Here is a 144,179-nt window from a genome sequence, read left to right on the forward strand (position 1 = left end):
GTGTAAGGTCCTGCAATCTTGGTGGCCATGCAAAGGGTCCATCTCTACCAATCCAGCGGTCTGGTACTCACTCATTGAGAAACTCGTGCACATCTGACGACCAGTGTGTAGCCGTTCCCTTTTGTTGGAAAATAATGTTCGGTTAGCATTCCTCTAACTGTGGAGCAACAAACAACTGAAGCATGTCCAAGTACACATTTCCAGTAACACTTTTATCAGCGAAAAAGAATGGAACAATAATCTTGTCACACAGAAGACCACACGAAACCGTCACTTTTGGACTGTTTCTTTCAACCTCACGATAAACATGTGGCTTTTCCGATCCCCATATTCGGCACATTTATTTACTCGCCCACGTATGAAACGATGCTTCAATAGTAAACATAAAGTGGCTCAAGTACCCAGGGCTGTTTTCCAAACTGTCTAGCATGTTCAGTGCGAAGTCTTCTCTTCTTGTAATCGTCAACTTTCAACTGCTGCAGCATTTGAAGTTTATACGGGTGCAACTGCAACCGTTTATGCGGAACTTTGTGGACAATTGCTCAGGGAATTTGCAGCTCATAACTTGCACAGCGAATTATCTCTGTTAGACTTTTTTCAGAGGCTTCGGGGAATGTCCACCTCTGATATTCGTGGTCTCCCAGAACTTTTCGTTTTTAATATAGAACCTTTTTCCTTGATTTTTTTCAAACATGCACTCAAATCCCTTCGAGTAGGAGGTGGTTTTTAATATGTTTTCCGGAATTTTCTTTGCATCTGTACTGGTAAGTAATTGGATTCAGCCATCCACAGCACACATTTAGCGCCATCCTGAGGAGTAAACATCATTCAGTCTGAAAATTATATATATATATATATATATATATATATATATATATATATATATATATATATATATATATATATATATATATATATATATATATTCCTAGTTAATGAAACAAAGGCACTCGGAGGCAGAATGCTAATCACCTGCCAAAATATGATGTTGGATTATGGTACAAGTTACCTACAAACCAAATCTGAAGAAACTTCTCAAACCTATACGAACTTCAGTCACACCGTTTCACTAAAAGCCAATCCATATTATAATGAATATGGCCAGCCAACACACACATAGACAGACACACACACACAAACACACACTGACGAAAAATGTATCTCCTCACCTTGCTAAACGCAGGCGATAACTATATGGCGGTTAGCATTCGGTCGTCCTTAATCAAAACCTCACCAAATTAATATGATTCTGTACATCAACTTAGTTGCCATTTTCTGAAGGTTTGGTGAAAATTTGTCCACAACTTTTCGAAATAGGTTGGCAACACACACACACACACACACACACACACACGCACGCTACCGCCTCGCCTTGTTGCAGGTGGGCGAAAAATATAAACTGCCCCGAGCCTGCTGCGGGATATAACAATCTTGCTTTGTGTAGTCCATTGTATACAAAAGTGGAATACTGGTTATGCGTGAATGACCGGGCTTTCTCCCGTTTTCTCTTGATATCCCGATGTATTGAGAGATAGCATGCATCGAAAAAAAAATAAAAATAAGGATTCTTCTCTTGGATTATACTTACCTTATACTTTGTGGTAGTAAATAAGGTGATTAGGTGGTGTCGGTGGTTGTATAAGTAGTGTATAAATGAAACTGTAAACACAGTGTAAGTAGCGGTTTCTATAATTATATCATGTCAAATAACTCGTAACAGAAACTACTTGTGTATACATTGTATACATACAATACAAGCACTGACACAACTAAATGATTCAAGAACGCACGTGATCCATACAGCTATATTCCTCTGTAACATCTTCTCGCCTTTCAGACATTTGTAATCTCGCCTAAGTTTCATCACTCACACTGACGTAATGCCTGGGAGTTTCAGTTTTAGAGTGCACGTGAGGCAGGACTCAGTGGCCCTAAGTTCTGCATGGTGCTGGGCGGGATAGAGCAGTGGAATTAGAAATAAATAATAATAATAAAAAGCCAGCAAGGAAAGGAATAGAAGAGTGTAGAAAAGAATGTTAATACTGTGTGTCTGAAAAAAAGTATGAGAGGCAACATACTCTCGTTTAATATGAGCATGACGAAATTTAGATTATGATGGAGAGGAAGTGCTTGAGATGATCCCCATCCCACACTTTTTATTCAGGAATTTCCAGTACCACAGTATAGCAGCCGATCGCTTGTCTCTTCGCCAATAGTTAGGTGTATATTATTGTACTGTACGTAGTATTTACATATAGTAATGTGGTGTTTGGATAGATAACACAGCCCAGCAGCTTAGGTACAGTGGTTCACTTTGATTATTGTACAGTATTATACTAGAGTAACCTGTGACCCTTATCCTGACGTCAGCTATATTAAACCACTGGCGTATATACCCATATCTTCTCTCTCTCTCTCTCTCATTTCCGTCTCAGTGAATCTCGTGCAAAATATTAATGTACCTACAGCCCCATGTTCCTCTTCCATTCCCAAGAAACTTAAAATTCTCACACTTTCGTTTTATTCCTGTGCGGTTTTTTCCGATCTCAACCCTAATTGGAGAGCTGTTTCTTTTCGTCTGCACTCCCACTCACTGCCATATCAGTGTGATCTAATTCACTCCATCCCACACACGCACACAGAATCTCTCTCTCTTTCTTTTTCTCTCTCTCTCTCGTCTGTTTTGTAGAGTGACCCCGAGATTCGTGGGTATGTGAGTGCAGCCATGTGTGAATATACTGTACATAAAAGTAATGATTATGAAGAGGGAAATTAGGTTTGGATGTAGCATGCTGGTAGCGCACCATCATAAGCAGAAAGAAAGCAACTGGGATTATAAATGTAAAGTATATTGGGTTAGGCTTTTAAGCAGTGGGGAAAAATTGTTGCTTTTTTCTTGGTAATGTTCGATGAATTCGTTAAATTGAGAAGTGGCTATACGTTGTCTGATGGATATTGTACAGTCTATTATAATTTCAAAATGTGAATAATATAGATTATTATATTCTAACTACACCCAGTGAAGTTTTCATGTTAAAAATACCTTCTAAGTAAAGGGCTCAGTAATTAATCCTGTCACTTAACTTCCATCAAGCAATGAGATGTCAGCAATTACCTTTGAACCCTCTTTTGGAATGTAGGTAAGTTTGAATATATTTAACCCATTGCTAAAGTATTGCAGAAATGCTAGAGTAATGCTGTAATGAAACAAACAAACAAACAAACATTCATTCCGTGTATATGGACGTGTCTGTATATCGAGCTAAATTCATAACTGCTTTGACTTCCGTTGGTTAAGGTTGTTACCCAAGTTTCGCAAACTAACACTGTGATCATTTCTCTCTCGTAACTCTGATATAATTTAGAAGGAAGGACACCAGATATTGGGATATTCTGCAGTCTCCTTTGATTGTCCCTTATGCTAAAAGATATTGCAGTTATAACACAAAGTATATATTTATTTTCTTTGTAAATTGCAGCCCTAGTTGTGCTGATGGCAAAATGCCTGTGACCTGCACATTGCACGAGGTGGTAGTGATAACAATGAACGCAGAAATAAAACACACAAAAGAAAGGAAAATGTATCAGAAGATTTGGTTTAGGTATGGATGGCAACTATCTACAGTATTCCTCTTGGCATAGGCTATTGCTGCTCTTTATTGAGGGACAAACCAAGTAGGTTCCACTAACCAAGGGAACCAAGTATTACGTTTATTGGTAACCTTATAACCAATCCTTGGGGCAAAGGAGTACGAGTATTGGTCCCGTAATACCTGTGTGCCTAATGAGGATAAGATGATATGGGAGCGGATTGTTGAGATAAAGGCTCCAGTGTTTTCAATTTTTCTCCCTAAAAACGGATCTGGATCCTAAGCCTGCCCAAGACCCTGGAAAACATGGGTGGAATCGTAACATTATGTGAAATGTAATAGGCTGAATGATGAACGTAAGAAAGTGGGACAAGTTAATATGTTAAAAGATGTAAAATACACTTGATGATGCTGTGTGAAACGAAGACGAAAAGACGAGTGTGTATGCATGGACCAAGTACAGAAAGATTCGGTTTGTCGGTGAACGATGAATAGTGAGCTGGAGTGTGAAAACAAATGTTATCAGTTCAGTGTAAGTCTTCACAAGATACAGTATGTAAAATTTGTTTTTAGAACGTTCCGATGATTCTGGTTATTGTGTATGCACCTTATAATGATAGGGGAGAAGAAGAAATAGAAAGGTTTTGGATCAATTAGATGAAGTGATATAAGAGATGTCCAAAAGTGATAGGTATCTGAGGGGAGGCCTGAATCGGCAAGTTGATACTCGGACTGTAATTGATGTAATACGTTGAAATAGAGTGAGAAGCGACAAAGTTATCGAACGGCGATGGAATGACGTTAGAAAAGTATTTTTAAAGCAAAAAGTGGCTATTCAGGAAGTAGCTGTGTATTAGTAATTTCTTTGTACCTGCAAAAGCATAAATATGATGTAGTAGCTATAGAATTATTGGAGTGCATGTTGTAAAACTGCTGAGTAATAATATACTTATCGAATTATGCTTGGAAGTTAACAAGTGAGCAGTGACAGGAAGTTAAGGAAGATTCTGATCATGATATGGTTGGGGTGTGCAAAGAAAAACTTAAAAGAGCAAGATGGATGATAACACATCAGTGTGTCAGAGAAAAAGACTGGAAGAGCAAAACTTAAAACAATGCCATGGTTAAGGAATGATGGGTAGGCCTAATGATTATGGAGAACCAAGGATCAATCAACTGGGGGTAAATAGATTTATAAATCTTGTGAAGTACATGTTGGGAGTGTTTGACTGGGAATGCTAAAGCAGTTTATGATGCTGAATGGATAGCAACCTGCTAGAATACTAAAGCGTGGAGAAGTGTGTTGTTTGAAAGACACGAGGAGCAGCAGTTGAATCAGCGAGCATGGTTGCAAGATGTGGAAAGGAAAAAAAAAAAAAAGGACTTACGGACAGGGATGGACAAGGAGAAATAATAAATGATAAACGATCATCCCGAAAGAAAAAAAAAAATATGCGATACAGTATACCATGGAACAGGATTTCACTTTGGAAAGTGGTGCTACAGTGTATATATAGGATGGGAAAAAATGTGAAACTGTGACGGATGAGAATAGGATAAGGGAAATTAGTGGTGCTGAAGGAAATGCAATTTTGATGGCTTTAAATGGGAATTATGACCACGGCGAAGCAGTAAACATGAACTGCCTGACTACTGTGCTGGGAAGAAATGTTGCGCCTGAAAGTGTAGTGGAGGTAGAAGAATGCTGTCATGCAGGTGAATAATTGGAATACATTTATTTCTGAATTTCATTAAGATCAAGAACAGCGGAATGAAGGGCTAAATAGAATTAAAGTGAAGCATGGATGAGGCGAATTGTATCAGTTGAAAAGAAGAGAAAAAAGTGCGTGATTGCACCTTTATAAAGTGTAAACATTGTTGCTGGGAATGAATACAAATAACTAAATAAACGGATTACTACAGTAATTCAAGTGACTGACGAACTGGATTGTTTTTCCGAGTAACTGGGATTCTGTAGTTCAGATTATTTGCAGTGAGACATAATGGAGGAAGCCTGGAGATGTGTTGGAATGCATTCATAACATTTATCGATGTGCAAAAACCATACGGCACGGAAAACGGAAAAGAAATATGAAATACCTGACGTATGAATGGGAGTGATGGAAAGGTGTTAAATTAATGAAGAGTTTTTGTTTTCGTAGTGAAGGATATGGAGGAACAGGTGAAAGTATAAGAGAGTGAGCTTGTATCAGGCTGTACAATAAATATGCACAATGTTCAAAGGGGTCGTCCGACTGAAAAATGGGAAAAAACGACAAACTGTGAAAAAATTCCTCCATCAACATATAGCCTAGCACTTTAAACATGCGTAGTTTATCTGCGATATTGACCATACTTTTGTTGTTATAGCTAGAAATCCCCCCCGTCACAAATTCGTCCCTCTCATTGACATTGATTAATCTGTCTATCTGTCTGTTGCCAGATGCCTCAATCTCAAACAAATCGCCTCCATGTCGCCCTGACCCCCACCATTTCCCTGCCCTGTTCCCAGCTCACACTCCCCCACTCTCAAATACCTCTCCACTCCGTCCCTCCATCTCATCCTCGGCCTTCTCCTCCCTCTCCCCCTCTCCACGTCACTCACACACACTCTCTTCGTCAGTCTCTTACTCTCCATCCTCTCCACACGGCTAAACCACCTCACTGTGTTTTTCCTAACGTTTCCTATCACATCCACATCCACACCACAATGCTTCCGCAATTCCTCGTTTGTCAGTCTGTCTCTCCACGTGACTCCACATGCTCCTCTCAGATAACTAATTTCCTCTGCTCTCACTCTTGACTTGTGTCCCTCCAACAGCAACCAAGCTTCACCTCAATACGTTTGAGTTGGTATCACAGTACTGTCATGTAGTAACTTTTTCACTTCCATTCTCACTTCCCTGTTTCTTATCACTGCCTTCAAGGAACAAGCAACCATTCTTCCTTGTTTTACCCTTTCAAGCACTTCACCCTCTAAACTTCCATCCTTACTCATCACACTACTCGAGTACTTAAACGAACTCACATTTTCCATTTCCTCCTCATCCAACCTCACTGTACATTCACTGACTTCACTTCTCTCGAAGATTATAACTTTACTCTTCAGTACATTCACCTTTAGATTGATGCAATATATTTGATTGATGCAATATAATAATAGTTAAAAAATTGTACAGTGAAAGTAATTAAAAAAATGATGTAAAAACTTACACTTGACATCTCACACCAGGGTGCACACACACACACACACACACACACACACACACACACACACACACACACACACACACACACACACACACACACACACACACACAGACTCGCTTAAGGCTCCTTAGTTGCCCAGAGAGTTTGGTGGGGGGGAGGGGGATATACGCTCCCTGTCTCCAGCAGCCATGCCCCAAACTCAGCTGTCCTGACGCAAATTTGCGTAGTTTTCAAGATTCCACGTCTCCTAGAAGCTGAATGCATTGAAGGAGGCAAGAAAAAATGCTCAAGAAGTGCATCTTAGAAAGAAAAGCAGGGAGTCTAACAAAACCAGCGAGTTAGAAGTGCCACTTCACTGGAGGGGGGAGGGGAACCAGAAGCCTAGGAATTATGAAATATGACTTACATGAGGATAAGGAGCCATATATATTAAAGAATATACTTGATTTTCATTAGAATATAAAGGAAACGTTTTAAAAAATAGTTGTTTTGCATAGACTTATTTCGTTATGGATGAGTACCGACAATGAAACTACCGGGCCGTATCGTAAATTCTAATTTTTTTACCTTTTGTCTACTGCTCCTCAGTAACTATTTGAAATATTATAATGAAACAGTCTCATTATAAGCCTAGATCTTGCTTATTAAACGATCTGATTTTTTTTTATTATACTGTATTTGGAACAGGAAAATTTTGGCATATTATTTTTTAATCAAAATTTGGATTTTTTTTTAAATAAAAAATAAAAAATCTTATTTCGTAAAGAAATGATTATCACACTGATCGTTTGAAAGGCATAACAAGGTTTTTCAGCCATTAGTTTTAAGCATGTAGTTTATTTAGTGTGAGAGGAGTAGGGATTTGAAATGATTGAAAGTGGCGAAAGGGGCGACAACGAAAAGGGCCGTTGATAGAGTTGATAGGCAAAAATTAATATATATAGTTTCCTTTACATGTGGTATAAATATTACAGCCATCAAGAAATATTTAATGTATTTTTTGCCTAGTCAAAAATTAACCAGATGGCCCCTTCAGACACACACACACACATATATATATATATATATATATATATATATATATATATATATATATATATATATATATATATATATATATATACAGTATATCTATCTATCTATCTCTCTCTATATATGTAAAATCTTAAGTTCACATCTGCCTGAGTACTTGTGTATAATGTGAACTTTGTGTTAAGTGTCGCCCAAAAACGATAACAGGTTTGAACATACTAAAAAGGCATATGATTTTTTATGACCCTTTGGAGGAGTGCTTTGAGTCGAAAGTCTTTCCTCCAATCATCCCTTTGCTCTGTGTCTGTGTTTACAAAAATGACAATCCTTAATAGGCGTTAATTAGGACATTTCAACATTTTCTGCACAAAGGAAATCTGAAAAATGTCAAGGCGATTATGGGCACAAGTTGCTTTGGTTGCTTAAAACCGTAATGTTATTTGTTAGCTTTTTGTGAGTGGTTATTTTTGCCATTTATAGGTCTGTCTGTCTGTCTGTCTGTCTGTCTGTCTCTCTGTCTCTCTCTCTCTCTCTCTCTCTGGTACGAACAAACACACACACACACACACACACACACACACACACGCACAGAGAGAGAGAGAGAGAGAGAGAGAGAGAGAGAGAGAGAGAGAGAGAGAGAGAGAGAGCGGAAGGCTTGGCAGATATACGAAGTACCGTTTTAGACGGGGCGGACCATGGTACCCTCTATAGATACATAGAGCTCCACCGAATATACTGAATAAGGAGACTCAAATACTACATCTCACCAGACACTATGTGACAAGGAGGTGAGGGGTATCTGCCACAATCTGCCCAGCCAGATATGAATTCTACTGCTTGAAATTTTCACGGGCACTCCAGCTGGATCATCGTATACTAAATGTCAAGCCGCACTGCCTCATGTGCCTACGGGTAGTGCCCCACCTAAAGTGAGTAGACACTGTCTCGGCAGATTAGAGACCAGGGCATTAACCTGAATGCCTGGAAGATATACAGATATAAGAATTTTCTCAGAAGATTAAAAGCATTATACTTTAATGATGGAATTAAAAATATCAGTTGAGTTATTGTAGGTCTAAGTGGGGTTCAATGAAAAGAAGAAAAAACAATTAAGTGCAAAAACAGCAACAACCTTCTTACTACAGAGGAAGGCAAAATGAAAGAGTTTGTGTTGTGGGATTTCCTGTTAACAGAATTCTTGCAGAGAATATCGTTAAATTCAACAGTGTATCTGAAAGACAGCATGGACTGCAATTAGACTAGGCAAAAGATACACATTGAAAGTAATACAAGTATATGCACCGAATTCTTAAAGCTCAAATGAATAAATAGAAACATTCAGTGACATCTCCCTGATTATGGAAGAAGAAGAGACCACATATACTTTTGCCTCTGGGAGACTTCAGTGCAAAAGTTCCCAAACTGAAAAATGGAGAAAAATGAATAGGAAAAATAGGAGTTTGAGAAAGGTATGATAGAGGTGATATGGTGATAAATTTTGCTGAAATGTACAACATGAGAATAATGAACACATAAGAACACGAAGAAAATGGATCTGCAGAAGCCTAGATGGAGAAACAAATAATGAAATCGACATCATTATAGCAGATAAGAATAACACGATCATAAACATCACAGATATCAATAAAATAATTTTAGAAAATATCCATAGAATGGTGTTTTGCACAGCCATATTTAGTTTCAGAAGTGAAAGAAAAAAGCTAATTAAAAATAAATATATATGCCTAATAAAAGCAAGAGAAAACAAAGCAGCGTTTCAGTTAGAAATAATAAACACATTTCAGACTCTAATTTATGCCCAGTGTGGCATTGACAAGATGAATGATAGACGAACAAAAATGCCATGAGAATCAGCAAAGATAGTAGGGAAAGCTAATAAAACCATGGCCAACAAGTATTCGAAAAAAAGGCGCGAGCTCATGAAAAATTAAAAAAAGATGAAAGTAAAAACGAAGAAAGATGATATAGAAAAAAGAAAGAAAGAAGTTTACAAAAAGAACGCCAGAGAGAAGACAAATGAAAGAGAAACATGGATCAGCCCAAAAATACCATCAAAAAGGGAAGAAATCTGAAACTGGTCCGAAATAAAAGGTTACTAGAAAAACAAGAAATTATATCACAGAAATATAAAAACGGTGGTCATTAAATGGAGAGATAGGTTGGTCATGAAAGTCGAAGAATTTTACGAAGAACGGCATTCATCAAAGATAATAGTATCAATAGCTAACTTTTTAGTTGATACAATGAGATACCAGAGAAAAAAACTGAAGAAGTAAACATTCCTCTTGAAAGTATGAAAAGAAGGAGGGCCCCTGGAGAAGATGGAAAAGTAGCAGATATACTGTCAGATGTAGAAGTAGAAGTACAAAACAGGCTCGCCCACTTATCTTCTCAGTGTGTAAAGAAGAAGAAAGTTCCCTAAACATGATGTAATGCATTAATTATTTTACTTGACACGAAAGGCAACTCAAAAGATCTTAGTAACTATCACCCCAACAGCTTATTACCAGCTATTTACATAGTCTTCATTACAGTCCTTACGAACAGAATAACAACAAAACTGGAAGAAATCCAGCCTCGTGGAAAAGCAGGAGTGCAAAGAGGGTATTCGACTACTGATCATCTACACATAATGAATCAGCGAATTGAGAAAACAACAGAATATGATAAACCACTGTGCTTAGGTTTTGTCTGTTATGGAAAGGCTGTCGACTTAGTAGAGCATTTGGCAATTATAAATTCATTGTGGTAGGAAGTAAGTAAAAACACTGTAAAACTGCTCCAAAACAGATGTAAAGAGGGACCTCCTGAAGTTTAATTACATAAACACTCGGAAATAACTAAGAGTATGGTGTGCGTCAGGAGAATATAATTTCACCAAAATTCTTTACGGCATGCCCAGGAGGTATTTTCAGAAACCTAGGCTGGGAAAACAAAATGGTAAACATCGATGGAGAAAACCTAAACCATTTAAAATTTGAAGATGACATTCTCCTACTCATTGGAAAAAAATTGTGAAATGACCTAAACACAAAAAGTCTCAAAACGGGACAAAAGATGAACCGGAGTAAAACTAATGTTTAATCCAAATACACCAAAGAGTGTAATTAGAATAAGCGAAGAAATTCTTGAAAAATTCGAGAACTGCAATTACTTTGGGCAAATGCTAAAACTAACGAAAGACCATGACTGCAATATAAAAAGACGCATTACAATTGGATGGAGAGGTTTTGGTAAACATAGAGACATAATGAAAAGTAGCTTCTCAGTATGTATGAATCAAAAAGTATACAATGAATGTACAGTATAATCCCAGCTATGGCGTATGGTTGTGAGACCTGGAAACCGACAAAATCGATGGACAGTCAACTAATTCGTTCTAAAAGAGCAATCCACAGGCCAGTTTTGGGAATATCTTTAAGAGACAGGAAAAGATCACTGTATGAGAGAGCAGACAAAAGTCAAAGAGTAGAACAATAAATTGTCACTGAAAGACAAAAACGGTGAAGTAATGAAATGCATAGATAGAATAATGATGATGATGATGATGATAATAATAATAATAATAATAATAATAATAATAATAGAGGAAAATGAAGATGAAGACGAAGACGAAGACGAGGAAGAAGACGAAGAAGAAGAAAATAAGAAAAAGAAGAATAAAAATAAGAATGATAATAACAACAACAACAATAATAATAATAATAATAATAATAATAATAATCTGGTATTTTGTGTACAAGAAACACCAGTTCTTTCACTGGGAATTCACTAGCGCTCAACACACATATATATTCCCTTTTACAGTTACAAGAACTATGACATCTCTCGTATACAATACAAACTTCATCGGTAAAAAAAAAAAAATAAGGAAAGTGGCAATAATTAAACCCTATAATCATCCGTCACACTATCTCTCTAAATCGTAGCAATTTGAAAAGAGAAAGGCTTTTAGATGCCTCTGAAAGGAATCAGCTGAAGAAAATTGTCTCATGGACAATGGCAATCTGTCATATAACCTTGGGGCCCTATATACAAAAGAACGATCAGAAAAAGATTACTGGTGAATGGCTACAGGCTCGTCAAGACGCACAGAATCATCTTCACTAAGTAACATCGTAGCTGGGCGTGTTGATGGGAATTTTGACAGTTCAGCAAGATACTTCGGTTCATTAAACTTAAAAGCCTTGAATGTAATCAGACACAGTTTAAATTCAGTTCTAGACACTACTGGTAACCAATGCAACTCATTAGGAAAGAGTAGTTGAGGTTCTCGGGGGAAGACCAAAGATAGGCCGTGCTGCCCTGTTCAACACAGACTGAACTTTTGTTAGTATATTATTTGAAAGGCCAATCCACAGTGAATTACAATAATCGACACGAGAGAAGATCACTGTATGGACCAGTGTTATGAGGCAATATCTGTTCAGGAATTTTCTCGCAGAGTACAGATTTCTGAAATGTAAGTTACGCCTTCTGACTACTTGACTAATATGTTCTTTGTAATTTAACTATGGATTTAAATAAACCTCCAGATTTCGAACAGAACTTTCTGGATGAAATTGTGACACACCATGTTCAAAGTCAGGGCATTGTCAGCGTCGTCACCCCTTCTGTATCCTCGGATGATGAGAATATCAGTTTTACCATCATCCAGCTTAAGTTTCCTCCCCGCCAAACAAATATTAAGATCAGACTTAAAAGAGTCAAGCTTTGTCTTGGTATCGTTAATATCTGACACCTTAACATAGACCTGAGTGTTATCAGCATAATAATGATAGGATACATCGTGAGGATCCAGTAAAGACGATAAACTACTTGTGTAGATTGTAAACAGAATTGGACCCAAAACTGACCCTTGAGGGACTCCAAACAAAAAGGAAGCAGAATCTGAGCTAGCATAATTAACAACTACTATCTGAGATCTGTCTGACAAATACAGCTTAAGGAGCAAGAGAACACTGTCACGAACGCCATAAAAGTACAAACTATTCAACAATAGTTTATGATCTACTGTGTCAAAAGCTGCACACAGATCCAACATAACTAAGGGAGAGGACATCCCACTACAGGTGTTTGCCACTAAGTTACTATGAATCCTAGTTAATGCAGTTTCAGTTGGATGGTATTTTTTGTATGCTGACTGAACAACGATAGCAACTCTCTTATGTTCCAGAAGTGGTACAAGTTGATCAAGTATAGCCCATTCAGTAATCTGATAAGAGAAACAGGTTAGAGACGGAACGATAATGTCATGTTCTCGACGTCAAGGCTGTTTTTTTTGAGTGAGGACTTAAGCAAGGCACATTTCTCATACTGCACAAAATTTCTTTCTAAGAAGCAACTATTATGTTGCAGATATATTTTGCTGCATGCTCGTACACATCAGGCAGTTGTGGCACTGTACACGGATCGGATGGGCGAAATGTTTTAAGTTCTCTGATGTAACATATGACTTTTAACATCCAGCGGATGAAATGTTGAAAGCAAACGACCACCTATGAGCTGTGATTGAGAATCAACTGAGTACACATCACAAGATGAAATGTCGTGTAAATCATTTCATATGCGAGATATCATAGTTGTTAAAAATGATGCAAAAGCAGAAGTCTACTGGATATTGGGTACAGAAGTCGGTTTAGCAATTACCTTCCTCCGACCAATCAAGCTGTTCACAACTGCAGCGAGTTACTATTCACAACTGCAGCCTTTTTTTTTTTTTTCTTAATCACCACCACACGAATCAACTTTGTTTTGATATTATCTTGCCTTTTGGGCTTTTACAGGGTGAACAAATGCTGTTCTCGCAGAAACATGACACAAACGAGTTAACTAGGTCCTTTGCAAGCACCATCACGTTCTGCCTTTCAACGTTGTCTACACGAGAAGCTAATAGATGGACCATACCACGGAGAATTTTCTCGTACAGTGATTGTTATTATTACCTCAGGACAATAATGGTCAAAAATTGACCGAAGCTCATAGTTATATATATCAACCAAATCATCAGAAGAAAGATTTCAAGAATCAATGCAGTTTAAACGCTGATCAGTTTCAAGACACATCGAATGGTGGTCAACGTTCATGTAATTTCTGATCTTGAAGTTATTATAGGAAGGGGACTTCGGGATATCAAAACTAAAAGTGATCAGAGATGTGGGGGGGGGTCAACTGAGTCAACCTCCACATCAGATATGCGACTGCAACCAACAGGGGACAAGAACCAGTGAAGGACATGTCCCGAGACGTGAGTTGGATCACTCACATGACTGAAATAAATATTCTGGTTGACCAACTAAAGGAATTCAGAAGAAAATGGTTTTGACTGTAGACCGTCAACCCAGTAATTGAAAATTGCCACAAACAAGAAGTCCTCCAGAGATCAGAGAAAGTACTTCGAGAAACTGCCCAAACTCCTCCATAAAACCTTGATCTGTGTCTGGATGAGCAGGTCAAGAAACAGTTGCAATTCTAATGGTTTTCTAATGGAAATTTAATATTTCTATATACTAATGAAGATGGGGTCAGATCAGAGGTGGGCAAGCGGTACTTTTAAAGTACCGGCGGAAATGATAGCGGTACTAATCGAAAATAATACCGGCGGTGGCGATAGCATTACAACTTTTAAAAAGTACCGGCGGTAGCGATATCGGTACTTCCTAGCGGTACCTTTGTATGAAATATTTGAGTCTTCCCTTAACCAAACCTATACAAAAATGTGAATACGAGAATAGTTGGGGCTTAAAGGTTTATATAAAAACTTAAAAATTGTCACTCACCAGTGCACCACTTATACACATATTCCAGATCACAACCTTTCTACTTCTGAATTATTATTCATTTCCCATCAAAAAATACAAGCATTTCGAAGTGATCATCGCTCCGTCCTGCTCGTTATGGTGTAAGGACGTCTTTTCCCATCGAGAAGAGTCGTCCTATCGCAGCACTGGATCGGCGTGTTGAACCTAATGAATACATCCAACGCTGCACACGTGACATGCATATACACACAGACACACGGAGACGAACATACACAAACACAGACATAAACACAAACACATACAAGTACATACATATATACATACACATACGTACATACATACATAGACACACATACGTACAAACACATACATACATACTGTACATTCGTACATACACACACACAGCCATACAAACAGACATTTACAATCACACACACACACACACACACACACACACACACACACACACACACACACACACACACACACACACGCAAATACTAATATCAGACACAGGCACACACATACAAACATACACACATACGGATATACACACACACACACACACACACACACACACACACACACACACACACACACACACACACACACACACACACACACACACACACACACACACACACACACACACACACAAAAGCCCTAGCATTATCGCACACACACACACACACACACACACAAGTACTAATATCAGACACAGGCACACACACACACACACACACACACACACACACACACACACACACACACACACACACACACACACACAAGTACTAATATCAGACACAGGCACACACATACACACACACACACACACACACACACACACACACACAAACACACACACACACACACACACACACATACACACACACAAAAGCCCTAGCATTATCGCGCGCACACACACACACACACACACACACACACACACACAAGTACTAATATCAGACACAGGCACACACATACACGCATACGGATCTACACACACACACACACACACACACACACACACACACACACACACACACACACACACACACACACACACACAAGTACTAATATCAGACACAGGCACACACATACACACATACGGATCTACACACACACACACACACACACACACACACACACACACACACACATACACACACACAAGTACTAATATCAGACACAGGCACACACATACACACATACGGATCTACACACGCACACACACGCGCACACACACACTAACTTGGACAAATATCACCATCTCCATCGTGAATGCTGAGTTGGAATTACAGATTAACATGAGAATGTAATACTAGTCACGAAGAAGTCGTATAGAAAGGATGTAGAGCTGTAGCATTAAGAACTAAGGAAAGAAGGAAGGTAAGGGGAAGGAAGGAAGGAAGGTGGAAGGAAGGAAGGAAGGAAGGAAAGGAAGGAGGGGGAGGAAAGACGAAAGAAAGTAATGAAAGGAAGAACGAAGACATGAAGTAAAAGAGAGAGAGAGAGAGAGAGAAAGAGAGAGAGAGAGAGAAATCTACTAAGACGTATATAGGCAGATAACTAATGAGATCGGTAGAAACACACACACACACACACACACACACACACACACACACACACACACACACACACACACACACGCAAAGCATGTTTCAACTGATTTGTGGTTACGATGCTGTTCAGCAATACATCGGTCATGGGTGGCATCCATCAGAGTTCACTGTCGCTGCCGGACACTGTTTCTAGAAGCTACACATTCCCACCAAGAAGTCTATTCTCTATCTATATACCTAGGCTGCTTCCCCCAAGGAAAGGGAGGTAGCCGAGTCAGGACGACACACTCTCCATTTACTCATCCATTTCAACACATTCATTCACATCTTAGCCCCAAAGGGGAGAACGGACAGATCCTCACCGCACCACACCGCACAAGGGTCAACTGCGCAATGCAATCAGTGACATCCGCAGCAGGGCCCGACAGCAGAGCTGGTTTACCCCTGCCACATCATAACATACCCATCCCCTTACCCGCACCTGACCTGACTAGCTGATCAGACCAAATGCGGGAGAATATCCCCTCAGGGCCGCGTCATCACTTATTTATTCACAATTTCTCTCCATTTATTTCTGTCACGCATAGCCACTCTTCCTTGCTCGACAGACATCCCTCTCGCATCCAGCGCTCTCTTCACACTATCCATCCATCCTATTCGTGGTCTTCCTCTCAGCCTTACACCTCTCACATCAGATCTAGTTATCTTTTTCACCAATCGCTCATTATCCATTCTCTCCATATGCCCAAACCATCGCAACACCCTCTGCTCAACTCTACCAGCCATCTCCTGAACAACTCCAGTTCTCCTTCGCACTTCATCATTTCGCACCTGATCCATACGCGTCACTCCACACATACTCCTCAGACACCTCATCTCCATTACATTCAAACTTTTCCTCTCTGCTACACCCATATTCCATGTTTCAGCCCCATATAATGCAGTCGGTACCACAACACCCTCATACAGCCTTCTCTTTACATCCATTCTAAGCGAACGACATTTAAACACTTTTTTCATTCCTCCCAGCACCTTTCCTACTTCATTTATTCTAAACTTCACTTCTGCATCTATTCTTCCATCCACAGCAACATGTGACCCTAGATATTTAAAACAATCTACCTCCTCAAGCAACTCACCATTCAAAACTATATTCATCCCCCTACCATCTATCAACCTCTTACACTTCATCACTTTACTCTTATTCTCATTTACTTTCAAATTCCTCCTTTCACACACCCTTCCAAACTCCTCTACCAACTGTCTCAATCTCTCCTCTGAATCAGTCACCAGTGCAGTATCATCTGCAAACAGCAGCTGCTTCAGATTCCAATCTCCACCATCAACATTTACCAGACTCAGACCACCTAAAACTCTTGCATTCACCTCCCTTACAACACCATCCATGTAAATATTAAGTACCGACTATAATTATCGCTGTCGTGATGGAAATGGCTAAAAAAGTACCGGCGGTACCAATAGTTGTACTTACCCCCAAAAGTACTGCTGGCATTGATAGCGGTACTAAAAAAGCACCGAAGGTAGTACCTGCGGTACTACCTGATTCTGGGTCAGAGTTTGAGAAAGAAACATTTGCTAGTAATGCCGAGTAGATGAGTGCTACACCTCGTCCTGGATAGCCAGTGGCGGGCCTGGGAATATTTATTAGAATGTGTCTTAGGCAAAGCACTACGAATATTTATATCAGACTCACAGAACCCTATTTCAGTCAAGCACGAGACGTCAAGCTCGTGGTGATTTAGAGCTTCATTAATATAGTCTGTCTTATTACGGATGGAACGAATATTTAAAAGACCCATCCTTAACTGACTCAAAAGGGACGTAGTCAGGTTTTTTTAATAGTCAAATTCGGTATTTTCAATCAATCTGTTTCCCTGAGAAATTGTAATTGTACAGTCTCTACTAGATGTACAGTGGACAGCCGACTGTGGATTCATATTAGCTTCTTGATGTCTTAAGGAAGAGCCGTTGATGCATTACGATAATTTTTGTTTCTACAATCCTTAGCTTTATGGGCTGCAGCACAAAAAACACATTTTGGTTCATCATTATTTCTAGAACACCTCTCAGACGAATGACCAAGAGTTGACAGTGATTGCACTGTGTAATCCAGAATATATTATAAGCACGGCATCTTGTAAGATCCACACAGATACAGCTGCCCTGCTCAACGATGGAGGATCTCACCTCGGGAGACATCTTCAAGATAGCGGTTTTAGTGCCATTTTTAGATCTCATGAAAAGAAGGTTGAGGGTACTGCCACCATCCATGAGCATCCTGATTTTATTGTTCTTCCTCAGAATGTTTGGGATGATGTTAGAGGCGCCGAAGGAAGAGGAAAGGCTCGTCACGGTCATTTTTGGCTGCATTTTCTTTGGCTCTGATAGGCAAAAAGTTCCATCGGAACGAAAATGATCATTCAGTACCCCAACCACTTCACCTTTGGCCTCGGCTGATGGAAACTTCATTACTAGCCCCCCAGCCTTGGTCTTAATCCAACTATCAACCGGTACCGAGTCTAGTACTCTGATGTCTTCTGGTCCCATTTGACTCGTTGGAGCATCAGCACTGCTTTTTGGTTTTACGATCAGTACCTGTTGACTACGGATGGCTTTTTTCTGGTCTTGAGCCCTGATCTTAATCACGCTCCTAGGCAGATCATTCCCATCCCCCACGAGGGACCCCCAAACAGCACTCGCAGATAACTTGGGCTGGTCTTGGGTGACAGCCATGGATGATGAGACTTTGGTCTCTAGTGCCTCCAGTCTGCTTGAAACGTCCTTGATAGCCTGAACAATAGGACCAACTACCTTATCTTCCAGCTTCTTCTTTGTGACTCTCCTTCCTCCACCAGCCAAGACCTCATCTGCAAGTACAACACATCGACTACACAGCCAGCAAAAGCCCAGCCGGTGGCTCTTCTTCATAAAAGGATAATCATTTACATCCGTACTCTGACATGCTAAGTGAACCCACTCACTGCAGCAGGCGCACTTAGTGCTTGTACACTTTTTGCTGCAGACTTACTGCAGCAAGGGCACAGGTGTTGTTGGATCATGAAAAAAAAAAAACAAAAAAAAAACGAAAACAAGACAAAACACCAACAATAATAGCAAAAAGTATATACAATATTACCCAGGATAAACCCGGGTAGAACCGCTCCTGTTTGTGTTACCCTGACGTGGGGGGGAGGGGAAGTTAACCAAAAAACGCAAACAAAAAACAGAAATTAAACAAGCAGGGTGTCTGCGGGGTCACGACGAGCAGGTGGGGTACGACTTGACTACCCTTCTAGGAAAGGTAACCCAAACCGAGGTGCCGCAAGAGTGTTGAAATGGTACTTTATAACTTTCCCAATTTGAGCTTTATGGCAGTAGCAAATACGTCACTTTGGAAAGACGTCATTGGTTACGATACTGCCACGGGTGAAAAGAGCTGAAGAATTTTTCAAAGAACTGTATGCATCAGAGATAATAGTACCAATATCTAACTTTTTAGCTGACACAGTTGAAATACAGTGCCTGAGGTAACACTAGACAAAGTAAACATTTCTCTTATAAGTACGAAAAGAGGGAAGGCCATAGAAGATGAAATAGTAGCAGAGTTGCTGTCGGATGCAGGAGTAGAAGTACAAAAGAGTCTCAACCATTTATTCACTCAGCTCATGAAGAAGGAAAACACACACACACACACACACACACACACACACACACACACACACACACACACACACACACACAATATGTTGTAATGCAATAGTTATTATGCCCTACAAAAAAAAAAAAAAAAAAAAGCTACTCAAGAGATACTAGTCACTAATTTGCTTATTGCTAGTTATTTACAAACTTCAGTAAAGTCTTTACGAGCAAAATAATAACAAACCTGGGAAAAAATATTTCCACGTTAACAGGCAGGATTCTGAAGCAGGTATTCGACTACAAATCGTCTACGCACAATCAATCAGGTTACTGAGAAAGCTACAGAATTTAAGAAACCATTGTGCTTAGATTTTGTTGATTACGAAACGACTCTTGACTTCATGCAGCACACAGCAATAAAAAACTCATTCTGGGAGCAAGGAGTAAATGACAACATCGTAAAATTGCTGGAGAACATAGAGGGAGCTGCAGCTGTTAAATTACATAAAGGAAGACGTACGTCAGGGAGATACAATTTCACCAAAAATATTTACATCATGCCTAGAAATTATTTTCATAAAGGTTGAGTGGGAGAACAAAGAAGTAAAAATAGATGGAAAACTACTCCATTTTAGATATGCAGATGACACTGCCCTAATCCCAGAAACTACAGAGACATTGCAACGAATGTTAAATGTCGTAAATAAAGAATGCCTCAGAGTAGGGCTAAAGGCGCCCAGAGTATAAGAAAAGTAATATTTAATCCAAATACACCACAGAGTGTCATGAGAATCAGCTAAAAAATTATTGAAGAAGTGGAGGAGTACAATTGCTAGGGACTAATCCTAAAACTAACGAAAGGCCATGATAGTGAAATAAGAAGATGCGTTACAATTGGATGGAAAGCTTTCAGTAAACGTAGTGACATCTAGAAAAGAAGCTTGCCAATATGCATGAAACGAAAAGTATATAGCAAATGTATATTCCCAGCTATGACGTACGGTTGTGAGAGTTGGAAACTGATATCATCGGTGGATAATCAACTAATCCTTTCTCAAAAAGGAATGGAAAGTTCAATTTTGGGAATATCTTTAAAAGACGGGAAAGATCATCTTGGGTGAGAGAGCAGACTAAAGGCCAAGACACCAATAGAAGTAACAAAAGACCAGGAATGGAGGTGGGCAAGTAATGTAGCAAGAATAAGGGATAACTGATGAAACAAGAGGCTGGCTGACTGGACCCCAAGAAATTGTAAGCGTACAGAAAAAGGCCAGACAGGAGATGTATTGTGTATACAGTATATATATATTATACACGTAATTATGTAATGTGTGTGTGTGTGTGTGTGTGTGTGTGTGTGTGTGTGTGTGTGTGTGTGTGTGTGTGTGTGTGTGTGTGTGTGTGTGTGTGTGTGTGTGTGTGTGCGCGCGCGCGCGCGCGCGCAAGCAAATATATACCGGCATGTATAATCCTAGGTTCGTATCTGTCTGCTTTGCTGTTCAGTTTCATGTCTGTAGAGTGAAATTTGTGGGGAACGTCACGGACTAACAGTAAGATTTTGTATACATACATACATAATATATATATATATATATATATATATATATATATATATATATATATATATATATATATATATATATATATATATATATATATACTGTATATATATTATATGTATCTACCTATCTATCTATCTATCTATCTATCTATATATATATATATTTATTTATTTATGAGAGAGAGAGAGAGAGAGAGAGAGAGAGAGAGAGAGAGAGAGAGAGAGAGAGAGAGAGAGAGAGGAGAAGAGAGGCTGCAGGGAGTCACTGAAGAAGGGAATGCGCCGTGACGAAAAGCATCTCACTCAGTCCTGTTTATAAATTTAGTTACTTCATGAGGTGAGCCCAGTCACATCTGTCAACTATTCACACATGAATAAAAAATACGTTTTATATGTGCAGAAAATAGGTTGAGTTATTAAAAACATGAGTTGGTTCAGAATTATTACATCTGCTAAGCTGTTTTAGTAAGGAAAGTATGAAGGAATAGCAATGAAATGTCACAAGAGGAAATAAAGAAGAAAAAAAAAATATCGAGGCATAATGAAAGACTGGTATATTTGTTTTAGAAATTATCAAATACAATTATTAATCATCTCTTGCACCTAGACACGCCATGGAGGACCATATTAAGGAAAGGAATAAAAATAATAATGACACGGGATAAGGCAGGGGGAGCCTTATTTATTATTTTTTTTTTTTTTCGTACACGCCGACACCAACAGTTACTTTATTTCTTATCCTCCCCTTCTCTCTCTCTCTCTCTCTCTCTCACACACACACACACACACCTTGAAGAAAATTTAGCTGCTCTCAGGAAAGAAAATGAGTCACCTCTGAAGCCCTGTCACAGCCTCTATGAAGTTCTGACTTTTACATAATGTCATTAGCTCTTGACTCCACTGCCCCAGGGGCACTAGGTCATCAGCCGTCAGCCTGTTTCTTTTGAAGGTAAAGACTGCCAACTCAATATGGTGGAGGTTTGTGAACTTGCAGTTGGTCTAGTTTAAATACAATATTTAGGTATAGAAATATAATGATGCCATTTTGTGGAGCTTTTATATTCTGCTTCTCTTGCACTAAGTATAGTAGCAGCAATAGTAGTAAAAGTAGTACTGTAAGTATAATTCTGGACCTGTGTGTTTCTCCAGCCATAATGTCCCCGGTGGTGGTGTTGGTTGTGGCTGCAGCTACAATGGCGATCTGTTGTGCCAGTCCACTGCCGGTGCGGGTGTCTCCTCAGGCCTCGCACCAGGACCGTCTCAAAGCAGCTCATGCACTGCTGGCACACAGTCCACTTATAGATGGGTCAGTTTACACTTCCGTTACATGTATATTTTTGGTATACTGCACTTATGCATGCATCCATTTTACAAGATAAATATTATAACGCAAATGAGCCTAAGCATGGCAAGTGGGGGAATGTGGTAGGCATAGGAATGCCTACGTTCAGATCTTGGATGCTAAAGTGGAAACTTTGAGTGAAGCATTATTAGTAACCAGAATAAAATCATAAAATGTATGCCAGAACATATTTTTAAAAATACAATTTTCTATTAAACAGCTAATTTTAGTAAAGCTTTTAGTTTTTCTCTTGTACATAAGGATCACTATTGAACTAGCCCAAGTATACACCAGTAATATCATGATGTTAAAACTTAGTAATAACTATAAAGATACTGGCTAGAAAATTCAAATGGTATTTAGAAAAAAAAAATGTTTTATAGTAACAGCATCAGACAATGTAAGAAAAGTTAACAGAGAATGTTGGATGTTGAATAGTCATCTAAGTAGGAATTTACAGTATTTCATCCAGTTATCCTAAGGACATAGATTTGTATTTAATTTGATTAAACCAAAGACTACACCAGTCTTTCTGCCAGGAATATAATGGAGGCTGACTGTCCTTCCAGGAGACCATGTGAAATTTCACATTTTTCACACACATTTATTCACGTCAAACTATTGATTATGCTCGATGAGTTGGTCACATGAGTCTCCCCAAGCCTGACTGAAAACGATGCATCACTCGGTCACCCACTGGTCACCATGGTGTGAGGATGTTGCCATAATTCTCCCAGTTATCACCCTTCACATCCCCCACCCAACTGGGCATCAAGTGGGCCCAGCCAGTCACGTGTCACCTCTTGCCACTTATGACACCACTGACAACTCCAAAGAAAGAAGGTGAAACTGGGGAGAAATAGCGCTAAAACTGGCGCATGTGTGACTGTGCTGAGTGCAAATTCGACCTGTATATGGGAGAGTGCTTCCATTCGTACCACACCTCTGAATGCTTCCAAGCGTCAGAAAAGATGTCAATATATGTAATTATCTTGGTTTACTATGTACAATAATATAGAAATATTTGTATTAGTGAATATGAAGTTAATGGTGAGTCACAGTCCAATGTGCTACACATCAGTGAAAGTGATGCTCTGAGAGTGCTTATGAGCTTACCACACCTCCAAACGCTTTGGGAGATAATGTATATATGGGTAAGTACCCTATTTAGTACCAGGTCAGGAAATAAGTAATTATTATAATGGTGAAAAAGGAGACACTTGAGTGACACTGAAGTGCACTACAGAATAGCAAAGGTAAGAGTGACACTTGTGACAAAATTATGCTGGATTGTTGTATTTTTATAAATTCAAAGATAAGTACTTACAGAGACAGCAAATTGCCTTGCATGTGCATAACTCATTATAAGTAGTAGAAAAATGAGCATATATGTGACTTTTTTCTTTTTTTATAAAGTCAAGGGCCACAGTTTTTTTTCCCTCACTTGGCAGCTCTGTGTAATTATGTTACATCATTACCTTTTAAGTTAAATTGTAGTAGTAAGGGATGATAGTAAGGGATTTGTTAGCGTGAGAAAATGCAAAAATTATATAGAAAACGTTGTGTGGTCACCTCAGTTAACATTGCGTTCGTATGGCATGTTTAGTTCTGTGTCACGCTTGTGATTTTACTCTTCTAGGTTATGTCCATATCACATAATGATGGAACAGGTTCTCATAATTCAAAAATAACTGAATGAATTGTTGTTTAGTGTTATAAAGCTGGGAAGTCACCTGTCAATTTTCTTCCTGCACGTAGCATGACGGCCACTTGCAGTGCTGCCTCGTCCTTACCCACTACGATCTGACCTGTGCCCACTAACTGCCTACTCAGTTATTCCCTCCTAACTATTGATTATGCTCGATGAGTTGGTCACATGGGTCTTCCCAAGCCTGACTGAAGATGATGCATCACTTCCATGTCCACTGGCCACCATGGAATGGCGATGATGCCATATTTCTCCCTACTTTCCACCTTCACTTCCTTCATCCAACCGGGCAGCATGTGGGCCCAACCAGCTAAATGTCAACTCGCTCTTCCTCTGGCCCTGGACGACCAGCAAACCACTAGAATGACAGAAGATTGTGCAACTACAACTTGGATATGTTTGCTTCTTTATGAGTAGGTTATAACGAGTAATAAAAACACCCCATTTATTCCACATCTGCTGCACTGGTGACCTGGGATATACAGTAGAGCACTGTGCTGTAGCCATAAGGGTAAACTCCAGGCAGTTTTTTTTTTTTTTTTTTCTCCACCTGAAGAGAGACCCAACGGTCTGAAGGGGATGGAAACTATTTCTTTTTACCCTTTCAGCCTGAGAACATAGTTTCGATATGTTTTTGGTTAGACTTTGCCTGTCAGACAAGAAACCTCTCGGAGACAAGTAGTTAAACGGGATAAATGGGTTGAAAAAAATATATATATATAATCAGCATGCTTGTCCTGTTTTTACATATTGTTCCGAATTCCCTAGCTTGATATTAAGGGCTTAGAGAGGAAAACAATGGTTAAATTCATTTATCACATGGAGAAGTATGAAAAGACATTCTTGGATATAGAAAAATATAATAAATGCAGAAATTATCCTAGGCACAAGACAAAGATCTTTTGACTCTTGTAGGATGGTTAAAATAACCGAGTGTTATCCCATATATGAAATAACTGCAGAGTTATAGTAAACTGTTATCTGAAAACAGAGTGGTGGACCCATCATCGTTGCAAAGCTGTTAGCCTACGATGTAAAAGACTAATGTTAAGAAGCGAGATTTGTCAGTTAGCCGAGAATTTTCTCGACGTTTCCAGATATTTACCGTTGATTCGGGTACGAGTCGGAGTTGCCAGTTAGCCTGCTGTTTGTGAGGGTAGTTATTTCATAAGTTATGCTTCAGATTTTGTGCTCTTTTTCTCTATAATGCTTTATTTATGTGACTGCTTGTTTATGTAATTTTAGTTCATATGGTAAATGATTTAGAATGTTATGTAATGTAAGATAGCTTTGGCCTGTTTTGGTTGTCTCTCAATTGGCAATTGTTGTTCTCGTAGAATGTAGACGTTTCTAGAAAAATGCAAGCTTATATAAAGTTGGGGAGAGGCTTAGTCGGGTTTCAGGTCAGATTGAGTGAAGTGCAGTCGGTTTTGTTTCATTTTGAGTGTAGTGCAGTGTCAGTGCAGTTAGTGAAGTTTGTGAAGTGTTGCTGGCAAGCATTAAGTGTAATTACAGCTAATGAAGATTTCGGTACTTGTGAAAACAGTGAAGAGTTGTCAAGCTTTAAGTGTAATAACTGTGAAGTGTTAAACATTAAGTGTAATTGCAATCAGTAAAGTGTGTATAGCTCCAGTGCTTGTGAGAATAGTGAAGAGAAGTTGGAAAGCGATAAGTGGAATTAATTGGAAAATAAAGACAGTGAACTTCAAGGAGCCAGTGTTTATTTTCGCCTCAGCTGATCTTGTGTACTGTGCACCTAAAGTCTGACCATAGGAAGAACAACTCACGGGGCAACGTCCTTCCTGTACTGTACTACTGCTATTGGAGCCTGTGGCAGTGTGGGGACGAGGACGTAACACCAACTTGGGAGAGGTTTTTGTCCTTCAGATGGCTAATGCATGACGATGGTGGTGATGGCACGTGAGTTATGGCAATCTATTGGCTTGAGGATGGACTACATGAACATGGGTATCCTGGTGTATGAGAAAACTCAAATCTTTCACTCCATAGATCTATCCTACTTTTCCCTTAGAAATATAAAGACGTTAATAAAATGCATTCCTATATCTTACATATTCATAGGTATATGCACGTTCCAGCTGATACTGTGCATTCTTGCACATTATGTCTTTAAAACACATTTATTCCTCTTGATCTACATCCAACCACTACTGATCGTATCTCTCCCATTCCAGCTACAAAACTTGGTACGGAAGACGAAAGTACTGCACAAACAGAGTTTATTGTGATACACAGTCTGCTTTGCTTGTAAGGCCTCGTTTTTCGTAATGGCAATATTTTTTAAGGATCACTGAAAGCAATGGAAATAAACAGTGAAGTGAGCATGGCAGTAAAAAACTCGCTGCATGACAGTAATGTGATCTCCACAATATCGTACAGAAGAGGAGCTTCGACCCTGTTGAAGGGAAACATGGCAAAAGTGGAAGCAGTAACAATGGGTTATTGAAGAGGAGCATGTGGAGCTACATCAAGAAAGCAGAAACAGACTGAGTAATGGGGAAGTAAAAGAGCATTGTGGCATTAACATGAATATGACTGATAGCGTTAAAAGAAACAGTCTGAAATTATTTTAACATATGGAAAGACTGGAGACTGGTCATGTGGTGAGGATGGATACTGAGAAATTGACGAGAAGTGTGTATGTGAGTGGGGTGTAGGGCAATGAGGGGTAGGGGGATGATATGGAGCAGGGGTTCCCAACCTGGGGGTAAATTACCTCAAGTGGGGTAATTTGGTCTTTTGTGAAGGGTAATGGGGGAGGTAACAAAAAAAAAAAAAAAATCTAAAAATCATACCAGTTATGATAGACTTTCAGACCTATACTAAAATTCAGAGATGAATGTTTAAAGTCATGTTTATTTGGTATCAGTGTTAATAATAAAAATAAATTACTCCTTGCAATAACTCTCTTGGTTTTAGCCTAACCTTTAATTATGTCCTACATTCAAACTAAAATCTAGGCATCAGAATGTTAAGCAGCTAAAATGCAATTGTGGAAACATAAGCAATGAGGTGTAATGAGTGAAGGGAGGTGTGGAAAATGGGGTAATGGGTAAATAAAGGTTGGGAACCCCTGATATGGAGGGAAGTAGAGAGTTGTATAAGAAAGATGGGTTCGAGCTAGAGGGAGGGCAGCCAAATGGCCAAGGATGATGAGTAGTGGAGAAATATATAAGAAACCTAGTTTTGAGCTATAGGAAGGACAGCCAAATGGCAAAGGACAGGGAGACATAGGGGCTATACAGTATGTGTGTGGCCACATCTCATGGGATTAAGGCGGCGCCTTAGATAGACTGATACATCTCTTAATGATTTCAGCTGTTAACATACGCGTTATTTGTGATTAGATGTATACAGCGTATATATATATATATATATATATATATATCCTTCATTCTTTCCTCGTCCTTCTGCCTACGGGTGACTTTACACTCCCTCTTCTGTCCTTCATTCCTTCATTCTTTCCATTTCCTTCTGTCTATGGGTGACTCTGCACTGAGTGACATGCCAAATGGCTTCCTGTACACCAGGAAACTATTTACTACGTTGGGTGGTAACCATATAACCAAATTTTGGCGCCAGGTGGTTTAGTGGGTAATTATTGTGCTCCAATCGGACTGAGCCGGTGAAGGTTTATATCCAAGGGATGGTTGGGGTTTATTGCTCACGTAATGCCACTCAGGGATGAGTGAGGTTGGTCACTCTCATCTTAAATGTCAGGACCAACTGCCTAGCCCCGAGCTCCTACGCTCCTCATGGGGCAACTAAGGATTGGATGATGGATGGATGGGTATATATATATATATATATATAGGCAAAAATTAAGTTGGCAGGTACTGAAGTAATAGGGGCGTGGAAGAAGTTGAGCGGCGGAAGAGAGAGTTATATGTAGAAAGAAAGAGAGAGGTGAAAAGATTAGTAAGAGACAGTAAGAAGAGAGTGGATGAGGAATTTGGAAGGAATTTGAGTGTAAAGCGGAGGGACTGTAAGAAAATGTTCTGGAAAGAGGTGAAAAGAGTAAGACAGGGTGGAAGTGAAGTTAGCAGGGGAGTGAAAGATAAAAATGGTAGATTACTAGTGGAGAAGGGAGAAAAAGTGAGCAGATGGAGAGAACACTTTAAGGAATTGTTGAACGTAGAGGATGGAAGTAATGCGAGTATAAGTGGCTGGGGAATGGCTGGGAGAAGGAGGGAGGTGAGAAGACAGGAAGAAATCAGTAGGATAGAAGTTGTGGAAGCAATGAAGAAACTTAAATCTGGGAAAGCCCCAGGAATTGATGGAGTGTGTGGAGAAATGCTGAAGCATGGGGGAGAGATAGTAGTAGAATGGATGTGGAAGATGAGCAGATTAGCCTGGGAGGAAGGTAGAGTCCCGGAGGATTGGAAGTCAGGTATAATTATTCCCTTGTACAAAGGAAAAGGGGAAAAAGAAGTGTGTGGTAATCATAGGGACATTTGTCTTCTTAGTATAATAGGAAAAGTGTATGGTAGGATACTTATTGACAGAGTTAGAGAAAAAACAGAGAAATTAGTTGGAGAAGAACAGGGAAGCTTTAGGAAGGGAAGAGGTTGTGTAGATCAGATATTCATTCTTAGATCTTTAGTGGAAAAGTTTCTAGAGAAGGGAAAGAAGTTGTATGCGGCTTTCATGGATTTGGAGAAAGCATATGACAGGGTGGATAGACAAGGATTGTGAAAAGTGTTAAGAATATATGGAGTAGATGGGAAGTTGTTGAATGCTGTGAAGAGTATGTACGATGGTGCGAAGGCTGCAGTGCGTGTGGATGGTGAACTAAGTGAATTTTTCTCTTTGAAAGTTGGGTTGAAACAGGGATGTGTCATGTCTCCATGGTTGTTCAATCTTTACATGGATGGGGTAATAAAAGAGGTACAAGGTAGGGTAGTGGATGTTGGAGTGGCCCTGGTGAGAGAGGATAGTGTTTGGAAACTCCCTGTACTGTTGTTTGCAGATGATACTGTGTTGTTGAGTGAAGACGAAGGGGAGCTGCAAGGCTTGGTGGATGAGTTTGGGAGAGTGTGTAAGAAACGGAATCTGAAGGTGAATGTAGGGAAGAGTAAAGTGATGGTCTTTGAGAGAGGTGAAGTCAGTGAATGTACAGCGAGGTTGGATGGTGAGGAATTGGAAAATGTGAGTACGTTTAAGTACTTGGGTAGTGTGATGAGTAAGGATGGAGGTTTGGAGGGTGAAGTGCTTGAAAGGGTACAGCAGGGAAGAAAGGTTGCTGGTTCTTTGAAAGCAGTGATAAGAAACAGGGAAGTGAGCATGGAAGTGAAAAAGTTACTACATGACAGTATTGTGATACCAACCCTAACGTACGGAAGTGAAGCTTGGACGTTGTTGGAAGGACACAAGTCAAGAATTAGAGCAGTGGAAATGAGTTATTAAAGAGGAGCCTGTGGAGTCACATGGAGAGATAGGCTGACGAATGAGGATATAAAGGAACGTTGTGGTGTTGATGTGGATGTGATGGGAGCGTTATGAGGAACACACTGAGGTGGTTTGGCCATGTGGAGAGGATGGAGGGTGAAAGACTGACGAAGAGAGTGTATGTGAGTGAGGTGGAAGGGGGAAGAGGGAGGGGGAGGCCGAGGATGAGATGGAGGGATGGGGTGGAGAGGTATATGAGAGAGGGGGGTGTGAGTTGGGAGCAGGGCAGTGAAATGACGGGGGACAGGGCGACTTGGAGGCGATTTGTTTGTGGCCACCCCAAACGGGATTGAGGCGTCTGGCAATAGATAGATAGAGAGATATAAGCAAAAATTAAGTTGGCAGGTACTGAAGTACACAAATATAAACTTTTAATGTGGTTCCGTCAAAACCAGATGAATTTCATCTCCAGGGACCCACTCAGAATGACGTCCAGTATAGCCAGAACATAATTTTCTTCTTCACCGCACCTATTGACGTGATCTTCGGCTGGTACGGCCAAGGGTCACTGGGAAAGTAATTGGTGTTCATCGCATAAAGCCATCTCTTTTTTTTGGTGACCTATATTCAGGAAAGCATTAGATGCGAGTGGGAACTGATGAGTGAGATGCAGCATGACTAATGGGCTTGAAAATATTGGTGACTATAGTGCTACAAGAAGCTTTTAAATTACCATGATGTGGGACCTACTGCAAGGATTGGTGATAAAAAAGGAATGAGTAGCATTCATGAACTGACGTGAATGCACATAATGTCATTTGAGAGGACGTTTAATGTGATTTACGGCTTATTCAGATAAGGCAGCGCTTGTTACAAGCTCGCCGAGGTAGGAGCCAACGGAAAGGGTGGCTGTGCAAGGCCCTGCCTGGTTATGCTAGGTATTGGCTGTGAAATGCGTTGTGGACAGCAGCTGATGCTACTGCTGGACAAGATGATTCTTCCTGTTTAACAGGATAGACACCTGCCAGCTTGTGATTATTCTGCGTGCCTTTCTGTCTTTCTGTCTGTCTGTCTGTCTGTCTGTCTGTCTGTCTGTCTCTCTTTATGTGATTAGTGATGAGCAGTGTGGCTTTAGGAGAGGGAGGGGATGCGTTGATCAGGTGTTTGCTGTGAGACAAGTGTGTGAAAAGTATTTAGCGAAAGGCAAGGATGTGTTTTGGGCATTTATGGATTTAGAGAAAGCGTATGATAGAATTGATAGGGAGGCTTTGTGGACTGTTTTAAGATTGTATGGACTTGATGGTAGGTTACTAAAAGGGGTGAAAAGTTTTTATGTAAATAGTAGAGCATGTGTAAGAGTAGGAAATGCTGTGAGTGATTGGTTTCCCGTGAGAGTGGGGCTGCGACATTGATGTGTGATGTCGCCTTGGTTGTTTAATATTTACATGGATGGTGTTGTAAGGGAGGTGAATGCAAGAGTTGTAGGTGGTCTGAGTCTGGTAAATTTTGATGGTGGAGATTGGAATCTGAAGCAGCTGCTGTTTGCAGATGATACTGCACTGGTGACTGATTCTGAGGAGAGATTGAGACAGTTGGTAAAGGAGTTTGGAAGGGTGTGTGAAAGGAGGAAATTGAAAGTAAATGAGAATAAGAGTAAAGTGATGAAGTGTACGAGGTTGATAGATGGTAGGGGGAGGAATATAGTTTTGAATGGTGAGTTGCTTGAGGAGGTAGATTGTTTTAAATATCTAGGGTCACATGTTGCTGTGGATGGAAGAATAGATGCAGAAGTGAAGTTTAGAATAAATGAAGTAGGAAAGGTGCTGGGAGGAATGAAAAAAGTGTTTAAATGTCGTTCGCTTAGAATGGATGTAAAGAGAAGGCTGTATGAGGGTGTTGTGGTACCGACTGCATTATATGGGGCTGAAACATGGAATATGGGTGTAGCAGAGAGGAAAAGTTTGAATGTAATGGAGATGAGGTGTCTGAGGAGTATGCGTGGAGTGACGCGTATGGATCGGGTGCGAAATGATGAAGTGCGAAGGAGAACTGGAGTTGTTCGGGAGATGGCTGGTAGAGTTGAGCAGAGGGTGTTGCGATGGTTTGGGCATATGGAGAGAATGGATAATGAGCGATTGGTGAAAAAGATAACTAGATCTGATGTGAGAGGTGTAAGGCTGAGAGGAAGACCACGAATAGGATGGATGGACAGTGTGAAGAGAGCGCTGGATGCGAGAGGGATGTCTGTTGAGCAAGGAAGAGTGGCTGTGCGTGACAGAAATAAATGGAGAGAAATTGTGAATAAATAAGTGATGACGCAGCCCTGAGGGGATATTCTCCCGCATTTGGTCTGATCAGCTAGTCAGGTCAGGTGCGGGTAAGGGGATGGGTGTGTTATGATGTGGCAGGGGTAAACCAGTTCTGCTGTCGGGCCCTGCTGCGGATGTCACTGATTGCATTGCGCAGTTGACCCTTGTGCGGTGTGGTGCGGTGAGGATCTGTCCGTTCTCCCCTTTGGGGCTAAGATGTGAATGAATGTGTTTGAATGGATGAGTAAATGGAGAGTGTGTCGTCCTGTCTCGGCTACCTCCCTTTCCTTGGGGGAAGCAGCCTAGGTATATATATATATATATATATATATATATATATATATATATATATATATATATATATATATATATATATATATATCTGTCTACCTGTCTATATACGGTATTTACAATATTCAGGTCCAAAATTAATTGCCGAGGACTAGGGTCCCAAGCTGTTGACGCTGTGTCGCTTTATATGCCTCCGCCGAGAATGATCAGGCACCCAGATCAGCGTGAATGACTTGCAGCATGAATACAGTTTATTAATGATGCGGTCTTGGATCTCATTAGAATCTGAAGTGCAAGAAGGAATAACCTGAAGGGCTGACATGGACGCTGAAAATGTAACAATTGAGTAATATCAGTAATTTAGAGAATAATCTACTGTATGGCTCTGTCCACGACAAAAAATTCAGAGGTAAACACAGACTCATTGGTTGGCAGCCAAAACTTGAGAACACATTCCATCGACTACGCACTAGCACCCATGCATTCACCTGACTTAGAGCCTTGGTGATGTTACCAAATAAATGGTGGACCTCCGCCGCTGCGCCTTGGTCCTCTATGCTGGGAGCCATGAAACACCAACAGCAAATTTGGGTGGCTCCCAAGGTGCTATATTTTAAAACACCAACTTGCCACAGTGACTGAGGTCCACACCAAGCTCATGAGTCAGCATGTAGAGGCGAATAGCATGTGACCGATGAACTACCCCGCAAAAGATGGTGGTGTTGATAAGGGGTGGGGGGTAGGTCAGGCCACAATGCCGATTTCACAATAATTTTCTTACAGTTCCCATCCAATACGATAAAACCATGTGGTGCGGATAAGAAGAGGTACAGTACTATTGGCGACAAGTATTCTTACACACTTCCGATTTGCATTTCCCAGATTTTATCTGGTAACACTGACTCCATGTCCAGATTTTTTTTTTTTTTATGTGACCGACTCTGGGCATAGGCTTTACAGCCTGCTTTCAAGGCCCAGTAGTCCTCCTACGTACCGCACACCTCTACATGTCACCACTTCGGCGCTAACACCCACCGTCCATACTGAATACGTGCTAGGGCTGTCTCATACAGGACTGGTGTATTGGTATTAGCGGGGGTATTTTTACGACATGTCGGCGGGCCTTCTGGTAGATCAGTAAAGTCTGATTTTTAAGAAATTCAAATCCTTAAACTGTTCCCTGCCTCAGCGGGATTTGAACCCGGGTCCGTCAGGACTGCAGGCCAACTCTCTACCGATTGAGCCACCGCCTGTACGATGTCCCATATTCCCTGCCTCATTTTCCCCTCTCATACTTCTTGCTATTTACTTACCATCTGGCGATATTCTTTGAATAATGTTACTAATCCCTCCATTCAGCCAATGTTTATTTGCTCTGATATTACGTTTATGTGAAAAGAGAACTGGCCTCTCCTTCTTTCCCTCCCTCAATCCCCCCCCCTCCCTCTCTCCCTCTCTCTTCCTCTCTCCTACTCCCTCCCACCCTCCCTCCCTCTCGTTCTCCCTCCTTCATTCCTTTTATTCTCTCTCCCCATCCCACCTTCTGTCTGTCTGTCTGTCTCTGTCTGTCTCATGTGCTATGATTGTCAGATACACTGGTGGCAGTGCTAGGTTTCTTGCTGCAAGCATTTTTCCACTCATACAGAAAGGTTTTATCCCGTATTTCAGTCGTTTCATGGCGAACTCTCTGTACTACTTGTCGTCCACTACTCTCCCATATTTCGTTTAAAGCTGGTTTGAAGCTGATATTATCTACATACGAGGTATTTGTGTACAGGATGTGGAGATTAAGAAGATAATAAGGGTGTGATTGTTTTATTAATGGAGTAAAATTTCCATAAAATATTATGGAAATATCATTATATAACTGCATTGGTAACAGCCCTCTAGCATAAAGAGAAGATGCTTCTACATAACCTAACCAAATGTGTGTTTTATCAAAACCTGTAAATTACCGCACAGTCTGTGCAGAGAAATTTTTGCAGTGGATCGTTCCTCCTCGTAATTGGCCATAACCCCCTCCAGCCTGTCAGAGACAGAGGTAACAGGTCTGTATAGCTACAGTTCTTTAATTTCTTCTGAATATTCCACTCGGCCATCATGCGTTGTTGGAGGTGTTATTCGGCGCTGGGACCCACAGATAAACAATACTACCCCAGCAGTCCTCGCTGGGCTTCAGGTGGTCTGCCGGTTGCTGTGTATTGGGCAGTTATCCGGAAAAAAAAAAAAAGTGCCAAACCACCCATCCTATAATGTGTGTGCATGGATCAGCTGAAGGCATTGGCTTTATATATATATATATATATATATATATATATATATATATATAGAGAGAGAGAGAGAGAGATATATATATATATCATGGATCAGCTGAAGGCATTGGCTTTATATATATATATATATATATATATATATATATATAGAGCCTCTGTGGTACAGTGATAGTGTGTGCGTTTCGTAAACGGGTGAACCAGGGTTCGCGCCCCGCCAGGGTAATAAACTTTGGGAGTGTTCACCCGGCCACGTACTGCATTGGCGAACACAAGGGGTACTGTGGTTGAACCAGTGTCGCGTACTATAAAGTATGTTTGCACCCAGTCGGCTTGCGCGGGCCGATTACGCTTGGTTCACAGACTACACACACATCCAAAGCCACTCCAACATTACAGTTTCACTTACAAGCACTTCTCACCCTACATACAATCTCTACCAGACAGCCTAAGCCACTTGGTAGAGATACATTGGCTGTATCGTCCCGACTTCGGTCGGGATAGGCCGGTCCTGCAGTGGATACTCGAACGGCTATGTATATATATATATATATATATATTATAATCAGGGTTATAACTTTTTAACAACCTTATGCTCCTGTACCTCAAATCGATGAACTTTTGCTTAAAAAAAAAAAAAAAAAAAAACATTCCACAGTAAAAAAAAAAAAAAAAAGTCACCCCGAAATAAAAAATTCGATTTTTGCAAATGTATATTTACATGTATTAAAAAAAAAAGAGAAAGAGCTTATACAAAATCATTACTACTTAAAATCAGTTTATTACCTGGAATAAATCTGTGTTGCAGTTTTGCTTTGTTTCTGCAGACAGCATCAAGTTCCTGCATCTCTTTGATTGCACGTTCTGCACACTGATTACTTCTTGGTATCTGGAGTAAAGATGGCTCCTCCTTCCAGTGATTCTGCAATGAATCTAGTGCTTTTTTTGTAAGGATTCAATATTTCTGACAAGTTCTTGAAGTCATTTTCATTGTACAACTGTACAAAAAAGTATCGTTATGATGTTGTGCTAAATAATATGACAAACGACGATGGTTTAGGAGAAACAGGCAGGAGGCTAGGAAACTGTTGGTACCCCTGCGATATCCAACAATGTTGGTTACGCATGGGATACAAAAGGCATTTCCTGCATTCGAGGTAATAAATGCGTCGATATAAATCTATCAACCCTTCGGAAACAGCAGCCATTGTAGTGTTTGTTACTTATCTAACGGACCCCTAAGTAACGATACTTTTTTGTACACCTGTATTTCTGACTAGTAAACCAGTACTCTGCCCATTTGTACGAAATGAATCTGCATATCTTCTCCAGTCTTCCTTGTTGTAGGTATAAGAATGAATGCAAGGATAGCAAGAATTGCTCTTGAATTCCAACACGCATTACTGGTATTTGGAATTATGTGAAAGTTAATGAAAGGAAAATGCCCCTTTTCTTCAAAGAATCTAAACACTCCTGTTAAATGGTACAAAACTTCATGTCATCTCTCCAACCTGACTTATGAGGATCTCTTCTGTTCCATTAACAGACTGTGATTTCATTTTTCATAATCCTTTATTATTTGAGACACAAATGGATATTCGATGTTTGGAGAATTGGTGTTAGCGCCAAGTTCTTCATCCATCACCAAACAGAGAAACCTGTCCAGAATGTAATGCGGACAACCGATAAGTTGTGGTTTGTTGAAACTCTTATCCGAGAACATTTGTTGTAATCTGACAACTCCACTCTTTTTTCCAGAATTTTTGCTAATTGTATGAGCAATGATAATTTTTATTGCATACCGTAAGTTGTATTGTCAATAACTTTTGCAATTCCTTCATCAGTTGTTTCAGCCTTGCCATTTTCCTAACGCAATGCATCCAATTTTGTTTCAGTTCTTTCATTTTTAATTACTGCTACCTGGTAGCCTGCTCATTTTCATCAAACCGCTTTCCATCGAAATGTAAAGACCATGTTTCCAACTATCATTTTCTCCTTCAGTGTAGCAGCCTCATTGTATATTGACTTGTAAACTGCTGCTTGACTTGGAGCTGGAATGTCAATACCATCATGTGACAATTGTCCAAGCTTCACTTCCATACGTTAGAGTTGGTATCACAATACTGTCATGTAGTAATTTTTTCACTTCCATGCTCACTTCCCTGTTTCTTATCACTGCTTTCAAAGAACCAGCAACCTTTCTTCCCATCTGTACTCTTTCAAGCACTTCACCCTCCAAACCTCGATCCTTACTCATCACACCCAAGTACTTAAACGTACTCACATTTTCCAATTCCTCACCATTCAACCTCGCTGAACATTCACTGACTTCACCTCTCTCAAAGACCATCACTTTACTCGTCCCTACATTCACCTTTAGATTCCGTTTTTTGCACACTCTCCCAAACTCATCCATCAAGCCTTGCAGCTCCCCTTCGTCTTCACTCAACAACACAGAATCATCTGCAAACAACAGTACAGGGAGTTTCCAAACACTATCCTCTCTCACCAGGGCCACTCCAACATCCACTACCCTACCTTGTACCTCTTTTATTACCCCATCCATGTACAGATTGAACAACCATGGAGACATGACACATCCCTATTTCAACCCAACTTTCAAAGAGAAAAATTCACTTAGTTCACCATCCACACGCACTGCAGCCTTAGCACCATCATACATACTCTTCACAGCACTCAACAACTTTCCATCAACTCCACATATTCTTAATTCTTTCCACAATCCTTGTCGATCCACCCTGTCATATGCTTTCTCCAAATCCATGAAAGCCGCATACAACTTCTTTCCCTTCTCTAGAAACTTTTCCACTAAAGATCTAAGAATGAATATATGATCTACACAACCTCTTCCCTTCCTAAAGCCTCCCTGTTCTTCTCCAACTAATTCCTCTGTTCTTTCTCTAACTCTGTCAGTAAGTCTCCTACCATACATTTTTCCTATTATACTAAGAAGACAAATGCCCCTATGATTACCACGCACTTCTTTTTCCCCTTTTCATTTGTACAAAGGAATAATTATACCTGACTTCCAATCCTCCGGGACTCTACCTTCCTCCCAGGCCAATCTACACATCTTCCACATCCATTCTACTACTATCTCTCCCTCATGCTTCAGCATTTCACCACACACTCCATCAATTCCTGGGGCTTTCCCCAATTTTACTTTCTTCCTTGCTTCCACAACTTCTGTCCTACTGATTTCTTCCTGTCTTCTCACCTCCCTCCTTCTCCCAACCATTCCCCAGCCACTTATACTCGCATTACTTCCATCCAGTATGTTCAACAATTTCTTAAAGTGTTCTCTCCATCTGCTCACTTTTTCTCCCTTCTCCACTAGTAATCTACCATTATTATCTTTCACTCCCCTGCTAACCTCACTTCCACCCTGTCTTACTCTCTTCACCTCTTTCCAGAACATTTTCTTACAGTCCCTCCACTTTACACTCAAATTCCTTCCAAATTCCTCATCCACTCTCTTATTACTCTCTCCTACTAATCTTTTCACCTCTTTCTTTCTGCATACAACTCTCTCTTCCGCCTCTCAACTTCTTCCACGCCCCTACTTCTCATCCATTCATTGTATGCTTTCTTCATTTGTGCCGGAGCCTGTCTCACCTCTCTGTAATAATTACTGTAATACCAGGTTGCCTGTAAGGATAAATCGTCAGTTTTGACACATGCAGTCTAATATGTATAACTATTATTGTGAAGGGGATCATTTTCTCCATTTATTACTCCCTAACTAAATCAGAGGTTATACACAATTATATATTAACATTGTTCCGCGAACCGTACTACAGTACTAGCCTGGTACGATCGCTTGCTGGCCAAGGACCACAGGTTGCTGATGTAGCGAAGCGTTCGTGCGAGTGTCGTCGCTCTTTAAAAACACTTGGAGAAGAAGTAATAGGGAGGGGTGGGGAGAGAGAAGGATAGGGGAAGGACACACCAGTTGTTGATTTTTTAAATATTATTGATATTTCACAACTGAAAGGTTGAACATGTTCCTCGGAAAGTCAAAGCCCAAACTGACTGCGCTAATGCTAGCGATAGTCGTTAGACTGGGGTGAGGGAAACGATGAAGATTATTATTATTATTATTATTCTTTAGGAGTAATTGCGGAGTCCATCCTGGTGACCGGCAAGAGCTTTGACTTCGTGTCCCTCTGGACACGAATCCAGCTAACTAATATCAGAATATGAGAGCAAACAGCCTATCTAAAATAAATTATTGGCTGAATGGAGGGATGAACGAAAACTACTTATCGATAATGGCATAATAGACGAGAGAAATATCGTCTCAAGCGAGGTAACTATCTGAAAGCATGAGAGAGAGAGAGAGAGAGAGAGAGAGAGAGAGAGAGAGAGAGAGAGAGAGAGAGAGAGAATGGGGGATGGAAGGGAGGGAGAATAAGGGGAACGAGGAAGGAAAAATGAGAGAGAGAGAGAGGAGGGGAGGATAAGGTGAAAGACAATGAAGAGTGGGAGGGAGGGTGTATGAGAGAGAGAGAGAGAGAGAGAGAGAGAGAGAGAGAGAGAGAGAGAGAGAGAGAGAGAGAGAGAGAGAGAGAAGGGGGGGAGAGGGAAAGGAGAGACCAGTATCCTTCATACATAAAAGAAAAACAGTAAATAAACATTTGGCTGACTAGAGGGATTAATAACAATATTCATAGAATATCGTCCCAAGGTAAGTAGCTAGAAGTATATGTGAAGGGAAAATGAGGCGGGGAACATAGGACATCGTACATCTTGACATGGAGTCAGTGATTCCAGATGAAACCTGGGAGAGGCAAATCTGAGGTGTGTAAGAATACTTGTGGCCAATAGTACGTTCGTATCCTCTTCCATACCTGTGCACCACAAGGCTCCAAGACACATCTGCAAATATTTATTCTGAAATACACCCAACCTCCTCAACATGGCATCAGATGCCGACCCATACACCTGTGAATCACTGTCCAACTTAGGTCTAATAAAGAACTTTTACACCATTAATAAAGATTTTCTGTTAGCCACCCAAGTAGTACCCACTTGGGTGTTAAGGACATTTAATGTTTTATTACAACAAGCAAGCAAACTATTCACATGAAAGTTAAAATTTAAACCAAGGTCAGAGTTCTGAAAAGGGATCGTTTGATCATTTAGTCAAATTTAAGTCACAGACATTACGGGCGATAATTACAGTGGCGCGTTTAGGGACAGAAAACTTAAATCCCCATTGCTAAGGCCCATTGGTAAATGGAATCAAGGGTTGCATGAATCTGCCCAGCCATAAATTGTGCATTCTCAGCATGGAGTAAGTTTTTAAGATGCCCTGGGGTGGCAGCTAATGTCAAATTTTCATCGCTCATCTTACTAACCAAAGTGAAACTATGCAAACTTCCATGAAGCATAGCTTTTTCTTGAATAAAAATATTCGATGTTGCATTACGGGACAGTTTAACAGAGAAAGCTCTGTCCCTAAAAAAATTCAGAGATAAGCATAGGCAGATTACCTCTTGAACCATAAACACAGAGCTTCAGTAGTGTACTGTGCCACTACGACATGCCATAGGCTTTGTGGACGTCCAAGAACACCCCTGTCATGAATTCTTTAATGGAAAATGTCACTGAAATACAGTCCTCCTTCATCATCATCATCATCATCCTCACCCGGACCTCCTTTCCCACTCTAGGGCAGGGTGAGAAGTAGCAACGTCCAGAGAGCCTACGTTTGCCCAGTTCTATGGGCCACTCTTCCATTCACTCATCATTCAAGCACAGGGAATCCTGGCTTCATCAGATAGGCCAAAAAAATAAAAAAAATAAAATCACGTTCTGTAGCTTCACATACCTGTATACCTAACTGAATCAGTCCGAACGCTGTCACGTTAAAAAGGGGTGCCAAATCCCTGGTTATGCGCTTCTCCACACAAAATTCATCCAGTCAGCTCGGTCTCTTGTCAGTTCCTTAGCCTCACCAAATTCCATACCTCTTTTCCTCACACTTATCCACCATATCCGTCCACCTTCTTGGCCTGCCTCGCCTTTCCCCTCCTTCAAATTCGCTCATATATAGCCTGCCTTTATCACCACTCTGTTGTCATCCATTTTCTCCACATGACCAAACCATCCCGTCACACTCTTTTCTATTCTGGCGTCCACAGACTTCCTCAATCCGCATCTTTCACGAATCACATCATTCCATATCATCTCCACTCTCTGTATTCCACATACATTTCTCAGCAGTCCCATCTCCACTGCTCTTACTCTTCACTTTTCATTTTCATGCCACGCCATAGTCTCACATCCGTGTGTTAAAGCTGGCACTAACACACCATCATGTAAGCTTCATGTAACTACAATACTCAAGCTTCTGTTATTGATCAAGGCCTTCATTGCACCAGCTACTTTCTTTCCTTGTGTCTCTCTTCTTTCTACTTCTTTTGCACACTTTCATCTCTTTTCTATCACTGTACCCAGGTATTTGAACTCTCACCAATTCCAGTCTCTCCCCATTCAATGTAACATCACATTAGGAGTCACCTTTTTCTCAATAACTATCACTTTTACTTTTTCTGCCTTATTCTCAAGGCACGGCACTCACAGAAATCTACGAAACTTTTGCACTAGTCTACCAAGCTCTTGTCTGGTATTTGCAAGCAGCACTACATCATGATCATACAACAAATATGAGATATTCCATCCGTCACCTTTCATTACCAACCGTCTCTGTTTCCATTACTCATGTTTTTTACTTCTTTCATCACCCCATCCACATACATATTGAACAGTCATGGGGACATCACACTACCTTGTCGCATGCCCACATTGATTGTGAACCAATCACTTAAATGCCCATTTACCCTTACACATGCCTCACTACCATAAAAACTCTCGACAGCATCTAGCAGCTTACCATCTACATCATACATTCGCAAAACCTTCCACAACCCTTCTCTGTTTGCTTTGTTGTATGCTTTTCCCCAGATCCATAAATCCCATAAACACCTTATGGTCCTTCTCACAAGCATTCTTCACTATCTGTCTTACTGCAAGTATTTGATCCACACTTCCTCTGTCACTCTCAACCCGCCCCGTACCGACAACATATGATGAATGTTGCAACTTTTTTTCTTGCTCAGTCCCCACAACGTATGATGTATGTTTTTCAGTTCCAAAGTCTGCCTTTGCAAATTTTTCATATTTCGCACGTGATTTTTGGTACATAGACGTGTGACACCTTCCTCTAGCCGCCGCCAGGTGGGGACACTCCCTGACCCCACATGACCTGCGCTCACCTGTGACTCGGGCAGTCACCTTGCAGCAGTGATGGCACACCAAGGTCTCTCTGATGAGGAAATTCAAGCCTTCCTGGACGCCTACCCAGCTGAGGCATTCACTGGCGACAGTGATTCGCCAGTTGACGATGACGTTCTCGACAAAGACTACGTGCTTCCTGACGAGGAGACGAGCAATAGTGACGAGGAGATATCATCACCTAGGAAGCAGCGGTATGTTACATATCGTCAGGCAGGGGAAGTCAAGGCTCGACCATGAGGACGTGCACACACCTCTCTCCATCCTGTACACGAAGGGTCTGACGAGGACAAGGACGAGGACGGAGCATGTGTACGCGGTGTTGCCACGTGGTTGGGGTCTGAACGGATCTCGCCACGTGGAATGGAAGGAGCGAGGAGGTGTGTAAGGTATGGGCCTGTTCTTTTGTCTGGGGAAGGTGGAAGTGTAGGGGTGGGAGTGAGGAGTATTTGTTAGGACTCTAAAATATCTTAATAATAATAGCTAGCAGCATACATAATATAGTCTAGAGGTTAGGTCAATGTCACACCTAAGGGGCCAAAGGAAATGACGTTAGCACCTCTCCGGAATGTCTCACACAGCACAGTGCCTTGAGACCATAAACACACACACACACACACACACACACACACACACACACACACACACACACGGGCTTCTAGAACATTTTGACAACAGTGTAGCCCACATGATGGAAGTTCTTATATACGGAAAGAAAGAGGAGGAGAAGTAGGAAGGAGACTAGCTACAGGAGCGAGAGGTGGTAGAGAGAGAGAGAGAGAGAGAGAGAGAGAGAGAAGTGGGGTCTAGCGAGACAAGTCTGGGAGGTAACAGCGGGACTCTATACTTCACTCATGTGTGAGAGGCCCTAGTTAATCTTTTCAAGAGAATAAAAATAGTCCCATACTCTTCTTTACCTCTCCTGTCATTGCATGACAAAAGGAACTAAGGTTATCTACTTGTGACCAGGTACACACTTCTTTGTCTCCTCGGCTACAGTGTTCGTTGGCATCAAATGATAGAATACACCAGTTTTGTCAGCGTTGTAAACTTGACCGAGAGTGAGGCCCTCCCTATCGATCAAGCCCTTCAGCTGCTGCCGAAACTCCTCTACTCCCTCCTTGTTGGCGTCTAGAGCTTCACCATGGCCCTTACATTTGGTAACGCCATGCATTAACTTGAAAGCAAAGAGCCAACCCTCGGATGCTTTGAAGTCTGGGGTGTCGTGTAATCCTGTGAACTTCTCAGCAGCAGCCTTCAGCTCCGTACCATGCACCAGCACACCAGCAGCACGTTGTTGCTGATACCAAATCAGTGTGGAGCGGTCAATTTCTGCAAACCCGGGAGTGAACATAACCTTCCTCTCCACAGTGCGTTAGGTCTTCGATGTGAAGTCAGCCATGTACTGGGTAAGCTTGTCCCAGGATCTCTTGATATCAAACGATGTAGAGTGGGCCAGGTTGAATTCATGGAGGATGCATGATGTTGACCATCCCGTGTCCACCTTGTCCAATATTTTTCTCTTCTTCTCCAGAGTCAGAATGACTCGTTTCCTCTTCACGGGCGATGGGGCCATCATCACACACATGAGGAAGAGGCAGGAGAGGAACAGCAGGGCCTGCAGCAGGTAGGACACCACCAGAAAAGCAAGCACATGGGCGGCCATGGTGACAAGCGTTCACTCACAATGATGGATGGGCAGGAAATGGGGAGGAGGCAGCATCGCTCTGGTTGACGTCAGGGGAACTACGAGGCAAAACAAAGGTGGTGCGTGCTGCATGCCAAGTTCAAATTACGGGTGAAAGAATTCAGAGTATTATTAATTTTTTAATTTTTTTGGGCAATTTTGAGGTTACAAAGTCCTGGGCCCAAAATGTCCTGGTAGTGGGGAGTCTGGATAATGGGAGTCCGGATAATAAAGGGACTACTGTATATTTATTTCTTATTTCAACTGATCCCCTGTGGTATATCCAGTCTAGCCATTTCTTCTTTTCATTCACTGCTTTCTTAACCTCTTTATCCCATCATGCCGTACCCTTCTTTGTTGTTACTTTTGCCACACCACACACCACTTTAGCATTCCTAACTAAATAGTCCCCCTATGTATTCCACAGGCTGTCTAGATCCATTTCACTCCAGTTCAATGATTCTAACTCCTCCCCTACTTTGGCCTTGTATTCATCTGCCATTTCTTTGATCCTCAGTTTCTCGACTTCAGTCTCTCTCCCTGACAGTTCCTCTCTCTCTTGGTCCACCTCACTCCTCGCATGATCTTGCGTACCACAAACATATGATCTGACAAACATCCACATCTTCCTTTCACTGCCCTCGTATCAGCAACACTATCCATCATCAATTTCTCTGTGAGCACGTAATCAGATTCCTTTCAACATGATCTCCATTTCCTCTATACCATGTATTATTAAAATAAGAATTACAAGTGCACAGCCTCCTTTCCTGACACAGATCCTTCAGTTTCCTTTTCATTATCATTCTCTCCTGGTACTCCATTATCACCCATTATATCATTTATGGGACCAGTGGCTACTCTACCATTTTTATCTCCCATTACAATCACTTTACACGTCCTTGGCATTTCTCCCACTACTTCATCCAGCTCATCCCAAAACCTGTCTCTCTCTGTCTCACTCCTGTCCTCACACGGTGCATGCACTGCAGTTACTGCCACTTCCATCTTCTCCGACCTGAACTTGACACACATACATCTCGAGCTGACACATTCGTAATCTCTCATTCCACTCTGCCACACTTCATTCATCAACAAAGCAACTCCTTCCTTGCATTTTCCTCGCCCATCCTCAAAATTATGTTTCTAATATAGTTCTGCATTTAAGGAAGCTACATTGTAGAACAAGTAACAATTTTTCGAGTCTTAAAGAGAAGTCTATTGTTAAAGCTTCGTTCCATGCCCGTACAGTATATAGACAAGAAGTCAGCATAATAGGACAAAACGCATTGGGATTCGCAAGGCAACCCCTCTTTGGATATAGCTATGATGTGTGCAAAGTGCCATTAGCTTGGGATAGTTCATGATGCTCAAAGCTCATTGTACATTGCAGACAGCTTAACAAGTTGTCCTGGTGAAGATGTTGGATCATACTCTATGTGATTCATCCAGTCCAAGACTGGAGTCTTTACAAGATTTAAGGGCAAAGAGGAGTTCTCTGTCTCTGTGGTAAAGTCCATCACTTGCATCTCATCTGAGTACTGGTCTTGCAAATGTTGGTCATAATTAGTTGAGCTATTTCCATGAGAAAAAGTCCTGTCGAGGATGTTAGTTATGTCCAGAGGATCGTCATATATGTTGTTATCCACCTACAGAATGGTCTCAGGGATATAAGGCCTTTATAATTTAGCAGTTTAGTAGTGGACCAGACTTTACTGCGTTGGGTAAAGCGATTCAGTGTGGACACAAAAAAACACCAGAAGTCACGTTTAGCCCGTGTAATTATTTGTCTTGCCTTAACTCATACTGGTTTAAATGCAGTAAAATTTTTGCAGTATGCTGACTGTAAAAAAAAAAAAAAAAAAAAAAAAAAAGTATCGCTTTCTCCGTTTCGTTGATGTGTGTCAGCAGTTCGAAGTCCTCCAGTGAGCTCTATGTGATGCATGAATGGGAGAAGTCCTGGAAATAGCAGCGTCTGCTGCATGTAATATGAAATCATTAAGATACTGAACTTTTACAGCTGTGGTCTCCGTAGATGTATCTAGACCGCTGATCCTTGAGATGGACCCCCATCCTGCTTTCTTAAGGTGAAATTTTGGAAGTGGAGGGCCGAAAAAGTGTTGTATGTAAAAGAATGAGAGATAGGTAAATTATCATTTGCAAGTTTTCATGAGGGTCCTACGAAAAGTATTTATATATACCTGGGGAGGCCACAGACAAGTCAAAGGGAAACAAAGTTACCAGTACGATCATTTACATGAGTCTCTCTACTATCGTTCACCTGACAGGCATTATATTGGCATTGGATAATGGGACTAGACCGTAGCACAAGTCGAGCAGGGTGGTACTCCCGAGAGAGATGAAAAGCTGATGAAAGGGAGAGTTGGAGCTCCTGTGTCATCAGCCCTCGAAACTAGCTCCTGACCATCCCCCTTTGCTGAACTTTTCTAGTGTTTCAGTAACACAGATAGTAGGCCAGCTTGTCTTCCAGTACAAGTTCTTTTAACTGTCAACACCAAACTACATCCACATTACACACTACGCTTCCTATTAAAAATTTAACAAAAATGGAATCCTGTTACCAAGCCTCAGAGTCCCCAGGGGGAAGGAGGAGAACATCAAATCCCCACCATCTGCCCCTCTCACTTTAGCGACCAAACAAGATGCCTAGAACCACTGTTGGACTCACTTCTTCATTTCTGCAACATTTGCAGCATTCCCTCTGTCTTTCTCTCAGTTGAGCACCATCTCTCCTCCTCTAAAACTCACCTTCTCTTCTCCACTGACACTCAGTTGTCTGAAGCGAATGAGAGCAAACCCATCTCTGTATCCTCCCACTTTCTCTATACTTATTTCAAAGCCAAAGGTGGCCGTTGTGTATATGTATGCAATGATATATCTGGCTTTCCTGTTCCTGAACTTTAATCTTCAGAATTTTCTACACTCTGGTTTCAGCTATCCTGTCATTCTTTTACTTAATATATCCGTGCTGCTTACTTTTCCCCTAATTCTACTGACTATGGAAATTTTTTGACTAACTCACTTATTAGATGGAACACATCCTATCAATTTCTCCTTCATCTGAAATCTCAGTACTAGGCGATTTCAGTGCTCACCGCCATCCGGGCTCTCCTCTCCTCTCCTCTCCTTTCTCTGTTCCTCCTGGTGAACAAGCTTGCATCTTTTCTGTTCGTAATGACCTAGAGCAGCTTGTACAGCATCCTACCCATATCCCTGACTGCCATGGAGAAAGTTAAAACATACTTAACCTCTTTTTTTTTTTTCATCTAATCCTTCTGCTTAGGCTGTTAATTGTTTCTCTCCGTGAATCTCCTCCAGTCACATCCGTATCACCGTAACATGTATCTTCCTAGCAGAGCCTGTTGATCCTCCCAAGAAGTGGTGCCTTGGCACTTTCTAGCTGCTGATTGGGAAGCTGTCGGACAGGTCTTTGATTTTTGCTGGAATTATTGCCTCTATGGCTGAGACCCTTCTGAGTGTGCCTTGTGCATTACAGATGTTATTCTCTCGGGCATAGAAGCATACATTCCTTTCTCATATCCTATGACTAATGCAAAAACAAATTGGTTTAATCGCACTTGTCCTAATGCTGTCCACAACAAGGAGAAGACCCACAAAAGGTACCAGAGCCAACCCACCCCTGAATCAATCTCATCTCTTTTATGTTTCTGCCCAGAATCATCCTAAGTCTGTCCTTCACTCTGCTAAAAATAATTTCTTTGGTACTACATGCTCTGAACTCCAACACAATATCTTCCCGCTCCTTCTTGCATCTTGCCAAAAACCTTTTGTACAAATTTACCTCATCATCCTTCCCTCATTTTTTTTTTCACTCTGATGGCTCTGTAGCTATCTCTTCTACACATTAAGCTGAACTCTTCACCCAAGCTTTTTCCTCGAATTCCATATTAGGCGACTCCAGTGCTGTTCCTTCATCACTTTCCCCCCTCTGATTTCCTCATGGCTGACATTAAAATTTCTTCAACTGATGTATTTTCTGCCATCATTGTCCCCAGTACTAACAAGGCCTAAGAGCCTGATGGGGTTCCTCCTGTTGTCCTTAATAACTGAGCTTACACCGTGCCTAGGTAAACTTTTTCGCCTTTGCCTTTCAACTTGTAGCTTTCCTTCTTGCTGGAAGTTTGCTCTCATTCAGCCTGTCCTAAAGAAATGTGATCATTCCCAACACTCTAAGCATTGTCCAGTTGCTTTAACATCCTGTATTTCAAATGTTTTTGAGTCTCTTCTTAACAAAAAAAAAAATTAAGTACCTTTCAAAGTACAACCTCCTTTCAGATCGCTTGTATAGGTTCCGTCAGGGATGCTCCACTGGCGATCTTCTCACCTACCTTTCAGAGTCCTGGTCGTCCTCCTTTTTGGACTTTGGCAAGAGCTTTGCCATTGCATTTGGCATCTCAAAGGATTTCGATCGAGTATGGGGAAATTCTAAACTTACAAACTGCCGTCTTATGATTTCTATCTTTCTATTTGAGCCTTCATCTCTAGCTTCCTTTCTGGTCGTTCTATAGCTGCTGCTGTAGACGGCCACCGTTCTTCGAGAGCTATCGATAATGGTGTTCCTCAGGGCTCTTTCCTATCACCAGCTCTCTTCCTTTTATTCATCACTGACCTTTTAAGCTGTACATCTAACCCTATCCACTCATATGCTGATGATCCACCCTTCTCCTTTCCATTTGCTTCCTGTAGCATCCATCCCAACAAACAAGGGATGAGGCTATGGCACACCTAATGTCTGACTTGGCTCATATCTTTGATGAGGGTAAAGGTAATCTTATTGTATTTAATGTATCAAAAACTCAGTTGAATGGTTATTGCATTCTGCCAGGATTGACGATGCTGGTCTAGAGTGTGAGCTGTTTGCAGAATCATTTAATCTCACGCAGCTGGAAAGTAACCAACCAGAATACCAGATAATCCTGACCATAATGCCTATCTCTTGGATCAATTCCTGACAAATAATCCAGATCAATACAGGATAGAGGTATTGTCTCCACTTGGATCCTCTGACCACAATCTCATCAAAGCCTCATTAGTTAACCCTCCCACACCTCCCCGTTCTGAACCTGTCAGGGTGACCCGATGGCACTTTGATAGGGCAAACTGGGATGGATTTAGAAATTATCTTGATGACATTCCATGGCAGTCTTTCTTCTCTAGTGATGCCAATTCTACCCAGTCCCACATTTGCGACTTAATACTAGCTGGTATTGATTTATTTATACCGAGTCAACAGTTCACTAAAAGATCGAACTCTCCAAAATGGTTTGATAGCACCTGTGCCAGAGCAATAGCCCAAAAGTCATTAGCATATAACTCTTACTTAAAATAAAAAACATCTGAATCACTCTTTCAATTTAAAATTGCTAGAAACCATATGCAAAAGCTGTAATAAATCTATCTAAATCAAACTTTCTTCAAAAGCAAGCATCAAAACTACTTAAAACCCTAATGACAATAGAATATTCTGATAAACTCTCAGTTTTTTCAATAATAACTTTAACAAGTCATCATCCATTCCCCCACTAAAATCTTCAGATGGCAACATTACATATGACCCGCGTGGGAAAGCAGATATCTTTGCCAGTACATTTGCCAGAAATTCTACCATAAAGGAAGCCAGCCAGAACGTCTCAGTACTAGAACTTTCCCGAAATTGTTCCACTTAAAATACAGACAAGATTCGTAAAATCCATTCTAGACAATTTACCTACCAATAAATCTCCAGGCCCAGATGGAATTCCGCCAATTGTTTTGAAAAAGTGTTCCCCAGAACTTGCCTCTGTTCTTCCTAAATCATACATACTTCTTCATTCCCTAATTCCTGGAAAGAAGCCAATATCCACCGAATTCCAAAGAAAGGAAGTTCCTCTGACCCCTCTGATTACAGACCAATAGCCGTCACTTCTTCTCTTGGTAAGGTATATTTTGAAATTTTAATTAATAAGTACACTGTTAAATTTCTTGAATCCAACAGCGTAATTAGTGACAGACAGTATGGTGTTTGCCACGAAAGATCGACCTTTGACATACTCAGTCTCCTGACTCATATCATCCATCAATCAATCGACCTACATGGAGAAACTCATGCAGTAGCCCTTGATATTTTAAAGCTTTCGACAGAGTATGTCACCGTTCCCTAAAACTCCCTTGCTATGGACTAATGTCTTTTGTCCCTTTGATTTCCTCATATCTCAGCAACAGAAAAATAAGAGTAAAAGTAGATGATGTATATTCCAATTTCCACTCAATTAACGCTGGCGTGCCGCAGGGATCAGTTCTTGCGCCAGCCCTGTTCCTGCTTCATGTTAATGATCTCTTATCTATCACCCACAATCCCATCCATTCTTATGCAGATGACTCAACACTTCATAGTTCATTCACACTCAGACACCTGTTTACAAAGTCTGATATCTCTAACGCTCAACTTAGCACAGCCATCTCCATAAATCAAGACTTATCTAAAATCAGTGAATGGGGACAAAACAACATTGTCTCATTTAATGCTAGTAAAACTAAATGTGTACAATCTACCAATAGACAGGTATTGCCAGATTCGTATATTACCTCCAATGGTACAAATATTCGCATCTCCAAAATTATTGGAATTCACGGTGTCTCACTTAACAATGCCTTCAGCTGGACCTCTCATGTCAGATCACTTGCTAAAACCACCTCAAAGAAACTTGGATGATTGTACAGAGTTAGCTATAATTTATAAGAGTCATGTGTGCTTTCAGCTTGAATACTGCTCACCCTTGTGGAATGGATGTGGAGAGGTTGTATTAAAACGACTAGACAAAATTCAGAACAAAGCTGTTAGGATTATCAATAATCCTGCTATTACTAATAAACTACCTTCCCTACAAGTAAGAAGGAATGTTGCTTCCCTTGCATTATTATACAGATATTTTTATAACAAATGCTCAGAGTAAGTTGCGTCCATTGTGCCACCTTTCCATGCTTTCCCCCGTGCTACATGGGCATCTGGTAGAGCTCATGACTGGAATGTCACTCAGACAAATTGCAGAACTTCTTCCTATTAAAAGTCTTTCATTCCCCGAACTGCATCTCTCTGGAACTCGCTTCCCCAGAGTTGTTTCCCTCAAAACTTCAACCTGGAGCTGTTCAAGTCGAACTGTTACAGATACTTTATGAACAGAGGACACCGGCAATCTGGTGTATGGAATAGTTTTTTTTTTTTAATTCATTTATTTTTCCTTCCTTTGTTCTGTTATTTAAAAAAAAAAGTTCATACATTTTTCAACCCAGCAAGATCCTCTGCAGGAGTATCCTTTACTTTTTAACAATATTCATCTCAATCCTGCAACATCTCTAAACATGCTTGGGGTTTCACTGTCTCAGGATGAATCTTGGAAAGATCATATTACATCTCTTTTAAAAACTGCTTTCAAGAGATTAGCTGTGCTAAACCGACTTCATTCCCCGCACAGTTGTTGACTTTATACATTTTTATTTTTTCGCCGCTGTGTAGAGTACAACTCTCATGTGTGGGGAGGCTCCCCACATACAGTACAGCTCTTGTTAATAAGGTGGAGTCCAAGGCTTTCCTTCTCATTAACTTTCCTTCTATTACTCGCTCCCTTAAACCTCTGTCTCTTCGCCGCACTGTTGTATCTTTATCTCTTTTCTTTCGCTAGGTCAGTGGTCACTGCTCCTCTGAACTGCCTGCTCGCATCCCTCCACCACTATGGCGGGCGTTTAACACCCGCCTAACAACAAACTACATTCCCTTTTCTGTCCAACTTTCTAATGCAAGAGTTAACTGTTACTCCTAGTCCTTCATGTATGCAACAGGTCAACTCTGGAACCGTCCCCCTCTGTCTGTATTTCCTACTGCCTATGATCTCCAGTCTTTCAAACGCAGTGTGTCCAGGCATCTCGATATGAACGGATCTTGAACTTGGCGCACTGTTATCTTGTTCTTATTTTTTCTTGGTAGGAACAATCTTGCAGGCTCCTGTCCTTTGGTTCCTTCTTTATTGCATAAAAAAGTATTAGGTCATCTACCTGTTCTCCACAGCCATAAGTCCTCAAGCTACCCCACTGATAGTGACTGGCGTTGAAGTTGACCAAAACTAACTTATTTCCTGGAAGGTGGTCAAAAACTGAACCTAAAACACCACCGTTACTGGGGCCGTCTGGCGGACAGTTCAGAGAGCAAATAGACAGATGCGTGATATTAAATTTTACTCTGCAAGCGATAGTTTCCAGAATAATATTCAGAACTATTTCCTTTCTTTGTTCTGCTTTGTGTGTGTATATGGCAACTACGTGAGCATCATATCTTCTATATCAGTGGTAATGTTTGAACTGTGGAGGATCAGGGTGATCCACCAGTCGCGTCTTCTGTAAACAAATAATTTCTGATCTGTGAATGGATGGCGTGATTGTTTTATTGTGTAATTTATTACCAAGAGTCGTACAGTTATATTGTAACAGTAAAAGTGACGTTTTAAGCTTTACGAGGCAGGTTACTCTGCTTAGTCGTTTTATGCCACCTGCCAGCAGATGAGTGAATACCTGGGGACTTATCGTGGTGCTTGCTGATGGAAAACTCCATATGATCATCATTAATAAGGCTCTCAGGCTTCCCCGAGGAAGGGCTAACTTTTCTCTCCCTCGTTCTTGCAGGAGGATGCACATGAAGATGGGACTTTTTTTTTTTTTTTTTAAGGATTGGTTGATTGAAGCTATCTGAGTTGTCTGACTTCACTTTAGACCATAATGACTAGGCTTCATCAGCAGCGTGAGAGTATGAAGCAGCGAGAGGGATGTCAGTGAGTAACTTGGAATGTACAGGAGGCTGAGATGTTGACACAGAGCGAGAGGTATAAGTAACAGGGACAGGGTCAGTGTGCGTCTCACCAGAGCACAACACAGGACAAGACATCACTGTCAAAACATAGGAGGTACTGTGTTTGGCGAAGGAGTTGCATGCAACACCTGTACTTCCTAGCTTCTAAATAGGAGATGCCCTTTGTAGCTTTCACCATGCAGACCTCTTTCTCCTCCTTCCACTTGGGACAATCCCTCGTGGAAGTGGTGTGAGTACCCTAGCAATGATAGCAACACACTTTCTGACATGCAGAGTTCAGCATTATGACCACGAGCTGCACACTTGCCACACATTGTTGGGAAGCCCGACAAGACTTTTCATTATGTTCATACAGCTGACAGTGTGAACAATGAAGAGGGTTAGGGATATGTGTAGCCTTACGTTAACAATTTCATAACCAACTGTAGTATGTGCAGAGAGAGAAACTTGTCAAAAGTCAAGACAACTGTGGCGGACGTCGTCCACTTTCCTTCCGTGAATCATGTAATAAGCCAGATTTCTATGACCTACTGAGGAAGTTCATGTACGATGTTCTCCGCCTCCACCAGAACCATGAGGTCTATTCCGGTGGTAACACCCTTGCAGGAATTCATCGAATGTGGAATTTTCAGCTTGACCCGAAACAGTGGAACTTGTGCAGTTTAAGCTAATCATTAACCTGGGACGAGTTTACAGTTTTGACTACAAGGTTTTCCTTTGCAATTTTCTTTTTCTATTTTTTTTTTTTTTTAACCTCACCACCACAGCCATCATCATCTTTGTGACTAAAGGACTGAGAGTGAGCATGGGAGTTAAACCAAGAGCATGTAATAAAACAATGTAGGCATTCTCAGCAGGTACATCGAGCGGGGTACAAATCTGGCGTCTGTCAGTCTGGTGGCAGTCCAGTCAACATTCATACTGTCATCAGGTGCACCTCCCTCCCGAAGGAGATAGAAGTTACAGGTGTGCCCATCATAATAACTACCTCCCCCTCTTGAGGGAAGTGTAAAGAAAGAGAAGATTAGCAAAGAACAATAAACCCAGGGAAAAAATTATGGTTGAGATTACCCTCTCAACCTACCCCAAGCAGACCCAACCATGTGTCCATGCACCCAGAACGATCAGTGGGTGGGGACCCTCCGTAGGCAGGAGGCAAAGGCATTCTAAGGACAAAATACAGACTCCTACTGTACCGTACTAACAGGGAGGGAAGGAAGATGAGAAACTAGGTAAACTTTGCAACACCAGCAGGGTAAAACAAAATCAAAAGATAATAATAATAATGCCAGTGGGGCAGCCCTAAGAAGCTAGAGTAGAGAGCACACCACCATACGTCTATACTTTCCGAAACCAGGCATACAAGTCCCTCGGGGTTTATTGCATACATAATACAACTTATGGAATGCGACTGCCCGCTCCCCCTATATATATTTTGACAAAGAAGCCTAGTGTTGAATCCATACACTCCTGATGAGAGAATACACAGCTGGATTAGAAACAGGATTACTCTCATCTCAATCTCTCTCTCTCTCTCTCTCTCTCTGTCAGAGGCAATTATTAGCAGATGGAGAGGTAACATTCGCAGTCAGTAGTTAATCTAATTGATCATGTTAAGATCTACATTATGCCACGGAACAGAGTATTTTACCAACTTGCTCATAACTGCAAAGGCCAGGTTTTAATCACATGATTTTACGGCATTATCGCAAGTGAAGTTGCTACAATGTTACGAAACATTGATACCATAAATAACTGAATATAAATTTCCAGTATTCTGTGGTTAATATTGTAGTGAGACGCTGAAGTTTGACATTCGCTAAAACATCTGTCAATCTACTATTGTGTGATGTTTGTTTATCCCCGTCAGCCACAACGAACTTCCATGGAACCTTCGCCAACTGTTGCACAGCAAACTTGAGTCATTCAACCTGTCCAGAGACCTGACCAACGAGGACCCCTGGCGAACCACTCCCTCCTCGCATACTGATCTGCCACGGCTTCGAAAAGGCCAAGTGGCCGCCCAGGTGAGTCCTGCCGGATGTGGCTTACTTGAGTCACAGAACCACCATGGTGACCCACATTGCAGTATACTCCAAGCCACCTTGGTGGCTCACACTGCAATATACGGTTATGATACCAGATAGCTGCACTAGTTAATTGCTAGTATCTGATCCATCTCAGACATTGTCAACGCATTACACATACAGGTACATATAATAAGCAGCTTCACTTCTTACATCTGCACTCCCAAAGCGAGAGCAGGTGCTACGCTTATAGCAGCGTGTAAGTGTGTGTGTGTGTGTGTGTGTGTGTGTGTGTGTGTGTGTGTGTGTGTGTGTGTGTGTGTGTGTGTGTCAACAAGATAACTCCAAAAGTTTTATCTTATATTAACCAAACCTGGTAGAAGAGTAGAAGGGTAACTTGTTATATTTTTTTAACAGATGGTCTTACTAGGCCAGGCCAAATGTTGACTAGCAAAATCACCTTAGATAGTTTTTGTCTAATTTAGAACAAACTTGGGGGAAGATCTGGGGGTAAAGCATGGGTGAATTGACATAATTATGAAAATAACCACAGAAAGGTCAAGGTCAAAGGGGAAGGTCAAATGTCGACTTGTATGCGTGTACGTTTAATAAAAGTAAAAGCACAAAAAATATTGGCAGAAGGGTAGAGGGTCCCCCAAGTAGTTCACAAATTATTTTTGAGAATCTAATGTCATTGCTCTATGTCACAGGGCAAGTTCCCTTAATCAGTTTTTAACCGATATGCATCAAATTTTGTGGCAGAGATTAATATAAGGCTTGGTGAATGAGTCTGGCAGAGTGTGTAAGAAATGGAATCTAAAGGTGAACGTAGGAAAGAGTAAAGTTATGGTCTTCAAGAGAAATGAAGTCACTGAATGTACAGTGAGGTTGGATGAGAAGGAAATGGAAAATGTGAGTGCGTTTAAGTACTTGGGTAGTGTGATGAGTAAGGATGGAAGTTTAGAGGGTGAAGTGCTTCAAAGTGTTCAGCAAGGAAGAAAGGTTGCTGGATCTTTGAAAATAGTAATAAGAAACAGGGAAGTGAGCATGGAAGTGAAAAATTTGCTGCATGGCAGAATTGTGATACCAGCTCTAATGTAAGTGAAGCTTGGACCTTATTGGAGGGACACAAGTCAAGAGTGACAGCAATGGAAATGAGTTATTTGAGAGAAGCATGTGTAGCTACACGGAGGGACAGACTGATAAATGAGGAAGTGAAGGAACGTTGTGGTGGGGATGTGGATGTGATACGAAACGTTGGGAGAGACACACTGAGGTGATTTGGCCATGTGGAGAGGATGGAGAGTGAGAGACTGATGAGGAGAGTGTATGTGAGTGAGGTGGAGGGGGGGAGAGGGCGGGGGAGGCTAAGGATTGAGACAGATAGATGGGGTGGAGAGGTATACGAGTGAGGGGGGTGTGGACTTGGAGCAGGGCAGTGGAATGGCGGGGGACAGGGCGACATGGAAGCTGTTTGTTTGTGGCCATCCCCTACGAGATTAAGGAGTCTGGCAATAGACAGATAGATAGATAGATAGAATAAATGTATTCAATTTTGAGAACAATCAGCCGAAGAACGAGATCACGAGGGAAGGTCAAAGGCCAAGGTCAAAGATCAAGGCCAATTAAAGAGGGACTGATTTGATCTGAAGAGTATTGATTTTGTGGTAAGGTTAAAAGCCTTCCAACGACGAAAGGTTTAGTTTTGAAAACGTTTAGTCAAAGATCAAGGTCATAGAGTAAGGTGAATCTGTGCGTTTTTATGTAAGCAAACTAAGCAGTATTGATCTGATCTGGATTATCTTTGGTGGATGAGTTGAGTATCGCTAAATAGACGGACCTCTTGTATTATAGAACAATTACATGTCAAGGTCGCCAAGGTCAACTGAGGCAGTTTCTATCTGGTCTTGACTAAACTTTGTGCAGTGATTCAAGTTAAAACAAGGGTAAAGAGTTGCTATATACAACAGTTAGGCAAGGGTCAAGGTCACTGGAAAAGTTCAAATCTTAAAGTCACTGGGCAGATTAGATAACTAGTTTTTTTTCTGACTGAACCAGGTTTGGTTGAAGGTTAAACATTTAGTAAGGAAAAAAATATATTGAATTTTGAGAACAGTATGTGAAAGGTGAAGGTCACAAGACAAATTCAAATATCTGGCCCTAAAACCAGTCGGTGGGTACGGGTGTTACAATGTATGCGTACTTTTTTTTTTTTTTTCTGGATAAAGTTGTCTGCTGCTGTAGTAACGTAGCACAGTAATGCGCCCTCAACCATCGTCACTGGAAGAGTTTAAATCCAGTACCACCTACGTTGCAGAAGGTCGGTGTGTGTGGATCCGATGGAAAAGCCTTTAATTAGGCTACGTGAGTGCAGCACATCTTTTAGGCCTGCAGTGGTGTGCGGGTTGAGTCAACACAGATGAGGATGCTTTACGGCAAGATGTTATTACAGCTATATATATATATATATATATATATATATATATATATATATATATATATATATATATATATATATATATATATATATAATCTCATCAGCCGTTTGAGTGTCCACTGCAGGACCGGCCTATCCCGACCGAAGTGGGGACGATACAGCCAATGTATCTCTACCAAGTGGCTTAGGCTGTCTGGTAGAGATTGTATGTAGGGTGAGAAGTGCTTGTAAGTGTAATTGTAGTGTTGGAGTGACTTTGGATGTGTGTGTAGTCTCTGAACCAAATGTAATCGGGCGGTGCAAGCCGACTGGGTGCAAGCAAACTTTACAATATACGACACTAGTTCAACCACAGCACCCCATATGTCCGCCAATGAAGTACGTGGCCGGAAGAACGCTCCCAAATTATATTACCCTGGGGGGTAACGAACCCTCGTTCTTCAGTGTACGAAAACACATACTTTACCTCTATACCACAGGGGCTCCATATATATATATATATATATATATATATATATATATATATATATATATAGATAGATAGATAGATAGATAGATATTATTAATTTTCCACTCCCTTTCTCATGATTACGTCCACTCAAATTCCTACTAATCCAACACACATATATAGACTGACGTTATTATGTATCCTTATATGTATATGCATAGTCTGTCTATTTTTCTATAAAATCTGTTTAGCAACCGATCTATCCATCTGTCATGTAATAACAGGAGAGGTAAAGAATAGTATGGGACTATTTTTATTTGTCTTGGAAATATTAACAAGTCTCTCACACGGACGAGTATAAGTCCCGGGTAGCTACCTCCCTGTCTCGCTATCTATCTCTCTATCTCAAATTGCCAAGCCCTTCTCCCGTCACCTGTCTCCTCTGAGGCCTGTCTACTTCTCTCTTCTGTGGCTAATCTCCGTCTGAGCTCTCTTTCCTAAATTCTGGTGTAGCAGGGGTGTGTCACGTGTGTTCCTCGTGGATGGACTAGGTCTTTGTTCACGAGAGGACTGCTGACAGCTAATTGCATCATCTCCTTACTGGCCGCTGTCGTCAGCTTTCCTCAGTGTAAGCATGTTTAGCATTGCTCGATTCTCGCAGACACAACACCTCTCATCATCTGACTCCCTGCTTCTATCTATCTATTTATCTATCTATCTATATAATATGTAGTTCTACATACTGCTCGGCCGCGCAAAAATGGCGTACCATCGACATTTAATAGTCCTAACATATTAATACATACTATACAGTATACACATTATAATGAACTTATAAGCTAATTAAGTGAAATATATAATATTGTAAAAGTAACATAATTGTATGAATATTGTATACATATAATATTCATAGTAAATAGTGATTATTCAGTAATATTACATTTTAAATAAGTTGTATACATATTTGAATAAATGCAATGATTGTTGTATAACACTTTGTAAGACGTGCATGTACAACAGACGTACGCATATAATTGTGCAATGGTAATACTGCTAGGTTATACATTACATATTTGAGTTATCACTTTAGTAATGTCTAATATTTCACCTAACTTGTATGATGATACTGGTAATACAGAATTGTGCTATAATTGTATGACTTATAATATTGTACTAACATTGTGGTAATACATAATTGTAATATTTTATGAATTGTTACACAATATTGTGGTAATGCATAATTGTGTTGGCCTTATAACTGTAGTTACATTTTGTTAATGCAACTATTACATAAGTGTCTTGGCCTTATAATTGTAGTTAAAGTTACATAAAAGTTACATCTTGTTAAATGCAACTGTTTTGTCGTTACATAATTGTTACATATCGTTTGTAGGTACATAATTGTAGTTAGTGTAACATAATGCAATCGTTTGTCGTTACATAATTGTTACATATCGTTTGTAGTTACATAATTGTAGTTAAAGTTACATAAAAGTTACATCTTGTTAAATGCAACTGTTTTGTCGTTACATAATTGTTACATATCGTTTGTAGGTACATAATTGTAGTTAGTGTAACATAATGCAATCGTTTGTCGTTACATAATTGTTACATATCGTTTGTAGTTACATAATTGTAGTTAAAGTTACATAAAAGTTACATCTTGTTAATGTAACTGTTACAGAAATGGTACATATTGTTTGTAGTATTGTTTGTAGTTACATAATTGTAATATGGAGTAACATAATTGTAATAACTGCAGTCCTAACATATGCTGCGGTCGATGATAGTGATGATGTGCCATGCCACTTGTTTGTGGAGACAACAATTTGCTTTTTTGTTTGTAGTTTATGTGGTATTTTGGCATATGTAGTAACACTTACACTTATTTTCATTTGTTTGTTATGTGATCTTACTCTATTTCTCTTATTTCTTTCTTACTTTTTCTTTCTTTCTTTTTTTTTCTTTTTTTTTTTGTATGTATTGATTTTCTATAGTTTGTTTCTCTTTGCTTGTGTACGCTTTTTCCATGTTGTTCATGGTTGCATAATTACTGGCTAATTTCCTTGGGATACTTTTTTAAAGTTTAGTTTATATTGCACAGATACTATAAAATGATATTATATACTCCCATATTTTGTTATTTTATATAAAAAATATATACACTATATACAGTATTAACTATACACACTGATTTGTTGTTCACCTGTACCTATCGTGAGTAATATGTGTGTCAGCACTGTGTGGAAATCATTGTCTTCACGATTGTGTTGAAGATGTTCACTCTTGCTAACGGCATTTGTGTTGGCCATTTTTTTTTTTTTTCGTAAGTTAATTTATCTGTTTCCACTAGGTAGCTTTAATTAATAAATGTTTAATACAGTTCTTTTAATTGCTCACTGAGTAACTGTGATTGTATATTTTCTTTATTACTTTGTAGATGTAATAATGTATAGTTGTATATATGAAACACGTATTTTATGTAGGTATAAATGGTAACACTCGTTGGTAGTAAATAAATGTTATAATAAATGAATGAATATATACTGTGTAGAATATTTATTGTTGGTGCAAGTATTTAATGATTGAATTATGAAGATAATTGAAGTAGGTATATGAATTTAAGTTGTAACTATACAGTACGTTTTATATGTTTGTGCAGAAGCTTATTGTCTATCACTGTGTATTGTATAAATGAAGTAACTATGTAACTCACTAATTTTTACCGTGGTGGGAAATGGTGTGAGTGGTGTTGCACGTGGTGATAGCGTTGTCCTTCGCGGGTTGATTGGCGTGTTGTCGTCTCAGCACATGGTGACGTCGGCTTCCCACACTGGTAGCTGTGGTGAGTGAATGAGTAGCGATGAGTAACTTGAGTGAAGACGGGTGAGTAAGACGAGTTGTGAATATGGACTTGGTGTTTTGCTGCGTGTCTTGACCTCTTCACACCTGCGTAAGCGGTGGGGGTTGGGTGGATGTAGCAGAGAGAGGAGGGTGAGGTCTGGTGGTTATGAGTTGTGAGTCGTCTCTCACTCTTCGTTTGTTTGTTTGTTTGTTTTCTTTCATTCTTGATGTATTCTTGGTCCTTTTTTCTTGTGATTTACTCGTTGTAGGATGAAGACTGCCGCTTCTTGTAGGTGCGTGTAGAAGATTATACAGACGACGTAGAGTTGTTAATTGTAGTTGATTGTAGATGGTTGTAGTTCGCTGATTCGTCGTAGAAATTGCAATATTGTATCAATATTTTGTTAAACTACTTGCAAGGCGTCGTGTGATCTCTTGACCTCTGCATCAGCATGATGATCTGGGAGACGGAGGGGGCTGGATGGAGAGAAGCGTCAGGAGCTGGTTGTGTTGTTGATTGAGAGAGAGATATTCTTGTTTTCAATCTTGATATTTTGTAGGAATTTAATGTTGATTCGTAGACGAGGTTCGTATACGTTCGCTGCTACCAAATGTCATGTAGTGACAGGAGAGGTAAAGAATAGTATGGGACTATTTTTATTTGTCTTGGAAATATTAACAAGTCTCTCACACGGAACGAGTATAAGTCCCGGGTAGCTACCTCCCTGTCTCGCTATCTGTCTCTCTATCTCAAATTGCCAAGCCCTTCTCCCGTCACCTGTCTCCTCTGAGCCCTGTCTACTTCTCTCTTGCCTCTTCTGTGGCTAATCTCCATCTGAGCTCTCTTTCCTAAATTCTGGTGTAGCAGGGGTGTGTCACGTGTGTTCCTCGTGGATGGACTAGGTCTTTGTTCACGAGAGGACTGCTGACAGCTAATTGCATCATCTCCTTACTGGTCGCTGTCGTCAGCTTTCCTCGGTGTAAGCATGTTTAGCATTGCTCGATTCTCGCAGACACAACACCTCTCATCATCTGACTCCCTGCTTCTATCTATCTATTTATCTATCTATCTATATAATATGTAGTTCTACATATCTATCTATCTATCTATCTATACATATATATATATATATATATATATATATATATATATATATATATATATATATATATATATATATATATATATGGAGCATCTGTGGTAGTGGTAAAATGTGCGTTTTCGTACATGGGAGAACGATGGTTCGCGCCCCACCAGGGTAATAAACTTTTGGAGTTTTCACCTGGCCACGAACTGCTTTGGCGAACATAAGGGGTGCTGTGGTTGAACTAGTGTCGCGTACTGTACAGTATGCTTGCACCCAGTCAGTTGTGTGGGCCGATTACATTTGGTTCACAGACTACACACACATCCAAAGCCACTCCAACACTACAATCACGCAAACACTTCTCACCCTACATACAATCTCTACCAGACAGCCTAAGATACTTGGTAGAGATACATAGGCTGTATCGTCCCCACTTCAGTTGGGATAGGCCGGTTCTGCAGTGGACACTCAACGGCTGATATATATATATATATATATATATATATATATATATATATATATATATATATATATAGAGAGAGAGAGAGAGAGAGAGAGAGAGAGAGAGAGAGAGAGAGACGTATCAAAGTAATTAGTGAAGTATGGTCGATTCGCAGCAGCTATTTTAAGAATCTTCTCATCGTGATAGGTCCTTTTTTTTTTTTTTTTTTTTCAAGCTAACTTGTTGTCCTCCATCAGGAAAGGTTTTCCTACAGCGAATGTATTTGTAAGCAAAAATATCAGCAATACTCCCAGTTAATTTGTCCCTGCTGTGTACAATATGGGTGTGTTGATAACTAGAAGTTTACATACTAAATACTACTACAACATGACTATGCATCATCACTTTGATGTGCCGTTTGTACTGCCTACCCAGTGATAAATAACAACTCTCAGCTGAAACTTGCACACATACCTCGGGACAAGATTGTAACATGAGCATTTTATCTGAACATGACTTAACATTTTCAGTGTTCACGAAATACATAAAGGAAAAGTCTGTTGTCCTGCCTGTCTGTGTTACACAAGCACATCAGTGGAAACTCTGGCAAGGATTAAATTATTTGTCATACGACTTTTATATGTGTTTTGTACAATCGTTTGCAATCCTAATACGGCACGGAGCGGTGGCTGGGTGGTCAGAGCTCCTGACTGCAAAGATGCTGGCCATTAGTCCGCGAGTTTGAACCCTGGTGAGGGCAGCTGGCGTCACTCGACTTAGGTGTCCATCTACCCTTCACGGGTTGGTAAGGAATATAAGTGCCTCGGGCAACACCTAGAGGGAGGTAACTGTGGTAACCTGGATAATAAGGGTGGTCTTGTATCCCAGGATATTGGGTGAACAATCCGTCACAGGCTCAAAAACCTACAATACGGAGATGAGCACCACGGCTAAGCGCCTCATGGCGAATGCCCACACATTTTACCTCTGTCGTTTACCATGAATGCTTAAATCGTTCAATATATATCAGTCACTGGCATTTCATAGATCAGCTGAGATGATTATGTCGAGGTTGGCTGAAAGCTGGTGATAATACAGTGAGTACCCTCTCAACGCGAATCCGTTTTTACTGTTTTTTGTTTTGTTTTTTTTTTAAGTTCTAGTGATACTGTGGGTAGTTCAGCTTGCTCCCATATGCCTATTCCTCTGTCAGTGTCCATCAAACTCTCTTTGGTCGTCGTATGCCAACTTTTTCCTACTAATATTCTCCTGATAGTGAGCAGTAGACATCTGCTTAACATACTCACTGTTTATAATCTTGCTTTTCGTGTGTACACCACGTGATCTTTCCGGACAAAGATGGATTACCTATAATGAAGATAGTTTCCTTGACTTATGTATTTCAAAAGACAGCATTCGTTATAAATTTGTGTAGTCATGGTGCATTGGACATAATTAGCAGTGTTTTTAAGTCGTAGAAAGTTTTAACAAACTTTTTAAAGTGAAAAAAATTCTAACAATATATGAAACTTATAACAATATATAACACTTACGAGCGATATCACTTACCAGTAACACTTAACACTACGTCAAGGGAACAACGAAATAATCTGAGTGCATCAAATTCGTTGTGCATTTCCTGTGATGGTTTGTGGCTGCCACACATATGCTGCATAGTACTGTACAAATAGTGAATTGTGCTGTTTGTTGCAGCCACCATTTATCCTACGAACAACATTAAAAATACGTAGTTTATCCTGTTTTGCGGCGCACTGATACTGAATTATTACAGTGTAGCTCACTGCAAACTTAACCATATAAATTACCGTCATTATACATGCGCTGTGCCGCCTGTAGCACCGATATATCATGTTACCCTAATTTCTGTTCGGGGTGATTGCCGTATATAATCAAACACATAACTGTCTTCCCAGTTCCGTCCAAAGAAAACTTACACCTGGCGAAATGCATTGAAAACCCTATCTCTGTTAGTGCGCGTTTCAAATGGTTCGATTTTTTCGCAATATATTCATCAGACTTTGGGAAGATAGTTGTGTCTTTGATTGTACAGTATATTGTCCTTACTGTGCCCTCTCTTACAATAATTTGTTCCTCTCTCTTCAGGTCAGTGTGGGTACTGCATATATTTCTAATGATCATGTACCGAGTTAACATATATTCATTGTCATGCTACCCTCAGTTCTGGTCGGTGCGGGTTCCGTGCGAGGCTCAGTACCTGAACTCGGTGCAGGTGCTGCTGGAGCAGGTGGATGTTGTCAAGAGAATGGTGGCGGCCAGCGCTGGAAATACTGTTCTAGCGCGATCCTCAACAGGTGAGCCAATGAGCAGACAAACATAGGCTGAGGAGCCAGTAGGTGGGCAGAGATGATGATGCAATCAGGCAGGCAAGTAAAGACGATGAGGATAGGAGGCAAACAGACGAGCTGGTCGAGAGAAATATGGTCATGGTCGCATAGCTGACCAAGATTTTGTCGAGATAGATTCGGGTTGTTCATTCAATCCTGTTGTCTGGACATTTTCTAAGTAAGTTATCATAGATCAGTGAGGAGTATTTTGAGTATGGAACAGTATAGCAACAGTAGCCACACGTCGTACCTCACCACCGCCAATGTGTAGTAGTTCATTCAAATGCTGTTAAGAGCCTCACACAGGGATTGAGAGCGGGTGTGATGGGCACCAAGAACTGGAGTGTGTGTGGGACGAGAGAGGATGGAGGAGTCAACAGGAAAGCTAGGAGGATGTAGGAAATAGTAAACAAATCATGGAAGATGACAAGGGATGATGCAGGAAGTTAGAGACTAAAAAGACATTAAGGACAAACGAAGAGAGAGATTATGTCTGAAGAATAATAAGAAAATACTTGGAATAGGAGACTGACATAGTACGGGAACAGAACACAGTGTTTATGAAAACAGTAGATATGGTAATGTTTAGAATCTTGGATTATTAATATATATATATATATATATATATATATATATATATATATATATATATCTATATATATATATATCTATATATATCTATATATATATATATATATATATATATATATATATATATATATATATATATATATATATATATATATATATAACTAATGAGAAGATAGGCTTATGTACTAGTGCTTACATAATTAATTTCATCTGTAGTTTGACCAATCAACAGCCAAACAGTATTATCCAAATGATATATCCTACGGACAATTTCCACTTGGCCTCTAGGCAGCTACAAGTTCTAGTCAGGTACGGTCATCACCTGCTGTATTCACTGACCCACCTGGTGGCTTCGGTCAGCGGTGCCGCTACCATGACGCTGCCCTTCCATTTCCTAAACATATCCGTTTTGTGAGAATAAGTTTTCCTTCTCTAATCTCAGCTTTGTCATTTCAGAGCTGTCACAATCTCAAAAAGTGCTAATATTACACCCGCGCTAGCGGAGTATGAGAGAGTGTCATGTTCTGGTGTGTGTGTGTGTGTGTGTGTGTGTGTGTGTGTGTGTGTGTGTAAAATAACTGTATTCTTCTGATTTAAGCAGACTTGATGGAAGGATTAATGGATAGTCCATGAGGAAGTTTTTTAGAAAAGTAGGGCAAAGGGCAGGACCATAGTGTTAGGTCAGACGTTGACCTAGCATTATCAGTTGAACCATTTTCTTTTCAATATAACTAAAACTTGGGGCAAGGGTTAAATGGAGAGAGAGAGAGAGAGAGAGAGAGAGAGAGAGAGAGAGAGAGAGAGAGAGAGAGAGAGAGAGAGAGAGAGGAATCATGTTATCCAGTTTTGGGAACTCAGTCATAGGTCAAGGTCACATGGCAATACCAGAGCCTAAATTGTATGCCTGAGTGTTAACGTGACTAACCATTTTGATCTGACATGGGGCAGGCTTGCATCCCGGCTGGAGCAGGGAACTCCTTGCTGTATTTGAATTTCGTTAACATAGTTTTTATTGATCTACCAAAGATCCTCTGACGTGATCTGAAAATACCCACGCTAATATCAGTACACCATTCCTGTATAATATCCCCCTAGCATATAGCCTAATTCAGTATGGACGGTGGGTGTTAGCGCCGAAGTGAAGGTGTATGGTAATTAGGAGTACTAATGGACCTCAAAAAGCGATCTGTTAAGCCTATGCCCAAAGTCGGGGACACATCATTGAAAAAGAAAAATGGTGGATGGGTTGAGATCAGCCAAGGAGTTAAACTTTTGTCTCAGAGAACGATAGATTATAAGCCAAGGTCACAGGACGAGGCCGACTTAAATAGTTTTTGTCTGACTTAGATCATACTTTGTGTAATGGCTGGAGATATTGTAAGAATAAATGGATTCAGTTTTGTGAACAGTCAAAAGTCACATGAAATAACTCAAACAGTTCTGATCTCGTTTGTATTGAAGTCGGTGGAAGCTTTAAATGCAGGCAACAACGAAGGGATTCATATTGGGAATGAATCAGCCAAACGTGATGGATGCAGAGCAAAGTCAAATTTCGGTCCATGTGTGTCCGTGTGTGAACCAAACAAAACTGCTGTGCTCTGATTTAGACTGAGATTGCTGGATGGGCTGAGGGTCAGTCGACAGGATGATGTATTGTTTACGAGTGTAATAGGTCAAAAGCTAAGGCAACATGGCACCGTCAAATTAAATAGCTTTGTCCAATATAACCTAAACTAATTGGCATGGTTTAGGTAAAACAAGGAGTAAAAGATTCGATTTGGCAACAATCACTCAGTAATCAAAGTCACAGAGAAAGTTCCAGGATAAAGGTCACTGGACAAACCAATTAATTTCGAATAGTTTTGATTCGATTTGAACCAAACTAGAAGGATGGGCTATAGCTTATGTGAGAATGACGTAATTCAGTTTAGAGTATAATTTGTGGATGGTCAAGAACACAGAGCAAAACTCAAACATTCGGCCGGTAGACAAGTTGGTGGACGAGGATGTTGCACTTCCTTAGTGTTTTTTTTTTTTTTATGTGATAAAATCAAACTCACACTATTCCACAGGACACAATCACATTTTTTTGCATATATGAATGCCTTCTGAATATCCGTAATTTATGCTAATTGACCAAGACATAACTGGAATTTATGCTAATAAAAAATTATATCAGTGAAGTATTGTGTGTCAGCTTACACTCATCACTGAAGTGTCTATTTCTCAGACAGTGAAGAAGTCAGTGTATTATGTCGCTTTATTGTTGTGTTGCTGTGAATTACAATTAATAACTAAAACCTGGTGGTGTTTCAGAGGTGGTGGCGTTGTTTGAGCGCGGGACAGTGGCCAGCCTGGTGGGGGTGGAGGGAGGTCACGGGCTGGCCGGCAGCATGGGGGTGCTGAGGTCACTGTATGACCTGGGCGTTAGATACATCACCCTCACCCACGACTGTCACACACCCTGGTGAGTGGTCCAAGCTCCGTCATGGGTGTGGTGGGGTGACTATATGACTTGGGGATTAGACACATTGTTTCCACCCATGACTGTCATACACGTTGTTGAGTGCTTCAGTTTCAGATGTGGATACGGTCACATTCTGAGGTATATCAAAATTGTCTTTTTTTTTTTTTTCGCTGCTATACGTTTCGTTAGTTATTAATACCTTTTATATATTCAAACTGTATTTTCTGGACATGTCAGTTTCACTTCTTCTTAATGTATCATATCCTAATTATCTGATATCTGAGGAAAGTACCAAGCTCTTCTGAGTTTGGAATATTAGTCAACAGAGGAAATTTAGAGGAACAGCAGATGGAAGAAGTTGAGAGGCGGAAGAGAGAGTTATATGTAGAAAGAAAGAGAGAGGTGAAAAGATTAGTAAGAGAGAGTAAGAAGAGAGTGGATAAGGAATTTGGAAGGAACTTGAGTGTAAAGTGGAGGGACTGTAAGAAATGTTCTGGAAAGAGGTGAAGAGAGTAAGACAGGGTGGAAGTGAGGTTAGCAGGGGAGTGAAAGATAAAAATGGTAGATTACTAGTGGAGAAGGGAGAAAAAGTGAGCAGATGGAGAGAACACTTTAAGGAATTGTTGACCATACAGGATGGAAGTAATGCGAGTATAAGTGGCTGGGGAATGGCTGGGAGAAGGAGGGAGGTGAGAAGACAGGAAGAAATCAGTAGGATAGAAGTTATGGAAGCAATGAAGAAAGTTAAATTGGGGAAAGCCCCAGGAATTGATGGAGTGTGTGGTGAAATGCTGAAGCATGGGGGAGAGATTGTAGTAGAATGGATGTGGAAGATGTGTAGATTGGCGTGGGAGGAAGGTAGAGTCCCGGAGGATTGGAAGTCAGGTATAATTATTCTCTTGTACAAAGGAAAAGGGGAAAAAGAAGTGTGTGGTAATCATAGGGGCATTTATCTTCTTAGTATAATAGGAAAAGTTTATGGTAGGATACTTATTGACAGAGTTAGAGAAAGAACAGAGGAATTAGTTGGAGAAGAACAGGGAGGCTTTAGGAAGGGAAGAAGTTGTGTAGATCAGATATTCATTCTTAGATCTTTAGTGGAAAAGTTTCTAGAGAAGGGAAAGAAGTTGTATGCGGCTTTCATGGATTTGGAGAAAGCATATGACAGGGTGGATAGACAAGGATTGTGGAAAGTATTAAGAATATATGGAGTAGATGGGAAGTTGTCGAATGCCGTGAAGAGTATGTATGATGGTGCTAAGGCTGCAGTGAGTGTGGATGGTGAACTAAGTGAATTATTCTCTTTGAAGGTTGGGTTGAAACAGGGATGTGTCATGTCTCCATGGTTGTTCAATCTGTACATGGATAGGGTAATAAAAGAGGTACAAGGTAGGGTAGTGGATGTTGGAGTGGCCCTGGTGAGAGAGGATAGTGTTTGGAAACTCTCTGTACTGTTGTTTGCAGATGATACTGTGTCGTTGAATGAAGACGAAGGGGAGCTGCAAGGCTTGATGGATGAATTTGGGAGAGTTTGTAAGAAACGGAATCTAAAGGTGAATGTAGGGAAGAGTAAAGTGATGGTCTTTGAGAGAGGTGAAGTCCGTGAATGTACAGCGAGGTTGGATGGTGAGGAATTGGAAAATGTGAGTACGTTTAAGTACTTGGGTAGTGTGATGAGTAAGGATGGAGGTTTGGAGGGTGAAGTGCTTGAAAGGGTACAGATAGGAAGAAAGGTTGCTGGTTCTTTGAAAGCAGTGATAAGATACGGGGAAGAGAGCATGGAAGTGAAAAAGTTACTACATGACAGTATTGTGATACCAACTCTAACGTATGGAAATGAAGCTTGGACATTGTTGGAAGGACACAAGTCAAGAGTGAGAATATTGTAAATGAGTTATTTAAGAGAAGCCTGTGGAATCACATGGAGAGACAGGCTGACGAATGAGGATATAAAGGAGCGTTGTGGTGTGGATGTGGATGTGATAGGAAGCGTTATGAGGAACACACTGAGGTGGTTTGGCCATGTGGAGAGGATGGAGGGTGAAAGACTGACGAAGAGAGTGTATGTGAGTGAGGTGGAGGGGGGAAGAGGGAGGGGGAGGCCGAGGATGAGATGGAGGGATGGGGTGGAGAGGTATATGAGAGAGGGGGGTGTAAGTTGGGAGGAAGGTAGTGAAATGGCGGGGGACAGGGTGACTTGGAGGCGTTTTGTTTGTGGCCACCCCAAACGGGATTGAGGCGTCTGGCAATAGATAGATAGATAGATTGTCCGTGTTTATGCTGTTCTCATATTTTGTGACTTGGCTTGAGAGTCAGCAAACCTTAATCATATGACGATCGTGAAACAGATAGTTTGGTCTGCATCAGTGCTACCCATGTTGGGAATGGATGAAAGGAATGAGACTGAAACTGGCCCTTAAACCCCCTCACAGAATTTGACCAACAAGTAAATTTCAATCCATCACTGAACCTAAGCGATATCATTTGCCTAATTCATGAGATATCTCTAATCCATTTAATAATTTAAGTTGAATACACGTAACGACGATATTACTTCATGTAATTTCAGTGTTATGTGCTTTTCATGCCACTTATCACTGTTCATCAATGTCTTCCATCACAGCTAATGCACATTTTAATGGCTGTCTCACCAGGTCAAGCAAAAGGAACAAGTTTTTACCGCACCTACATTTCGTGGCGTTATTGCAATATCAGCATCATTACTATCATCATATACTTTTCTTCCTTATACAGTTTTCATCAAGCCACTGACTGTGAATTATCGTTGATCTGTCTTAGTGTTATGATTTCTTCTTATCTCATAATATAAGCCTTTCCAGTCTTTACCTCACTTCCTCGCCCTCTTCTCGTTATCCTTCGTCCCCCAGACACCTCCTCATTATTATTAATCTGCCCTCTCTCTCCCTCGCCGTTTTTTCCCTAGTTTATCTTCATTACTCCTTCCTCCCTCTGTGTACCCTCAACATTCTCATTACTTCTTCCTCCCTCTCTGTACCCTTAACATTCTCATTACTCCTTCCTCCCTCTGTGTACCCTTAACATTCTCATTACTCCTTCCTCCCTCTGTGTACCCTTAACATTCTCATTACTCCTTCCTCCCTCTCTGTACCCTTAACATTCTCATCTTCTCTACACCTTTCCTACACCCTTGTACCCCCTACACCCTTCTCACACCCTTGTCCTCCCTACACCCTTCCTACACCCTTGTTCTCCCTGCACCCACACCACATCTTTGTCCTGCTTTAAGCTCTTCCTCTTCCTCAGGGCTGAGAGCGCGAAGTCAGATGGGGTTGCCCCGAACACGGCTGGTCTGACACCCTACGGTAAGGTGAGTCTCTTGTGGTATTGCAGTGCTAATGTACCAGTGAATTCGGGTGACGCCAGCAAGTTGCAAGTGTTGACACGACTTAACATTGTGAGGCTGAAGTGGTATAAGCGAGTGTAGTGTTGACACAGGAATGACCATTATTTACCACTGTAGAGTTGTCTAAATGTTGTAGGAGTAGGTTTTTTGTATTTCTTTCCCTGATGTTGTTGTTGTTGTTGTTGTTGTTGTTGTTCAACCCTCGTATGCCTTGCAGGCAGACACGTCGACCACAGGTAATTGACTTCTTCTATAGGCCGTCCTAGAGGTATAGTTTAATACATACACCGTGTAGCGAACTAACAACCCCCTGTGACTGACAGTGCCTTGTCAGAGTCGCCCCAGAGTCCTTCCCCTGTGCAAGGTGTGGGGAAACATGAAGAGGTTTAGCATCTGGGTGGACGCAGCACCAGCCTTGCTCTGCCCAGGGTGCTTAGCGACGCCATAATCCCACAAGGGGTGGCCGTTGGTCATTTAGTTAGTTAATTATTACAGGGAGGGGCAATAAACCTCCGCCAACCCACTTGTTGACACGTAGGGAACACGTATGGGTTGGTTATATGGTTACCACCCAGTACTGTAAATGGTTTCCTGGCTTACAGGAAACCATTAGTCTTGTCACTCATTGTAAAGCCACCTGAAAAGGAAAAAGTAATACAAAATGAGAAGAAAGATGGAAGAAATAGGAGGAAAGGAGAGCAGACACAGAAAAGTAATGATAATGGCGAAGGAAGAAGCAAGCAGCACTATGCCAAGCGAGTGGATGATGGCCGCCACCATCTACCACCATACAGAAGAAAAATATATTACATTTTAAAGTACCTTTGTATTGATTTAATCAACTTGGTGGAGACAACTCTATTATTCTATTCCAGCTAGATGATTTACTTCAGTAAAATGAATCATGAGTGTTATTACGGCATCATTAACCCATTCATGGTATACTTCATTCACTTAAACTTGGCCCATACTTCATCACCTCGCAGCTCGCTCCAAGTATCTCAGTGGCAGAAACAGTCAATACAAGGCTATTTTACAGGCAAGAACGGAAGATTTTCTTTTTTTTCATTTATGTACAGCATGAGATACTTGGACACTGCGTTTTCGAGTCTGAAGATAATAATCAGTGAAGAATGTGCTGTATGTTGAGAAAGTGTGTTTGGAATATAACCAGTAATCAGACCTGTGTAAACATGAAACAGTAAAAATGCCTACACAGTAGTCTAATTCATGCAATGCAGAAATCCGGCAGAGAAGCGTGTGTGTGTGTGTGTGTGTGTGTGTGTGTGTGTGTGTGTGTGTGTGTGTGTGTGTGTGTGTGTGTGTGTACAGTCAGATGCTGTATACCCGTCATAATTACGTATGCACATTGTATATTAGCTTCTGTGTACATTACCTGGTGTCATTAAAGTAGCAGTGGTGACAAGAAGCAAATCTGTGTGATGAATTCAGCGAAAGTTTTAAGCTCGTTAGACGTGAGTAAAAATGATAATTAATTCCTAATAATATGATATGTATATGTGACGGAGGTTAAACAGGTCATCTTACATAACATTTAACTGAATGGAGTTGATCTGGCTTATCACTTCTCTTCGTAGCTGTCTTTACAAGGGAAATAAAATTAGCTGCAGAAATGCGTCTGCCCAATTCCTAGTAAAACACAGACAGATAATTTCAGTGCAATGGTATGGCATGCCATGTAGAAAGCAGAGTCATTGCTCAGTGCAGGAGTACGGTGACTAAACATTAAGAAATTATTGCTGAGGTATAAAGAGAACTTTGTCCAAACTGTGAATGTAAACAATGTACCTTATGTGTTAGGAATGGTATAATGGAAGTAAAATGACGATTAGCTATATCAATACGATGATGATTTTCTAGATCTGTGTTATCTAAAGGCGACTTCACTCAGCTTAAATGAGCCTTTCTGAATTGGAGAGGTTACATACACAACGAAGGGTTCTGCTACAGTTAAGTAAATTCGTGTGTTAGTAACCTGGTAAAGAAAATAATAATCTTAAGATATTTATGGAGTTTCGTGTTTGCTGTGGCAGTCACTTGCACAGATTACAGAGTTGGCATAGAGAAATTTATATGTACACATGGCGTAGCAAAGGGTTGGTGTTCGAGTTCTAAATCGTTGAATCAGATTATATCGTTTTAATTTATTCGTGTAAAATCGAGAAGACATAGCTCAGCCTATTTTTTTTTTTAACTAGAGCTGTTTGATATACCCTTAATTAGTAACTCCAATTTAACTGTCTCTTCTAACTTTGGTATAATCATCTGGAAGTAGTAGTAGTAGTAGTAGTGGTAGTAATAATAGTAGTAGTCATAGTAGTAGTAGTAGTAGTAGTAGTAGTGAGGGATAAGCAGTTCAATATGAAACATTTTTTTCATAAGTAGAACAGACTCTGTCATATACAGCAGGAATAATATTAAAACAGGTGTAAAGACGCTGAAAGGGTTGATGGGGCGTGTTTCGAGCCCCATCACAACGACAGAGTTTTTATAATCAAAGTACAGTAACTTCATCTTGACATAGAAGGTCCAAGGTTCAAGAACGTCATCGTAAGAAGAAGAAGAATTCATGAGTGAATTAAAATATTTTTTCGTACATTTTCACAAGATTCAGAATTAATAACCTCATTACTCTGTCACTCCGATGACGTACTTTTATGCTGCTCATAGCTTCAGCTGAGGTAATGTCCATCATGCTGAAGGGGTCAGTGAATGCTGTACCAATACCCTCTGGCTAGTAAAGTTTCTCCTATGTAAAATAAGATCACCTGATTGTAGAAATAAGGTAACAGTAGTTTAGAGGTTAATACAGAATGTCTGTTAACCCCTCAGGCCAGCGGGATTTCACCGAAACTGAATATAGTCGTCTAGAAAATACATCTTAGTCCTCATAAAGAATCAAATTTAGCAAGAAAATTAATGCTGTGTACACAAAATCAACACAGATCAACCTAATAGTATGGAGGACAAACTAATACAGACAATGCAAATTTTTCAAGGACAGGGTACATCTCAAAAGTGTCCATAAACACCAGGTTAGTTGTTAAAAATAATCTTCAGTAATCCTGTTAGGGCATAATAACCCTAATTACTTTGTGTTTGCAAGTAGTATACAGTATTATATGCACCCTAAGAGTTTCCCAGCCCTCAACCAACATTTCCCTTTGGTATCTACAGGGCTTAACACATACCATCACTTCTCAGTGCTGCACTCTCTGTACCTCGGGAGATAATCCAAGAGATGAGCAGAGTGGCTGTGATATTCGACTTAACCATATCTTTGATATTTTGCGCAAGCTACCAGGTCTCACCGCCACTCTGTGTCTCACAGGACATGATCCTAGAGATGAATAGGTTGGGTGTGATGATCGACCTGTCCCACACCTCAGCCGCCACCTCTAGCGACGTCCTGGCCACCTCCCGAGCACCTGTTATCTTCTCCCACGCCGCCGCCAGAGCCTTGTGTCACAGTGCCAGGAATATTCCTGACGATATCCTCACCGCTCTGGTCAGTACAATGTTTCTCTTTATTACTGTTAGAGACACATAAACAAAGAAAAAATTATTATAAATATACAGAACCTTCAACCAAACAGCAGCCTTCATGAACCCCCATCATATATCCATCCCACAGAAACTCTCCTTCTCAGAGAGACAGAATCCATCAAACCACAAATTAAACGTTAATGTACAGTTATGGGGAGAAATAATAATTCATCATCCTCCCTCTCCAGACACATAAATATTATAAGCTTTCTACCAGAATAACACAATAGGGTGGGAAGATGATTGAGAGTAACTGTGGGGTTGGGAAAAGGTGTAATGAGCAGGAGTGTAGTGAAATTAATAAGTGATGTATGTCGAGAGTAAGGTATACGACGAACATTGGGAATCATGATTAGGTGCTCAACCAGGTCTCACTCAGGGCGAAAGGACTGAAGCAGAATTTGGCCGGTAATGAGACATCAGGAAAGATATAAGGGATTTACGTACGGGCAGATAACAAGGAGTGGGACGTTCAGAAGCTACGCATGTGACAGACTCTGAAATTGGAAAATAATGATGCATGGCTCACTAAGGTCTTTGGAAGGAATGGAAAACTTACTTATTAATTGTTTTCAACTTATCAATATGCATATAAAATTATTAGCTGTATAAATACCTTTCTCACTGTGGGGTCACAGGTGGGTGCAGGTGAACTTGTGTTCTAAGGGAGTGGATGGGTGGTAGCGTCCCTCATCAAGCATTTCCCACTTTCCTTGTTTATTCATTCCTTTGCTCTGATTCTCCTAGTCCCTCGAATAAGACAGGGCATTAATTTTGGCATTATGCGACAATTGCATGAGTGTTTTAGCTGTTATTTTATGTGACTCTATATCGTAAGCTTATAAGGCAAGAGGATTATTGTACTAAAAGTTTAACATGATCAAATGTTAAGATTCCTGGTGGTCAAGTGGTAGAGTTCTTAAGCTGAGGTGTCGACCCTGGTGTAAGCTCAACGGTTTATGTTCTCAAGAAGTAACTGGATATTCTATCATATAAAATGCTGACAGAGGCGGATGGAGTGGCTGTGTATGGTGAAAGAGTCTGCATATGCCATCGAGATGATCTAGACGAAATGTGCACATGTGAGAGCACATGAAATAACGAGTCTGTCCGCCCTCCCCTGGGTGGGATTGCACCGAGACCAGGACTTGTATGGAGTGGCAGGCGCTAACGCCCAGACCACTGGGAGGATTGGTAGGCACAGACGCTAACATCCACGTCACCTGCATGGTGTCTAGCAGGAGGATTGTTAGGCACAAGTGCTAACACCCAAACCAACTACTGTACATGGATATTTGGTGTGAGGACTGGTAAGCACAGGTGTAGTGTGGAGTAGTTATCTGACGTGGCGGGGTGCAACACTGTCACCTAGTGTGGTGTGGTGTGGTTTGGCATTCTGGACTGGCATTTTGTATTAGTGCATACAGGTTTGGTGTGAGATAATAACTTGTTGTGGGATAGCAACATGGTATGTTGTGTGGTACTGTGACCATGCGGTGTGTCTTGGTATAGTGACCTGGTGTGGTGTGGACTACTGACATGATGTTATGTGGTGTGCTACAGTGACCTGGTGGTCTGGTGGTGTATAACCTACAGGCTGACAACGGTGGACTGGTGATGGTCAGCTTCTCTCCTGAACTGCTCACCTGTGGACGACCAGCCACCATCAGCGACGTGATCGGTCAGTACATTTGCTTACATTCTCTGTCAATGCAGTTTGATGAATGTCATTATTTTTTAATGCTGCATTCTCTTCATTCTGACTGCAACATAACTGTCTGGTTACCGATTTATTTTTCAGTCATTATTGCGCAATCTGTTATTAAACCTACCATTTCCTATAAATTCTTTTGCCGTATGTGTATGGAGTAACAGAATGTGTGTGTGTGTGTGTGTGTGTGTGTGTGTGTGTGTGTGTGTGTGTGTGTGTGTGTGTATGTGTGCGTGCGTGTGTGTGTGTGCTCCTCCTAGGGTATTTAATGGATCTGAATGAAACTTCCCGGGTGAGATCGCCGGGTCACTGGAAAGGTATTAAATTGTATAAAATGGTGTTCCACTAGATACAATTTTCCAGCCACAATTTTTAGAACATCACCAAATTAAACATTTTGAGAAATTTTGAAACGAGGGTATATATAGCTTTGATATCTTGTACAAGTTGTACAATGAACCCTCCTCCGTAATGCTGTATTCAGGGAGCGTACCATCCCCACCAATGATTTTAGGTTCGGAAATTGGAGAAAGATTTGAATGAGATTTCCCTGGTGAGTTTCTCAGGTTACTCCGAAGGTCTTCCACTACATATAGTTTTCCAATGATGATTTTTACGGGAGTCAGTCCCCTTCACCAAATTAAACATTATCAGAAATTGCGAATGGAGGACAGATAATGGTTGTGACATCTCAGGACATGTGGCACAATGGACTCTCAAACGTAATGCAATATCTGGGGATCGTGACCCTCCCCAGTGATTCTCTGGGGAGTTAGCCCCCCTCCCAAAAGAAAAGGGATCAGAAATAATGGAAAATGAGTACACGAGTTTCAGCCAAGTCGGCATATTGCATGATTGGGTAAGTTGTTTCTGCGAATGCACATAACAAAACTATGCATCTGCTTTATAAATTATATTTGTGGAAATCATCGATGAAAGACTACGTCCATATATATGTAAACAATAGAGTGTCTGACTAAGTCAAACATGAAAGTAGCTGTTAAAAGTCAGCCTTAGGGCTATTAGTTAAGTTCGATAGGTATTAACAAATCGTGAAAGTTTAAGTGATAAAGAATTCCACGTAAGGCATTGCTGGTAAGACACACGATCAGTCTGAAGCAGCGTGTTGTACAAAACTACAATTAATTCACACTAACATACCAGCGATCCCACGTAGCACATTTCAGCTAAGATTACGCGAAACCTATTTATTCTGAAGCGAATGCCCATGAAGCACTTTCTTGGAAGAATTATATATATATATATATATATATATATATATATATATATATATATATATATATATATATATGCCATTCGCCTAAGAAACAATAGGTTTTGAGGAAAAGGCCGTAGCACCGGTTGAGCAGGGCGGTACTCCCAAGATGGATGGAAAAGACAGGGGAAGTTGTGGCTCCTGTGTCATCATCCCTCGGGACTAGATCCTGACCATCCTCCGTTGCTAAACTTTTTCAGTGTTTCAGTAACACAGAGAATAGGCGAACATGCTCTGTCATACCAGTTCCTGTAACTGTCAACACCAAACAACATGCACATTACACACCACACGTTGTATTAAAAATTGTGCTAAACATGGCATCCAACCACCAAGCCGCGGAGTCCCATGGGGTGGGGGAGGGTCCATCAAAGCCCCCCACCATTTGCCCCTCTCCTGGCGACTAGAAAGCGAGATGCTTGGAACCACTGACTCACTTCTTCATTTCTGCAACATTTGCGATTTTTTTTCTTTCTGTCTGTTGAGCACCACTTCTCCTCTAAACCTCACCTTCTCTTCCTCACAAAGACTCAACTATCTGAGGTGACTGATAGCAAGCCCTCATCTGTATCCTCCTAATTTCTCTGCATTCATTTTAAAGCCAAAGGTGGCTGTTGTGTATGTACGCAACGACAAATCTCTCGTGTTCCTGAAATTGAATCTTCAGAATTCTCTACTCTCTCGCTTCAGGAATCCTGTCAATTTCTGACTAAATATACATGTCCTGTTTACTTATCCCCTAATTCTACTGAGTATGAAAAATTCTTCAACTATCTTATTTCTAAGATGAAACACATCCCATCAAATTCTCTTTTCTCTGAAATCTCCATTCTAGGAGATTTCAGTGTTCACCACTGAAATCTGCTTTCACTGATCCACCTGGTGAACAAGCCTATATCTTTTCTATCCTTAATGACCTAGAGCAGCATGTACAGCACCCGACCCGTATCCCTAATAGCCTTGGAGAGAGTTCCAACACACCTGACCTGTTCCTTACTCTAATCCTTCTGCTTAAACTGTTAATCTTTTCTCTCCGTTGGGCTCCTCCAATCACAACCTTATCACCTTAACCTATCCTATCGCTCCAGTAATGCCTGTAGACCCTCCCAAGAAGCGGCGGCTGTGGCATTTTGGAGCTTCTGATTGGAAGACACTCAGGCAGTTTTTTTTTTTTCCCTGGAATGGGAATGGCAGAAAGCCATCTGAGCGTGTCTCTCACATTACGAAGGTTATTCTCTTGGGCATGGAAACATTCATTCCTTTCTGTTATCCTATGATTAAAGCAAAAAAAAAAAAATTGATTCAATCATGCTTGTTCTAATGCTGTCCACCTCAAGGACAGGGCTTACAAAAGGTACCGGAGCCAACCCACCAATGAATCTCATCTCTTTTATGTTTCTGCACGGAATCGTGCTCTCTGTCCCTCACTCTGCTAAAAGTAATTTCATTTGTGTTAAATGCTGTGAAATCATCAAAACATTTTTTTTCCTGCGGCTTCTCGCACCGTGCGAAAACCTTACTGATGACTTTACCTCATCATCCTTCCCTCCTCTATTCCACTCTGATGGTTCTGTAGCTGTTTCTTCTACTGATCAAACAGAACTCTTCACTCAAGACTTCTCCAGTTCCTCCTTAGACGATTCAGGTGCTGTTGCTTCATCGCCTTCCCTCTTCCTTATGGCTGACATTAAAATTTCTTCAATTGTACTTTCTGCCATCACTGGCCTCAATACTAACAAGGCATATGGGCCTGATGGGGTCCCTCCTGTTGTCCTCATGAACTTTGCTGCTGTGCTTACACCTTGCCAAGATAAACTCTTTCGCCTTTGTCTATCAACTTGTACCTTTCCTTCTTGCTGAAAGTTTGCTTTCATTCAGCGTGTCCCAAAGAAGGGTGACCATCCCAGCCCTCTGACTATCGCCCAATTGCTCTAACATCCTGTATTTCAGAAATATTTGAATCAGTTCTTAACAACAAATTTTTTACGGCAGCTTTCCTATCACAACATCTTTCTGATCGTCAGTATGGGCTCCGCCAGGGACGCACCACTGGCGATCTTATCACCTACCTTCCAGACTCCTCGTCATCCTCCTTTCAGGACTTTGGCAAAAACTTTGTCATTGCACTTAACTCTTTAATCTCCAAACTGCCCCCTCACGGATTCTATCCTTCTATCTGTGCCTTCATCTTCAGCTTCCTTTCTGGTCGTTCTATAGCCACTGTTGTAGACGGGCATCGTTCCTCTCCTAGAGAGCTGATAGAGGGAGTAGAGGGAGGACAGTAAGCTAAGTACCCTTCCAGCAAAGTCCTACTTTGGGAAGCCACGGGCATTAATGGGTTTAAGGAGACTACCAGTGATGCTGAACAAAACTGCTTCATGCTAGTAAAAATAACTGAGCAATCAGTCATGTTGAAACGGATAATGAGAGGAACACAGCATTCGGCAACCGTGTCAGTTGCATGCGCAGTGAAAAAAATATTAATTAGAGAGATTGCGTGGGCAAGGACAACAAAATTTTATGCTCTCTTGTCCTGTCTTTCATTTCCTATCCTCTCTCTCTCTCTCTCTCTCTCTCTCTCTCTCTCTCTCTCACAACTATACTTGAACTTCTGCAGGTACACCCGCGGCGTGATAGAGAGACGGGTGTAGAGTTTTGTTCGGTGTGTGTGTGTGTGTGTGTGTGTGTGTGTGTGTGTGTGTGTGTGTGTGTGTGAACAAAGTACCTTGAAGAACTTTTTACCTATTTTCAACCCAACATAGTGAGTGTGTTAGTAATAGGACGTGCAGTACACTGTTGGTTTTGTGAAGAAGTAGGTGAAATGTTAGGGTCACAAGGCTAAATAAACAGTTTTGAACCGATTTAGACCAAACTTGGATGTAGGGATGAGGGGAAGGCAAAGGTGGAGGCATTTTTTCTTGCTGTTACATGACTATTATATTTAATTTCGAAGAGTATACAGACATTGAAGAATTTTACGCAGTCTATTTGTAACCTCTGCAGTTCATGAAGACTTCCCTAAAGTGAGTAGAACTGTGTAGAGGCGGAAAGTATATCACAAAAGGAGATTTGATGACAGTGATTTTAGGTGTAACGGGGAGGAGAGAGAGAGAGAGAGAGAGAGAGAGAGAGAGAGAGAGAGAGAGAGAGAGAGAGAGAGAGAGACAGAGAGACAGACAGACAGACAGACAGACAGAGAGAGAGGCGAACGGAAGCAAAAGGAGAAATAATGTGAGTAAGGAACAGTAGGAAGGGGAAAGGGAGGAAATTATCGACCCACCAGGCTGACGAGTACTTGGGAGCAGAAGCCTCTCGCGTTGCTTGTTAGGTTCTGTCTCACTACTCTTCGTAAGCGATTTATTCTGCATATTGCTCACTAGAGTTCTCTTGTGCCTTAATTATATCATTTTAACATGGACTTGGTTCAATGCGAAGCATGCAAAGGAATGTTGCTGTGTTAAGCACTTACATAAAAGTGTAAGAAGGCGCAGCGGGAACCTTCTAGTCCACCAGGATACACGGCCCACGCCACCATTTATGATGCATTCTCTACCCATGTCGCCACACTACCAAGGCGTGCATAGCAAAGGAAACACACACACACACACACACACACACACACACACACACACACACACACACACACACAGTCGAAGATGGTGTTTAGTGGCCACAACAATACAGCAAAGGAAGTTTGGTCTTTATCAGTGACTGACACTATCGGTGTGCACCAAACTCGCACCACTACTTTCAGCTCTACGCACAGCGTATGTGCAAATTTTGATTTAGATTCAGTCTGATATTCAAGAGATTCACCGCATCTTGAAACTGATGTCCTTGACCCATGAACTTGGACCTTTAATCGATTTGCACTTGTCTGACTTTTTTTCGAGAAACACAAAATATACGCAGAAACCGACTCAATAATTATAATTTTGCCTTCGGCGTTGCTAGTTTAAAGAAAGTAGTGCATCATCATCATCATCATCATCATCATCATCACCATCATCATCATCATCATCATCATCATCATCATCATCACCATCATCATCATCATCATCAGTAGCACCACCACCACCAGAAGCATGAGGAGCACAAATCCAGCAACCAAGAAGGGGAAAATCACAGTACTAAAAGTATCACGCTTTCATGATTAAACTTTCTAAAGGAAGAAAAATTCATCCACACAGAAAACTCACTATACTGTTGTATTATTATTATTTTTTCCACATTACAGAGCTTATGACCCAAAACAAACATAATCATTATCATCATTATTTTCACCATCATCCCTACCAATTATCCTGCTATATTGTGTGGGGTGAAATAGCTCAAAAACAGGAAAGGAAAACGAAGAACCTGGATAAATATCACACGCAACCGGGAAGCTTTTGATGACTTCGAAAGTCTCTGCGTCGACATGCAAGCCGATCGATCCACAGAGTGAACGAGCCTTCAGAAAATCATGATAAAAAGGTTGAAAATTTTACCTGCAAGGATGTATCGCAGACGAACAAAATACAGTATAAAGAAATGTAAAGCTGCATTTGCATTTGAATTTTACCGTGGTCAGTTTTTTTTTAAATAAAAAAGCAGTTATACTTTTTAGGAGAGAGAGAGAGAGAGAGAGAGAGAGGAAAAAAAAGATTTGGATATATACTAGGATATAATTATATAAATTTATCTTTCTATGTCTATCGATCTACCAATCTGTCTATCAATCTACACACGCACACACACACACACACACACACATATATATATATATATATATATATATATATATATATATATATATATATATATATATATATATATATATATATACATCTGGAGCTCATATAAAATCCATGTTTCACTTAAGTTTCAAAGGTGATGCAACATAGTTTAATTTACAGATCCATCCATCCATCCATCATCGAATCCTATGTCGCCCCATAGAGGAGCGTAGGAACTCGGGGCTACCAAAATTGGTCCAGACATTTAAGATCAGAGTGACCAGCCTCACTCATCCCTGAGTGGCATTACGTGAGCAGTAAACCCCAACCACCATTTTGATACAAACCTACACAGGCTCAATCCGATTAGAGCACCTTAATTACCCACCAAACCACCAGGCGCCATAATTTGGTGTCATGGTTACCACCCAGCGTAATAAATGGTTTCTTAGTGTACAGGAAATCATTTGGCATGTCACTCAGTGTAGAGTCACCCGTAGGCAGAAGAAAGAGGAAAGGATGAAGGAAAGAAAGACAGAAGAAGGAGTGTAAAGTCACCCATAGGCAGACGAAAGAGGAAAGAATGAAGGAAAGAAAGAAGAGGAAGGATAGAGATATTTTTTCTCAATGCTTCAAAGCTTCGGATGGGTCGGTCTCTTCACCGAGGGCCACCGACAGCCACTTTATTTTTTTTTCTCTTGGTGCTCGTTTTGTATTTTTGGTATCGACGCGCAGTACATAAATCAATAAAAGAATATCAACGTTGTGTCTGCATTTAAAAAAGAAAGAAGGAAAGAAAGAAAGAAAGAAAGAAAGAAATGGTAAGGAAGGGCCGGTCTTGTCACCGAGGGCCACCTACAGCCACCTAACCTAACCTAGTTTTTTCCAGTTGCCCTTGGTGTCTCTCGGTGGCCCTCAGTGAAACGACTCAACGTTTCTGTCGGGGTTACGATGCTCGTTGTTTAGAGTATTGTTTAAGATTTTGAATTCCATTTTGATTTCTCTAGACGTCTTAAAGCCACCAGCAAGCCATCTTCAGGAGATACGGTACTGCTTGGTGGAGTGAAGGATGGTGGCAGGTGAGCCGGTATTTATGGCCCGTATGTAGATCAGGTGATGGGGGACGGCAGGTATTCTGCAACTCAGTGTACAGAGCACACCTGAGGGTGCTCAGCCAATCACATAGCGCACTGCAGTCTTCTGCTTCAGGAGACAAAAGATTCTGGCAGGTACTGTATGTTTATGGTAGGTGTACTGTGGATGTGAACAAATTCTAGCATCCTTAGACATCCAGTGCTAAATTATGGATTGCCTTCCATATCCTTGCCAGCAAGATATTCCCAAAGAAAGGAAGAGATGAAATAATAATACGACGAATGGACAGAATTATGGCCCAACCACCGTCACAAAAAGAAGTCTCTCTGGACATTGACTCATGTTACAGGAACTACTGTACTGTATTTGTCATCTGCCTACAAGGATGTTGAGAAGGCCCTGAACAACATGATACATAATAATGTGAAGCCCACTGATCCTGATGCACTATCAAAGCTGATCATCCATTGCAAAACAAGATGAACCACCCCAACCTCATCACGAAAATCTGCCTCTCACTGACAAGTGCTCTTCAAGATGTGAACGCAAGTATATCAGTATACATGGAACACTGGCGACTGCAATTGCCAATTCTCGATATATATGCTTCACATCAACCATATTGTCCAAGAGGATAACAGCTCACCTGGAGGTAGGTGTAATTCATCGCTACACCAACTAAAGGCATGGCCTTGTTTTAACCAGACAATAATTTGAAGACCAAAATATTACCTGCAAAAATAAACTAACAGGAGGAGTATAAGGATGAGAGAAACTGTTTACATCTACACCAATAAACCAACCATAAACATACAACTGCCAGAATCTCCCCCACAAAGCAGAAGACGGCAGGGAGCTACATGGCTAACTGAGCGCCTTCAGGTGTGCCTCGTACTGGATTAGGTAACTGCCATCACCCATCACCTAATCTTGCAATGGGACATAAAAACCTGTTCACCTGCCACCAACCTTACTTCCAGCTTGAACATTCCGCCAAGCAGTAGCTCTGAAGACGGCTTCCTCATAGTTAGAAGACGTTTCGAAAAATCACAATGTAATTTGGAAACTTACTCAATACTCACAGCAAGGAACATCATTTTCTCATCAGAAGCATCATGAAAATCACATGTAAACCGAAAACTGCTACCACCGATGTAGACTTCCATAAAACACACACACACACACACACACACACACACACACACACACACACACACACACAATAGAAACCCTCCAACTCGGATCATTGCGGGTGGGAAGGCTGTCCGAGTTATAAGGATTGAATTATAGCATGTGCATTTGAAACAGCATCATCTTTTTCATCATAAATTATTATCCACAATGTTACGTGTTTTCTAAATCCAAAGAGCCACCCAGCACTAGCCATGGAACTCGCACTTTTACTATGGTTGCCCGTCGTTCAATAGCTGCTTAAATTTCTATGCCTCTAGTTCTATCACCAGCAGAACGTGTTGGCAGGTACCATTTATAAAAAACTATCTATCTATTGCTAGACGCCTCAATCTCGTAAGGAGTGGCCACAAACAAATCGCCTCCATGTCGCCCTGACCAACGCCATTTCACTGCCATGCTCCCAGCTCACATCCCCCTCTATCATTTATAAAGAACTTCATCTAAATTTTCATAATATAGCTTTCTAAATATCTTCACTGTGGACTATTCATTGCCAGCACAAAACTTGACTACATTACTTAAAAGTGTCTTTAGCTTTCCTTGAACCAGAAATGCGAATTTCAGTCATTACTTGGGCTGCAGATGTCCCTCTGTATAGATTTTCAAGGATTTCCAGTTTTTCTTGGACAGACGTACTTGTCTGCTTTGGTGGGGGGTAGGCTTAGGACTAAGGCCGAAAGTCTTCTTGGGACATCTTTTTTTGTATATTGATCTTGCCTGTAAACAAAATTAATACAAAATTAAATTGAAACACTTATCAGCAGTCGCTAAATGTAATATATGACATAAACATAGACTGACGGCAATAAATCTCGAAAAAAAAAGCTTCAGCGTGAGCGTGGTAGTCTGATTCAAGCGCCAAGTATTTCATATAACTGGTGCTCGTCCGAAATGCAACTCCTGCTCGTCCGAGTTGCATTGATTTGGTCAGCCCAGATATTTTGTCCAGGAATCTCAGGGTCCAAGTGAGAGGGGTTATTGTGTGTGTGTGTGTGTGTGTGTGTGTGTGTGTGTGTGTGTGTGTGTGTGTGTGTGTGTGTGTATGTATGTCTTTTTGTAGAAGGGTTATAGTGTGTGTGTGTGTGTAGAGGGGTTAAAGTACGTGAATGTTTATATCTATCTATCTATCTGTCTATCTATCTATCTATCTATCTATCTATAAGAAACAGAAGAACCAGTACAGTGTGCAGCATGTTTATTGCAACGTTTCGAGGATGACACTCTTCATCATCAGGCATTTTAAAATAAAACAGACCACTAAATATTCCTATAGCGAGCATAACACGAGTAAAAAGGCTAAAAACTCTGCAAGATTCGACACAGAATCAATGAAAACATGATTATGTGTCGAATCTTGCAGAGTTTTTAGCCTTTTTACTCGTGCTATGTTCGCTAGGAATATTTATTGGTCTGTTTTATTTTAGATTGCCTGATGATGAAGAGTGTCATCCTCGAAACGTTGCAATAAACATGCTGCACACTGTACTGGTTCTTCTGTTTCTTATTCGCCTCCGCTTTCCTAAGGATGTATCCATTGCTGATATATATATATATATATATATATATATATATATATATATATATATATATATATATATAGATAGATAGATAGATAGATAGATAGATAGATAGATAGATAGATAGATATACATATTCATAAGGAATTAGAGTACATAAGAAATATGCTTTATAACAACGGGTTTCCTAATTTTTTCTCTGACCTTTACATTGGCAAAGCTATTAACAAGTTACTAACCCCTGTGGCTCAAAAAGTTCAAACTGTCCCGAAACACACTATTTACTTTAAGCTCGATTACAGAGGTAAACATAGTTTTCACCTGAGAAACAAGCTACGCAAACTACTCAGCTACACATTTCCACAAATAGAGTTCAGGGTCATTTTCAGTACGAGAAAAATAGGTACTCTCTTCAGAATCAAAGATAAAGTACCCATACATCTAGAGTCCTCTGTTGTTTACAGATATACGTGTGATAGCTGCCAGGCGTCATATATCGGGAAAACAGAGACATCTAAAAACACGCATACACGAACACTTAAGTACATCAGCTCGAACAGGCAAACCAGTCACTAAACCACCCTTTAGTGCCATCAGACAACACACACACACACACGATCACCCTGTCAAGCGAACCTCCTTCACAGTCCTTGCTTGAAGCCAGTACAGCTCTGACCTCCCCATCATGGAGACACTTTATACACACCTCTACAAACCCACTATTGGTGACAATAGTTCATCTGTTCAACTGCTGTGTTTTTAAAGGTTTGAATGTATTCTTATCTTGAAATTTTACCTGAATGTTCTTGCTTTTACTACACTGGTTTGTGCATTTTAGTGTATGAATGTTTTTATTTTTTGATGGCATAAGTAGGATATCTATTTGCCTTAGAATATTTCTAAGTTATTTTCAATGCAGTTTGATCAAAGACATAAATATTTTTACCATAGCTAAAATAAATTATTACCTCTAGGTCTGATGATGCAATGAGATATTGCGAAACGTCACCATTAAAGATGTTCCTACAAGCACTGGTGTTGATATTCCTTATTCGCCTGCGCTTTCCAAGCAACCAGTCAGTCGCCAGTATATATATATATATATATATATATATATATATATATATATATATATATATATATATATAATTAGCCGATTTCGGCTAGCTCCTGCGGAGGGTTGATTGGGCCTTAGGCCAATATAGCTAATGTAACTTTTCAACATACAATTAATCCTAATAAATTATATACCAAAACACTCCCTGGATCATGCTGATTCAGAGTATGCATCATATGTGGGGGTAGACCCTAAGGGAGCCGAGTTTATAAGTAACAAACAAACAAACACTCGCCTTTATTAGAGAGAGAGAGAGAGAGAGAGAGAGAGAGAGAGAGAGAGAGAGAGAGAGTTCTATATTATACGAGCAAACAACTGAAAATAAACTGGCAATTTCAGGAAACAGGAAACTGTCACAAGTAGAATATAAATCAAGAAGAAAACACACGGCATTATAAAGAGACACCAGAGAGAAGAGGCTAAAATGGAGTGAGTACAGAGTAGACCAATTTTGTTTCATCTTAATTTGTTCATACTGTGCACCCGTTTTGAGGGAGATACCTTGTTGCAAAGCAATAACTGAATTAAAAAAAAAAAACGGAGGTGGGATAGTGAAGATATGGTGGTCTGTCAGTTCTGAAAATAATTATTTGGGAAAGATGGAAACTAAATTGGAATTGACAGGACATGGCACGAAGGAACTGGGAATGACAGAGAGCAGAGAGGAAAGACTAAAATGGAGAGAGATATTGAGGGAAAACTCTCGTGAATGGGGAAGACCGTGAAACAGAAAGAATATACAAAAGGACAGGTGACCTTGAGAAGAAAATGTAGAAGATTTTGAGACGTGCACCCACTAAAGAAATTATCGGCACTCATTTAGCATGATAAAATCTAACACAGGGGACGAGAGATCTGAAAGTAAACTCTGAGTTTACGTGCCTGGATGGTAACCCTGAACTACTGAGCCTTAGGTCCAGATTCATACTGGTATCGGAGGCTCCGTAGCACCATGTACTAAGCAATTTGTGTTTATTAATTTTCATTGCCTTTTACGTTATAAAGACAGTTTGATTATCAACACAGTTTCCATAAAAATTTTAAACGAGGATATTGATGTGTAACGTAGATCAGAGTCATACTCAGCATTAAAACTCCTACTGCTTATTTGTTGCTCAAATTGTCCATGCTGAAGCAGTTTCGTAGGCAACACACTCCTCACATTATATGCAAATCGACAACCGTCTGAGGCAAAAGCCTATCCTTAGTGAACGCATATACTTACCGGCCATCCCCTCCGCGACGTTGTTATCACCTTCGTCAAACTGATGATACACCATTCTTAGTTTCATAATCCATGCTCTACTACTTGCACATCTCACTAATGTGGTTAATATTATAGCAATGTTACGATACATACTGTATATACTCTACATCAGTTGTTCATGGGGTGTTGTATTTACTGGACAGTTTTTTTTTTTTTTTTTTTTTTTTTTAGGAACATGGAAGCAAAGGCCGCGAGCCCGCAATTATTATTCCTTCCAAGAGAAAAACAATATACAAGAGAGAGCCAAATTCAAGATCCGATCATTTCAAGATGCCTGGACACACTGCGTTTGAAAGCCTGGAGATCATAGGAAGCAGGAAATACAGACAGAGAGAGACAGGTCCAGAGTTGACCTGTTGCATAAATGAAGGACTGGGAGTAACGGTTAACTCTTGCATTACAGAGTTGGACAGAAAAGGGATGAGAGTTTGCTGCTAGACGGGTGCTACGCGCCCGTCGTAGAGGTGGAGGAATGCATGCAGACAGTTCAGAGGAGCAGTGACCATTGAAGTTGCGATAGACAAAAGATAAAGATGCAACAGTGCGACGAAGAGACAGAGGTTGAAGGGAGTCAGTAAGAGGAGGAGAGTTAATGAGACGAAAAGCCTTTGACTCCACCCTATTGAGAAAAGATTTATGTGGGGAGCCTCCCCACACATGAGAGTTGTACTCCAAACAGGGACGGATAAAACTCCTGTATAGAGTCAACAATTGTGCAGGGGTAAAGAAGGAAAGAAGTCGGCTTCGCACACCTAATCTCTTGGAAGCAGATTGTACAAGAGATGTAATATGATCTTTCCAAGATAAGTCCCGAGGAAATGAAACCCCAAGCATTCAAGGATGATGCAGGATTAAGCTGAATATTATTAAACATTAGTGGGTATACCTATGAAAGATTTTGCCGGGTTGATAGGTGTAAAAACTGAGTCTTTGATGCATTAAAAACAACCAGATTATTTTTACCTCAGTCAGAGATACGAGCCAAGTCAGACATTAGGTGTGCCATAGCCTCATCCCTTGTTTGCTGAAGTAACTGCTGAGATGGACGTTGCGGGAACCGAATGGAAAGGTGAAGGGTGGAGTCATCAGTTTATGAGTGGATAGGGTTAGATGTACTGCCTAGAAGGTCACTGATGAATAAAAGGAAGAGAGTTGGTAAGAGGACAGAGTCCTGAGGAACACCACTGTTAATAGATTTTGGAGAAGAACGATGGCCGTCTACAACAGCAACTATAGAATGACCAGAAAGGAAGCTAGGGATGAAGGCACAGATAGAAGGATATAAACCATAAGAGGGCAGTTTGGAAATTAAAGATTTATGCAAGATTCGATCGAAAGCCTTTGAGATGTCAAGTGTAATGGCAAAGCTTTCGCCAAAGCCCCGAAAGGAGGATGACTAGGAGTCTGAAAGGTAGGTGAGAAGACCGCCAGTGGAGCGTCCCTGACGGAACCCATACTGACGATCAGAAAGAAGGTTGTGATAGGAAAGATGCTTTAAAATTTTTCTGTTAAGAATTGACTCGAAAACTTTTGAGATACAGGATGTTAAGGCAATTGGACGATAGTTAGAGGGTTGGGAATTGTCACCCTTCTTTGGAACTGGCTGAATGAGAGCAAACTTCGAGCAAGAAGGAAAGATACAAGTTGATAGACAAAGGTGAAAGAGTTTGCCTAGGCAGGGTGTAAGCACGGAAGCACTGTTCTTGTGAACAACAGGAGGGATTCCATCAGGCCCATATGCCTTATTAGTAATGAGGTCTGTGATGACAGAAAATACATCAGCTGAAAAAATTTTGATGTCAGCCATGAGGAAGTCAGAGGGGGGAAGTGATGGAGGAACAGCACCGGAATCGTCTTAGGTGGAATTGGAGGAGAAAGTCTGAGTGAAGAGATCTGCTTTATCAGTAGAAGAAATAGCTACAGAGCCATGAGAGTAGAAAAGAGTTGGGAAGGATGATGAGGTAAAGTTGTTAGAAAGGTTTTTAGCAAGGTGCAAGAAGGAGCGGGAAGAATTCAAGTTGGAGAGTTGAGAGCATTTAGTACAGATGAAATTATTTTTAGCTGAACGAAGAACAGACTTAGCATGATTCCAGGCAGAAACGTATAAAAGATGTGATTCAAGGGTGAGTTGGCTCCGGTACCTTTTATAGGCCCTCTCCTTGTTGCGGACAGCATTAGAACAAGCGTGATTAAAGAAAGGCTTTCTTGCATTAGTCAAAGGATATGTGAAAGGAATGTATGCTTCCATGCCCAAGAGAATAACCTCCGTAATGCGCAAGGCACACTCAGATGGCTCCCGGCCATGGAAGCAATGATCATTCCAGGGAAAATCAAAGAAGTACTGCCTGAAGGCCTCCCAATCCACAGCTTCAAAGTGCCACAGAAGACGTTTCTTTGGGGGGTCCGCAGGCCATACCAGAGTGATAGAACAGGTTAAGGTGATACGGTTGTGATTGGAGGAGCCCAATGGAGAGAAAAGATTAACAGTGTAAGCAGAAAGATTAGTTGTAAGGAAGAGGTCAAGTATGTTGGAGCTCTCTCCAAGGCGGTCAGGGATACGGGTAGGGTGTTGTACAAGCTGCTCTAGGTCATAAAGGATAGAAAAGGTGTAGGCTTGTTCACCAGGTGGATCAGTGAAAGGAGAGGAGAGCCAAAAGTGGTGGTGAACATTGAAATCTCCTAGAATGGAGATTTCAGAGAAAGGAGAAATGGATAGAATGTGTTCCATCGTAGAAGTAAGATAGTCAAAGAATTTTTGATAGTCAGTAGACTTAGGAGATTAGTAAACAGCACAGATATATTTAGTCAGAGAATGACAGGAGAGCCGAAGCCAGAGTGTAGAGAATTTAGAAGAATCGAGTTCAGGAACACGAGAGCAAGATAAGTCGTTGCGTATATATACACAACAGCCACCTTTGGCTTTGAAATGAGTATAGAGAAAGTAGGAGGATACAGAGAAGGGTTTGCTGTCAGTTGCCTCAGATAGCTGTGTCTCAGAAAAAGAAGGCGAGGTTTAGAGAAGGAGAGGTGGTGCTCAACAGAGCGAAAGTTAGAGGAAAGGCCGCGAATGTTGCAGAAATGAAGAAGATGAGAGCCAGACAGTGGTTCCAGGCAGCTCGAGTCGTCACCGGGAGAGGGGCGGAAGGTGGAGGCGGAAGGTGGGGGCATTTATGGTCCCCCCCCCTGGGGACTCCGAGGCCACGTGTTGAGCTGCCATGATTTTTTTTTTTTTTTTTTTGGAAAAGGAAGTGTAGTGTGTACTGTGCATGTAGTTTGGTGTTGATAGTTAGAGAAACTTGTATTGGAGAGCATGCTGGCCTACTCTCTGTGTTACTGAGACACTGAAAAAGTTCAGCAAAGGGGGATGGTCGGGAACTAATCCGGAGGGCTGACGAAATGGGGGCTTCAGCTCTCCCTGTCATCAGCTTTTCATCCACCTTGGGAGTACTGCCCTGCTCGACTGGCCTATAGGCCTATAATTTATCAACCCATACTTAAAATGCTAATGGTGGTTGTCGTTGAATCATAACCTATGAGATAATCTAAAGGTGGCAACCTCAGATACGATGGGTGCCAAGCGGACAAACAGCACATTGGTTTCTATAATATCTAGTGGTTAATGCTTGCTGTTTTGAGATCTTTCTTCGAGCATAATGTCCATTGCTCTGAATGATTCGTTATATACGACATGAAGATACGAAGGAATATATAATCTGAAGGGAGAGAGAGAGATAGTGAGAGTTGGGGGAAATGGAGGGGCGAACAAATTGAAGGGGGGGGGGGATCAGGTGTACCAACTCTTACTGTGTACTCACGGCTTCTGAGCCGGTGCTGGTTACAAAGAGTATCGAAGCATTGAGTGCCGATAATTACTGTAGTTGGTGTACAAGCCACCCAAATACAAAACGATGGCTGTTTAAGAAACAAGGAAGTGAAGCAGGAAGAGAATGAAGAAACATGGAACTATCTGAGGGGAAGCTTAAAAATAAGAAAAGAAAAAAAATAGGATGTGGAGAATTTTGAAAGGATCAAGCGTTCCCGGAAAAGAAAATGTTATCTGTGAAGCAGGGCGGTGAGAGAGGAAAGAAACACACACGGAGGAAACTGGGAGAGAAAAGTTGGTAAAGCGGGGGAAAGATAACTGCTGGAGTGGAAAATATAATTCTGACAGGGCTAAACGTTTAGCCTTGTGAGTGTTGTAATTCATCTTTACTACCAAGTGACTATTTGCTTCAGTCAGAAAGGATATCGGCCTGGAAATTTTTAGTGTCCCTTCTCTCCGCCTTTACAGTGACGTATTTTTCTAATTTTCCTTGTTACCTCCAGACTACTTTTACTCAGCCTGGGGTAGATTCTGGTAGTAGATTTCTAAAAAGGCTTCCAAAGCACAGAAGAAGACATTAGTTAAGTAATTATGAAAAAAGACAATGTGGAACAGACAAGTAGTGCACAAGGAAGGAGCGTAAGTGGAAAACAAAGATCATATAACAGGGAAATAGAACGTGGCATCAAAAACCGAACAGAGAAAGAAAACAGCAAGGGTGAGAAACACGAAGGAGAAGAAAGACAGAAAACAAGGAGAGAGACAAAACTGGAGGGAGACAAATAATGAAATTTGGGAGGCAAAACATGGAGGGAGGGAGAGAGAGTGAGATAGCAGCGAGAGAGAGAATGAAAACACGGGGAGACAGAAACATAACTGTAAAAAGGGGAAAAAAGGGAGGAAGAGAAAGAAAGAAGCGAGGAAGAGGAAGAAAACAGGAAGAGAGGTTACCAAAACAATGAGGGATAAAACAAAATTAGGAAGGAAAAAATAAACCAGGGCAGGAGGGAATGAAAACGGAAAAAAATGAAAACAGAAACGGGGTGAAAGAAAACATTCAGAAAGGTGAAGAAGGCTGGAATGAAAACAGCAAGAGAAAGGAAGGGAAACAGGGAGAGGCAGAAAACCAGGACAAACGAAATGGCGAAGAGGGGAGAGAAAACCGTAAGTCAGAGAAGGATAATACGAAGGGAGGAGGGGAAATAAGGAGGGAGATAACCAGGAGAGATTACTAACAGAGAGAGAGAGAGAGAGAGAGAGAGAGAGAGAGGATTAAAGCTGAAACTTGTGCAAGTTAAAGATGAAAGATGAGAGGTTGGGTCGAGATAACTTGATGGGGCACATACTGCATACTCTCACCGCCGTGTCACATTATCTGTTGCCTTGCTGGTCGTGAAACTAGTGCTGTGAAGCGCCAGTTGAAGAGGTAGTGGTAAAACGGTTGAGTGTGGGAATTAACATGACATATGTAAATAGATTCTTTTGCTAGCTTCTTAAGGACAGCGTCAGAACAGATGAATACGCGTTCTCACAGATATGAAAACAATAAATACTGCATATAAATAATGATGACTGGACTGAGCATGCATTAAGTACGAGTAAACTGCTCATTCTCTGAGGCTTAGCAGTCCTCTTGTCTACTACACAACTTCACATGTCACTAATTTAACGCTGTTATTCACCGCCTGTATTAAATACACGCAGAGAAAGTCTCTTTACGGATTGGTGTTTTGATAGTTAGCGGGGTTGTTTTCAGGACATCTCAGTGGGTTTAGTCTTGTGGAAGATGGTTAAAGTTTAACCCATTCTTATAATTCACTACGGCAGGTCCCTTAATCCTGCATAAACTGTTTGGTGGTTGCAAGCGTAAGTTTTAAAAAAGGTGTCATCCCTATAAAAACAGAAATAACGGTGTCCATAAATCACCTTAAACTTCAGCGTAAGCATATTTTGTTAGCAAAATAGCATTTGTTTATCCTCTTGAGTACGGTGCGTCTTTTTCTTAGTACTATCTTTCAATGATTATTTTCAGCTTACTTCAGACTTTTCGAAATACATACAATTAATTTACCATTTCATTATAGGAAGATCTAAGGTTGGAAAAAATGTCTGGTGGTTTCCTCATTTAAACGAAGTCATTCTGATGAAGGTGTTTGAGGTTCTGATGTTAATGTGGATTACAGTTGCCTAGAAAATATACAGCATTGTTTATTTTAACTGGACTGTTAGCCGGCTGGTTTGGAGGTGAAGGAGAGGCCGAGAACAGTCTGAAGAAATTAGATGCAAAGGTATTTACTGCATGTGAGGGTTGTGTGTCCTTGAAAGAGGCGCTACTCTGTGATGTGGCGACAGGTGATAGACAGATAAGAGGAGACAGACAGACAGGCAAAGGATGTATTGGTTGAGAGAGGGACATACTGGGAAACAGATAGACTGGTGGACGACAATGATTATGAAACAGGTAGGGAGCAGAGAGTATGAACTGCCGTACCTGCCCTGGCTGAGGTTCACAAACAAATTTACCATCAGTGACTTGTTGTAACTGTGATTTACCCTTTAGGAGGCACAAGAAAAAGAGAGAGCAGGATCATTCCATGTCTTTGTCCTAATAAAAAAACAACTTCTTTGTCTTAACTATGAGATGTGTTTGCAGGACGGGTATGGGACAAAGAATACAGCCTCTTCCCGCGTCTCTTGACCTTCATTCAAGCCAATATATATACTGTATTCTCTAAATTTTAAAAACAGGAGCAGCCTATTATGGCTCTAGCAGCCTAATGTAACTATGTAACTTTCATAGTTACAGCATCACATGAACGAGTCTAGTATCCTTATGCCCTTCAGTATGAGATCTTTATCTCTTACCTTACTGCTGTCACTTGATTATATTTAGCTTAGGTAGATCCAATTGAAAGGATTTTGAAAACTTTCTCCTTGGTTAAATAAATTCATCTTTTCAGAGTAAGAAGAAACTATAATGCATCATCCTCATAAATAAAGTGAACTCATAGCAGGTCTTGCATTGCAGTGACCTCTTTTCTTCTTTATTCTTACGGACTTTTGCAGCACAATTGAACCTGAGATGTTAGAAACCTTCTGTTAATTTTACCTAGTGTTCATTCAGCATGTAATACTTGTTGCGGCTCCAGGCTAACTTATGCATAAACCCAATGGACCATGGGAAACCGGACACATATGTCAGCCATTACCATAAAATATTTAGCAGAAATTACATTAATACATAACGTGTATTTTGAGAGTGAGTTGCACGAGGTGAATAAGTGTATTATGGTGTGGGAGGGGGCGAGGGGGTCTGCAGTGTGGTTATAATGGATTTCCTTTTATTTAGCTGTAAATTGTGTTAGTAATGAAGCAATGCAGAGTGAGAGTTGCATCGTAATTTTACCAGCTGCACTCCTGTCTCTACGTAGGATAGTTTCAGAGGTGTGGATGTCTCATGATGGCCCAAGAAGACTGGCGGTTGACTGGAGGTTTTTAATGACCGTGAATGCATGTTTATGTACTTTATAAATCAGTCAGGAAGCATTTTTTTTTTTTTTGTAGTACTGTGAAAAGTTTGTTGGGTGTTGGGTGCACAGTACATCTCTGAGTAAGAAATTCACTGCGCACTATCCAATTGTTTATGGTAATGAAATAAATCATTTTTACACGGCATCTGTACCTCATTTCACCCTGTGTCTCCCTGCAGCGCACATCAACCACATTCGAACCATGGCGGGGGTGGACTACGTAGGCCTAGGAGCTGGCTACGACGGCATCAACAGGTACGTGAGGTTACCACAGCGTCTACTGTACCAGGCAGGAATCTATCAGCAGCTTGAGTGTTCATAAGTAATTAACCCTTAAGCCCTGCGACTATTTTATTTACTGTTGACATAAATCGTGTGATGCCTTATGTGATACCCTATACTGTTGCGCGAGATTCACCCTTAGTGTGTGTGTGTGTGTGTGTGTGTGTGTGTGTGTGTGTGTGTGTGTGTGTGTGTGTGTGTGTGTGTGTGTGTGTGTGTGTGTGTGTGTGTGTGTGTGCGCGTGTGTGTGTGTGTGTGTGTGTGTGTGTGTGTGTGTGTGTGTGTGTGTGTGTGTGTGCGTGTGTGTGCGCGCGCGCGCGCGACACTTACAGCAGCCGGGTAGGCCGTTGGTAATAGTATTTTTTCTTTTAATATTTCTTTCCTGCAGTGCATTAATAAGTGTTAAAAATAACTTTTTACACATATCTGCACATACTTCATGCTTTAAGTTTGTGATAACAATGTGAGTAAGAGTGGGGGCAACGTATGATTTAACTTTCAACTAACAATGGCGGCTGGGAATTTGGGAAAACGGTAGGGGCTGGGGGGTGAGAAGCTGGGTGTAGCTCGTTTCGTCCCCCCTCCACTTTTCTTTGGATATACACGGGTGGGAAGGGGGGATTCCTGAGCAGATTTTAGCACTCGTAAGTAAATAAAGCCCATTTCCTTATGCCAGTCACTGTGCACTGAGGGCACCCATCCCCTTACTTGATGAAGCATTATTTTCTGGTGACTACAGTGAGTGACAGGCCAATGTTTCCTGTAACACACAAAACAAAGAAATGTTCCATAACACAAGTTATCGTGAATGTTTCGGAGCAGTAATCCTGGGATAATTTTATTTAGCTAGTAATTCAATTGATAAAAAGAATACAAAGATTAAAATAGTCACTTTACTCACATGACTTTGTATTAAACTACCATACTAACACTAGCCTGATGGATACTAGTACCCAGATGAATGAACATGGTGACAAAGACATGCACAAACACACACAAATAATAAATAAAACTAAGAAATTAAGTCTCGTAAATGATAAGATGCTGAAAATCCGTGCAGTCATTTCTTTCAGAATTTCCAGACAATTAATTCCAGTAGATACAGGCAATCCTTGCTTTATGAAAAGAGTGTGATTTGTAATTCCTCAACTGTTTCCGCACAACTGATATTATAAAACGGAGAGGAAATGGGAAATTACATTCATGGACAGCAAGTAAGCTTTTATAGGCATTACTTATTGTGGATGGTAATCATGTATCATAAAAGGCTTTAGGAAAGATTTGTATTTCCCTTCTTTCTGTCCCGGATATTTAGTAAGCATTTCAGCTTCCAGTTCTTTATTGACCTGCCTGGAGACTCTGCCATTTCTTTTTACCTTCATTCTGCCTGTCTTCGTCTATTCTTGTGTGAAAAGAATATTTATGTTTCCATCTACCTACTGCTTCACTCTACATTTATATTTTTTTCTTACCTTAAGGCATGCTGTCCATAGCAAATTATCACCTGCAAACAATATATATATATTTTTTCGTTTTCTTGGCCAACTATATTTTCATTCTTTTATCAGACTAACTGCGTCTTTTTTTGTGCTTTTGATTTTCCCCAGCATCACATTTAATCTTGGTTGATGTAGTGTGTAAAACTTGTGATCCACTTTTTTCCTGCTTACTGAGCACGCGGACATTTGCAAGTCAAGGGCAAAAATGAACGATATAGCTTTATTTTCACGTAAATAATATCCTTAATGTTTTCTGTCCAGTACTCCAAAGGAGCTGCCTGACGTCACCTGTTACCCACAACTGTTCGCTGAACTGCTCCGAGATGCCACCTGGTCTCTGCAGGACCTGAAGAAGCTGGCAGGCCTCAATCTGCTTCGGGTTATGGCCAGGGTTGAGCAGGTGAGCCAGGCCAGGCATGTGAGGCAAGCCGGATATGTAAGGCAGGCCAGGCATGTAAGGCAGGTGAGGCATGTAAGGCAGGCCGGACATGTGAGGAAGGCGAGAAATGTGAGGCAGGCCAGGCATATAGTGCAGGTTAGGCATGAGAGGCAGCGCAGGAGAGTACGGAAGTCATCATCATCATCATCATCATCACCATCATCATCAGTGAACCTGTATCATGAATAACGTAAAATATATATCCCTGAACGGCAGCAGTGAATTAGCATATGTGTATTCATTCATTCATAATTCAAACCTTCAGTATTCTAAGATGCACACCACATGCCACAAAACACTCGCAAATTAGGTATACTTGACTGAGTCGGTTTCACAGCAATTCAGGAGTATTTGTTCCACCAACAGCCAAGCTACATGAAGAGATGCACCATTTGTTACCTGCAGCTTATCTTCATCAAATTATTACTTTTCCATACTCCAATGTCGACACCTTTTTTCTCGACCATCAGTCTCAAGTAATATATACATCTTTTTAGTTCTCCACCTCTTCCACATGTATCTTTAACGTTACTTGCAGAGGCTACTCCCTTTTCAACGCCCTCTTGCTGCACGTTTCTGTGAAGGATGTGTAAATTGTTGATCCTTGTTTAACATTGCATGTAAAGATTGGAACGGATAAAGAAAGGAAAGAGTCATGCAAGGAAGCAGGTAAGGTAGCATTGCCCACCATTACGGGTGATGTGATGCTTGTGTGAACGTGGTCCTCTACTTCCTGGATTAATATTTTCCACCGTAGAAGGGGCAAAGATTACTGGAAGCCTCCGTATTCTGGCAGTAATTATCGGAAAAAGCATGCACATCAGATCTGTTCAGCTTGCACTAAACACTCCAAGGCATGCTCAGTTGTAAGATTACTCTTATGTTTTAAAAAATGGCCATCATAAACTGTGGACGTGCACACAAGTTTACCCCTTCAGGTTTAATACTATGGCCATATGACGCACTGATTTGCTGTAATTGCTTCCCTCAATGGCAATGGGTCATATATTCCATTTTGTGCTCTGAGTTGAGTTTATTTAAGGTCACAGTAATGGACCGCATTCTTAATGGCCTAGGAGGTTTCTATGAGTTTTGTTTATTACAACATGAGGGGGATGCTCGCCTTCACTTTATTTGATGTAGAGCTATCTTCAGGTGACTCTGAACTGAGTGTGATGCCAAATCGTTTCTTGTAGTTCAGGAGACAGTTTGTTACGGTGGATGATAACTATACGAGTTTTGTCCAAAAAGAAACCGAACCTTTTAAATAGTGTACCAACTAGTCGGTGTAGCGAGGTCGCAACGGGAGGTCTGCGTGGCGGCGACTTTGAGGTGTAGTATAGCGCAAGCCACATCACGCCACTCATGTAATGCTGATGAGGCGTGTATACACGCTTCTGTGAATGTGTGTGTAGTGCACGAGGCGATTAAGTTGGAAAATGAAGGGTCTTGAAGGGCAACGTGTTTGCGTTAAGTTATGTTTCAGACTCCATAATTCTTGGAAGGAAGCCAATATCTACCTGCTACCGAAGAAAGTTCCTCTGACGCCTCTGATTACAGACCAATTGCTCTCACATCATCTCTTAGTAAAATATTTGAGATTATAATTAATAAGTACCGTTCATAGTTAAATATCTTGAATCCAACAACTTTATTAGTGATAGACAGTGTGGTTTTCGCCACTAAAGATCCACTGTTGATATACTGAGTTTCCTGACTCATACCATCCATCAGTCAATTGACCAACATGGAGAAACTCATACAGTAACCTTTGATATTTCTCAAGTTTTTTTATAGAGGGTGGCATCGTTCCCTGCTATTCAGACTGGTCTATCATCTTTTGTTCTTCCGATTTCCAAATATCTCAGGAACAGGAAGATCTATCTATCTATCTATAGCCCGACGCCCTAATCCCGCAAAGGGTGGCAGCAGACAAAAAGCCTCCAAGTCGCTCTGTCACCCACCATTTGACTACCCTCCCCCAACTCACTCCCCCCTCCCTCATATACCTCTCAACTCCATCCCTCCACCTCATCATCGGTCTTCCCCTCCCTCTCCCTCCCTGCAACTCACCTTCATACACCCTCTTAGTCAGTCTTTCGTTCTCCATTCTCTCCACATGTCCAAACCATCTCAGTGTATTTCTCCTAATCTTCTCAACTACATCCACATCCACCCCACAACGTTGTTTCACTTCTTCATTCGTCAACCTGTCCCTCCATGTCACTCCACATGCTCCTCTCAAGTAGCTCATTTTACCTGCTCTCACTCTTGACTTGTTCCCCTCTTGCAAGGTCCATGCCTCGCTTCCATACGTCAGGGTAGGGATCACAATACTATCATGCAGTGACTTCTTAATTTCCATACTCACCTCCCTATTTCTCATCACTGCTTTCATTGAACCAACAACCTTCCTTCCCTGCTGTACCCTTTCACGCACTTCATCCCCCAAGGTTCCATCCTTGCTCATTACACTACCCAAGTACTTGAATCCACTCACGTTCTCCATATCCTCACCATCCAACCTCACCTTGTATTCTGTGACTTCATTCAGAAAGATAAGAGTAAAAATAGATGATCTATATTCCAATTTCCACTCGATTAATGCTGGCGTGCCACGAGGTTCAGTTCTGGTTCCAATCCTATTCTTAATTCATATTAATGATCCCTTATCTGTCACCTATAATACCATCCATTCATATGCAGATGACTCAACACATCAGAGTTCATTAACACTTAAACACTCATTCACAAAGTGTAAACTCTCCAACTCACAACTCACTACAGCAATCTTCATACATCAAGACTCATCTAAAGTCACTCAGTGGAGACAGAATAATATTGTCTCATTTAATGCTAGGAAAACCAAATACTGTATACAAAATTTACTAAGAGGCAGATACTGCCTGATTCCCATATTACCTTAAGTGTTACTAATATTCCTAAAAGAATCGAAATTCTCGGTGTTTCACTTAACAGTGCCCACAGCTGGACTTCTCATGTTAAACCAATTGCTCAAACCGCTTAAAAGTAATTTGGATTATTGTACAGAGTCCATAACTTCTTCATTGACGAGCAGTTAACTGTAATTTACAAGAGTCACGTGCACCCTCAGCTGGAATATTGCTCACCCTTGTGGAACGGAGGTGGAGAGGTTGCACTAAAACATCTAGACAAAATTCAGAACAAAGTTGTTAGAATCATTAATAACCCTATTACAAATGAACTACCTCCCCTACAAATAAGAAGGAATGTTGCCTCCCTTGCATTATTTTACAGATAATTTTATGGCAAATACTCAGACGAAGTTGCATCCATTGTGCAACCTCACCATGCTTTACCCCTTGCTACACAGGCATCTGGTAGCGGTCACGCTTGAACTGTCTCACTGCCATATTGCAGAACTTCTGCCTGTCAGAATTCCCTTATTCCCCAAACTGCATCTTTCTCCCCCAAACTTCAACCTACGGCTGTTCAAGTCAAACTGTAACAGATTTTTTAAAGAATGGAGGACACCTAGTGTATATTCTGGTGTACGTATTTTTTTTTATTTCTTTGTTTTTCCTTCCTCTGGTCTGTTATTAAAATTTAAAAAAAGGAAAAACGTTTATGGATTCTTTCAAATGTTGCAACAGGCTTATTGGAAGGGTTGCTTGAGCGGTATGTAATGTCACAAGTGGTTCCACCTCCTGAAGTCGGGAAGAACTTCCACAGAAGATGATCCCAAATCTGGACGGCCTTCCGTGTCAAGAGGCAACGATCATGATGAGAAAGTGTGTACTGTGATCCGTGACTGTCCGTGAAGTGTCCAAAGAAACAGGCATCTGTAAAAGTTCGTGTCACACAATTTTAACCGAAAAACTAAAGGTGCATCTTGTTGCCACAAAATTTTTGCCAAATATGTGCCTCGTCTGCTGACAGAGGAGCAGAAAGAGAACCTTGTCACAGTCAGTCAGAGCTGTTTGATTGAATGCTGACGAAAACTTTCTAACATGTCATAGCTGGTGATGAAACGTCGGTGTGCGGCAACGATGTCGAAACAAAAAGGCAAGTCGTTGCAGTGGGGTGGAACATCATCACTGCGAAAAAAAAAAAAAAAAAAAAAGGTGAGTAACTCAACTGTGAAGGTCTATCTATCTATCTATTGCCAGACGCCTCAATCCCGTTTGGGGTGGCCACAAACAAATCGCCTCCAAGTCGCCCTGTCCCCCGCCATTTCACTCCCCTGCTCCCAACTCACACCCCCCTCTCTCATATACCTCTCCACCCCATCTCTCCATCTCATCCTCGGCCTCCCCCTCCCTCTTTCCCCCTCCACCTCACTCACATACACTCTCTTCGTCAGTCTTTCACCCTCCATCCTCTCCACATGGCCAAACCACCTCAGTGTGTTCCTCATAACGCTTCCTATCACATCCACATCAACACCACAACGCTCCTTTATATCCTCATTCGTCAGCCTGTCCCTCCATGTGACTCCACAGGCTCCTCTTAAATAACTCATTTCCACGGCTCTCACTCTTGACTTGTGTCCTTCCAACAACGTCCAAGCTTCACTTCCGTACGTTAGAGTTGGTATCACAATACTGTCATGTAGTAACTTTTTCACTTCCATGCTCACTTCTCTGTTTCTTATCACTGCTTTCAAAGAATCAGCAACCTTTCTTCCCTGCTGTACCCTTTCAAGCACTTCACCCTCCAAACCTCCATCCTTACTCATCACACTACCCAAGTACTTAAACGTACTCACATTTTCCAATTCCTCACCATCCAACCTCGCTGTACATTCACTGACTTCACCTCTCTCAAAGACCATCACTTTACTCTTCCCGACATTCACCTTTAGATTCCGTTTCTTACACACTCTCTCAAACTCATCCACCAAGCCTTGCAGCTGTGAAGGTAATGTAGAATTATTTTTTCTGGTGGAAAAATGTTGTTCATCATGTGTTTGTTCCACATAGTCAGACAGTCAATAAAGAGTTTTACGTGGACGTCGTGAAGTGTTTGAGGGAGGCAGTGCGAAGGAAAAGACCTGAGGCATTGTCAAACAACAGCTGGATGCTGCACCATGACATGGCACCTGCTCATGCGTCACTCTTTATCCATGACTTTTTGGCGAAGAACGAGACGACTATTGTCTCCCATCCTTCCTACTTTCCGGATTAAGCTCCTGTGGACATATGTTTGTTCCCAAAGATGAAATCCACCGATTTCAGACGATTGAAGAGATAGACGAAAATGACTGAACACACTTTCACTCAAGCGCGTGTATCTCGATGACTAAGTGACGTGGCGTTATGCGGCATGTGTTAGATTAAAGCTCAAAGTAGCAGCCACACAGCGTTTCCGTCACAATCATGCTAGTTGGTGCGCTATTTGAAAAGTTCGATCCCATTTCAGACAGACGTCTTGTGATGAAGTGCGTTAACGCATTCCTGCTGGCTGTGGATTATATGGGTTTATATATAAGGAATTTTTGTGGTATAATGCCTATGTAATACAGCTCAAGTGAGAGCTACTGGTCAATCGGCATAAATGTTTAGATTCGGAAGCTTAGCCTCGAGCCCCTGCATTTCTGATGATGCAATAAAGAAATGAATGATAAACAGACATATTAGACACATTTGAGGGTGTATGGGGTTTATTGCAATCCGCTCTAACCTTTTCAGTGGACGAGGGGGAAATGCAAATTGTTGTCTTCATACGAGACATATATATATATATATATATATATATATATATATATATATATATATATATATATATATATATATATATATATATATATATATATATATATATATATATATATATATATATATATATATATATATATATATATATATATATATATATATATATATATACATATGTATATAAATATACATGTATATATATATATATATATATATATATATATATATATATATATATATATATATATATATATATATATATATATATATATATATATATATATATATATATATATATAAAATCTCATCTCATCAGCCGTTTGAGTGTCCACTGCAGGACCGGCCTATTCCGACCGAAGTCGGGACGATACAGCCAATGTATCTCTACCAAGTGGCTTAGGCTGTCTGGTAGAGATTGTATGTAGGGTGAGAAGTGCTTGTAAGTGTAATTGTTGTGTTGGAATGGCTTTGGATGTGTGTGTAGACTGTGAACCAAGTGTAATCGGCCCACGCAAGCCGACTGGGTGCAAGCATACTTTACAGTATGCAAAACTGGTTCAACCACGGCACCCCTTTTGTCCGTCAATGCAGTGCGTGGCCTGAAGAATGCTCCCAAAGTTTATTACCTTGGCGGGGCACGAACCCACGTTCTTCGCAGTATGAAAATACACTCTTTACCACTGAGGCTCCATATATATATATATTGTTACGGAACAGAGAAAGATAATGTACACTTTCAGTAAGAATACTAAAAATCACTACTGTCCCGTAAAGTTCCAGGTTCAAAACAAAAGAGTTAGGTAAAATTACAAGTTAAAGTTTAATGCTCAAACTAACAACAAAACATTCAGGACTCATAAGGATAATGTAATGGCAAAATACAGGTTAAATATATGGTTAACTGCAATAGCCTCTATTAACACGAAATTAGCAAGAGTAAATTTATCTAAGTCAGCCCTGATAATATGACAATACCAGATAATACTCAGTGAATGCAAGATATATTATTACAGATACAAAATATTATTATTAAGGGCTAACACCCAAAACACATGAATCACAAAAACCCCACTAGGCCCAAGAACCAACACCTCACGCTACACAGTACAAGAAAAAATGCAATAACAGCTACACTCAAATTACCCAGCTGCTAGATGGTTGGAGACTTTCTGAGCACTCACAATAATAACAACTGTACAGGGGAGGACAGAGATGTGAACAAAATGAGGAGTAGATCTAAGTGGCAATTAATGTAGAGACTGAGCTCATTATATAGGGGCCGGCAGAGCTTGATACAACTTGTAAGAAGGACGCGCAAATGAAGCCATGGGGACAAAGAGTTGACAATCCTGCTCTGAACAACAGAAAGAACGACTTACTCTACTATAAGGGAGGAGGGAGAAAGTGAGGTAGAACACGTTCGTGATCAAACATGCAGCATACTGTACGTTAGAATTACACAAAGGATGATGAAATCATAGGCTATGTAACACCTCCCCACAAAGTAAAAGAAATTTACAAAGGAAATTTCTTATTACTCTAAAACAATCTGTCTAAAGTCTAGATAAGCAATCAGCAATAACATTTTCTTTCCCCTTGACATGTTGTATGTCTAATGAATACTCCTGAAGAAGTAGACTCCATCTTGTCAATCTCTGACTTTTATCTTTAAACTTACTAAGGAATTTCAGGGGGTTATGATCGGTATAAATGACTATGGGGTCAAAACCAGAACACAAATAAAATGAAAAATGCTGTAAACCCAAAATCAAGGCTAAAAGCTCTTTCTCAATAGTTGAGTAGTTCTTTTGAGGTGGAGTGAACTTCTTAGTGTAATAAGATACAGGGTGTTCAATACCCTGATCATCCTCTTGCAGCAAAACAGCCCCAGCTCCTGTATCACTTGCATCAACAGCCATCTTAAAAGGCTTACCAAAATTTGGAGTAGCGAGCACTGGCTGACTTAATAGGATAGCTTTAAGTTTGCTGAAAGAGGATTCACAGTTATCGGTCCAGACAAATTTAACTCCCTTTTTCAGTAGGTCTGTAAGTGGTGAAACAAGAATTGAAAAGTTAAGAACAAATCTCCTGTAATAACCTACCATTCCCAAAAATCTTTGTAGCTCTTTCCTACTTTTAGGTCTGGGAAGATCACTTATAACCTGAACCTTAACTCCTGGTGGTGCAACATGTCCATCACCAATTACATACCCAAGGAACTGAAATTTAGCTTGACCAAACTCACACTTTGATAAATTGGCTACAAGATTAGCCTGAACCAAACGCTCAAGAAATTTACTGACATGGCATAGGTGATCTTTCCAGTTGTCACTGAAGATTAATACATCATCAATATAAACAACACACCCTGCCAAACCCTCTGTTACAACATTCATGAGCTTGTGAAATGTGGCTGGTGCATTCTTCATACCATATGGCATTACAGAACATGCAAAAGTCTTTCCTAGTGTTACAAAACATGAGATCTCCCTAGCACATTCAGTCATAGGTACTTGCCAGTATCCCTTTAACAAATCAAACTTACTTATGTACCTAGCCTTTCCGATCTTGTCTATGCAATCTTCCACGCGAGGGAGAGGGTAAGTGTCTGTTTTGGTTATCTGATTAACACGTCTGTAGTCGATGCAAAGCCGCTGTGACCCACCTGGCTTAGGGACTAGAGTGACAGGAGAACTCCACTCGCTCTGACAGGGCTCAATCATCTTGTGGTCCAACAGGTAGCCAAGCTCCTTCTGGATGAGAGGAACTTTCACTGGGTTCACACGGTAAGGAGGCAATTTAATTGGCTTTGTGTCTCCAACATCGACATCATGCATCAACACAGTGGTTCTTCCTGGAGTGGCACGGAACACTTGCGGGTACTCCTGCAGTAATGCCGAAAACTCCTGCCTTTCCTTGGGAGGTAGATGAGAAAGCTTAGTCTGGAGATCATTCATGATATCAGGATTCTTCCCCAAACTATCACTCAGGCTCATGCTGCATGGGAGAACTTCACTTGCAGACTCGGGTGGAACAGCTACAGTGCAGACTGGGTTATTTTCGTCCCGCCTGTGATATAACTTTAGCAAGTTGATGTGACAAAGTTGCTTGTTCTTTCTACGATCTTGTGTGGCGATGACATAGTTGACATCACTGAGTTTCTTCTCCACAAAATAAGGACCACTAAACTTGGCTTGAAGAGGTTGCCCATGCACCGGTAGCAGAATCAAAACCTGATCTCCTAGCTGAAAGTGGCGTAACCTGGACTTCTTATCATACCAAATTTTCATCTTCTCCTGAGCAGCTCCTAAATTCTCTCTCACCAGCTGTAAAGCAGTGGACAGCCGTTCTTTGAACTTCATCACATACTCCAGCAGGTTGACATCATCTTCCTCCGACAGCCAGCATTCCTTGAGTAGCTTAAGGGGTCCTCTTACTTCATGGCCAAACAGTAGTTCAAAAGGTGAGAAGCCCAGTGATTCATTTGGAGATTCTCTTGCGGCAAATACAACAAATGGAAGACCTTTATCCCAGTCTTTCTGATGTTCCAAACAGTATTTCTTGAGCATCGATTTGAGTGTTTGATGATATCTCTCCGACGCTCCTTGGGTCTGGGGATGGTAAGCTGAAGACGTGATCTGGGTGATGCCCAACTCTTTCAGAGACTGCTTGAAAACATTTGACATGAAATTACTTCCCCAATCGGACTGTACCTCCTTGGGCAGACCAAACTTTGTGAAGAGCCCTAGCATTTCCTTAACCACGTTCTTTGCTGAGATATTTCTAAGTGGAATGGCTTCAGGATAACGAGTAGCCATATCAATCAGGGTCAACACATAAGAAAATCCTGAAGAAGTCTTAGGAAGAGGGCCCACAATATCCACCAACACACGGGTGAATGGCGCCTCAAAAGGAGGAATGGGAACTAGAGGTGCAACCTTTTCGGTCTGATTACACTTCCCCACAACTTGACAGGTGTGACAAGACTTACAATACCAGGAAACATCCCTGAAGATACCTGGCCAGTAGAAGTGTTTCAAAATGCGTGCCACAGTCTTCCTCACTCCAAGATGTCCTACCAAACTGGAATCATGAGCCACTCTAATGATATCCTGCCTACAAACACGAGGGATGAGAACTTGATGTACAACCCCTCATTCACAGTCGGCTGATGCTGTTGGGAGTCTCCACTTCCTCATAAGTACTCCTGACTTTATATAATAACAAGTAGAAGCACCAGCTGACTCTTCCTCACTGCAAGCAGAGTTAGCTAGACCTTTCAACTCAGGGTCAGCAACCTGCAACTCAACCAACTCTTGACGAGACAAATTATCAACACTACGGGGTACTGCCTCATCTGGTAAGTGGTCCAAATTAGCAAGAAAAGTGTCAGCTAGGATAACATCATCATCATCATTATCCTCTAAGTCACCACTAACTTTAGAGTTAGCCCTAGTGACAGCACATGCAGGGAACACATCAGGGACATCACAATCCTGGGCCGCAACCACTGGCTTACTAGACAACTGAGGAGCTGGACACACTTGACTTCCACCAATATCATTTCCAAGTAAGAAAGTTACACCTGATATCGGGAGTGTCTCAACCAACCCAACCATAATGGAACCATTAACAAAACCAGACTCTAAATTCACTCTGCACAGAGGGACAGAGAAGTAATTATTCCCTACACCTTGTAAAATTACAGTTTCATCAGAGGAATTAACATTAGAGCCTAGAACACTGGTCAGCATGAGGGATTGGCAAGCACCTGTATCACGATATATTTTAACTGATTTCCCGTCATTACTGTCCAGAGGACTGACAAAACCATCAGACAGGAAATTAGCACATGAACTCTTGAGAGTGTCACCCACGTTACTGCTCAAAAGAGGAGCTTCATCATGAGAATTTAATTTACCCCTCAAAGCAGGTTCAGTTAACTCAGTGAAAGAATTCTGGGAACTCTCAAGAGTGGACACTAGACCAATTGACTGAATATTTAAAGACTCCTTTTTGTTCACATCACGCTGTCTCCTGAAACATTTCTCCGTAGTACGAAGGGTGATCAGAAAGTAATGACAGGTCGTGCTATAACATGAAAACCTTGAATGATGGGAGGTAGGGGAGCAAGGAGAGTGCAGAGTTGCCTGTCCTTACGAGTTTGAACTTGTCGCCGTATGCCTGACTTTTCTTGTTTTATTGTTGTGAGTGAATGCTTCACTCTTGTTTTTGCTCTCTGGCCAGAAACATGGATTACTCGAAAGAAGGCTGCAGGTTCTACATTTTTACGAGGTGGAAACTGGGAAAGAAAGCAACAGAGATTCGAGGGGAATTATTACAAGTTTATCCAGACACTACTCCTTCCCTGGAAACTGTTTCCCGCTAGATTCGTGCTTTCACAGCAGGAAAAACTGAATTGAAAGATGAACAACGCTCTGGACGCCCCGGACATCCGTGACCGAAGCAACAACTGTCCGTGCACGGTCCATCACTGACGAGGATCCAACTGTAACTCTTAGGTTCTTAGCCTTGGAGCTTGATATCAGTTATGGGAGTGCATATGACATCGTGCATGAACAATTACACCTGAGGAAGAAGTGTTGTCGATGGATACCCCATTTGTTGACTGATGAGCAAAAGGCTGAACGGGTGAGGATTTGTCGTGTCTGGCTTGCTGAATTTGAACCAAATGGTCCAAAACGGTTCTCAGATGTTGCTACTGGAGATGAGTGTTGGATTTCATTCTTCACAACCCGTGACAAGCAGTCAAACATGGTGTGGTTGGGCAATGAAGACCCTCGACCTCAGATTTTGAAGGAAGGATTTCGCAGCCGGAAGCGCCTTTTCACCATCTTTTTCAATTCTCAAGGACCAATATGCGTGGATGTGATGCCTGAAAAGTCCACTATCACAGCCCAATACTACACAGACCAGGTCCTTCCACAAGTCTTGGAACACAAGGCCAACACCGCACCAACCCGCCGTCGGTCTCGCCTTTTGCTGCACCACGACAATGCTGCACCCCACAAAGCTCGGCTCACTATGCAGTACCTGGAACAACAAGGTATTACTCTGCTCCCCCACCCACCCTACTCCCCTGACCTGGCTCCCTGTGACTTTTGGTTGTTTCCAAAAATTAAATCTGCCATCGCTGGGAAGCAATTTCATCGCATCCAAGACTTGGCACGGACCGTCAATTCAGAACTCCGAAGTATACCGTCTTCAGAGTACCACGCTTGCTTCATGAAGTGGAGAAAGAGAATGGAACGCTGCATAGAGGTTGGAGGGGAGTACTTTGAAGGAATGTGAGTCATAGTTTGATAGTTCTTCATGCTAATAAAAGTTTATGGACTCACTGTCATTTCTTTCTAATCACCCCTCGTATGACCAAGCTTACTACAATAAGTACATTTACTTTTCTGAAATCTAGAGGTGAAGCTGGTATATACTTCCTGAGAAACATCATCTTTATTCTCTTTCCTGTTACCTGTACTCTGAGTAGAGGCAACGTACTTACTCTCAGCTTTCCCTTTTTCTTTAGAATATCTCTTTTGAGTGAGAACATATTCATCAGCTAAAACTGCAGCATCAGACAAATTATCTATTCTTTTCTCTTCAAGATATAGGCTTACATCATTATTAATACACCTTTTGAAGTCCTCCAGAAAAATCATCTGCTTAAATTTGTGAAAATCAGAATCCACATTCTTAGAATTTAACCACTGCTCTAATAGATCTTCTTTGATTTTTGCATACTCAACATGGGATTGCTTATCTTGCTTATAAGTTGTCCTAAATTTTACTCTATAGGCTTCAAGAACAATCTCATAGGCCTTAAGAATCAAGCTCTTAACTACATCATAATTATCAGATTGATCCTGAGGCAAAGATGCATAAGTTACTTGAGCTTTACCGGTGAGAACAGTTTGAAGGAGTACTGGCCAATACTCTTTGGGCCAATTAAAACCTGTAGCTACCCTCTCAAACAACTGAAAATACTTTGTTAAATCAGATTCATTAAAAGAAGGGACAAGTTTAACATTTTTAGCCACATCAAAATCATCAGAGCTAGATGATCCAGTTCCACCTTGTTTCATGCGATACTCATGGTCTGCCTGAATCCTAGCCAGTTCAATTTGTGCCTGAGCCTGTGCCTGTGCCTCCTGAATATGAGCATTTGCCTGAAATTCAGCCTCCTGAATACAAGCCTGAGACTCCGCCTCCTTAGCCTGAGACTCAGCCTCCTTAGCACGAGCCTGAAACTCAGCTTCCTTAACACGAGCCTCCTGCAGAGCTAGCTGTAACTTAGCTATTTCAATCTGCGTTTGCTCATTTGGAGGAGTTACATTAAACAAGCTTTTATTAATCATGCCAACAATTTGATCTTTAGAATGATGAGAGTGAACTGCAATTCCCAATTGTTGAGCAACAAGCTTAAGTTCATTCTTTGTTCTGTTTTCTACATCACACACTGTTTGCACATTTGACAAAAAATCTTTGGCTTCATCAAGTGTAGTAATAGTGGACATCATGAATAAATCACAGTCACAAAATATCAAGCAATATCCTTATGATAATATCCTGAATATCCTGATAAGAGGTCGCCAAATTTATGTTACGGAACAGAGAAAGATAATGTACACTTTAAGCAAGAATACTAAAAATCACTACTGTCCCGTAAAGTTCCAGGTTCAAAACAAAAGAGTTAGGTAAAATTACAAGTTAAAGTTTAATGCTCAAACTAAAAACAAAACATTCAGGACTCATAAGGATAATGTAATGGCAAAAAACAGGTTAAATATATGGTTAACTGCAATAACCTCTATTAACACGAAATTAGCAAGAGTAAATTTATATAAGTCAGCCTTGATAATATGACAATACCAGATAATACTCAGTGAATGCAAGATATATTATTACAGATACAAAATATTATTATTAACGGCTGACACCCAAAACACATGAATCACAAAAACCCCACTAGGCCCAAAAACCAACACCCCACGCTACACAGTACAAGAAAAAATGCAATAACAGCTACACTCAAATTACCCAGCTGCTAGATGGTTGGAGACTTCCTGAGCACTCACAATAATAACAACTGTACAGGGGAGGACAGAGATGTGAACAAAATGAGGAGTAGATCTAAGTGGCAATTAATGTAGAGACTGAGCTCATTATATAGGGGCCGGCAGAGCTTAATACAACTTGTAAGAAGGACGCGCAAATGAAGCCATGGGGACAAAGAGTTGACAATCCTGCTCTGAACAACAGAAAGAACGACTTACTCTACTATAAGGGAGGAGGGGGGGAGTGAGGTAGAACACGCTCGTGATCAAACATGCAGCATACTGTACGTTAGAATTACACAAAGGATGATGAAATCATAGGCTATGTAACAATATATATATATATATATATATATATATATATATATATATATATATATATATATATATATATATATATATATATACAGAGAGAGAGAGAGAGATGGATATAGACTGATATAGATATACTGTGTGTATGTATGTCGCTTTAATCCCCAAAGGTTCGTTAAATAGAAATGAAATATTGCCATGCCCTATGGAGAAAATATGCAAGTAAGGGAGAGATGCAAGGGACTTTCCTTCCCACACTGAGAGATCAGTTTTGTAATAATCTACTTTTTTATTTTTCGTGAGATAAACCCCCGTTACAAAATGAAATAATGTAAACAGTGTTGGTAGGGAAAGGATTAAACATTTTTCTCTTGTTTTAAAATATACAAATGTTTCATACAGTAGTTTTTCATATAGCACACGTCGTCAAGACATTTCCCAAATTAACATCAGTTGTTATCAGATGCAGAGGAGAGTAGTGCATTGGTTAATATATCCAGTTTGCAGCTAAGGAACCTGAGTTTGATTCTCGAGTTGGTCACTCAGTCATGGCAGCTCAACACTCGGCCTCGGAGTCCCCAGTGGGTGTGGACCATAAATGCCCCCACCTTCCGCCCCTCTCCCGGTGACGACCCGAGCTGCCTGGAACCACTGTCTGACTCTCTTCTTCTTCATTTCTACAATATTCGCGGCCTTTCCTGTAACTTTCGCTCTTTTGAGCACCACCTCTCCTCTAAACCTCACCTTCTTTTTCTAACTGAGACAGCTCTCTGAGGCAACTGACAGCAGACCCTTTTTTGTATCCTAGTTTCTCTATACTTATTTCAAAGCCAAAGCTGGCTGTTGTGCATATATACACAACGACTTATCTTGCTCTCGTGTTCCTGAACTCGATTCTTCTGAATTCTCTACACTCTGGCTTCGGCTTTCCTGTCATTCTCTGACTAAATATATCTGTGCTGTTTACTTATCTCCAAATTCTACAGACTATCAAAAATTCTTTGACTATCTTACTTCTACAATGGAACACATTCTATCCATTTCTCCTTTCTCTGAAATCTCCATAGGAGATTTCAATGCTTACCACCACCTTTGGCTCTCCTCTCCTTTCACTGATCCACGTAGTGAACAAGCCTACACCTTTTCTATCCTTAATGACCAAGAGCAGCTTGCACAGCACCCTACCCGTATCCCTGACTGCCTTGGAGAGAGCTCCAACATACTTAACCTTTTCTTTACAACTAATCCTTCTGCTTACACTGTTAATCTTTTCCCTCCATTGGGATCCACCAATCACAACCTTATCACCTTAACCTGTCCTACCACTCCAGTACGGCCTGTGGACCCCCCAAAGAAACGTCGTCTGTGGCACTTTGGAGCTGCAGATTGTGAGGCCCTAATGCAGTACTTTGATTTTCCCTGGAATGATTATTGCTTCCATGGCCGGGAGCCATCTGGGTGTGCCATGTGCATTATGGAGGTTATTCTCTTGGGCAAGGAAGCATACATTCCTCTCTCATATCCTCTGACTAATGCAAGAAAGCCTTGGTTTAATCACGATTGTTCTAATGCTGTCCGCAATAGAGGGCCTAAAAAAAGGTACTGGAGCCAACCCACCCCTGAATCACATCTTTTATGCATTTCTGCCCAGAATCGTGCTAAGTCTGTTCTTCGCTCTGGTAAAAATAATTTCATCCGTACTAAATACTCTCAACTCTCCAACTCGAATTCTTCCCACTCCTTCTGCCACCTTGCCAAAAACCTTTCTAACACCACCTTTGGCTCTCCTCTCCTTTCATTGATCCACCTGGTGAACAAACCTACACCTTTTCTATCCTTAATGACCTAGAGCAGCTTGTACAGCACCCAACCCGTATCCCTGACCGCCTTGGAGAGAGCTCCAACATACTTGACTTTTTCCTTACAACTAATCCTTCTGCTTACACTGTTAATCGTTTCTGTCCATTGGGCTCCTCCAATCACAACCTTATCACCTTAACCTGTCCTATCGCTCCGGTACGGCCTGTGAACCCTCCAAAGAAACGTTGTCTGTGGCACTTTCGAGATGCGGAATTGGAGGCCCTCAGGCAGTACTTTTTTTATTTTCCCTGGTATGATTATTGCTTCCTTGGCCGGGAGTCATCTGGGTGTGCCTTGCACATTACGGAGGTTATTCTCTTGGGCAAGGAAGCATACATTCCTTTCTCATGTCCTCTGACTAATGCAAGAAAGCCTTGGTTTAATCACGCTTGTTCTAATGCTGTCCGCAACAAAGAGAGGGCTTAAAAAAGGTACTGGAGCTAACCCACCACTGAATCACATCTTTTATACATTTCTGCCAGGAATTGTGCTAAGTCTGTTCTTTGCTCTACTAAAAATAATTTCATCCGTACTAAATGCTCTCAACTCTCCAACTCGATTTCTTCCCGCTTCTTCTGGCACCTTGCCAAAAACCTTTCTAACAACTTTACCTCATCACCCTTCCCTCCTCTTTTCTACTCTGATGGCTCTGAAGCTATTTCTTCTTCTGATAAGGCAGATCTCTTCACTCAGACTTTCTCCTCCAATTCCACCCTAGATGATTCCAGTGCTGTTCCTCCATCACTTCCCCCCTCTGATATCCTCATGGTTGACATTAAAATTTCTTTAGCTGATGTATTTTCTGCCATCACAGGCCTCAATACTAATAAGGTATATGGACCTGATGGAGTCCCTCCTGTTGTTTTCAAGAACTGTGTTTCTGCGCTTACACCCTGCCTAGACAAGTTCTTTCTCCTTTGTCTATCAATTTGTACCTTTCCTTCTTGCTGAATGTTTGCTCTCATTCAGCCAGTCCGAAAGAAGGGTGATCAATCCCAACCCTCTAACTATCGTCCAATTGCTTTAACATCCTGTATCTCAAAAGTTTTTGAGTCAATTCTTAATAGAATAATTTTAAAGCTTCTTTCCTATCACAACCTTCTTTCTGATCGTCAGTATGGGTTCCGTCAGGGATGCTCCACTGGCGATCTTCTCACCTACCTTTCAGGCTCCTGGTCATCCTCCTTTCGGGACTTTGGAGAAAGCTTTGCCATTGCACTTGACATCTCAAAGGCTTTCGATCGAGTCTGGCATAAATCTTAACCCGTCACGTCCCGAGCTATTGCGCACCTCCGACACCCCCCAATCCCGAGGTATTTTCGAATTTTTTTTGGGGGGGGCTAAAACCTCCGTTTTTGGTGAGATACATCGAAATTTCATAGAGAAATTGCTCACCTGAGGTTTAAAATTCTCGATCCAGGTAGCAGTACCTCCTTACCTGACTGAGTTTTCTAACAGGCTGGCATAAAAGAAAACGAGTTCTGTGGGAGGGTAACTATTTCACACCACTCATAAACGGTATTTATTTATGTACTTGGTACGAATTTATATGTAGTATGAGAGTATATTGGTTTTCAAACAGTAATATAGGCATTATAATCATTGTCTCACTCACTAACTCATCACCATACCTGACCTTCTTTTGCCACATTACCTGATCATCATTTCTGACTGTTTCTTCCTCTAATGCTTTGTAAAATTTGTGCTCCACATTGTCATCAATTGGGGAATCACTCTGGGCTGAATGTCTTTATTGGCCAGGTCACTGATAACAGGTGAATTGCCGAGACAATGGCGTGCGAGGGGGGGGGAGGTTATGCAGTGTAAGGCATTGTCCCTGCATGGCATCTTGTAGAGGAATAGAAGAAGGTGTCCCATGTACATGTACGAAAAATCATGCGCAAAAATTAAAAGTTGTGCGAATTATGAACCTTGCAATTGCGCGACGTACCAGTACGTCAACGGGACTGGCAAATGCAAATGTTGCAACGTACCCATACGTCAACGGGACGCCTCGTGTTAATTTCCAAACTGCCCTCTTACGGTTTCTATCCTTCTATCTGTGCCTTCATCCCTAGCTTCCCTTCTGGTCATTCTATAGCCGCTGTTGTAGACGGCCATCATTCTTCTGCTAGATCTGTCAACAGCGATGTTCCTCAGGGCTCTGTCCTATCACCAACTCTCTTCCTTTTATTCATCAATGATCTTCTAAGCTGTACGTCTAACCCTATCCACTCATACGCTGATGACTCCACCCTTCACTTTTCCATTCGGTTCCTGCAGCGTCCATCTCAGCAGTTACTTTGACAAACAAGGGATGAGGCTATGGCACACCTAATGTCTGACGTGGCTCATATCTCTGACTGGGATAAAAATAACCTGGTTGTTTTTAATGCATCAAAGACTCAGTTTTTACACCTATCAAACCGACAAAGTCTTCCACAGGTATACCCACAAATGTTTAATAATATTCAGTTAAATCCTGCATCATCCTTGAACATGCCTGGGGTTTCATTTACTTGGGACGTATTTTGGAAAGATCATAATACATCTCTTGTAAAATCTGCTTCCAAAAGATTAGATGTGCTAAGCCGAGTCCGTTCCTTCTTTACCCCTGCACAATTGTTGACTCTATACAGGGGTTTTATCTGCCCCTGCGTGGAGTACAACTCTCATGTGTGGGGAGGCTCCCCACATACAGCTCTTCTCAATAGGGTGGAGTTAAAGGCTTTTCATCTCACTAACTCTCCTCCTCTTACTGACGTCCTTCAATCTCTGTCTCTTCGCCACACTGTTGCATCTTTATCTCTTTTCTATCGCTGCTTCAATGGTCACTGCTCCTCTGAACTGTCTGCATGCATTCCTCCACCTCTACGACGTGGCGTAGCACCCGTCTAGCAGCAACCTTTCATCCCTTTTCTGTCCAACTCTCTAATGCAAGAGTTAACCGTTACTCCCAGTCCTTCATTTATGCAATAGGTCAACTCTGGAACTGCTTCCCTCTGTCTGTATTTCCTGCTTCCTATGATCTCCAGTCTTTCAAATGCAGTGTGTCCAGGTATCTCAAAATGATCGGATCTTGAATTTGGCTCTCTTGTATTTTGTTTTTCTCTTGGAAGGAACAATAATTGCGAGCTCCTGACCCTTGGTTCCTTCTTCCTCACATAAAAAAAAAAAAACTCATTACGACAAAATATATTTCCCCAATCATCAGAGAAATTACCAATATGCCGGGAATCGAACCCGGGACTCTCAGGTGAGAGCCAGGCAGCATACCACTACACCACAACCAGGTAAAAGTTAACTCACGTGGTGTAGTGGTATGCTGCCTGGCTCTCACCTGAGAGTCCCGGGTTCGATTCCCGGCATATTGGTAATTTCTCTGATGATTTTTCCTGTGTAAAAAAAAAAAAAAAATACAGGTTCTCTCTTCATATTTCCCCAAGTTTGTTTTCCCTTTGTCTGTTATCACGGAACAGTAAAATTAGGGACACAGAAGTATCATTCAGCAGTGCAATTTGGGGCATAGAATTATCACCCAACAGTACAATCAGGGACATAGAAATATCACCCAGCAGTACAATATGGGATTTAAAGAAGACGATTATTGTGGGTCGTGGTCTATGGTAGGATGGGGACATAGCAAATACTGTCTCTGTTATTAATCATCATGCATGTGCTTGCCATAAATTTAAGTACTATTCTTCTTGCTTGTCAGGTACAGGATGAGCTGTCTGGTGAGCGTCCCTCGGAAGAGATCATCCCAATCCACGACATTGATTCCCGCTGGCCTTGTCGCTACAGGTTCACCAGCCTGCCACTCCTGTCTCATACCTGACCTGTTCTTAACAACACCTGCTTAAACGAGGCCTGTTCGAAATGTATCCGACCTTTAGCTGGTGAAACGAAACAAGCTTACTTCTGAATTCAGACTAATTCCTAACAAAGTATGCCCCTTGGGACTCAACACACCTAGCGCAGAGGTCCTTCCGTTGCTGGAAACATTCTGTAAATTAGTGTTTTGTAAATCAGTGTCTCTTGCGATGCACTGCATTGCATAACCGACAGACAATTCCCAGGTAGAACTCATCATAGATTGTTTGGCCTTCTGGAGCGTACTCGTAATAAGCAACACTTTGGCAGTTGAAATAAAAATGTCAGCATGAGCTTCACCTTACTCCGAACCTATCGTGCATTATACCCATGTCTTTTTCGCCAAAAGCCTACTGATTATTCCTCATGGTTTCATATTACGTGTTGCTATTTTTTATTTCTAATTGATGCAAAACATTGCTGGTTTGATCGATCATCACGGCACAAAACGAAAATGTGATGTCCTTAAACACACGTTCCTCGGCGAGTTGGATGGGCAGCAGCGCTGTACTAATTTATTCGAACAGGGAATATAATAAGGAAAAATGATCACTGCACATCTAAAGCCAAATTCCATGATCCATTATATATACATATATATATATATATATATATATATATATATATATATATATATATATATATATATATATATATATATATATATATATATATGTTAATATTTCCGGGTTGCCAAAATCGCAAGACAATAGTAAAGTAAAGAAGAAAACTTGGGAAAGTTTTATTTTTATAAAATACAAAAGCTTAAAAATAAAATTAGTATTATCTCTTCGTCAATTATTTGAGAGACTACTACAGAAATTCTGAGTAGGCTATACTGGCAAACTTGTTCCATTTATCCAAATAAATATTTTTGATTGCAAATAATCCATTTCATTACTACAGAAAATTAGCTTGATCACTACATAAATCTGATTGATCACTGCACACTTATTTTAAGCCCTGTATTCGAGCATGCGCACAATGATTCAAGGTCACGCTCTGCATAGTCACATCCCCTCTCTTCTGTTAGTTTACTAGAAATAAAATATGGTTGGACAGTTTTCGATCAGACCTCATGTGATTTGCCCTAGCCTTGTTGTGATAGGTTCACCAGCCTGCCACCCCTGCCCCATCCCTGGCCTGACTCACTATCGGTCTTCTTTAACTGTACTGAAGATACACCAAGAATGATTTTAAATATTGAAGCTGACGAGCTACCAAATCCAGACTCCAAGACTCCAAAGAGCACCTCAGTTAACTTCTTCAATAAGCGAGATCCTTCAGAAACCGTTAAAAATCGTATGTGGACGGCAAGAACATGGATAAAAATTTGTCACTGCAGTCTATGGATTCATGGAGAAAGCTACTCATCCCTTCATAAGAAAAGTGTATTTCTTCCAGAGCCGTAAAATGACGTCTGGATACACCAAAAATAAAACTGATATGTCGCCACTGTAATGAAAGGGTTAAAGAATCATGTATCTAGACTCAACCCTACAACAGTTCCTTTCTTATCAGATAAAAACACTCTAGGGTGACAAATCTCATCAATACGGCGACTCCCTCCAAATAATATATATCGTCTGGGGATGATGGAAATGCAATTCAAAGATGAACATTTCTAACGGATGCAGGATGGTCTCCACGCAAGCTAGGATGCACTGATATACCTTGTGAAAATTGCATTGCTGATTAAAGAAGAGACAATAACATATGATCCTCAAATTTGTGTTTTTATGGGTTGATCTTTGACCCCATAAAATGCTTTTGAAGGCTGATAAACAGTGTCTGAGGGCACGTTTTAAGAAACAACTGTCCCAGGTTTAAAGCAGTCTCGTGAGGGAATAGAGGACTAGTATAAAGTTAGCACGGAATGGCACTAAACTGAAAAGTGAAAGAATACCTGTAAATGACAAACTAAGAAAATCAGTGGATCTACACACAATGGTGGACAAACATAAAAATGAGGTCATCATAGTCTTTGAAGCAGGAACTCATATCTCTGTACTCTTATACTGATCCTGTCTTTCTACAATAGGCTGAGCTCATGTGACGGAAACATTTTACTTAAAGATGAGAAAACATTGTGAAGATTTTGAAAGAGAGTACGTGAGAGAAATAAAAGACATTAAAGAAAAGTACAGCATACCTGAAGACTTAGAAACATTAGAGAGAGTGGCAAAAAGGGTAGTAAAAGAAAAAATAATGACAAAAAATTAAGAAGAATTTTGTGAAGACATGAGAAAAGGGAGTAAGACAAAAGAATCAGTAGAACAAGAAATAGGCCTACAGAAATACCTAGGGGAAATAGAGCTTGAAAGCGCAAAGATACTATTTTTGATTCGAACCAGAATGCTAGAAGTGAAGGAAAATTATAAGAAAAAGTATGAGGCTAACCTTATATGTGACATGTGTCAAGAAGAGAATGAAAATCAGCAGCATTTATTCATATGTGAAGCATAAGAAGATTTAACAAGAGAAATTAACCCGCCCCATCCCGACATTTTCTGGGCAGTGGTATGCCCCAGTCCCGACATTTTTGGACCTTTTTTTTTTTGGCTCAAGCATCCGCTTTTGGTGAGAAACATCGAAAATTCATAGAGAAATCGCTCACCTGAGGTTTAAAATACTCGATCCAGGTAGGAGTACTTCCTTACCTTACAGGGTTTTCTATCAGGCTGGCTGCAAAGAAAACGAGTTCTATGAGAGGATAACTATTCTACACCACTCATAAACGGTATTTATTTATTTATTTGGTACGAATTTATATGTAGTACGAGAGTATATTGGTTTTCAAACGGTAATATAGGCATTAAAAGCATTGTTTCACTCACTAACTCATCACCATTCCTGACCTTTTTTTGCCACATTACCTGATCATCATTTCTGACTGTTTCTTCCTCTAATGTTTGTCCTCCACATTGTCATCGATTGGGGAATCACTCTGGCCCTGAATTTCATACCGTGGCATGACATGGCTTTACTGGCCAGGTCACTGATAACAGGTGAATTGCTGAGAAAAGGTCATGCAAGGTGGGGGGGAGGAGGTCATGCTGGGTAAGGCATTGTCCCTGCCTGACATCTTGTAGAGGAAGGTGTCCCGTGTATACGTGCCAAAAATCACTCACGAAAATTGAAAATTGTGCAAATTAGGGACCTTGCAATGTTGCCGCATTAATTTATGTCTCTGGGATATGAGTGCACATCATGTGAGGACGTGAATTCACGTCTCCAGGACGGGGCGGGTTAAAGGAAAAGAATCAATAACAGAAATACTAAAACAAAATTAATTACAGGTTGTAGCAAATACAGTGGGCAGAATAATGAAACGAAGAGAAGTAATTATGAATATAAGGAGCAACATAAAAATGAACAATAGAGACAGAAAACAAAAAAAATAAATAAATAATAAATAAAGCCACATTGTATAAAGACAAGAACTCCCGGATGGGAGTAGGTGCCAACAACAACAACAACAACATAAAGGTGGTGCTGCTAAAGTTAGTCTGATAATGACTGCTACATGAAATCTATTGAAATGGTTTTATAACACATGTATTCCAAGTCACTCCCAGTTACCATTAATTGTGATCGCGTCTGTATGATTACATTCCCAGTGAACAATGACGTTAAGGATGCTATTTGGATTGGTGAACCCTTGGATATTTTCATCAAGAGCATCATTCGTGGTACGCTGTCAGACATGTCCTGGGTTCACTTCGAATACCCTTTGTATGGAGGAAAAAATGCCCGGTAATTTGTCCAAGGAGACGGAGGTGATCGAGGTTAACTAGAAAATTTGGTTATTGGTACAAAGCCTACGTTGTGCGTTGTTCTTACGTAGCACTAAGGCGTTCATCCAGCACTTTTTGATGACTGAGGTACTCAGAGAACTCTACTAGCGTGTTAAATGAGAACAAAGAATACTGACGGTCTTCATGAATGATCAGATTAACTAAATAGCAGTGTTGACAGATTAGGAACACAGAATATCATACAGAGACCACAGAATTATGGATTTTACACCAAAATTATCGTAAACACACACACACACACACACACACACACACACACACACACACACACACACACACACACACACACACACACACACACACACACATACGTGCACCAATATTATGTTTATCTAATCTATCTATCTATCTATCTATCTATCTATCTATCTATCTATATATATATATATATATATATATATATATATATATATATATATATATATATATATATATATATGAGAGAGAGAGAGTTTATCAACAATATTTACAGTATGTAACATTCACACGACATTGATACCGCAAGAGGAAAGATGGTTGTCTGGTAAGAAAAATGGTAAAAATGTGTTCAGTTCCATTTCTTGTGTTCCTGATGAATCTCTTCCATAATGAATCTCTTCTCATCTTTATGTAATATGTATCTAATTAATGATTGTTGTTGAGACTGAAATATTGGTACTGTTAATGCTTTAGGTTTGCCCAATTTGGACTGAAGGTCGTATTGTAGGTGGATTAGAAGGCTTCGTAGAATATCTTTAGAGATTTTCTTTGCACTTTTCATCTTGTTATTGGCTTGTATGCTAAACAAGCCTTTTTAATATCCATATAGTTTACATCAGTAACAAATCATAATCTACCTAAAACTCTGGAAAATATGTTGGTCTTGACTCTAGCTTCGGCGTTATAGGGGGGCGACCATCACCCCGCAAGCCAGGAAACCATTTGCATTGCTGGGTGATAACCATATAACCAATCCATACGCGTTCACTGGGCCATGGCACTATAATTTCCGGATTCATCTATATTTTCCGGATTCATCGACTGATTTGTAAGGGGGCGGGCGTCAGGTGAGGCACATAACCATGGATGCCACTACATCAGCGCTCCCCTGGAACCCTGGCGGCGGACACGCAAACTACACGGCGCCACCCATGAAAAAGCCCCTCTATATTGTGGAGCTCAGTGGTTGCTAAACAAACCGACGATTTCATTTTCCATTCTCAGCCAGATTTGTCTGTGCAGGAAGGATGGGGGAGATTGCCTTGTCCATCTAGTAATGTTATGCTTCGTGTAAACACAGTTTGCGAAAACGATAGGGAATTGATTTAAGATTTTTATTAATCTATATGTTTGCCGATATTTTTTTTTTTATGCGAGGAGGAAGGACCAAAGACTAGGAGCCCGGAAACTGTTTCTTCCAAGAAGAAAAAAAAAAAGCTGAATTCAAGATCCGTTCATTTCGAGATGCCTGGACACACTGCGTTTGAAAGACTGGAGATCATAGGAAGCAGGAAATACAGACAGAGGGAGACAGTTCCGAGTTGACCTGTTGCATAAATGAAGGACTGGGAGTAACGGTTAATACTTGCATTAGAGAGTTAGACAGAAAAGGGATGAGAGTTGCTACGCACACGTCGTAGAGGTGGAGGGATGCAAGCAGACAGTTCTGAGGAACAGTGACCATTGAAGTAGCAATAGAAAAGAGATAAAGATGCAACAGTGCGGTGAAGAGACAGAGGTTGAAGGGAGTCAGTAAGAGGAGGAGAGTTAATGAGACAAAAAGCCTTTGATTCCACCCTATTGAGAAGAGCTGCATGTGGGGAGCCACCCCACACATAAGAGTTGTACTCTACACAAGGGCGAATAAAACCCGTGTATGAAGTGAACATCTGTGCAGGGGTAAACAAGGTATGGAGTCGGCTTAGCACACCTAATCACTTGGAAGCAGATTTTACAAGAGATGCAATATCATCTTTCCAAGATAAGTCCCGAGTGAATCAAACCCCAAGCATGTTCAAGGATGATGCAGGATTGAGCTGGATATAATTAAACGTTAGTGGGCATACCTGTGGAAGATTTTGTCATGTTGATAGGTGTAAAAACTAGTCTTTGATGCATTAAAAACAACAAGATTATTTTTACCACTGTCAGAGATACCAGCCAAGTCAGACAATAGGTGTGCCATAGCCTTATCCCTTGTTTGTTGAAGTAACTGCTGAGATGGACGTTGCGGGAACCGAATGGAAAGGTGAAGGGTGGAATCATCAGTGTACAAGTGGATAGAGTTAGATGTTGCAGTTTGAGGAAGGTGGTGGCTCAGTCGGTAGAGAGGTGGCCTGCAGTCCTACCGGACCCAGGTTCAAATTCTCGCTTGGGCAGGGAACAGTTTAGGGATTTGAATTTAATAATAATAGACTTTACTGATCTACCAGAAGACCCGCCGACATGTCATAAAAACACCCCCGCTATTACCAGAACACCAGTCCTGTATGAGACAGCCCTAGCATGTACTCAATATGGACGGTGGGTGTTAGCGCCGAAATGGTGACAAATAGAGGTGTATGGTACGTAGGAGGACTACTGGGCCTTGGGAGCAGGCTGTGAAGCCTTTGCTCAGAGTCGGACTCATGAGAAAAACAAATCTCGTTTTTGCCTTGTTAAAAATGAAGTTATTAATACTACGACTTGTCATCTAATTCGTATTATATTGTCTGACTGTAACTAGAATTACCTTTAATAACATTTTCATCCTGATGGAAAATATTGGAGACAGTAATAAACATGCATGTAGTATAATGATCTGATTTCTGTATGTTTGTTGATTTGTTTGTTACTGTAACACAGCAAAAACGGGGCAACGTAGCGCAATTTTTTTTAGAACAAGGTACCATTAAAATGCTCTAACTTGAAGAATAAAACAATTTCCATTTAACAGGGCCACCGGTTGCCTAGTTATGACTCATTTCTGGTCTTATGGCATCGAGCAGAGGCCTCCGAAGGCGGCCTTTCAGCGAGTATCAGCAAAAGTGGGTTTCACCTAACCTTTGTACAAGCGTCTGAAGGTAATGCAAAATAGATTAAATATCACAGCGAAGGAGTTAACTCACTTCAGATGGTTATTAATAACATGATATAGAAAATTTTCTAATTTAAGTCTGATACAACCTGTCTTGAAGCACAAATACAATACCTGCAACACCGACGTGTAAATCAAGGTAGCATTATAAATCTGAGAATACCAGACCTGATTCGGGGGACAAAATACTTAATTTCCTCACTATCATGACGTTACAAAATCTTAGTCTTGCTAAGACATCACTATTTTATTCATCATAAGAAATACCTAGCACTGTGAAGGATAAATTTTCTTGATTCTCGGCCCTGACTTGTTTCTCTTAGAACTAAAAAGGAGTTTTTTTTTTCTATCCTGGTGAATACACAACATTGTGAATATTACCCACCTATTGTTACTAAATACCTGCAACACCAGTGTGCAAGTCAAGGTAGCGTTATAAATCTGACAACACCCAACTTGGTTATGTCGGGTGACAAAACAATTTTCCATTACCAAGACCTTAAAAAAATTTTCGTCTTGCTACTACCAAACTATTCAGTTCATCAAACAAAGTATCTCATTGTGAAGGTAGATACAGTTTCCACTGGATCCTTTAACTGCGGATTTTTCTGTACGGTGCATAAAGCTGTCCTGAGGCAGCCAGCATACAACGAAAAGTGTTAAGTGTGTTTAAGCGGGTAAGTTTGGATGTGTACTATTAATTTATCTTCCTTTACCGTTTCTCTCTTTCATCAGTTCATTACTTTAGCCTAACTTACTAGCTAAGTGCATATCTTACCCGTGATGTGAGTGGATATACAATCGAAGCCAGGTGGTCATGGCATAAACTAGTTCTCTGGTGTACTAGAAATTTGTAAACAGAACTTTATCGGTTTTGTAAAGATATTTACTTGCACATATTTCATTTGTGTGTAGATTAGATAAAATAAACATGACTATTTGTTTGTTTATTTTTTATTTCACACTTTCCTTTGATTCTAATTAATCAGTGACACGGAAAATACGATATTCAAAACAGTGCCGTAAGTGGTCAGTGACCTCTCAAAAAGCTTGTTCCAAACACCAGGAACCATAAAACACAATCAAGAAAGAGGAAAGTGAAGCTCTACCGTCATTCAAAGACTCATGTTCCTACCACTCCTTCCATAAGGCCTGGACTCCATTCTTCAAAAAAGAATATAGTAAATTATTAAAGTGAGTGAGTCTGCGAATCTGTTTGGGACAACAAGCACACAATTTTGCCGCCTCTGTGGGTGCAGCAAAAAACGTCCGAGGGTCTATGCCCAAGAAACAGTTGTACTAAGTATGAAGTGAACTTGCGAAGAAATAAAGGCATGGAGCCAAAATGAAAGTGTTCGGAAGAAAGAAGGAAGAGGAAGAAATACTGTTGGTCTTCAAACTTTGGTAAAGATTCCTAAAAATGCTGCCATCAGTGGCTTTGAACCAGTAACTCATATATCCGTGGTCCCGTGTTCATCCTTTTGATTCTACTTGCTCATAAGAAGCAAACACTGTTATATAAAGTCCTGCTGAAATAGGGAAGGTTTGCCTAACTTAATCTAAGTGCATCTCACAGATGTATCTCTAATAATCATTTTTGTATGAAATATAATGTACTTTTATTGCATTCGTATTCCTAGTCACTCCTAATAATTATCGATCGTAATCGCGTTTGTATGATTATATTCGTAGTGAACAACCTCCACTAGCCTCATCACTACAATCTCCATCATCCACACTACTTGCACCATTATCTCTACCACCATCAACCCTACCTATACGATCCTCACTACCACCTTACTGCCGTTACCACTGACCACCACCGTCCTAACTACCAGCAACACCACAACTGCCACCACCACTTTCCTCACTACTACCCCTCACACCAGCCTCACTACTACGAACATAAACACTTACAGTACATCACCACTATTATAACGAGCAACTCCACTGGCTTCACCTTCACTATTACAACCATCACCATTACAGTAACATATACTCTGACTATTAGCACATCACCACTACCGACTTAAGCACTACCTTGCTAACTACAAGTACCACTGCCACCATCACAATGACCAACACCACCATCCTCACCTGTAGCATCGTAACCCATGCCACTATCCCCACAGCCACCACCATCCTCATCCATTGTAGCACATTCATCTACTACTCACTTTACCACCACCACTGTTGGCATCAATACCTTCCTAAATACAAGCACCATCACCACTGCCAGTCCCACAATCCTTAGTACTTACGTCAATACCACTAACATCGTAGCCACTACCACTATCCTTCTTCCTATCACCAACACAACTACCATCTTCACCACCTTCCTCATTATTACCACCATCATCACTTGCGGTACTAAGATGATGGTAGTAGTAGTGACAACAATGGGAAGAATATAGATAGCTTTGGTGCTAAAGTTGATAGTGTTAGCACTGTGATGGCGGTGGTGGTAGTGGCGATAATGCTAATCATTCTGGTGCAAGCACTATAATCACCACTATTTTTCACTACTTCTACAATCACTCTCACCATTTGCACTACTACCACTAACATCTTAACTGTATCACTATCAAAATTATCAGAATCGCCATCGTTACTAGCAGCACGATCACCACCACCACAGTTCTCATTACTAGTAACATTACCATTATCACTACATCTCTTACTACAAGCCGCATCACCACTACCACCAATAACTCTCAAGAGTAACTATATTATCAATATGACCTTCACTACCACCATCATACTCACTTTTCAGGCACCACTACGATCACAGTCCTCACTACGAACACTGTCACCACCTCTGGCACAACAGTAAAGTACCATCACCATCCTTACAGTGGGAGTGCCCTGGTGGACATTTGTGCCAGGAGGGGGTTGGTGATAGCCAATACTCACCTGAGACACAAAACGATCCACAAATATACGTGGCGAGTGATGAGAAGGGTGAGTTGTGAACTGAATGAAAGTAAGGGAATGACTGATTATGTGTGTGTGGATGAGAGAATGAGAAGGTATGTAATGGATGCAAGAGCATACAGAGAGTGGGGAAGTGTATTTTGGTGGTGAAAGTAAAGGTTCAAATGAAATGGATGAACAGAACGAGATACAGACAGGAGGAAGTAGTCCATACAGGGAATGTAGAAAGGTTGCAAGAGGATGGAAAAAATAGCTGAATATAAAAGAGACGTGGAGGAGCGATTGGGTAAATATGATTTGGAGCAGATGGGGGAGGTGGTAGGTGTGTGCAAGATATTCACAGAAGAAATACATGCAGTATGTGAGGTGGTGTGTGGGGTGAAGAGAAGGCAAAGGGGGGTGCAAGCAAGAGTAGGTGGAATGATAAGGTGAGACAAGCTGTGCGCAAAAAAAGAAAGCATATAGTGAGTGGATGGGAAGCAGTGGCATGGAGGATGTTGGGAGACGAAAGAGAGAGATATGTGTAGAGAGGAAGATAGAGGTGAAAAGATTAGTAAGAGAGAGTATGAAGAGAGTGGACGAGGAATTTGGAAGGAATTCGAGTGTCAAGAGGAGGGAATGTAAGAAAATATTCCGGATTGAGGTAAGGAGAGTTAGACAGGGTGATAAAGAAGTTACCAAGGAAGTGAAAGATAACAATGGTAGACTGGTAGTGAACAAGGAAGAAAAGTGAGCAGATGGAGGGAACACTTTAAGGAACTGTTAAACATAGAGAATGAACGTAATGCTAGTATAAGTGGCTGCGGAATGGCTGGGAGAAGGAAGGAGGTGAGATGGGAGGAAGAGATCAGTAGGGTGGAAGTGGAAACAATGAAGAAAGTCAAAATGGGGAAAGCCACAGGAACTGATGGAATGTGTGATGAAATGATGAAGCATAGGGGAGAGATGGCAGTAGAATAGATATGGAAGTTGTGCAGATTGACCTGGGAGGAAGGTAGAGTCCAGGAGCATTGGAAGTCAGGTATAATTATTCCCCTGTACAAAGGAAAAGGTGAAGAGAAGTGTGTGGTAATCACAGGGGCATTTGTCTTCTTATTGTAACAGGAAAAGTACGAGTATATAGTGGGATAACTATTGACAGATTTAGGGATATAGCAGAAGAATTAGTTAGAGAAGAACAGGGAGGTTTTAGGAAGGGAAGAGGTTGTGTAGATCAGATATTCAATCCTCAGGTCTTTATTGGAAGACTTTCTAGAGAGAGTTAAGAAGTTGCATGCGGCCTTCATGGATTTGGAGAAAGTATATGACAGAGTGGGTAGACAAGGAAGGTGGAAAATGTTAAGAATATAATTATGCAGTGAATGGGACGTTGTTGAATACCGTGACGAGTATGTATGAGCGTGCTAAGGCTGCAGTGCGTGAAGATGGTTAACAGAGTGAACTTTTCTATATAAGTGTTGGATTGAAACAGGGATGTGTCATGTCTCCATGGTTGTTCAATCTGTACATGGATGAAGTTATAATTATAAAAGAGACACGAGGTAGGGCAGTGGATGTTGGAACGACCCTAATGAGAAAGGGCAGCTTTTGGAATCTTCGTGTAGTGTTGTTTGCAGATAATATTGTATTGTTAAGCGAAGACAAAGGGGAACTGCAATGCTTCGTGAATGAGTTTGGGAGAGTGTGTAAGGAACGGAATCTAGTGAATGTAGAGAAGAGTAAAGTTCTGGTCTACGAGAGAAATTAAGTCACTGAATGTACAGTGAGGTTGAAGAATGAGGAAATGGAGAATGTGAGTACATTTATATACTTCAGTAATGTGATGAGCAAAGATGGAAATTTGGAGGATGCAGTGCTTGAAAGGGTACATCAAGGATAAAAGGTTAGTGGTTCTTTGAAAGCAGTGATAAGAAATAGGGAAGTGAGCATGGACGTAAAAAAAGTTGCTGCATGACAATATTGAAACACCAACTTTGGATGTGAAGCTTGGACTTTGTTGGAAGGACACAAGTCAAGAGTGAGAGCAGTGGAAATAAGTTATTTGAGAGAAGCATGTAGAGTTAAATGGAGAGACAGACTGACAAATGAGGAAGCGAAGGAACGTTGTAGTCTGGATGTGATAGAAAGCATAAGGAGAAATACATTGAGGTGGTTTGGCCATGTGGAAAGAATGGAGAGAGACTAACGAGGAGAGTGTATGTGAGTGAGGTGGATGTTGAGAGAGGGAGGGGGAGGCCGAGGATGAGATGGAGGGATGGAGTGGAGAGATATAAGAAAGAGGGTGTGTGTGATCTGGGGGGAGGGCAGTGAAATGGCAGGGGACAGGGCGACATGAAGTTGATGTGTTTGTGATCACCTCTTACGGGACTAATGCGTCTGGCAATACATGTAGATAGTTAAATAGGTACTAAGATTTTTCCTTTTTCCTTTCACTTTGCGCATAGGTCATTTGAAAACCACAAGACTGACATTATATAAAACTGAGCTACTGTTTACCGTATCAAGGAATTGCTTTGGAACTGTTAGGTGTGTTTCATATGAGAACTGGCTAAACTACACAATTAAAATGACTCATATAGAAAACTTTTTGTCACCCATCAGTAACAGACAGATATTGCCAGATTCGTACATTACTTTCAGTGCTACTGTTATTCCCATCTCCAAGACTACTGAAATTCTCGGCCTCTCACTTAACAACGCCCTCAGCTGGACCTCTCATGTTAGATCACTTGCTAAAACCGCCTCAAAGAAACTTGGATTATTGTGCAGAGTCCGTAACTTCTTCACTGACGAGCAGTTAGCTATAATTTATAAGAGTCATGTGCGCTCTCAGCTTGAATATTGCTCACCCTTGTGGAATGGATGTGGAGAGGTTGCATTAAAACAACTAAACAAAATTCAGAACAAAGCTGTTAGAATTATTAACAACCCTGCCATCACTAATAAACTACCTCCCCTGCAAGTAAGAAGAAATGTTGCCTCCCTTGCATTACTTTACAGTTATTTTATGGCAAATGCTCAGACGAAGTTGCGTCCATGGTGCCACCTCTCCATGAATTCCCTCGTGCTACACGGGCATCTGGTAGCGCTCATGACTGGAATGTCACTCAACCATATTGCAGAACTTCTGTCTATCAGAATTCTTTCATTCCCCGAACTGCATCTCTCGGGAAATCGCTTCCTCATAGTTGTTTCCCTTCAAATTTCAACCCACAGCTGTTCAAGTCTAACTGTTACAGATATTTTATGAACAGAGGACACCAGTAATCTGGTGTATGAATTATTTTCTTTATTCATTTGTTTTTCCTTCCTCTGTTCTCTTATTAAAAAAAAAAAAAAATCGAGCATCACGAAGCTGAAGGCGCCTGTTTGGGTGGACTCCTCTGAACCCCCCAAATCTTATGAACTTTGCTTAATCTCTTCCTCGTGGCCCATGAAGTGTATATAAAAGGAAAGGGGAAGCCCATAGACCACTTGGTTGTTGGTGACATGTGCATTAGGTAATATCCTCTTTTGTGTGCATTTTCCTGTTTTTGACATCCAGAAGCTCGTAGCGAACATTATTCTGTCCAATAGTTGTTGCATTTATGTTTCCACCGTGCGTTTCACATTCAGATTGAGAATTTCCACTTCAGCCATGCCATCATCCTGCACATTTCGACAATCTAACCTCATCTGTCAGTTCTTCCGTTCATTCCACTCTTCCAAATTACTCCACATTCCATATTACACTCTCTGCTTTCTACTTTCCTTCACAATCACTCCCCCGCCATACGCCACATTTCCCATTTCCTTTTTCCCGTTTTTACTCCCCACTATTCTTCACAATCCACTGAGTCCCAAACCTCCAGCATAAATATTTACCTTTCCAATAGCATGAGCCAACAGCCATACTACGCTGAGTGCATGTTGAGTGCACCGCTTCTAGTGCCTCCAATAACATGAACTCCACTCACACCGCCACCACCGCATTTTTTTCTGTAAAGTACTGTGGCTCTGGACATTGGCTAGGCTTTGTGTGTGTGTGTGTGTGTGTGTGTGTGTGTGTGTGTGTGTGTTTAAGAATTAAATGTGTGTGTGGGGGGGACAAGACACTATGAAATTAAATTAAGCCATGGAGTATGAAAAGAACCCCCCCCATCTCTCTCTCTCTCTCTCTCTCTCTCTCTCTCTCTCTCTCTCTCTCTCTCTCTCTCCTATTACAGATCATCCACTGTTTTCACTGAGAAGGTGCAATGGATGTTGTTCAACAGAGTAATCTTTGAAGACTGTTTCTAATCGGTTCACTCAGAGAGGTCTCCCTATAGCTGATTAGAATTATATGAATGTAGTAGGAAAAATGTATAAAAAAAATCGGTGCAATTAAGGGGTTATTATTTTGTTCACTTCAGTCGATTACTCCAGTGAAACAGGGTGATAGTCTTGATGCGGATGGCAAGCTAGAAAAACGGAAAGCTGAAGCTCCTGTTTCACCACCCCTCATGAAGTGTCCCTGAACATCTTCTTTTGCTGAGCATTTTCGGTGGTTTCTTTAACAGAGAGTGTAGAACAGCATACTCTCATAAACATCTATGTCCCACTGTCTACACACGCCTCGAGCACATTACACATTACACCTATTTCATTTCCCTTTTAAGAATGACCACTGCAGTATTTACAGCAAACGTGGTGCAAACTCGGATTTCCACCACCGACAGGGTAGGGCTGACGACAGAGGGCTCTCCTAGTCATCAAGCAACTGAGCCAGCAACGATATCTGCAAATATAGTTCATGCTCGTCAGTGGAGAAGTGTGCAAGCGGCCAGATATTTTACCAACATCCGTGGTCTTAATACATAAACACATTCTTTTCACTTCTTCCTTGACTGCATATCCCGCCAGCCCTATTCCTTACAGAAAACCAAATTTGTCTCTGCTTATTCCCATAGTTTTCCTAGTTTCATCTCCTCACTAACTTTCATATTACTTGTTGTACATGTTGCTGTATTTAGTCTGTGTATGCAGTTGACACTGGCATCACTAATTTTGAGTACTCATTGTATCTGAATAATTTATTGCTTCCCTGATGTCTCACCACAACCCAGTGTACTTACCCTGTATCTACACAGCTGGCGAACCACAATCTCACCCCTTTTACTAAAATTACTGTATTGGGTGATTTTAATATCCATAATGTTGAGTGTTTCTTGCACTCAGCCAGGGCTGATGATACTGGTCTACTGACACAACTGGTAAAACAACCAATCACAATATCAGACAACCCTGATTGTAGTGCCGATCTCATGGACCTAATCCCAACATATAACCCATATTAATACAAGATTTTATCAAAGCACCATTCGTCAGTTGATCCAGTCCTCCCCGTTCTGAAGCAGTCAGTGTGATCAGATGGTACTTTGAAGGTCAGACTGTGATGGATACAGAAATTATCTAGCTGAATACAGCTGTCTTTCTTCTCCACTGAAATATATTCCTGCTAGCCTCACATTAATGACTCAATACAAAAACCAAAAGTGTTTAGCATATACATTTTATTTAAACAAAATCAATTACGAATCCCTCAGTTACTGTAGAACTGCTAGAAACCGCGCAAAAACAGAAATAAATCTCGCCAAATCAAACTTTCTTCACAACCCAGTATCCAGACTATTGAATAATTCTAATACAAGTAGAATATCGCCGCCACCTTTCATTTCTTTTATTAGTTCCTTTATTAAGTCATCAACCATTCCTCCACTATAATTTTCAGACAGAAACACAGAAAATGACCTCCATAGAAGAGCCAATGTTCTTGCCAGTACTTTTGTCAGAATTTCTGCATTAAATGAAATCATCAAGAATGTTCCTACAAGAATATGACTCTCCCAAAATTGCTCCACTAGAGATACAGACATGTAAAATCAATCCTAGACAATTTACAAGCCAACAAAGTTCCTGGTTCAAATAGAATTCTTCCCATTGTTTTGAAAAGTGTTCCCAGAATTTGTTCCTGTTCTAGCTAAAGATTTCAGACTATGGATGCTTCTGGGAAAGAAGCCAGCATCAACCCAGTTCCAAAGGAAGAAGGTTCCTATGATCCCCCTGATTACAGATATATAGCTCTCACATCACCTCTAGAGACTGTAATTAATAAGCACACTATAAAAAAAAAAAAATGCGAACAATTTTGGGAAGGAGACGAAGGTCGGGGAGATGTTGACACTGACCTACTGTACCCATCAAACCACTCAGGTGGTCAGTACATCCCGTGTATCAGTCATGAGCGGAAGTCCATCTTTCGCCCCCCACAAAGCCGGCACCCCCTCGCACCACTGTCCTCTGCGCTCGCGCCAGGGCCTTCACAGCAGAGTAAAAAAAATGTCATGAAACATGGCCGCCTGCTAAAGCTCAAGAGGCACTCCATGCAGCAGTCACAGGTGCAAGCATCACCTTCCCGAGCATCGTATCCCTGGAGACTGACTACTGACTTCGTACTGAGGACCTTTATCTTCGACAACAGTGACTCTGATGTATGTGACACAATAGGACTGACGGCTAACAGTTCAATACTGAGCTACTTTCTTTTGTTTTTATGGGTACCCGATGACACCCATTGCAACGGAGACGAACAGGTTTTTCCACCACACTACCGCTGACGAAGGACAAGGGACATACAGGACATGGTTTTGGAATGACGTGAAAGTGCCTTCATTGTATGTGTTCTTGTCGCTGACGATGTTGCTACCTTTGTTGAGAAAATATGCGATTGTCGAATACTGGATGACTGATGTTCATACACATCTCCATGTATTCAGCAAGCACATGTCTCAAAACAAGTACCAGAACATCCTTCATATCAATCATTTCTCGGACAACACTACCACGGACCCAACAGAAGTTTGTAAAAGATCAGGCCCATTTTGGACAATCCTAAAGGCAAGATAAAACGTTATTTTAGTGCTTTCCAAATGGATGTGATTGATGATTCGCTAATGTTATTCTGTAGCCGTATTTCTTTCAGACAGTACATCCCACTGAAACGTCGTTGTTTTGGCATAAAGATATTTATACTGTGTGACTGTGAGACGGGTTTGGTCCTGGATATGATAGTATACACCGGGACAACGACCGAAATTCCCCCAAACGATCGTCTTGGCATTTCTGGAGCAGTAGTGAAAAAAAAAAAAAAATGATGGAAGACAATGTGGGTAGAGGTCACATACGTGGTACACCTCTCCAGAACTGGCATAACCCTTGCTCACTATGAACACTGGGTGCTGTGGCACAGTGCAGCCTAATCGATGTGGCATGCCAGTGTTCCGTACTGAGCAATAGAGAGGCACTGTGGAGATGCAATGGAGCATGGATTCTTGCCCTGCGTTGGCGAGACAAGCGTGATGTGCACATAATGTCAATTGTGCACACTGGAGCTCTTGTTGACTCATGGAAAATAGATCGTGCGACAGGCGAAAGCATTCGAAAACCAAATGCAGTCACAGACTACGATCGTAACACATGCATGGATGATGAGAGTGACACGCTGATTGGTAGTATGGAGTGCATTCGTCGTTCTGTCACGTGGCATACAAAACTCTTTTTCCACTTGGCAGATGTGTGTGTTCTGAATGCACATCACTTTACTGCCAGAAAACTGGACAGAAAATCTCTATGAGGAAGTTTGTTCATGATTGTGTGTGCGAAATCTTGTGGGTATACAGTCCACTGTCATCAGTGCCAATGGGGCATAGAATTGTAATTCCTTACCAACTGGACAGACTTGTACAAAGGGTTGGGCTGCTGTCCATTTTCTAGAAAAGCTGTCGCCACCCGTGAAGCCCAAGGACCTACAAAAGTAGGTAGGAGTGCCCAGGTACGGTACATTGCCATGTTTGTGCAACAACCGATAGGCAGTAGCGAGAGTGAAAAATCACCACCTGGCAGTGTCAAGGCTGTCAGGTGGCTTTCTGTCCTCTTTGCTTCCTTGAGTACCATACCATTTTTTAAGTATTAAGTGTGAAATGAAAAAATTTAAATACAAAATAAAGTGTAAGGAACTACAGTATTTATAGAACTAAGTATATGTTTGTGATAAAGTTGCAATTATAACTAAGGAAGTGCAGCGGTATAAGACTGGCCAAGGAAAAAAATGTTAGTGTAAGTAAGAATAACGTAAGGAAGTTAAGAAATAGGAAAGTGTGTTTCCCAGACAGTGACCACTTAATAAAGTTTACATCTGACCTGGGAAGGGAGGGTGGAGAGATAAGCATGCCTCGCACTCGCCGCCAACTCTACAAGTCACAGCCAACAACCCTACAAGCGTAAAAGGTAAGTTTTATTAGTTTTTCTTCAGTCATTTTCTTTGTGTCATTATTTCTTTCCATTTATTGTTTTACTCTTATGTTTTTCTTGCATTTGAATAAAAAATAGTCATACTCCTTGTTTATATTACTAATAACTATAACTTACCACTTCACCATTCCCTTCTCCTCCCTCCCCAGCCCAGCTGCTAATCTCTGGCTGTATAGTATTTTGTGCTTTTTGACCATAGAGTGGTCCCTCAACACACACAGCTATACCCATTATAATGAAACAGACTAGAAATAGTATCCTCTCCTTCTCTTTCGTCAAACACTATACCACCCTGAGTACGCAAATAATTCCATACAGGAATGAACATTAAAAAAAAAAAATCATAATTATATTTTTACTTACAAGTTATATTATGTACTAAATTTGATCATTTTCCATATTTCTTGTTTTGCACAAGCATTTCACCAACATATGAGGTGTTCTCATGGTGAATATATGGAAGCAAATCCTACCCTTCCCTTCATGCTGATCCCCTCATGCAAGGTGCTAATCTTGGGTTGCACTGAATTATGGCTGCTATGGTTTAGCTTATACACACAAAGGAGCGCCTTTATCTGGTTACAGGCTAAAAATAGCATCTCTTGCCTCTCTTTAGACATACACTACACCACCCGGACCACAGAACTAACTCCAGACTTGCATAAACACAATAAAAAAATAAAAAAAACTGAAAAAAATTGTAATTACAATATTTAGTTTATAAAACTAAAGGCCATGGATGAGATGAAGGGATGGAGTGGAGAAGTATATGAGAGAGGGGGTTGTGAATTGGGAGCAGGGCAGTGAAATGGCGGGGAACAGGGTGACGTGGAGGCGATTTGTTTGTGGCCACCCCGTATGGGATTAAGGCGTCTGGCAATAGACAGATAGTTTATAAAACCTCTCATGTTATATACTGATCTTGCTCGTATTACTTATATCTAGTAATTTCAAACCATTTCAGCAACACTGATTTTTTTTTTTTTTTTTTTTTTTTGGTAAATATAGTGCTGTTCCTTAGTGATATAATTATTTTGTTGTGCATTTGCTAAGTTTTCACGGGCATGTACGCAATCATTTTTGCGAATTTTTCCGCGATTCATTACGAATCATAGGAAGAGTTAATGAAGGCAAATTACATTGTCAGATGCGACAGACGATTCTCTTCACAATGGTAAACGGAAAAAATCGATTTTCGACACCTGTAAAAAATTGGTCCTGACGCCAGCTAGGGAGGCCCATTGGTTTCTGAAGGCACGGTCAAGATCAAGAGAATTGCCAGGTCTTCTCACTTGCAGGTTATGACATCAGCAGCTGCGGGACAGAAAGAGAAAATGGAGACTAAGAGAGAAAATTGAAGTGCTCAAGATTTTATGGGATGCTGAAACACTTTTATGCATTTATTATTTTTTCTAATTTATTTTATAATTTTTAAGACTAGGTTCATGGAGAAACTGGAGTGTATTCAACTCAATGTTCTTTTCCAAATGTAAAAAGAATACGGATTGCATAATTGTTGCCATCAGTGACACAAATGTTTAGAAATCTCTAACTGCATTATATCCTGTTCACTCAACTCTGACTGCTGAATCCAAGAAATGTTTGTATTAAGGCTGCTCATTGGTTAACACAAAACTGAGGAGTGTGGTAAATCTATTTATATGTGTACATTACTTGCAGTCTAAGCAGCCAAGTTTATTATGGAACAATTTTCGAAGCTAAAGGGGTCATAATTAGCTTAACCTGCACAGGCGAGGCTATTTTTAATGCAGTCGTCACCTCACTACGGGCAATTTCCCAGAAACCACTGAAAATTGCTTGTTTTCAAACCTTATTATCTCGGAAATTATAGCACCTTGGAAAACAAATTAATGACCATTTTACTCATCACTCTTCCTCATGAGAATGAAAGTATCCTCAGGTCTGTAGGTCGCTGTGCTGATGAGTAATGACGTGAGGAAGATAACTAATTTTCAGGCAAGAGCAGGACGTGTTCGTGCATCTGCCCACATCTCTGACTATGCTCTCAACGTGATGACTTCTCCACTATAACAGTAGGTAAACTAGACACTGTTGCATCTAAGGCATGCCTTATGGCACTATCACTGAGCCCTCTTCCAGTATCCTTGGAAAGAGGTTTGGCAAGGGTGGATGATGGAATTGGCTACAAACAGCACGGATGGAACCAGACAAATAGGAACCTGAAGACATTGTTGTACACCTGGTAAAAGCACAGGACAGACTGACTCTCACCTGTGTGCTATGGCGGGACTCCCTCCCAACCCTTTGGTGACGAGATGAAATGGCGGTCAGTTCAGATGGTGGCGGGAAGACACTAGCGTGTATAGCCGCCACCTGGCGGCCATTTAGCACCCCGATTGGGACGTGTAAAGACGTTTTCCAGTGGATAGGGGTTAAAAAGTTTACCATTACCAAAGTAAATTAAATATGATTATAAAGTTTTTATAAAACGATAAGTGACGTTTGAAGTAAATGCAAGGATGTAATACAGTGCAACATGTGAAAGTAGGTATGGGTGGATTATTTAGGTAAGGTTACCCATTTCATTCTCCATTTCTTGTCTTTTGGAAATCTATGGTAATTTATGTTGCACCCTTTAGCTTGCGTTTTCCTGCCTCCAGTCACTGCACAAGAAGGCATGATAATGTGTTAAAGTTATCCGTCAAATTCAGGAAAATAGAGCACATAAGAACTGTCTGTGCCGGTAGTCGGGAGAGGACTGGCGGGTGATTTCAAATGAAGCAGACTATACCACTGTGGGTGACATCATTACGCACAAGAGGAGAATGTTGTTGGTACGAGGTTCAGGAAACCTGGTATTTCTCTTGATCTTGGGCATGGCCACAGAGAGGTTAAGAACAATCGGTAAAATTTAAGGCCACAGAATAGTGCCAAGCTTTCAATCCTCGAACTCAAAAAGTTTTTATTCAGCTTAGATTAAACTTGGTGAAACGATTTCGGATCATACATGGAATACGTTTGTCAATGTTGAGATAAATATGGCAAAGGTCAAGGTCACACGGCAAGGTCAGCTTAAAAACTTTCGATCCAGTTTAAAGCAAAATTCGTGAGGGAGTTCAAGGTGATGCAAGGGTGAAGTTTTTGAAGTACGAGAACAATCATTAAAAGATCAACATCACATCAAGATCACAGAACTTGGTAAGAATTTGGTCATACAACAATCGCAAGGCGTGGGATTTCTCAATGTCTCTGTCTTCTCCAGACGATTTTATTCAGCTCAACAGAGACTTTGAACAGCAGCAAGTTAGTCTGAGGCTTCATTAACTCATTCACAACTAAAACGTTCATAAGTTAAATTACATACAAAATCCTTTGGAGGTGTCATACGTTTTATTTTATTTATTTTTTTTCGAATCAGCAAAACGAGTGCAAAAAGGTAAAACTAATTATGAAGATTTAGGGACTGCAGTGTGCCAAACATGGCAGGAAGAAACTCGGAGCAGTTCACGACTTGTAATCCCATCTCCGCATTGTTTCCTTTCTACTCCAGTACCTGTGAATATGGTGAAGTAATAAGTGCACCAAGATGTGTCATAATTATGGAATACCTATTAACCGACCATTGAGTATATCAACGTAAGGAAAAAATGTAGGAATGGGACTGAATGTCATTTTACTTGCCCTGATGGTTTTGGGCTCATTGCCATCCCTTCATCTTCACACACTTTTATTAAATGATGTTTTTATTTACGTATAACAGTATCTTGTCCATAATGCAGAATCTTCACCCATAAACTGTATTAATAAGCTTCTTCCGGCTTTCCAAAATGATGCATTGCTTCAGAACTTATGGTAGTAGGTAGCATCTATTAATCACTAGTTTCATAACGTAAATTGCCCCCACTCCGTCACTCCCACCACCATTTATTTAGTTTACTTTTTCACATACTGCACTTGGAGGGAGTCAGGAATGTGCATTGTTACCGGGTTGGTGTTTTTCTGATTTGATGGGGCAGGGACAGACAACCACATTGACACAGATCACCAATTCGAAGCGGAGCTTCACTCCATGTTCTCTTTATAGATAAGAAGTATTAAGTTAACAAACCCACTCCGCTAAACATAAACGCCAGAAAACAATAAAATAGCAACCAAAGATTACAAGCCACAAAAGATTCATATAACGCATGATCTATTTTACTGAAATGATGAAAGCATCATGAATGTGTACACAGAATAGTAGCATGACACTTTACGAGTATCTTCTGCTGGTAAATCTGTGCAAGTTTTCGGAGGTAATGAGACCATCACAATAGGCAAAATGATGATGATGGTGATTATGATGAGGATGAGGAGAATGGCTAAGTAAACGGGTGATAGTTTCAGTGTCTGTCTAATAAACATATTTGTAACTGTTCAGCAAGGTCGCTAATAAAAATTACACGAAAAGATTTGTGGACAACACAAAGGTTTTGTATAACAGGAGTTTACAATAAACGATAAAAGCACAGAAACAGGTATACCTGTATATAGAGGCGCTCGTTCACACACACACACACACACACACAGTCCTTTCAGAAAGTGAAATTCCATTGAGCAATCGCTTTGAGTATTTTAGGTTCTAGATTAGGTTATTATGGTTAGGTTATAAGTCAGGCTGGGCTGAATGGTTTATGTTAGGTTGGGTTAAATAAACCTTGCTTAAACTATTCGGGTGTGTATTTGTCTGCGAATTTAGCTTCGTTAAATGCTGTTACATTAGAACTATGTTAAGGTTGCTTTACAAAAAACTAGGCCAGGTATGATAATTATGTTTTGATACATTCGGCTGTTGGGGTTAGGTTCTGTTGAGGTCGGTATGGTTAGGTTAGGTTTGATAATATTGTTAGAGTTTCGCTAGGTCAGGTGATTTTAATTTAGTGTGCTAAGACTTCGGTAGAGAATGTTTTTACCGTCGGGCTAGGTAAAGGTAAAGAGTTTGGGTGTTTTAAAACAGGTCAAAAGAAAATAAATGAAGAATACTCATTCCAAGGTAACACAAACTAGCTAATGGAACTGGAATTAACTTAATTAAGAGTTCATTAATAGAGGACACACACACACACACACACACACACACACACACACACACACACACACACACACACACACACCACGTTTTTCACTGGTAAAGTCTGCATGTCGCTCATATCGACTTCCATTGATCCACTGTAATGTTTTTTTTTTTTTTTTCCAATTCAGAACCGAACAAATGAGTTTGGGGTAAATACAGCTCTTATGTTTACTGCATTCTTTAACACATTCAGCTGGAACATTAATTTAGATGAATAAAAAAATCAGATGGAAAATGAATCTATCTGAGAAGACCTTATGGAAGTAAAGGAGCTAATGAAAATACCGTAGTTTGTAATTCTTTGAGTCGTTTTAGTAGAAGTAGAAGTAGTAGTAGAAGCAGCAGCAGCAGCAGCAGCAGCAGTAGTAGTAGTAGTAGTTGTTGTTGTTGTTGTTGTTGTAGTAGTAGTAGAAGTAGTAGTAGTAGGAGGAGGAGGAGGAGAAGGAGGAGGAGGAGAGGTAATTATTAGAATTACTAATCGTAAGAATTATCACTATAATTACTAGGAAACTACAAAGGAAAGGAATGTATTTAAGCTCACCATAATGTACAGGGCTTTCAAAAAGGTTAAATTACCTAACTTTAATAGGCGAATTAGTTACTCACCATGACATCAGTAAGCTTGTTTCCAATGTAACCTACTGTTCTTACACTGTTGCTTACTTCACTGCTCGGTTCATAGTGTCGAATGTCATTCTAATTGAATAGCTTTCGAGTGACAGGCAGAATTTTCCTTACATATTAATCTCAGCCGCTAAGAGAGGGATATTCCTCCTGCGTTGTTTGCAAGGGATTATGAAGGATGAAGTTAGAAAGCTCACAACGTTCTCTTCTTTATTCCTGGCTCTTCTATAGCACAAAGCAGAGAAAGCGGCAAAAAGACTGAAAGCTTTCCTCTATACGTCTCTCTATTGTCCACAATAAAATTTAGCCTGATAAGCCTTACTAACTATAACAAGGACCATCGTGTTTACTCAAGTATATCTCCAATAAAGAATGAGCAGGCAAACACCAGGATTCTAACTGCTAAGTCTGCTTCGTCAATATAGTCCAACTCAATATCTCACTCTCACATTACAACAATATGAAACATAATATAATATAACAGTCAGTGTGTGTTATCTCTAGGCTAAAAAACAGTAAGGGGGTGTTCCTCAGTGGATGCAACCACAAGTTCGTAAGTTTCAAATGTGTCAATAATAACTCATCCTCTCTTCAACCCTAAGAATAATACACATTCATGGAATTAAAGATAGAATTTCTATATCATTAGAAATGAAAGGCAGAGTTTGTGATGCTAAAGAAATCTCTACATAAGGAAGGCAGAAGTACAGTATATCCTATGGTTGTCATGGTAACCAGTTAATAAGCCAATAAAACCAATTAACCAGGGACCAGTTGAACCATCAATGCCAACAACTTCACAGCATGTAAAGAGGATTTCATGTTTCCTTATCACAGTATTACCGGTTATCCGGCTGCCTAACTCTTCTCCAAACAAAAAATATCAGTTAAAGAAACAGGACTTCAGAGTCTTACTATGATAAATTTCCCAGAATCTAAATGTGAAAACAATTAACTACAACAAAAACTCAAATTAGTTAACTCTTAAAAAAAAAAAAAATCACTTGTGAATGGCGCCTAACATATATTTGATTAACCTTTGCCCGTTGAAAAGTCCTCTATCCCAGGCCGACATATTTCACAAAGTTCGTCCATGGTTATTTGCACAAGTTCAGAAAACTCGACTTAGTATTTTTGTTTGTTTCCCACTACACTCTCTCCCTCTAATATCAATATCTATTCACTGCTACAGCGAGATGACTCCAGTAGCCCAAACTTCGCCTCCTGTGCGCCATGAACGATTCTACCCATATGCGTCGCTCTGTCTCTGCGGTCTCCCCCTCTCTTTCTTTTTCAGTCTTTTCTCTCCTGTTCAGCTCTCCCTCCTTTGCTTATACAGGAGCTAATGGTTTGTTAACGAAGGGGCGCGTCTTGGGCGTCGTCTGAGATGATTCACCACAGTTGTTCAGGCTTCTCAGAGTTGACTCACGGGTCGTCCACAAACATATGATAACAACCGAACCGTTATGATACTGATGTTTCACAATTGAAGTGTTGCTTCACACCAACATCTCTCACGTAATCCACAGAAGTCCATAAAAACTATAAACTATTTCTCTTTTAATTTTGCTACTGTGGTGTGACACACGTTATAAACTGAGCAGTCACCATTTACCAAGGTTCCTCATACTTATTCAGGGTTCTTCACACTTATTCTCGATTTTATAGACTTCTACTCTGTAACCCTCTTAAGCTTTCTCATATACTTTTCTCGCAACGTCATTGTTTTTGCCTTGGATACTCCGTGGAATTGCAGGGCGGTTCTCCCTCTCTTGGGAGCATGATAAATAAGTCATTTGAGTAAAGGAATGAAAACTTGCATCAGAGCTGGAAAAAGGGCAAGTATCACCATCTATGATATCACGGTCCATCGTCTGCGATAATAAGCTGTTATGCCATTCAGCCAGCAGGACGAAAGCTTTAAATGAATTATTTATGATTACGTCATATTTCAGTAATATTCATTGAAGTCCTGTGATCTCTTGTTTAGATTAATTATTCTTGCATCAACTGATCGTCTATTTTTCTTAAAGAAATTTTAGAGTTTTCTAAAAAGATATAATTTTATGTAACTTCAGGTTTGGAAATTATCTCTCAAGGTTAATATGGCAGGTGACTTATTGATAACATCAGTAAGCGCTACGTAGGAACGGATAGCCGGCGGAGAAAAACGCTCGGGAAGGCAAGATTTTGGCGTATGGACTAAAAGAGTTTTGCTATATACTGTAAGTGCATAGTAATCACATACCCCCGCTGGCCATAGAAGGAGTCGCGAACAAATACGTCAATTTCCTTCTTCATTTTCTTTTCCTCATTCTTTCTCTCCATCATTCATAACTCCAAAAAGAAGAGCCGTACACTTGCATGACATGCACCAAAATGCTTCATAACAACCGGGTACGTGTTTTTTCACACTTACTGCAAAATCTGAGCTGCGATGCGTGAGTTACAGACTAAAAATAATCTCTTGCACCCAGATCTCTTCTCAGATATGTAAAGCTCTTGGATCCATGTTGCTCCATTTCATGCAAGCATTACATGTGCATTGCATCAGTATTCGCGGTAGAAATTATCATGCAATTAAAAATCGTCTTATGACAGTTATTGTGTAATTTGCAACCAACATTAAAAACTGTTTTAAATTAGAAAACACAAATTTGATTCTTATATGATTGCTATGATGTAGGCATGGAAAAACTGCAGGAACGAGGGGAAGAGAAAGTGGGGGAAAGGAACAACAAGAGGACATTTGTGACGGGAAGAGA

General features: G+C 40.8%; 1 protein-coding gene across 1 annotated transcript; it reads left to right on the forward strand.

Moving 5' to 3' along the window:
* The first annotated feature begins 22,593 nt into the window (after positions 1-22,593).
* On the forward strand, positions 22,594-117,525 carry LOC145398384 (dipeptidase 2-like). Its single transcript, XM_080271261.1, has 10 exons — positions 22,594-22,706; positions 54,485-54,641; positions 64,101-64,233; positions 67,174-67,324; positions 70,610-70,673; positions 74,062-74,238; positions 75,873-75,957; positions 95,704-95,779; positions 97,567-97,705; positions 117,406-117,525. The coding sequence occupies exons 1-10, from the start codon at positions 22,594-22,596 to the stop codon at positions 117,523-117,525; spliced, it is 1,215 nt and encodes a 404-aa protein (XP_080127387.1).
* Positions 117,526-144,179: the final 26,654 nt, after the last annotated feature.

The sequence above is a fragment of the Coenobita brevimanus genome, chromosome 45 (genome assembly GCF_032717465.1).
Source record: "Coenobita brevimanus isolate Jiangsu-jjx chromosome 45, ASM3271746v2, whole genome shotgun sequence".
NCBI classification, from domain to species: Eukaryota; Metazoa; Arthropoda; class Malacostraca; order Decapoda; family Coenobitidae; genus Coenobita; species Coenobita brevimanus.

Bases quoted from the DNA above. Each gene is read 5' to 3' on its own strand.
- LOC145398384 (XM_080271261.1), top strand. From the start codon at position 22,594: ATGGCGATCTGTTGTGCCAGTCCACTGCCGGTGCGGGTGTCTCCTCAG. The intron at 22,707-54,484 runs GTCAGTTTACAC...TATCCCCGTCAG, and splicing joins CACAGTCCACTTATAGATGG to CCACAACGAACTTCCATGGA. The intron at 74,239-75,872 runs GTCAGTACAATG...TATAACCTACAG, and splicing joins ACGATATCCTCACCGCTCTG to GCTGACAACGGTGGACTGGT.